General features: G+C 45.1%; 5 protein-coding genes across 10 annotated transcripts; 3 read left to right on the forward strand and 2 right to left on the reverse strand.

The window, feature by feature from the left end:
* Window positions 1–10,734: 10,734 nt before the first annotated feature.
* LOC121574256 (coiled-coil domain-containing protein 62-like) lies at window positions 10,735–25,672 on the reverse strand. Its single transcript, XM_041886880.1, has 8 exons — window positions 25,338–25,672; window positions 24,899–25,055; window positions 20,365–20,554; window positions 18,318–18,484; window positions 17,919–18,020; window positions 12,723–12,726; window positions 10,951–11,072; window positions 10,735–10,836 (listed from the first exon to the last, which is right to left on the reverse strand). Exons 1-8 carry the CDS (start codon window positions 25,424–25,426, stop codon window positions 10,735–10,737), a joined length of 933 nt encoding a protein of 310 aa, XP_041742814.1. The 5' UTR covers window positions 25,427–25,672.
* A 552-nt stretch (window positions 25,673–26,224) lies between these two features.
* On the forward strand, window positions 26,225–38,535 carry LOC121574135 (density-regulated protein). Of its 3 annotated transcripts, none has more exons than XM_041886750.2 (7): window positions 26,225–26,278; window positions 28,403–28,521; window positions 28,686–28,790; window positions 28,897–28,986; window positions 37,520–37,636; window positions 37,748–37,887; window positions 38,200–38,535. In XM_041886750.2, the coding sequence occupies exons 2-7, from the start codon at window positions 28,413–28,415 to the stop codon at window positions 38,242–38,244; spliced, it is 606 nt and encodes a 201-aa protein (XP_041742684.1). In that variant the 5' UTR covers window positions 26,225–26,278; window positions 28,403–28,412; the 3' UTR covers window positions 38,245–38,535. The 3 variants fall into 3 exon arrangements, with proteins under 3 accessions (XP_041742684.1, XP_041742683.1, XP_041742685.1); XM_041886749.2 differs by having other exon boundaries at window positions 26,258–26,415; XM_041886751.2 differs by having other exon boundaries at window positions 26,258–26,415; window positions 28,906–28,986.
* Window positions 38,536–38,637: 102 nt separating this feature from the next.
* On the forward strand, window positions 38,638–40,845 carry LOC121574134 (hydroxycarboxylic acid receptor 2-like). Its single transcript, XM_041886748.2, has one exon. It carries the CDS (start codon window positions 39,211–39,213, stop codon window positions 40,219–40,221), a length of 1,011 nt encoding a protein of 336 aa, XP_041742682.1. The 5' UTR covers window positions 38,638–39,210; the 3' UTR covers window positions 40,222–40,845.
* Window positions 40,846–42,810: 1,965 nt separating this feature from the next.
* LOC121574132 (CAP-Gly domain-containing linker protein 1-like) lies at window positions 42,811–93,285 on the forward strand. Of its 3 annotated transcripts, XM_041886744.2 has the most exons (20): window positions 42,811–42,956; window positions 54,213–54,437; window positions 54,515–55,002; window positions 55,145–55,269; window positions 58,206–58,407; window positions 59,509–59,706; window positions 60,054–60,157; window positions 60,243–60,303; window positions 62,184–62,288; window positions 63,133–63,294; window positions 64,689–64,784; window positions 68,476–68,533; window positions 68,641–68,738; window positions 69,425–69,499; window positions 81,791–81,897; window positions 87,151–87,162; window positions 89,887–89,974; window positions 90,127–90,345; window positions 90,523–90,635; window positions 90,801–93,285. In XM_041886744.2, the coding sequence occupies exons 2-20, from the start codon at window positions 54,350–54,352 to the stop codon at window positions 91,033–91,035; spliced, it is 2,634 nt and encodes an 877-aa protein (XP_041742678.1). In that variant the 5' UTR covers window positions 42,811–42,956; window positions 54,213–54,349; the 3' UTR covers window positions 91,036–93,285. The 3 variants fall into 3 exon arrangements, with proteins under 3 accessions (XP_041742678.1, XP_041742680.1, XP_041742681.1); XM_041886746.2 differs by lacking the exon at window positions 87,151–87,162; XM_041886747.2 differs by lacking the exon at window positions 62,184–62,288.
* Window positions 93,286–95,389: 2,104 nt separating this feature from the next.
* Window positions 95,390–106,519, reverse strand: LOC121574478 (B-cell CLL/lymphoma 7 protein family member A-like). 2 transcript variants are annotated; one of them, XM_041887093.1, is made up of 6 exons: window positions 106,372–106,519; window positions 103,992–104,076; window positions 103,759–103,855; window positions 103,333–103,482; window positions 96,538–96,650; window positions 95,390–96,250 (listed from the first exon to the last, which is right to left on the reverse strand). In XM_041887093.1, exons 1-6 carry the CDS (start codon window positions 106,404–106,406, stop codon window positions 96,176–96,178), a joined length of 555 nt encoding a protein of 184 aa, XP_041743027.1. In that variant the 5' UTR covers window positions 106,407–106,519; the 3' UTR covers window positions 95,390–96,175. The 2 variants fall into 2 exon arrangements, with proteins under 2 accessions (XP_041743027.1, XP_041743026.1); XM_041887092.1 differs by having other exon boundaries at window positions 106,361–106,519.
* Window positions 106,520–144,046: the final 37,527 nt, after the last annotated feature.

Genomic DNA, 144,046 nt, shown 5'->3' on the forward strand with positions numbered 1-144,046 from the left:
CCATGCAGTCGTGGGTGAACAGGGAGTACAGGAGGGGACTAAGCATGCACCCCTGAGGGGCCCCAGTGTTGAGGATCTGCGTGGCAGACGTGTTGTTGCCTACCCTTACCACCTGGGGGCGGCCCATCAGGAATTCCAGGATCCAGTTGCAGAGGGAGGTGTTTAGTCCCAGGGTCCTTAGCTTAGTGCTGAGCTTTGTGGGCAGTATGGTGTTGAACGCTGAGCTGTAGTCAATGAACAGCATTCTCACATAGGTGTTCCTCTTGTCCAGGTGGGAAAGGGCAGTGTGGAGTGCGATTAAGATTGCGTCATCTGTGGATCTGTTGAGGCGGTATGCGAATTGGAGTGGGTCCAGGGTATCCGGGATGATGCTGTAGATGTGAGCCATGACCAGCCTTTCAAAGCACTTCATGGCTACCGACGTGAGTGCTACGGGGCGGTAATCATTTAGGCAGGTTACCTTCGCTTCCTTGGGCACAGGGACTATGTTGGTCTGCTTGAAACATATAGGTATTACAGACTCGGTCAGGGAGAGGTTGAAAATGTCAGTGAAGGCACTTGCCAGTTGGTCAGCGCATGCTTTGAGTACACGTCCTGATAATCCATCTGGCCCCGCGGCTTTGTGAATGTTGACCTGTCACATCGGCTACCGAGAGCGTTATCACACAGTCATCCGGAACAGCTGATGCTCTCATGCATGCTTCAGTGTTGCTTGCCTCGAAGCAAGCATAAAAGGCATTTAGCTCGTCTTATAGGCTCGCGTCACTGGGCAGCTCGCAGCTGGGTTTCCCTTTGTAGTCCATAATAGTTTTCAAGCCCTGCCACATCCGACGAGCGTCAGAGCCGGTGTAGTAGGATTTTTAATCCTGTATTGACGCTTTGCCTGTTTGATGGTTCGTCTGAGGGCATACCGGAATTTCTTATAAGCGTCCGGATTAGTGTCCCGCTCCTTGAAAGCGGCAGCTCTAGCCTTTAGCTCGATGCGGATGTTGCCTGTAATCCATGGCTTCTGGTTGGGATATGTACGTACGGTCACTGTGGGGACGACGTCGTCGATGCACTTATTGATGAAGCCGGTGACTGAGGTGGTATACTCCTCAATGCCATTGGATGAATCCCGGAACATATTCCAGTCTGTGCTAGCAAAACAGTCCTGTAGCATAGCATCCGCGTCATCTGACCACTTCCGTATTGAGCGAGTGTCACGAGAATTTATCAAATTAATCAAACTTAATGCTCTGAATAATTCCCAGAGGGTGTAAATTCTCTGGTTTAATCATGAATTAAACAAAGGTCCGCAACCAGCAAGAATGATCTGTATTTTTAATAATGGAGAGCTCTGGTGCCAAAAAACATACATACAGCTTTTATATCCCTTGAAACACAAAGGCACTTTGCTCCGCCCACCTTTAAACCGTTTCTTAGTCCCCTTCACCCTGGAATGCTTTCTCAACAGTTTCTAACTTCCCCCCTCTGTTAGTGGGTTGACACTACATTATAACTCTAACACCTCACACATTTATACTGTATTTGGGGTGAAATCCTTTTGTCATTATTCTTAAAATACAAATTAATCTATCAATCCACCCCTTTGACTAAATGTTTTCACACTCAGGATAAATGTATTTACAAGTATGATTAATATCAGAGATTAGTTATATTTATCTACTTCCAATCATAGGTCTTCTTCTTAAGATTTTCCCTATGACCTTCATACGTCAGAACCAATAAACGTTTAATCCAATTGCGGTCTTTCAGGGTCAAAGTCCTCGTTATCCCCCAAGCCTGGAGGATCGCATTTCCCACTCTCCTCGTCAGAGTCCAGAGTCAGTCCATCTCTCATCATTTGGTGAGATACTACATTCATCAACGCCTTACTCACCAATCCTCGGACACAGGGAACAAAACAACAACCACATAATACAAGAATACTCATACAAACGCTGACTGCCCCTAAGATGGTGGCTGCTATGGTTTTCCATTTACCAAACATGGTATCAAACCACCCTGTCCAAGATGTACTAACTCCTGAGTTTTCAGCCCATTCTTCACTTAGAGCAGTTAATCCTGCAAGAGCTCTGGTTACCGTCCCCTCCGGTGCTGTCACGCCCTGGCTCTGGGGACTCTTAAATGTTGAGCCAGGGTGTGGACTTGTTATGTTTAGTTTTCATTGGGTCTGTTCTAGATCGTTCATATCTATGTTGGCCAGGGTGGTTCCCAATCAGATACAGCTGTAGCTCGTTGTCTCTGATTGGGGACCATACTTAGGCAGCCTTTTGGCACTTTAGTATTGTGGGATCTTGTTCTGTATAGGTTTGTGTTGGTGAACCTTTAGACTTCACGTATCGTTTTGTTGTTTTGTTATTGTGTAAAGTACTCATTAAAAGAGGTACGCCTATCACGCTGCGCCTTGGTCCGGTTCCTATAACGATCGTGACAGAAGATCCCACCAAAACAGGACCAAGCAGCGTGTTCAGGAACAAACGCCGGGTAAGGAACAGGAGGTTACTCTAGTGGATGTCCTCCTCGGTTGGGGGAAGATCACGGAGGAGGAGGCCGTCCGCTACCGGAGGGCGATGAGGGAGGATGCCCAGGCAGGAGAGGAGAAGCGGCGGCAACCGGGCCGTCGTCGGACAGGCGAGAGGCAACCCCAAGACATTTTTGGGGTGGGCACACGGCATGGACGACGGGGCTGCTGGAGGCAGCTACAGGGCGAGTTTGCGGACTAGGAGAGGAGGCCACCAGGTTACGGGGGCCATTGGACATGAGGGGGAAGGAGAGTGTAGAGGCACGGCGAGAGGTACTGGGGTGTGTTACCAGTCCGGTCCGGCCCGTTCCTGATCCCCGCACAAGGCCAGTGGTGTGTGTTCCCAGTACGGTCCGGCCTGTTCCTGTCCCTCGCACCAAGCCTGTGGTGCGCGTCGCCAGCCCGGTCCGGCCTGTTCCTGCTCCCCGCACCAAGCCTGTGGTGCGCGTCGCCAGCCCGGTCCGGCCTGTTCCTGCTCCCCGCACCAAGCCTGTGGTGCGCGTCGTCAGCCCGGTCCGGCCCGTTCCTGCTCCCCGCACCAAGCCAGTGGTGCGCGTCGCCAGCCCGGTTCGGCCCGTTCCTGCTCCCCGCACCAAGCCAGTGGTGCGCGTCGTCAGCCCGGTTCGGCCTGTTCCTGCTCCCCGCACCAAGCCAGTGGTGCGCGTCGTCAGCCCGGTCCGGCCCGTTCCTGCTCCCCGCACCAAGCCAGTGGTGCGCGTCGTCAGCCCGGTCCGGCCCGTTCCTGCTCCCCGCACCAAGCCAGTGGTGCGCGTTGTCAGTCCGGCACGGCCCGTGCCTGTCAGCTGCTCCACTCCGGAGCAAGAGCAATCCGCTCCACCGGTGTCCAGTCCAGCTCCGGCCAGCGGGACCAGACCAGGGGCGCTACGGGGGGGTAGCGAGAGAGTGGTGGTCACGCCCGGAGCCGGATCCGCCTCCGAAGCGGAATGCCCACCCGGCCCCTCCCCTGTTGTGTTTGGTTGGCGTGGTCGCAGTCCGCGCCTTTGGGGGGGTACTGTCACGCCCTGGCTCTGGGGACTCTTAAATGTTGAGCCATACGGAAGTGGTCTGTGTGATAACGCTCTCGGTAGCAGGTGTACTTCATCCACTTTAACCAGAGATTTTCATCCGGGACTCCCTCTACTTCCCCTTGGTTCCATTCTTGGAGGAGAAAATCTTTCATCGTGGACGGGTTAGTTGAATTGACTCCGTCATCCTTTGACTGATTTACTCGGTCAATCGCTATTAATGGATTAATGACAGGACCTGGGCCCTCCATCTTTTTCGACTCCACCAAATGTAATCGTAGACAGGTATCGCGTCCGTATTCGTCCGCGCAAGCCCAGTAAGTTATTTTCATGTCCTCTTTAGTGACCTTTACTATTGTTACTACCATCTCCGTGAGGATGTCGTTATACCTTCTTATCCTCCATCTGGACATCCAGCCCCCCCCCCCGTCTCATATCTCCATCCCCCAGTATGTCTAAACACCTGAGCCCAGGAACAATCCGCCGAGGGAGCTGAACATAAATACAATGGGATTCTATAATCCCACGTTGCTTGCTTACCCGCCCTGATAAGATCCCTAATCCTAATTTTGAATCTTACTCCCCACCCTTTTATTTCTTAATAATGGTAAGGGCATAGTGTAATTAGTGCGGGGTGGTGGTGGATCTTGACATATCAAGACTATTGCCGAGACTATGATGCAGCTCAGGGTCACCCATATTCCCCAAAACCGCCAACCCTCTCCTGCCCTTAGTCCTTCTGCTTGGTACCACCCCATACTCACACCCTAAGAACACACTACAGTGATGATAGGTCGGGGTAGGAGATCTTCGTTAACAGAGGTGATCCCCGGACCCTATTGTTCCAGTTCTTCTCTCTAACTCTGCGTGTGTTCAGTGGTGCTTGTATGTGTTCTTACCTTTTTGCAGTGGGTAACGTGGACCCAGGTTGCTCTTTCTGCTATTCTAATGGCAAAGGCGGTGACCAATAAAACCTGATAGGGGCCTTCCCAACGGGGCTGCTTCCAGTCTTTCTTCTATAGGGATTGTATCCACACCCAGTCACCTGGTTGGATAGAGTGGGTTACCCTCTCCTTTAGTTCTCCTGTGGGGCACAAAATCTTTGACATACGTGTTTGGTTAATGAACAGTCTTCTCATATGTCCTGCCGACGTCCCTTCTACTTCTATATCTGCCTGCTCTAGTCTGCCTAACTCTGGAATTCTATATGGTCTCCCAAACACTTTTTCAAAGGGGGATAACCCATCTTTATCCGGTGTTACCCTAATCGTCATTAATACTATTGGTAGACATTGTACCCAATTTCTTCCTGTACTCATGTGCGTTTTTCTCAGACGTGATTTAATCGTCGAATTAGTGCGTTCAATCAAACCCGCTGATTCCGGATGATATGAACAATGTTTCTTCATATTAATATGTAACTTCTGTCCAATATTATCTATCACCTGGTTGGCGAAGTGAGACCCATTGTCGGAATAGATAGTTTCTGGCAATCCAAATCTAGGGATTATTTCCTGACATAAAGCTTTAGCTACTGTTAATGCATCAGCGGAGGAGGTTGGAAAGACTTCTACCCATTTGGTATACTTGTCTATTACAGTCAAACACAATTTTTTCCCTTCACTTCTTGTAAGTTCTATAAAATCAATTTCCAACTGTTGGAATGGATATCTGGCCTGGGGAAATTCCCCTTTTGGTGCTCTCTGCTTTCCTTGATGATTACTTTGTGCACATTTAACACACCTAGAACAACCTTTTTTAAAGTAATTTGTTATTCCGTACGCTACAAAGTGCTTTCTAATTATTTCCACCATCCCCCCGGTTGATACGTGGTTTTGCCCATGTATCAAAATTGCTGCATATCTAAACAGATATTTTGGTAATATAGGTAAATTACCCTGATGCCAAATTTCCCCCTTCTTGACTGCTCCCATTTTCTCCCATCTTGTCACTTCCTTCATTGGTGCTCTCAACTGGCTCTCCATCAGTACTGTTTTATCAATGTTTACCTCTTCTTTCAGATGTAAGTATGTGGGTGCTTGTGGTTTGAGACCTGCCTTCTTCGCTTCCTCATCTACCTTTCTGTTGCTGTTGCTTATGCTATCTACACCTTTAGTATGAGCATCACATTTACAGATAGCTAACTTCTCTGGTAGGAGTACAGCATCTAAAATATTCAAAATTAACTGGGCATGTGTAATGGTTTTGCTGTTTCTCCATTGTGCAGCAAATACGTGTACTGTATTAAATGCATAGGCACTATCGGTGTAAATAGTAATATTTTTCCCTTTACCCAAATGACATGCCCGAGTGAGAGCCACTATCTCGGCCTGTTGTGCAGAATAATTTCTAGGTAATGATTCAGCTTCCAAGACGTCGGTCTCTGTTACAACTGCATATCCTGTAGCATTCGTACCATCAGGGTTTTGTCTAGATGAACCATCAACAAACATAGTCACTTCCCCATCTACTAAGGCTAGGTCTTTCAAGTCAGGTCTTGGCAACACAAGTTTCTCAGTTTCAGTTATACAATCATGTGGGCTGCCATCTATTGCAATAGGAACCAGAGTAGAGGGGTTCAGAGTTGTACACCGTTCAATGGTCAAATTAGGCATATTTAACAGGATTATCATACAAGATAAATGTCTAGCGGGTGACATATAGGCCATCTTATGCTCCAACAACAGTATGGATACTGCATGCGGAACCCTTAGGGTTAAATCGTGGTACAAAACTATTGATGCCGAATCTTGCACCACCTGAGCTGCAGCTACCACAGACTGTAAACATAGAGGCATTGCTCGTGCTACCTGGTCTAATTTAGATGAATAATATGCAATGGGTTTGTTCTTATCCCCATGTTTTTGAGTCAAGACCGATGTCATATATCCTTCCCTACAGTCCACCGTTTGGGTAAAAGGCCTGTCATATCTAGGAAAAGCTAAGGCTGTTTGGGAAGTGAAAAACTTCCTCCGCCTCGGAGTTCCAAATGATTTTATCATGGGCTGCCATTGCCTTCCCATAGATAAGATCACTTAACTTCCCAGTATGCAGTGCATAATGCGGTACCCAAGCTCTACAGTAGTTTATCATCCCCAAAAAGCTCATCATTTGTTTTTTGTTTAACGGTTTTGGCGCTCCAAGTATAGCAGTTTTTCTGGATGAGTTTAACTTTCGCCCCTCCTGAGTTATGGTGTGTCCTAGGTAAATCACCTCGCTCTGCCAAAGTTGAAGTTTCTTTTTGCTCACTTTGTGTCCCTGTTCTGCCAGGAAGGTTAACAATTGGATTGTATTCCTCTTACATTACATTTTAGTCATTTAGCAGACGCTCTTATCCAGAGCGACTTACAGTTAGTGAGTGCATACATTATTTTATTTTTTTATACCCCCCCGTGGGAAACGAACCCACAACCCTGGCGTTGCAAACGCCATGCTCTACCAACTGAGCTACATCCCTGCCGGCCATTCCCTCCCCTACCCTGGACGACGCTAGGCGGTCATAAGAGACGTTAGCAGCAACATTATGTACACAATAAGTTACAAAATAAGTTACAAACAACGCGAAAAAACTAACAAAATAGCACAGTTGGTTAGGAGCCTGTAAAACGGCAGCCATCCCCTCCGGCTCCATCCCTGCCCCTGTCCCATTATACAGTGGGGAAAAAAAGTATTTAGTCAGCCACCAATTGTGCAAGTTCTCCCACTTAAAAAGATGAGAGAGGCCTGTAATTTTCATCATAGCTATACGTCAACTATGACAGACAAATTGAGAAAAAAAATCCAGAAAATCACATTGTAGGATTTTTTATGAATTTATTTGCAAATTATGGTGGAAAATAAGTATTTGGTCACCTACAAACAAGCAAGATTTCTGGCTCTCACAGACCTGTAACTTCTTCTTTAAGAGGCTCCTCTGTCCTCCACTCGTTACCTGTATTAATGGCACCTGTTTGAACTTGTTATCAGTATAAAAGACACCTGTCCACAACCTCAAACAGTCACGCTCCAAACTCCACTATGGCCAAGACCAAAGAGCTGTCAAAGGACACCAGAAACAAAATTGTAGACCTGCACCAGGCTGGGAAGACTGAATCTGCAATAGGTAAGCAGCTTGGTTTGAAGAAATCAACTGTGGGAGCAATTATTAAGAAATGGAAGACATACAAGACCACTGATAATCTCCCTCGATCTGGGGCTCCACGCAAGATCTCACACCGTGGGGTCAAAATGATCACAAGAACGGTGAGCAAAAATCCCAGAACCACACGGGGGGACCTAGTGAATGACCTGCAGAGAGCTGGGACCAAAGTAACAAAGCCTACCATCAGTAACACACTACGCCGCCAGGGACTCAAATCCTGCAGTGACAGACGTGTCCCCCTGCTTAAGCCAGTACATGTCCAGGCCCGTCTGAAGATTGCTAGAGTGCATTTGGATGATCCAGAAGAGGATTGGGAGAATGTCATATGGTCAGATGAAACCAAAATAGAACTTTTGGGTAAAAACTAAACTCGTCGTGTTTGGAGGACAAAGAATGCTGAGTTGCATCCAAAGAACACCATACCTACTGTGAAGCATGGGGGTGGAAACATCATTCTTTGGGGCTGTTTTTCTGCAAAGGGACCAGGACGACTGATCCATGTAAAGGATAGAATGAATGGGGCCATGTATCGTGAGATTTTGAGTGAAAACCTCCTTCCATCAGCAAGGGCATTGAAGATGAAACGTGGCTGGGTCTTCAGCATGATAATGATCCCAAACACACCGCCCGGGCAACGAAGGAGTGGCTTCGTAAGAAGCATTTCAAGGTCCTGGAGTGGCCTAGCCAGTCTCCAGATCTCAACCCCATAGAAAATCTTTGGAGGGAGTTGAAAGTCTGTGTTGCCCAGCGACAGCCCCAAAACATCACTGCTCTAGAGGAGATATGCATGGAGGAATGGGCCAAAATATCAGCAACAGTGTGTGAAAACCTTGTGAAGACTTACAGAAAACGTTTGACCTGTGTCATTGCCAACAAAGGGTATATAACAAAGTATTGAGAAACTTTTGTTATTGACCAAATACTTATTTTCCACCATAATTTGCAAATAAATTCATTAAAAATCCTACAATGTGATTTTCTGGATTTTCTTTTCTCATTTTGTCTGTCATAGTTGACGTGTACCTATGATGAAAATTACAGGCCTCTCTCATCTTTTTAAGTGGGAGAACTTGCACAATTGGTGGCTGACTAAATACTTTTTCCCCCCACTGTATCTAACAATTATCAGTAGTATTTTGGTCTGAATAATTATCGTATCTATAAAACACAAAAAAGCACATCCCCGGCTTTTTTTATAGGCTCCTATGGTGTGGGTGGAGCTCTGGTTGAGGTAGTGATCGGGATTGCTGTGATTATGTCTGTCACAGTTACAACTGAGGTTTCCATGGTTATTGTTGCCACTATCGTGGCTGATGCTGAGGCTAATGACAGCGTCAAAGCTAGAGGCTGGGCTGTGGGAGGGGCTTAGAGGTTGTAGGGTTGTGCGTTCCGAGCCAGCCACCATCTGATGAGACTCAGCTAGCAGCCTCTGTAGACGATTGGTGCAAGAACACTGGTCCTCCTAAGATGATAGACAAAAGATAACGAAGTTTAAGACCGAATTCTTTATGTCCACGATGTGAAGTTATTATGAAGGCCAGGAGTTTTTCCTGTCAGGTTACGTGGTCCACTCACATCGTCTACAGCTGTAAAAAGGCCTCCCAGGTTGCCGTTGACAACACCTTGTTGACAGGCGGTTGGTGGAGAGGCGGGGTCATTGGCAGGACTGAGGCTCCTCCTACTCCGAGAGGAAGCTGAGGGGCTATCCATGTACACACAGGTGAGATCACCTTGGCTGGGAAAGCAGTCAGTCAATCATACAATCAATCAACCAATTACTATCCCTGAGAGAAATGTGAGGTCAATATAAAAGAGTGTACCATTCAGTGTACTAATTTCTCTGTATAGTCTGTCCCTACCAGGTGTTCTGAGAGTCTTTCAGAGCTCTGGGGTTGATGTCCACCAGCAGTATGGAGGAGTCCTCTGCCTCGTGTCCTCCATTAAACACAACTAGGAGCTCCATCCCTGCCCCTGTCCCTGTTTGAGAGCTGCCTGCTTCAGACGGGGTAGGTTCACTCTCTTCCTGGCCTTCAGATGTACAACTACACCTACAGCTCTGCCCTGCCTGTCCGTCAGTCATACTACCACAGCCACAACTAGCTGTCTTATAGGAGCCAGGTCCTGTCTGTCCCTCAACCATACTGATACACCCATATTCAGGGGACTCTGTCCTCTCCAACAGGGAACAGGCATTCGTACTGATTCCCCCCTCACACAACGACTACCTGCATTCTTTTCCTGACGATCCCTGATGGCTGTAGTTCGATACTCTGTCGCTAATGCTAACTTTACCAGATGTGTAACTTGATTTGGAGTGCGGTTTAGCAAACCCTCATTCCCAATATTATTACCACTAACTCCACTCTGACTCTGTATCCCTCTGTCTTCTCCCCCTGCTGATCTCTGTTGGCTGCGGTAGCTAGCGATGCGGTCGCTCAGCGACAGTGTGATGGCTCCAGCGGCTAGGCTACTACGGGTTGCCATTGTTTCCTTGCTAGCTCTCCCTGGTGTTTCCTGGCGGCTGTAGTTAGATTCATGTTCACTGGTAAGTTTTTGTTGATCTTGTTGCCTAAGAGGCGTGCCTTGATTTCCTGAAACGGTGGACAGGTAGTCGCTAAGGGTGACACTAGCTTGACCTGGCGATCGAGAACGACTCAGTGATCCTGTGGCGACGGCTATGTTAGGTGTTACCATGGTCTCTCTAGTCTCTCTCCCTGTAGTTGTTTCCGGGTGACTGTAGCTCGACTCTCGATCGGTGTAGTGACTGGAAATACGAGTACTGGAGTTTGCTACATTTTGGGTCCCTCTCATCGTTGATGACAAACGGTTGCTAGCGCTGCTAGCTTGGACCGTTGAGTGACTCAGTAACTCTCTGGGGACAGTAGTGATGAGGTCCCGGGTTGCCATAGTTATGTCAGCGAGGTCAGAGGTCAAACCGGAAACAATACTTTCCTCCTCCTGCTGGGGTGCCCGTCTCTCTCCTGCGACGAGGAGGGGGAAGGGGAGGTCTGGCCGGTTTGGGTGGGGTTCTATACTCCTGCTCAGAGCCTGTCTGTAGACTGACCCTGCTCCTCGTCTCTGTCCCTCCTCCTCCTCCTCTCTCTGTTCCCTGATTGGTCATAGACTCCATCTGAGCCCCTCCTCTACAGCCACAGAAACAACAGCAAAATATCTGAGACCAACAGCAACACTTAAACTGCACTGCACAACGTCAATGTTCAACTGAGTAGAATAAATATACACATGCACGCACAAACAGCTCCCCTCCCATGTGGTCCCTGTCTCTCAGCCTGTTTCAGGGCCTCCCGGGTGCTCTCCAGGTTCAACTGAAATAGCTGATGGTCATTCTGTTGGTTCTCACACACCTGGAGCACACATGCTTAGGATTGTGGACAATTCAATGTACATTTCAGGTCAGGATAAACTATCCTTTAAAGGCCCAGTGCAGTCAAAACTGCATTTTCCTGTGTTTTATATATACACTGAGTGTACAAAACATTAAGGACACCTTCCTAATATTGAGTTACACCCCCTTTTGCCCTCAGAACTGCCTCAATTCATCAGGGCATGGACTCTACAAGGTGTTGAAAGCGTTCCACAGGGATGCTGGCCCATGTTGACTCCAATGCTTCCCACAGTTGTGTCAAGTTGGCTGGATGTTCTTTGGGTGGTTGCCCATTCTTGATACACACTGTTGAGCGTGAAAAACCCAGCAGCGTTGCAGTTCTTGACACAAACCAGTGTGCCTGGCACCTACTACCATAGCCCGTTCAAAGGCACTTAAATATTTTGTCTTGTCCATTCACCCTCTGAATGGCACATATACACAATCCATGTCTCAATTGTCTCAAGGCTTAAAAATAATATTTACAACAAATTATCAGATGGCGCCGTTTTGCTCTGACCCGACTTTGCTATTTTGTGATTATTTTGTCGTTTATTTTTACTTTATTTTCACGAAATGTATCCGCTATTATTACTTACAACCGACAATACGTTTTGAACATCAGATCGGCAGTTACTTATCCCAATTCCGGCTTCAACTTCGACTCATCTTCCCTGGGCTCTCTCTGTAATTCCGAGCCAATTTTCAGGCTACCCAAGAGGAAACGCCAGCGTTACAGAGGCAAGGTGGGGGGGTCCTGGTGAGATTAAGGCAAAGGGAAAACCGGCCACCTCTTCCCTCCATTCTACTGGTAAAGTCACCCGATAATAAGATGGATGACCTCCGATCGCGGATTTGCTACCAACGGGACTCTCGAAACTGCAATATTGTTTTATTTTCTGAAACATGGCTCTCCAACTCGATGGATTCTCCATTCACCGGGCAGACAGGACAGTGGAGTCGGGGAAATAACAAGCTGGCACTTAATGAACTGTACAAGGCTATAAACAAGCAAGAAAACCTACATCCAGATGCTGCCTTTCTGGTTGCCGGCGATTTAAATTCTGCTTCACTAAGACACGTGATGCCCATCTTCCATCAACACGTCTCCAATGCCACTAACGGCGATAAAGTCCTAGACCACTCTTATTCTACCCACTAGCAAGCATACAAGGCCCTCCCTCGTCCGCCAAATCAGATCATGACTCTGTACTACTGCTTCCTGTTTACAAGCAGAAACTCAAAGGATTAGGTGATCTCGCTCTCCGAGGCCAATGTGAGAAAGGTCTTTAATCAGGTCAACACCCGCAAGGCCGCGGGTCCCGACTGTATTCCAGGGCTTGTTCTCAGAGCATGCGCAGAACAGCTGGCAGGCATGTTCACTGTAATTTTCAACCTGTCCTTGTCCCAGTCTGTAATCCCCACATGTTTTAAGATGACCACCATCATTCCTGTCCCCAAGAACTCTAAGGCTTCATGCCACAATGACTACCGCCCTGTAGCGTTCACTTCTGTAATCATGAAGTGCTTTAAGAGGCTGGTTATGGCACACATTAACTCCACCATAGACCCACTCCAATTTGCATACTGCCCCAACAGATCCATAGATGACTCAATCTCAATTTCTCTCCACACTGCCCTCACCCACCTAGATAAGAGGAATACCTATGTGAGAATGCTGTTGACTACAGCTCAGCGTTCAACACCATTGTCCCCTCCAAGCTCGTCACCAAATTTAGGACACTGGGTCTGAACACCTCCCTCTGCAACTGGATCCTGGACTTCCTGACAGGCCGACCCCAGGTGGTGAGGGTAGGCAACATCCACTCCACCATGCTGACCCTCAACACAGGAGCCCCACAGGAGTGTGTGCTTACTCCCCTCCTGTGCTCCCTGTTCACCCACGACTGCGTGGCCATGCACGACTCCAACACCATCATCAAGTTTGCTGATGACACTACGGTGGTAGGCCTGATCACGGGCGACGATGAGTCAACCTACAGGGAGGAGGTCAGTGACCTGGCAGTGTGGTGCCAGAACAACAACCTCTCCCTCAACGTCGGTAAGACCAAGGACCAAGGAGCTGATCGTGGGGGGGCGAACACGCTCCCATCCACATCGATGGGGTGCAGTGGAGCAGGTCGAGAACTTTAAGTTCTTCGGTGTCCAAATCACTAAATACTTAAAATGGTCATAACACACGCACACAGTCGTGAAGAAGGCACGAAAGCGCCTCTTCCACCTCAGGAGGTAGAAAAAAGTCAGCATGGGCCCTCGAATCTTCAAAAAGTTCTACAGCTGTACCATTGAGAGCATTTTGACTGGCTGCATCACTGCCTGGTATGGAAATAGCACCGCCCTCGATCGCATAGCACTACAGAGGGTGGTGTGGACAGCCCAGTAGATCACTGGGGCCCGAGCTCCCTGCCATCCAGGACATCTATATCATTGGTAGGAAGGCCCGGAAAATCATTAAAGACTCCAACCACCCAAGCCATAGACTATTCTCTCTGCTTCCGCATGACAAGCGGTACCGGTGCATTAAGTCTGGCACCAACAGGCTCTTGAACAGCTTCTATCACCAATCAATAAGACTGATAAATAGCTAACAAAATAGCTACACGGACTATCTGAGTTAACTTTGCATCTTTATTGACCTTTTATTTTTATTTTTGCACTGTTTTGGCAGAGAAGAGTTATTCAGAGTTTACTTTTAGTCAGACTCAGGAGGCGTGGACACCATCCACCGTTTCCGAGTATATTACTCACTAATGTTCTGTCCCCGGACAATAAAGTAGACAAGCTCAGGGCGAGGATCTCCTTCCAGAGAGACATCAGGGACTGTAACATACTCTGTTTCACGGAATCATGGCTCTCTCTGGATACACTGTCCCCGTCCATACAGCCAGCTGGGTTCTCAGTACATTGCGTAGATAGGAATAAAGAACTCTCCGTGAAGAAGAAAAGCGGTGCATGTTTCATGATTAACTACTCATGGTGTGATTGTAGTAACGTACAAGTCCTTTTGTTCACCTGACCTAGAATACCTCACAATCAAATGCCGACCGCATTACCTCGCGAGAGAATTCTCTTCACTCATCGTCACAGCTGTGCATATTCCCCCTCAAGCCAATACTACAACGGCTCTCAAGGAACTATACTGGACTTTGCGCAAACTGGAAACCGCATATCCTGAGGCCACATTTATTGTAGCTGGGGACTTTAATAAAGCAAATCTGAGAAAAACGCTACCAAAGTTTTATCAACACATTGTCTGTAGCGCTTCAGAAACTCTTGACCATTGTTACTCTCCCTTCCGGGATGGCTACAAGGCCCTCCCCCGCCCTCCCTTCGGCAAATCAGATCACAACTCCATTCTGCTCCTCCCTTCATATAGGCAGAAACTCAAAACAGGAAGTACCCGTGCTAAAGTCTATTCAACGCTGGTCTGACCAATTGGAATCCATGCTTCAAGATTGTTTTGATCACGCGGACTGGGATATGTTCCGGGTTGCCTCTGAGAATAACATTGACGTATACACTGACACGGTGACTGAGTTCATCAGGAAGTGTATAGAGGATGTTGTTCCCACTGTGACGAATGACGTTTAAAACCTATCCAAACCAAAAACCGTGGATAGATGGCAGCATTCGTGCAAAACTGAAAGCCTGAACCACCGCATTTAATCATGGCAAGGTGACTGGGAATGTGGTCGAATACAAACAGTCCAGTTATGCCCTTCGTAAGGCAATCAAACAGGCAAAACATCAGTACAGAGACAAAGTGGAGTCACAATTCAACGGCTCAGACACGAGACATATGTGGCAGGGACTCCAGACAATCACGGATTACAAAGGGGAAAACCAGCCACGTCGCGGACACCGACGTCTTGCTCCTGGACAAGCTAAACACCTTCTTCGCCCGCTTTGAGGATAACACAGTGCAGCCGACTCGGGCCGCTCCCGAGGACTGTGAGCTCTCGTTCTCTGTGGCCGACGTGAGTAAGACATTTATGCGTGTTAACCCTCGCAGGGCTGCCGGCCCAGGCGGCATCCCTAGTCGCGTCCTCAGAGCATGCGCAGACCAGCTAGTTGGAGTGTTTACGGACATATTCAATCTCTCCCTATCCCAGTCTGCTGTCCCCACTTGCTTCAAGATGTCCACCATTGTTCCTGTACCCAAGAAAGTGAAGGTAAATGAACTAAATTACTATCGCCCCGTAGCACTCACTTCTGTCATCATGAAGTGCTTTGAGAGGCTAATTAAGGATCATATCACCTCTACCTTATCTGACACCCTAGACCCAAACAATTTGCATAATTTGTACACCGCCCCAATAGATCCACGGATGATGCAATCGCCATCGCACTGCACACTATCCCATCTGGACAAGTGGAATACCTATGTAAGAATGCTGTTCCTTGACTACATTTACATTTACATTTACGTCATTTAGCAGACGCTCTTATCCAGAGCGACTTACAAATTGGTGCATTCACCCTATAGCCAGTGGGATAACCACTGTACCAATTTTTTTTTTTTAAGGGGGGGGTAGAAAGATTACTTTATCCTATCCCAGGTATTCCTTAAAGAGGTGGGGTTTCAAATGTCTCCGGAAGGTGGTGAGTGACTCCGCTGTCCTGGCGTCGTGAGGGAGCTTGTTCCACCATTGGGGTGCCTTACTTTATCCTATCCCAGGTATTCCTTAAAGAGGTGGGGTTTCAAATGTCTCCGGAAGGTGGTGAGTGACTCCGCTGTCCTGGCGTCGTGAGGGAGCTTGTTCCACCATTGGGGTGCCAGAGCAGCGAACAGTTTTGACTGGGCTGAGCGGGAACTATGCTTCCGCAGAGGAAGGGGTGCCAGCAGGCCAGAGGTGGATGAACGCAATGCCCTCGTTTGGGTGTAGGGACTGATCAGAGCCTGAAGGTACAGAGGTGCCGTTCCCCTCACAGCTCCATAGGCAAGCACCATGGTCTTGTAACAGATGCGAGCTTCAACTGGAAGCCAGTGGAGTGTGCGGAGGAGCGGGGTGACGTGAGAGAACTTGGGAAGGTTGAACACCAGACGGGCTGCGGCATTCTGGATGAGTTGTAGGGGTTTAATGGCACAGGCAGGGAGCCCAGCCAACAGCGAGTTGCAGTAATCCAGACGGGAGATGACAAGTGCCTGGATTAGGACCTGTGCCGCTTCCTGTGTAAGGCAGGGTCGTACTCTCCGAATGTTGTAGAGCATGAACCTGCAGGATCGGGTCACCGCCTTGATGTTAGCGGAGAACGACAGGGTGTTGTCCAGGGTCACGCCAAGGCTCTTCGCACTCTGGGAGGAGGACACAACGGAGTTGTCAACCGTGATGGCGAGATCATGGAACGGGCAGTCCTTCCCCGGGAGGAAGAGCAGCTCCGTCTTGCCAAGGTTCAGCTTGAGGTGGTGATCCGTCATCCATACTGATATGTCTGCCAGACATGCAGAGATGCGATTCGCCACCTGGTTATCAGAAGGGGGAAAGACCAAGCCTTCAACACCATAGTACCCTCCAAGCTCATCAATAAGCTCAGGGCCCTGGGTCTGAACCCCGCCCTGTGTAACTGGGTCCTGGACTTCCTGACGGGCCACCCCCAGGTAGTGAAGGTAGGCAACAACACCTCCACTACGCTGATCCTCAACACAGGGGCCCCACAATGGTGCATGCTCAGCCCCCTCCTGTACTCCCTGTTCACCCATGACTGCGTGGCCACGCACGCCTCCAACTCAATCATCAAGTTTGCAGACAACAAAACAGTGGTAGGTCTGATTACCAACAACGACAAGACAGCCTACAGGGAGGAGGTGAGGGCCCTGGCGGAGTGGTGCCAGGAAAATAACCTCTCCCTCAACGTCAACAAAACGAAGGAGCTGATGAAAAAGCAGAGGGAGCATGCCCCCATCCACATCGACAGGGCCACAGTGGAGAAGGTGAAAATCTTCAAATTACTTGGCGTACACATCACTGACAATCTGAAATGGTCCACCCACACAGACAGTATGGTGAAGAAGGTGCAAAAGCGTCTCTTCAACCTCAGGAGGCTAAAGAAATTCAGCTTGGCCCCTAAGACCCTCATAAACTTTTACAGATGCACCATTGAGAGCATCCTGTCGGGCTGTATCACCGCCTGGTACGGCAACTGCACTGTCCGCAACTGCAGGGCTCTTCAGAGGCTGGTGCGGTCTGCCCAATGCATCACCGGGTGAACACTGCCTGCCCTCCAGGACATCTACAGCACCCAGTGTCACAGGAAGGCCAAGAAGATGCCAAGAAGGCCAAGAAGATGGCGCTGGAGTGGATGGCTGACGTTTTATGGGCTCCTAACCAATTGTGCTATTTTGTGTGTTTTTTCGCATTGTTTGTAACTCATTGTGTACATAATGTTGATGCTGCCGTCTCTTATGACCGAAAAGAGCTTCTGGATATCAGAACAGCGATTACTCACCTCGAACTGGACAAAGATTTTTCTTTAATGAGTCTGACGCGAAGGATATAATGTTGCTCCCAGACAAGGCCCAAAGGGTCTTTCGGCTGTCCCCATAGGAGAAACCATTTTGGTTCCAGGTAGAACCCTTTTTGGTTCCAGATAGAACCATTTTGGGTTCCATGTAGAACCCTCTGTGGAAAAGGTTCTACATTGAACCCAAAAAGGTTCTACCTGGAACCAAAAGGGTTCTTCAAAGGGTTTTCCTAAGAGGAAAGCCGAAGAAACCTTTTAGGATATAGATAGCACCGTTTTTTCTAAGTGTGTACCCTATTACAGGGTAATCAGAGTTTGGATCAGAGATGAAGGTTAAAGAATGCAAGCAAAGAGTACCTTGAGTCTGAGCATGGCACTGAGCTCCTCCTCTCTGACCTGCAGAGAGCCCAGCTGGGCTGACAGAGACATCACCATGGAGTTCAGGTTCTGGTTCTTCTCCTGGTGGGGGAGACAACAATAAAATAATATAATATGCCATTTAGCAGACGCTTTTATCCAAAGCGACTTACAGTCGTGCGTGCATACATTTTTGTGTATGGGTGGTCCCGGGGATCGAACCCACTACCTTGGCGTTACAAGCGCCGTGCTCTACCAGCTGAGCTACAGAGGACCACGAAAATGCCACAGGAACACTTTATTTCACAGTCCTGTTTAACAAGACGACACTGGGAACACTTTATTTCTTAGACGGCAAATAACAACATCAGCTGAACACTAACTTGGCTGTGTTTGTACCTCCAGGTCGTGGCAGTGTTGGCTGGTGTGCTGCTGTTTCTGCCCCAGCTCAAGCAGCTGTTGCTGGATAGAGTTGAGCTCCCTGTGGCCTTTCTTCTCCCGGGCCTCCACGACATGAACCCTCCTAGTCACAGCTCTGATCACCTCATTACGCTTCTGAAGCTCATCTAAGACAAGTACACAGACATTATGACACACAGGTTGATACACAACACATACAAGCAAACACACACACAGCATGCATGCACATGTGCGCCAGAACACATGCACAAGCACGAGCACATGCACAAACACCAGAGATCTTATCAGTGCTATTCTCAGACCCCTTATATACAAAGCAAACATCATAAAATAATACATATATTGTTGAACATAATATCCAATTTTTTTGTACTTTTTTTTTTTTTAACAATACAAAACATACACATACAAATGACAACATCACACAAACATCAACTACATCACACCTACTCAGACCCACATGCTCACACCCCCATCTCCAGCGCCCGCATCACTCTCCTTCACATGGCCTCAAACTGCACCATTTTGTTTCTCTACGTCGCCCACGCACTTTCAACATTTAGATAATAAAGCATTTGACTTTCCATTGTGTTAATGACGGAGGATTGGTTGATTTCCAGTTTTTAAGTATACGTTTTTTCAAGATGATTGAAGAGAAAAGTATAGTCCAACCCATCGGGTATCTCACTGCACCCTCTTATGTCTTGAAACATAATATACTCTATGGGCATATCAAAGTTCCAGAGTGGGATCTTTGCTACTTTTAGAGTTCTGATCTAATATGTAAGCACACAGCCTCAAAGTCAAAATTGTCTATATCATAAAAGTCTATGAAAAAAAGAAGTGCTTTTTGGTATTTTATGGTTAGGGTTAGGCATAAGGTTAGCAGTGTGGTTAGGGTTAGGCATAAGGTTAGCAGTGTGGTTAGGGTTAAGCATAAGGTTAGCAGTGTGGTTAGGATTAAGGTTAGAGTTAGGTTTAAACTCACATTTTAAGAAGATAATTGGTAGAAAAAGGCAGGCTTTGTGGCTGTGGTAACTAGTGATGACCATTACCAACAGAATGAATGTAAAAATGGATTCAAAATGGTTGCCCTCCGCTAGTGATTTGCAGGATGTGCAATGATACAAGTAAAAGGAGGGCTGTGATTGGTAACATTGCCTACTATGCCAATTTCTCTGTATAAAATGGGCCATAACTTTAAAACCAGTAGAGATCCCGCTCTGGAATTTTGATATGCCCATAGAGTATATTATGTTCAACATTACTAAAACAGAGTCTGGTACTCTCTAATGTGTGGATAGGCCACTGGAAGTAAACGGATACCGGACTGCACTCTGGTCAAATAGTGATGACAGACACAGAAGCCCAGTCTAGGAGTTTAATGATGAAACAGAGTGTACATGTGGTCTGTGTACAGCAGTGGAGGCTGGTGGGAGGAGCTATAGGAGGACGGGCTCATTGTAATGTCTGGAATGGAATTAATGGATGTGTTTGATGTGTTTGATACCGTTCCATTAATTCCTTTCCTGCCATTACAATGAGCCCGTCCTCCTATAGCTCCTCCCACCAGCCTCCTCTGGTGTACAGAGGTAAACAGGGTAAAATTATCATTTGTAGGACACATGAAAGGAAACATCAAAGAGTTTACCAGAACCTCTAAATGAAAATACTGGCAGATCAATAACATTTCATTTTTAGGATTCTAAATTAAAATCTAAGTGGCTTTTATACAATTACATTATATTGAAACATGTTTAAATTGTTCTATATTCAAAAAATAACTGTTTAAAAAAATTCTAAATACTACTCATATTACAGAGCAAGCGGTAAAGCTTCATATGACACACATTTTTGCTTTTTAGCATCTACAAATGATTTAGTTAAAATCCCAAAAATCATGGTCTTTTTTTGTCTGGGTTTCATGAGGAATCACTCGTTAAGGTTATTTTGGGAAGGTACACACAGATGTTGGATGGAAACTTTCCTATTCATTTGGGATTGAGGCCTATGTCCCCTCTCTCACCCTCCAGATGGGCACACCTCTGCTCCAGGGTGAGGACTCTCTGGCGGTCCTGTTCCCAGCCAGTGAGCTGCTTGTGGTGGGCAGCAGCCATGGTGTTGAGCTCCTGGTCTCGGTCTTTCAGCTCAGCAATCAGAAGCTGCAGCTCCCACCGATGCCTCTGGATGGTGGCACACTCCATCTCAACCAGAGACTATTACAACACAGACAGACAGACAGACAGACAGACAGACAGACAGACAGACAGACAGACAGACAGACAGACAGACAGACAGACAGACAGACAGACAGACAGACACACAAACACACAAATGTAAATACAGGAGTGAGTATGCATGCACACATGCAGACACGCAAACACACAACCCCACAAACATGTAGAGAGTACTGACCTGCTACCTATAATGGTAGCTTTGCTAGCCCATAGCAATAGTTTTGAATTTAATCAACCAGTCATTGATACGGTTGCCGTTAGCTACCATGGGCAAGTCCACCTTAATGTGGAACTGACAGCGTTTTATCTACTCTGCAGATACGAAACATACAGACAATCATAATATCAGTAAAAAATATCAAATTCCCAGTTTATGCTACAAAACCAACTTTACCATTAATGTTATATTTTGCATTCTGTAATTCTATCCAGGATACAATGATGTAACAAAGGGGAACAGAAGCAGTGTGTTCCACAATGTTTGAACATTTGGCCAAAGAGATCCTATTAAATTACTAGAGGGGCTATGTCATAAACCTTCAAAGTTCCAGAATGGTATGAAAATGGCAGCCATAGATGCGGAAAAGAGATCAATCGAACTCCACCAAAACAATGGAAATGCCATGGGTCATTTCCATTTAAAAGGACCCATGAGCACCAACGTGAAGTTTATAGGAGCATATCAAATTTGGTGTCAAATGAAAGCTAAGAGTCTACTGTATATTTTGGGGAAATTAAGCACAGATCCTTTAAATTAGGAATAAGCAAAGGCTTTGATTTCTAGTGACACAGATGGAAGAAGGGTCTTAAAACATACACTAGAAAAAGTCTTAAAAGCTATTAGAAATACATCAAAACACAATAACATTGAAGTAAAGACTCCTGCCAAATAATATAAACATTTATATTTACTTTTGCTGAAATTATTTGTGTTCTGTAAGTTTAAGAAATATTGCCTAGTGTCCTGTCATTCTGTTACCAAAAACCCACATACAGTATCTTAAAGATAATTTATCTCCCTCATGAGGAGGGGGGATTATGAAAGTTCACAGAAGTAACAAGTGGTTTTTTTTACAACAATTTTGTATATTAATTATTAAGTGATTAAAACGCATCCGTCTGTTACCAAATCGGTAACAGAGTGAGCGAAGAATCATTAACAGAATGACTACAATTCAATTGGCCACAATAGGAAATCATAGTAGTCACAAACCACAGTTACAGTAGAGCACAGTACAGCACAGTACAGTACAGTATAGTACAGTACAGTAGAGCACAGTTGAGGACAGTAAAGTAAATAAAAGTAGAGTATAGTTCAGTACAGTAGTGTAGAGTTCAGTACAGTACAGTCGAGCACACATGAGTAAAGTGGAGTATAATGCAATTTACTCTACTCTACTGTACTGAACTCTACTCTACTTTTCTTTACTTTACTGTGCTCTACTGTACTGTGCTGTACTCTGCTGTACTCTACTGTTCTCTACTGTGCTGTACTGTGATGTCCAAACTTGTGAAACCTAAATGTCTATGATTGGTACAGATTTGGTCCAATTTGGGGGTGGAGCTCATTAGAATTATAGCCAGTATGTAGAATAATACCCAAACATGCAAAGGAGGATATTACATTTTTCGACCTTTGTGTGCCTATTCTATTCAGGAATACATCACCATAATGCTTGTATGGATTTCTACCCCAATACATGTTCATGTCATCATCACCAATTATCTGCATTACACATAAAAACGGCTTCAAGTACCACCACCGATTTCTATACGGCTAGCTATGCTACCAGCTAATACGAACAGGAGTTAGCATTTAGCAGGATTTTTTCTAACCCGAAACGGACTATTTCTAAATATTATGCAGCGAAAATTGCCACATTTTAGTAACCACATTGTGGGCCTGTTAAAACACAAAAATAATGACGGATTTGACCAATATCCACTTTGTAAGATGACGTGTCCTTGTTCTTTCCGCCCACAGTCTGCGTTCCATTGATCTCTTTACTGCATATATTGTGGTCAGGGAGATATCCAAAACAGTCTAATTGGAATGAATGGCAGTGGAGGCATAGGTGATGCATTTCCTGCTTTTACTTTTGCAGAGAAATGTAAGTAAGGCATGTTATATGTCAGAAATTGTATAATATAATTATTGTTAACCTAAAATATTGTCATACAGTATAATTATAAATACAGTTTATACAGATTTTGTACACATGTTCTGTATAAATAGCCTCTAAAATATACAGCTCTGGAAAAAATGAAGAGACCACTGCAAATTTTTCTCAAATCAGCATCTCTACATGTATGACAGCCATTCCATTCCAGTGTCTGTTGAATTCCAACACAGGCACACCTCATTCTACTGAATTAGGTACTGATTAGGTGATCATCTGAACCAAATCTTATTTAACGAGGAAAAGTATAAAAACCACTGCTGTGGTCATCACTATCCTCTTGCAATAGGACCAGCTGGATGACAAAAACTGTGCTAATAGTACCTCAAAAGTAATATTAATCAAAAAATAACTATTGACCATGCCAAAACAGTTGAAAAGGAAAGTTTTGAGTGAGGAAAAGAAGGGTTCAATTCTGGCTTTACTGGCAGAGGGATACAGTGAGCGTCAGGTTGCTTCCATCCTTAAAATTTCAAAGACGGCGGTTCATAAGAACAAGGTCAAGCAGCAGACATTGGGGACAACAAAGCTACAGACCGGCAGAGGGCGAAAACGACTCTCTATTGACCGGGATGACCGCCAACTCATTCGAATGTCACTCAACAACCGTAGGATGACATCAAGTGACCTACAAAAAGAATGGCAAACAGCAGCTGGGGTGAAGTGCACGGCGAGGACGGTTCGAAACAGGCTCCTAGGGGGAGGGCTGAAGTCGTGCAAAGCAAAAAAAAAAAAAAGCCCTTCATCAATGAGAAGCAAAGAAAAGCCAGGCTGAGGTTTGCAAAATACCATAAGGATTGGACCGTAGAGGACTGGAGTAAGGTCATCTTCTCTGATGAGTCCAATTTTCAGCTTTGCCCAACACCTGGTTGTCTAATGGTTAGACGGAGACCTGGAGAGGCCTACAAGCCACAGTGTCTCGCACCCACTGTGAAATTTGGTGGAGGATCGGTGATGATCTGGGGGTGCTTCAGCAAGGTTGGAATCTGGCAGATTTGTCTTTGTGAAGGACGCATGAATCAAGCCACGTACAAGGTTGTCCTGGTAGAAAACTTGCTTCCTTTTGCTCTGACATTGTTCGACAACTCTGAGGATTGGTTTTTCCAACAGGACAATGCACCATGCCACACAGCCAGGTCAATCAAGGTGTGGATGGAGGACCACCAGATCAAGACCCTGTCATGGCCAGCCCAATCTCTAGACCTGAACCCCATTGAAAACTTCTGGAATGTGATCAAGAGGAAGATGGATGGTCACAAGCCATCAAACTAAGCCGAGCTGCTTGATTTTTTTGCGCCAGGAGTGGCATAAAGTCACCCAACATCAATGTGAAAGACTGGTGGAGAGCATGCCAAGACGCATGAAAGCTGTGATTGAAAATCAGGGTTATTCCACCAAATATTGATTTCTGAACTCTTCCTAAGTTAAAACATTAGTATTGTGTTGTTTAAAAATGGACATGAACTTATTTTCTTTGCATTATTCGAGGTCTGACAACACTGCATATTTTTTGTTATTTTGACCAGTTGTCATTTTCTGCAAATAAATGCTCTAAATGACAATATTTTTATTTGGAATTTGGGAGAAATGTTGTCAGTAGTTTACAGAATAAAACAAAAAATGTAATTTCACCCAAACACATACCTATAAATAGTAAAACCAGAGAAACTTTTTGCAGTGGTCTCTTAATTTTTTCCAGATCTGTATGTAAACAGACCCTAAATGTCTCAATGTTTGTTTTCTTGGAAAGCTGTTAGTGTTATAATATGGATACAATATCAGTACCTGTTGCATTTACAACTTGTCTAAATCCTATCATCAACTGCTTTTAGCCAGTGTATGGCTGTGGATTGACTGCATTTTTTGTATGGAATGTTGGCATATTGATAGTTAATTTGAAAAAGTATTGGAATCATTCCACTTAAATGATTATCTGCACAGTATCTTTATTAGCTGGCTAGCTAATAAAGATACTGTGCAGATAATCTTCAAATTCATTGTTTCACAGCACACTGGCTGACCAACTCCCTGACCAAAAATGGCTGACCTTTTATACTGACATAAGACCTTTCATGTCCATTCTAGTATTCTAATTCCTAATTATATGCATTTGCCTCTGTGAGTAAACAGCAGCACCTCCCACCTGTCTGTCCTGTAGGAGGGGTAGAGACATGGAGGGGGTTGTGGCATAGATGCTGCCTGTGGGACTGAGGCCATGGGGACTTCTGGCTGACCATCTTCTGCACTCACGCTGAGCTGGACACTGGGGAGGGCACTTCAAAAGAAGCTCCCACGTTCTTCTGCAAAAATGGAGCCATTCATGTTAGAATGTCTCCTTTCATTAGACCAGTAGTCTAATCAAGGCAATAAGACAAATTAGTTAAAAAAATGTATGGTCAAATAATATCATCATATTTTGATGAAATATAACATGTCCAATATCGATTGATTGGCTCAATATGACATTTCTCACAGGTGTGCTGTGCCAGAGATGATATGGAGTAACTGGAACACAAATACATGTTTTTGTTTATAATACAGTGACTGGCAGCTTTCTCAGACACAGACACACGCATACACACCCCAGAATAGCTGTGTGATGATGAGTGTCAAGATCCTCCATTTGGATTGAATGGTCTTCTACCTCCGTGGTCCATCTCAACTCACTCATTACATTTCTTGTAACTTATGTTACAGTTTTGGTTAAATATAACGCTAGCTAGCTACATCACGACTTGCCTAACCAGCTAGCTGACAGCTGGCTAGCTAAACTAATCAGATTTAAATGGGCATCTCATGATCATTGTCTCCCATTCAAATCATGGACCATTTATAAAAATATACAGCGCATCATCAAATCAAATTGATTACGCCACAATTATCTAACACTAAGTTGATTTGTAACTTGAAATAGACATTTAGCCTAGCATTAAATCCCTGTTGAAAGTTTGCACATTTTCAAATCACTTGTTGTTATCACTTGTTGTTTTTACCCATGAAAAAATTAACGTTTCAATATTTTTCTAATTGATTTACAATATTATATAACATCCCTATAATATAAAAATACCAAATTATCAAATAAGTATCTACAGTATTTGTCAAAATGTAACTTGTCTATAGGGTAATGTACTTTTTTTGTGTCTCCCTGGATTTATATTATTATATTTTTTATACTTTAGTTATGTGTGATATTTGTTTATTGTTTTATACAATGTTCGTGTAATGTAATAATAATAATAAAAACGTGTGATGGGCGCGGAGGAGTGTCAAGGCATATATGTGAATGCCTATCGTATAACATCAATAAAAAACCATAAGAGGAGTTACATATGACAGATATTTTCAACTTTATTTTCCAGTACATCGTAATTTTTATATTAAATGCAATTTATAGCTATTTCTTTGACAAATTGTTAAATTTTTATAGATGTGATAAATCAGGCAACTAAGAAAACACCTACTATAGCTTAGACGTGCGTGCGTTCCAAGACATTGACAGGACCCCTGGCCAAATCAGGCTGTAGGTGTGCGCCTCAAGCTGTTAAAACCAGTGGTTACAAATGAGCATTATTCTAATTAAATTATTTGCTTTAACTTTACTTAATAATGCTTACGGTTTTGTTAAACAGTCAACAATATTAAGGTCGTATTCGAGGGGTATGTTGGATCATGTTGTCTTTCCATTGATTGACTTGGCGGTAATGCTAGCTAGCTACTGCTGTGTAACGTTAACTGCGCCGTCAGTTAGCATAGCTAGGTAGCTAGCCAGCTATGAATGAAGTCTCAGCCAAGAAACCAGGCAGTTGTCAAAAATATTAGCTAACTAGCTGGCTGACCAGCTGTTGAAGCTAGCTCGCCGACCAGCTGTTGAAGCTAGCTCGCCAATCTAACTTGTAGCTAGTCTATGTATGATTGGTCACCGTTTACAATAAAATGTTATCTGCCAATTTTGTCTTGCAAAGGCACCAGAATGGGCAGCATGCAAGTTAGCAATCTAACGCAATTGCTGGCTCATGATGTCATGAGTTTCAACAGCAGCTGTAAGGAAAGTTGTCATACAATTCTACATATCTTTGTTATTCATTCACGAAGTCAATCTTCTTTGTTGCTAGATATTGCTCCTCAGCCTGTTAGCTAGCTAAGGCCAAGGTACACTACATGACCAAAAGTATGTGGACACCTGCTCGTCGAACATCTCATTCCAAAATCATGGGCATTAATATGGAGTTGGTCCCCCCCCCTTTGCTGCTATAACAGCCTCCACTCTTCTGGGAAGGCTTTCCACTAGATGTTGGAACATTGCTGCGGGGACTTGCTTCCATTCAGCCACAAGAGCATAAGTGAGGTTGGGCACTGATGTTGAGTGATTAGGCCTGGCTCGAAGTCTGCGTTCCAATTCATCCCAAAGGTGTTCGATGGGGTTGAGGTCATGGCTTTGTGCAGGACAGTCAAGTTCTTCCACACCGATCTCGACAAACCATTTCTGTATGGACTTCGCTTTGTGCACACGGGCATTGTCATGCTGAAACATGAAATGGCCTTACCCAAACTGTTTTTGTTAGCGTTAAGATTTCCCAACACTGGAACTAAGGGCCTAGCCCGAACCATGAAAAACAGCCTCAGACCATTATAACTCCTCCACCAAACTTTACAGTTGGCACTATGAATTCGGGCAGGTAGTGTTCTCCTGGCATCCGCCAAACCCAGATTCGTACATCGGACTGCCAGATCGTGAAGCGTGATTCATCACTACAGATAACGTGTTTCCACTGCTCCAGAGCCCAATGGCGGCAAGCTTTACACCGCTCCAGCCGACACTTGGCATTGCGCATGGTGATGCTAGGCTTGTGTGCGACTGCTCGGCCATGGAAACCCATTTCATGATGAATAGTTCTTGAGCTGACGTTGCTTTCAGAGGCAGTTTGGAACTCTGTAGTGAGTGTTGCAACCGAGGACAGACGATTTTTACTGAGCGTTGTTGCTCCTAGACGTTTCCACTTCACAATAACAGCACTTACGGTTGACCGGGGCAGCTCTAGCAGGGCAGATATTTGACTAACTGACTTGTTGGAAAGGTGGCATCCTATGACGGTTCCATGTTAAAAGTTCTTCAGTAAGGCCATTCTACTGCCAATGTTTGTCTATGGAGATTGCATGGCGGTGTGCTCAATTTTATACACCTGTCAGCAACGGGTGTGGCTGAGCTAGCCGAATCCACTAATTTGAAGGGGTGTCCACATACTTTTGTGTATATATAGTGTGTGACATGCCGGACCTCACGTAGCTGCTTAGCTGAAGATGGGGTGTTGGCTAATTTATTGAGCTGCAATGTTACTGCAATAGCAGCAGCACTATTATCTGATAAATATATTGCAGCAGTTTCCATGGTGAGGTTTGGTGTTATGCATTGATTAAATTGACATACAGTGGCTATCCATGTTGACTGACATGGCAGGCCATGACAGGCATCTGTTTTCAGTGCTTTGACAATGTATGTTTGCTGTCATCAGACTAATCCATTGTTGAGGGTCCAGGATCATGACTAAGCCAAGTTGTCGGTGGTAAAAGACTGTCTGATTCTCACTGTTCGTTCGATTTGAAAGCATACTTTACTACCTAATTCACCTTTTTCCCCTCTGTTCAGATAATCTATCATGGCTACTACTGAGAATGCAGAGACAGGCTTACCAGAAAACAAAGGAGACCATCATCGGAGTGCTTACCCGGACACAAAGTATCCAATGAAAGTCCAGTACTGTGGAGGTAAGTACTAGGTAGTCGTAGTAGGAGGTAGTAGCCGGGCTGCGTCCGGAATGGCACCCCATTCTAGTGCTCTATAGATGATCATGGCCAATTCCTAAAACATTGTTTTGTAATGTCACATTATTGTCAAGGTTTAACACTTCTCCATGTAATTGTTTTTGTAGTGTGTTCCTTGCCAACAGAGTATTGTGAGTACATGCCTGAGCCGGCAAAATGCAGGCAGTGGCTGGAGAAGAACTTCCCAGATGTGTTTGCCAGAATGAGTGTAGGTGAGTTCCATCAGACAGTCTCTCACTCCCTCCCTTATTTTTCCTATCAGGAAGATGGGTGCTGTCGTATTTAAATATATATATTTTTTTTTATTCTGCCTTATTGGTCCCGTAGGAAATGCACCCAAGCAGGACACCGGCTGTGAAGAGGCGCCCCCTGTTGGAGAGGAGGAGGAGAGGAAGAAGCAGAAGCGAGGTCTGATTTCAACTCTAAAGTTTTAGTTTTGAATTCTTAAATGCATCCTTCCTCCTCATATCCTAACCCAGTGTTTCCCGGCACAATCTTCAGGGACCCTCTAACCGGTCTCCATACTTGTTCTATTCCAGACTATTGTTCTATTCATCAAGCTCTTTATTGGCAGTAGCGGTGCGTGGGTAAAATCACTGGGGTAGCCAAGCCAGGAAAAATACATATTACAACCTAGGTGTAGTGATTATTGCGTTGTTTGCTCTATAACCCGTTAGGCAAAGACAAGTCACACAGTGGCTGAACAAATTCAACCGTACTTTTGTTTCATAACAAAACCGGAGAGTAGCAACTGTCCGGTGAAGTCCACAACGCAAATATTGCATGTAACAAATAGTTACATGACCTACAGCAGGGATGGGCAGTTGGCAACCCACAGCCTCCCTTTTGTAGGAACTCCGTCGGGGTCTCAGCTTACTGTTTAGAGTTAGAATAGTAGAATAGACAAGGTGCAATTTTGAAATGTGGTTCTGCAGCAGCAGTTTTTCTCTTATGTCAGTCACTGACAGTCACTCAAATCAAATTTTATTAGTCACATATACGTGTTTAGCAGATGTTATTGCGGGTGTTGCGAAATGCTTGTATTTCAAGCTCCAACAGTGCAGTAATAGCTAACAAGTAATATCTAAAAATTTCACAACATATACACACAAATCTAAGTAAAGTAATGGAATTAAGAATATATAAATAAATACATGGACGAGCAATGTCAGTGGCATTTTTTATTTGTTTTCTTTATATATTTTTTGAGAATTTTATTTTATATATTTTTAACCTTTATTTAACTAGGCAAGTCAGTTAAGAACAAATTCTTATTGACAATGACGGCCTACACCGGCCAAACCCGGACGACGCTGGGCCAATTGTGCGCCGCCCTATGGGACTCCCAATCACGGCCGGTTGTGATACAGCCTGGAATCGAACCAGGGGGTCTGTAGTGACGCCTCAAGCACTGAGATGCAGTGCCTTAGACCGCTGCTCCACTCGGGAGCCCATAGACTAAGATACTGTAGAATAGTATAGAATACAGTATATACATATGAGATGAGTAATGTAAGATATGTAAACATTATTCAAGTGACTAGTGTTCCATTTATTAAAGTGGCCAGTGATTTCTAATCTATGTATATAGGCAGCAGCCTCTAATGTGCTAGTGAAGGCTATTTAACAGTCTGATGGCCTTGAGATAGAAGCTGTTTTTCAGTCTCCCTGCGGTTGCGGGCGGTGCAGTTGCCGTACCAGGTGGTGATACAGCCCGACAGGATGCTCTCAATTGTGCATCTGTAAAGGTTTGAGGGTTTTAGGTGCCAAACCAAATTTCTTCAGCCCCCTGAGGTTGAAGAGGCGCTATTGCACCTTCTTCCCCATACTGTCAGTGTGGGTGGACCATTTTCAGTTTGTCAGTGATGTTTACGCCGAGGAACTTGAAGCTTTCCACCTTCACTGTGGTCTCGTCGATGTGGATAGGGGGGTGTTCCCTCTGCTGTTTCCTGAAGTCAATGATCATCTCCTTTTGTTTTGTTGATGTTGGATAAGAGGTTATTTTCCTGGCACCACACTCCCAGAGCCCTCACCTCCCTGTAGGCTGTCTCGTCGTTGTTGGTAATCAAGCCTACTACTGTTTTGTTTGCAAACTTGATGATTGAGTTGGAGGCGTGCTTGGCCACGCAGTCATGGGTGAACAGGGAGTACAGGAGGGGGCTAAGGACACACCCTTGTGGGGCCCCAGTGTTGAGGATCAGCGTAGTGGAGATGTTGTTTCCTACCTTCACCACCTGGGGGCGGCCCGTCAGGAAGTCCAGGATCCAGTTGCACAGGGCTGGGTTCAGACCCAGGGCCTCAAGCTTAATGATGAGCTTGGAGGGTACTATGGTGTTGAATGCTGAGCTATAGTCAATGAACAGCATTCTTACATAGGTATTCCACTTGTCCAGATGGGATAGGGCAGTGTGATGGCGATTGCATCGTCTGTGGATCTATTGGGGCGGTAAGCAAATTGAAGTTGGTCTAGGGTGGCAGGTAAGGTAGAGGTGATATGATCCTTGACTAGTCTCTCAAAGCACTTCATGATGACTGAAGTGAGTGCTACGGGGTGATAGTCATTTAGTTCAGTTACCTTTGCTTTCTTGGGTACAGGGACAATGGTGGCCATCTTGAAGCATGTGGAGACAGCAAACTGGGATAGGGAGAGATTGAATATGTCCGTAAACACACCAGCCAGCTGGTCTGCGCATGCTCTGAGGACGCGGCTAGGGATGCCATCTTGATCGGCAGCCTTGCGAGGGTTAACACGCTTAAATATCTTTCTCACGTTGGCCACGGAGAAGGAAAGCCCACAGTCCTTGGTAGCGAAGCGGGCGAAGAAGGTGTTTAGCTTGTCCGGAAGGAAGACGTCGGTGTCCACGACGTGGCTGGTTTTCCTTTTGTAGTCTGTGATTGTCTGTAGACCCTGACACATACGTCTCATGTCTGAGCCGTTGAATTGCGACTCCACTTTGTCCCTATACTGACGTTTTCACTGTTTGATTGCCTTGCGGAGGGAATAACTACACTGTTTGTATTCTGCCATATTCCCAGTCTCCTTGCCATGGTTAAATGCGGTGGTTCGCGCTTTCAGTTTTGCACGAATGCTGCCATCTATCCATGGTTTCTGGTTAGGTTTTAATAGTCATAGTGGGTACAACATCTCCTATACACTTCCTGATAAACTCAGTCACCGTATCAGTATATACGTCAATATTATTCTCTGAAGCTACCTGGAACATATCCCAGTCCGCGTGATCAAAACAATCTTGAAGCGTGGATTCCCATTGGTCAGACCAGCGTTGAATAGTCCTTAGCACGGGTACTTCCTGTTTGAGTTTCTGCCTATAGGAAGGGAGGAGCAAAATGGAGTCGTGGTCAGATTTGCTGAAAGGAGGGCGGGGGAGGGCCTTGTATGCATCCTGGAAGTTGGCGTAGCAGTGGTCGAGTGTTTTAGCAGCGCGAGTACTACAGTCGATGTGTTGATAGAACTTCGGCAACATTTTCCTCAAATTTGCTTTGTTAAAATCCCCAGCTACAATAAATGTGGTTTCCAGTTTGCATAAAGTCCAGTGAAGTTCTTTGAGGGCCGTCGTGGTATCAGCTTGAGGGGGGATATACACGGCCTTGACTATAACCGAAGAAAATTATATTGGGAGATAATACTGTCTGCATTTGATTGTGAAGTATTCTAGGTCGGCTGAACAAAAGGACTTGAGTTCCTGTATGTTTTCACAATTACACCATGAGTCGTTAATCATAAAACATACACCATATTTATTCCTGTCTGCGCGATGAACTGAGAACCCAACTGGCTGGACCGACTCGGACAGTATATGCCGAGAGAGCCATGTGTCCGTGAAAGAGTATGTTTCAATCCCTGATGTCTCTCTGGAAAGAAACCCTCGCCCTGAGCTCGTCAACTTTATTATTATTATTAATAACGTAAGAAATAATACATAAAAAAACAAAATACTGCAAAGTTTCCTAAGAGCTAGAAGCAAGGCAGCCCTCTCTGTCGGTGCCATTTTTGTAGGCTCAATTAGCCACTCAATGTCAGCTAACATTTTTATTTATTGGTAAGTTAGTCTAGCGGCCAGCTATCTAAACTTGTAGTAGTCATGGTCGAATTACCGACCGGGGGGGCCCCATTGATTTAGTTAGTCATTCTCACTCAGATATCATATTAAAAACTGCAAACATTTCCCCTTTGCCCCATGGCAAAATGAGTCGAATCTCATAAAATGAGTTATAAAATTGCTAAATCTTCTCTCGCCCCATGGCAAAATGTGTAGAATTGCAGTAAACTTGCTTTTAAAACTGCAACATTTTCTCTCTGCCCCATGGCAAAATGTCTAGAATTGCAGGAAATTAACTCTAAAACTTAGGGCCCCCAAAAGGCTAGGGCTGACCAGCGAGCCACTGCGGTCCCTCATGATGAGTTCTGATTTTTTGGGCCCCCACCTCCATCAAAGCTGCCCATCCCTGACATACAGAATGGTCAATCAAGTTAATGTTTCCTACATTTTTGAACTACTAAACAATTATTGGTTTAGAAAAATTGAGAGTTACCGGAAGTCGCAAAGGAAATAGGAGCTGCCTCTGCTATTCCAGCACCATTTCAACCTCAACATCATCAAATCAGCTATAGCTTATGCTTAGTCTAATGACTTTAAAGAAAACAAAAACAATTTAGTCCAATCAATGTAAGCTAAATATCATGTGGCTATCCATGGTACTGATTTGTGTGTGCGTGCACGTCAAAAACTTATTGACTCGCTAATGCCATCCTACCCTCTTTCATGTTTCCAAAAGGGTCTGACTCTATCATACAGTACACACTTTTAGTTTTTGTTGTCCTAGACTAGGCTACCTGGGTGAAATGTTTGCCAGCCAACTTCCTCGCATGTTCAACGATGAGCCAGCTAGTTAACGTTAGCCTACTACATCTAGCTACATATTGAACTTCCATCCACTCAGGCCTGGGGCACAATGTATCTTAAATGGTTTGATCAGAATCGCTGTTATAATAAAATAAAATAAAACCAGAAGTCCAAATCCCCATCTCCATCCACGGCTAATTTAGGAAAGGGCCGATATTCTAGCTAGCTAGCCACTGGAGGATAACGACACAACACATTTTTTCTGTCAATGACATTTTGCTTTTATATGAATTGATTGGTGTGAAGCTTGGCCTCCCTTAACTTTTTTTGGGTGTGCCAGGACCTGGTTTAGCTAAACCCTGATTGGCTATTATTTTTTGTAGGGTCCCCTTGCTATACGGTATGAAAGTCCCGCCTACTTCCTGGATCATGTCCTACAGTGTTTTAGATTGGCCTTCAAGATTATATAATCAAATTCATGAAAACACGGTCATATGTAATATGTACATTTCTATTTGTATTTGTGGATTAATTTAATTCTACCCTATGAAGGTTTTCGAAAAAATTTAATGCTATGGAAAACCTTCATGAAAGGCATCAATTAGAAGTAAATTAATCCATGAATATAATTTTACATATGACATATGGCCGTGTTTTCATGAATTTCATTATATAATCTTGAAGGCCATTCAAAAACAGCCTTGGACATGATTCAGAAAGTAGGCAGGACTTTCATACCAGTGTATTGAATTCAATAGACGGGTTGGTTGTTTAGCAACAAAACCAACACTATGGGGCAAAACAGACTGGGTTTGCTTAGATTGTTGACAACATGTAAACTATATGTAGTCTCCAATATTTATTGAATACATAACATTGCACAATGAGCGCTTGTTGTCTGTCAAATACGTTGTTACGGTTGTTGGTTAGCTAGCTAGCGAATTTTAGCCATATTAACATTGACGTGACATCAGTCAACACCTCAAGATTTGGTATCAAGAACAAGAGAGAACTAGCTGAAATGAGCCACTTACGATTCCCCATATGGCAGTTTCCTGTCATTGTTGCTAGCTTTCTGGCCATCCAGAATCACAACAACACATGTACTTCTGCCCCATTGAAGCTTGCACATCGTTTTCGTGATGTTCTTCGCTAACTTTGCTAAGAGTTGAGGAAAGACTGACTGCATCACTTCTTATTTTTATGAGAAACAATGTGTTGTAAATTCAAAATTGTTTGCATAGTCAACTTACACACAGCACTTAAACACACACACTTACCCCACCAGATATGCCACCAGGGGTCTTTTCACAATCCCCTGTTCCAGAACAAATTCAAGGTAACGTACAGTATTATACAGAGCCATGAATGCATGCAACTCCCTTCCATCTCATATAGCGCAAGTGAACAGCAAACCTGGTTTCAAAAAACGAATAAAGCAACACCTCACGGCACAACGCCTCTCCCCCATTTGAACTACTTTTTCTGTGTATGTACTGACATGTATGTGTAACTGATAGATGCACGCACACTACGTTGATGTTTTAAATGTGTGTAAATTGTAGTCTTTTGTCTGTCTTTTTCGTTATGTGTCGGACCCGATGATGTGTATAAACCCTGGATGACTGTCGGGGGGCGCTGTATTGAAGCCACCGCACAGCCATCTTGGCACTCCTCCATTATAAAAAATATTTTGGAAGCTATAGAAATGCGTTTATTAATGTCTACATTCGTTTTTGACATGTTTATTCTATTACAGACCCCTTAATGCATACCTTTTTTAAATTATATTATGTGAGCTAAACATAAATTACAAATATATAAAATGTTCCTTAAAGTATGTCTTTTTAGAGAGTACTAATGTTTCTGTCCCCAGTACAACAAAAAAATACTTAAATATACAGTGAGGGAAAAAAGTATTTGATCCCCTGCTGATTTTGTACGTTTGCCCACTGACAAAGACATGATCAGTCTATAATTTTAATGGTAGGTTTATTTGAACAGTGAGAGACAGAATAACAACAAAAAAATCCAGAAAAACGCATGTCAAAAATGTTATAAATTGATTTGCATTTTAATGAGGGAAATAAGTATTTGACCCCTCTGCAAAACATGACTTAGTACTTGGTGGCAAAACCCTTGTTGACAATCACAGAGGTCAGACGTTTCTTGTAGTTGGCCACCAGGTTTGCACACATCTCAGGAGGGATTTTGTCCCACTCCTCTTTGCAGATCTTCTCCAAGTCATTAAGGTTTCGAGGCTGACGTTTGGCAACTCGAACCTTCAGCTCCCTCCACAGATTTTCTAAGGGATTAAGGTCTGGAGACTGGCTAGGCCACTCCAGGACCTTAATGGGCTTCTTCTTGAGCCACTCCTTTGTTGCCTTGGCCCGTGAGTTTTGGGTCATTGTCATGCTGGAATACCCATCCACGACCCATTTTCAATGTCCTGGCTGAGGGAAGGAGGTTCTCACTCAAGATTTGACGGTACATGGCCCCGTCCATCGTCCCTTTGATGCGGTGAAGTTGTCCTGTCCCCTTAGCAGAAAAACACCCCCAAAGCATAATGTTTCCACCTCCATGTTTGACGGTGGGGATGGTGTTCTTGGGGTCATAGGCAGTATTCCTCCTCCTCCAAACACGGCGAGTTGAGTTGATGCCAAAGAGCTCGATTTTGGTCTCATCTGACCACAACACTTTCACTCAGTTCTCCTCTGAATCATTCAGATGTTCATTGGCAAACTTCAGACGGGCATGTATATGTGCTTTCTTGAGCAGGGGGACCTTGCGGGCACTGCAGGATTTCAGTCCTTCACGGCGTAGTGTGTTACCAATTGTTTTCTTGGTGACTATGGTCCCAGCTGCCTTGAGATCATTGACTAGATCCTCCCGTGTAGTTCTGGGCTGATTCCTCACTGTTCTCATAATCATTGCAACTCCACGAGGTGATCTCTTGCATGGAGCCCCAGGCCGAGGGAGATTGACAGTTCTTTTGTGTTTCTTCCATTTGCGAATAATCGCACCAACTGTTGTCACCTTTTCACCAAGCTGCTTGGCGATGGTCTTGTAGCCCATTCCAGCCTTGTGTAGGTCTACAATCTTGTCCCTGACATCCTTGGAGAGCTCTTTGGTCTTGGCCATGGTGGAGAGTTTGGAATCTGATTGATTGATTGCTTCTGTGGACAGGTGTCTTTTTATACAGGTAACAAACTGAGATTAGGAGAACTCCCTTTAAGAGTGTGCTCCTAATCTCAGCTCATTACCTGTATAAAAGACACCTGGAAGCCAGAAATCTTTCTGATTGAGAGGGGGTCAAATACTTATTTCCCTCATTAAAATGCAAATCAATTTATAACATTTTTGAGATATTTTTTTGTTGTTATTCTGTCTCTCACTGTTCAAATAAACCTACCATTAAAATTATAGACTGATCATTTCTTTGTCAGTGGGCAAATGTACAAAATCAGCAGGGGATCAAATACTTTTTTCCCTCACTGTACATTTTGTCCTTGACACATTTTAATTGAAATACTGTGGAATTACATTCATTCCTATGGAGGACTGCTCCTACTAGGGAGTGCCAATATGGCCGACTGGGGGTTCAAAGCCTCTCAATGGCCAGTACATAGCATCAGCAATCCAGGGTTTATATACATCATTGGTTGGACCCCAGCAAGACTAGCTGTCGCCATTGGTGTCAGCTAATGGGCATCCTAATAAAATATACATCTAAACCGGTCTATGCTACGGGCGGAAACATGTCATACTCTTTTTGGCCAGACAGCATCAGATACATGGGCTACACCTACTGAGACAGAGGAGCGCTGTTTCCCTCGCTCTGATGATTTCTCCGGTAAGATCGATTCAGCCACTTGCGAATTGAAGGAAAATTATGAAACAGTGAGAGAGGAAAGAGACAATTTGTATTTTTAATAAAATTATTTGTCAAATTTGGGGGAATCCTGTCCTCCTTTGGCATCCATGACTACACACCTGAGGATTGGTTTTGGAGACCCCTGTGTCTGAGGATTGGTTTTGGAGAACCCTGTACTAATCTGTATGTTCTGACTGTCCAGGTGGCAGAGGACAGATCAAACAGAAAAAGAAGACTGTGCCTCAGAAAATAACGATAGCTAAAATCCCCCGCGCCAAGAAGAAATACGTCACACGTGTCTGTGGAATGAACACCTTTGGTAAGACTGCTGACTGTCACACACACCGTTACTGTAACCTCCTCATTAAAGACATGGACAGACCAGTAACCTTGTTTTTCTTGCTTGTGACTGTGGACGTCCTCTCTGCAGACATTGACCTTAAAGAGGCTCAGAGATTCTTTGCCCAGAAGTTCTCCTGCGGCGCCTCGGTGACGGCGGAGGATGAAATCATAATTCAGGGAGATTTTACAGATGACATCATCGATGTCATTCAGGAGAAGTGGCCTGAGGTAAGAAAGCTGCGTTTACTCTCCCACATCACATAGATGATGGAAAATAGTTAGTTACAGGAAATAGACGCAGTAGCCTGTGTGTACCTCAATGAGGGTTGTCACTAGTTACCACAGTCATAAACCCTGCCCATTTCTACAATTTATTTTCATAAAATGTGATTTTAAACTTAACCACACTGCTAATCTTATGCCTAACCTTAAAACTAAAAAGCTAATTGTTTTCATTTTGTGGGTGTGATAACTAGTGGAAACCCTCAATGAGACATCACAGCCCTACACACTAACCATCTGTCTTTCTCTCCATTGTAGGTGGATGACGACAGCATTGATGATCTTGGAGAAGTCAAAAAGTGAAGACCCGACGTGCACTTTTACTGAGAATGGATGTGACCTGTAACAACAACAACAACAACAACAACCTGGCCAAATGTACACATTAACATTAAAAAAGGAGTCGTTTTATATCTATTTTATTTACTGTATAGAAACTGTGGACTCGGCCACCCCCCCTTGGCATTTTTCAGTTCTTGATAGCTGCTCTCTCTTGTTTGCCAAAGGTCTGGTCTGATGATCTGAATCCTTGTAAAACGCTTTTCACTTGGCAAGCTTGTAGGGTAATAAATGTCGGTCTCAATCACTTGTTCACGCTTTAGTCCATCTCACTTTGTGTATGTACATGTCTCACTATAATGTCTGCAGTGTGTATTCATGCTGCCTTTGTGTCATTTAATTTCATAAAACACATCTGTGGGCAAGGGGCAGGGTCATCCACTCGTGCATTTTACCAGTAAGCCTATGGTCTCAGGATTCTTCTCAAATACCCCCTGTGGATAGGCCATGTACCCCCAGGGGTCCTAGTACTCCTGGTTGGGAACCACTGTCCTAAAACAATGATAAAGAATAGATTGGTACCTCACTTTGAAACCTCTTCGTTCGGAGTGTTTCCATTTCGTGCCTACTAAACATGACCCTGTTTTGTGACCTTTATCTATGGTTGTTTTCAGGGAACCCTTGGTGCCCCTTATATACCCATGAGTATAATATTTCCACCAGCATAATAGTTTTATAATGAAGCCATAATCCCTGGGCTGTTAGTGAACACACGCAGAGCCATATCCCTATGGACAAATATAACCCCACAAGAGAGAACACACTGTACGTACACACACACACTCTCCACATTGTTGGCGCTGGAAGATCGTTTGCACAAACAATAAAATCCCCGATCCCAGGAGGTGCGTATTGCACCCTATCTCTCGTCTCTCTTCAGAGGGGAGCAAAGTCACACACAGACGCTCTCCAGTCCGTATCGTTTGACCCATGGCGAACTTCACTACTACGGCCGACAACTGCTGCGCCTTCGACTCTCCCATTCTAGACCGGGTACTGCCTCCTATCCTGGTGCTGGAGTTCATGTTCGGGCTGATGGGGAACGTTGTGGCTCTGTGGATGTTTATCTTCCACATGGACACCTGGAAGCACAACTCTGTCTACCTCGCACACCTTGCCGTGGCCGATTCCATCGTCCTGTTCTGTCTTCCCTTCAGAGCTGACTACTACAGACGCGGCAAGCACTGGATCCATGGTGATGTCCTGTGCCGGCTTATGCTGTTCCTGTTGGCGGCCAACCGTGCTGCTGGCATCTTCTTCCTTACTGCGGTGACCGTCGACCGTTACTTGAAGATCGTTCACCCTTTGAACAAGATCAACCGGATGGGCCTGAACTACGCTCTGTGGGTGTCTCTGGGCCTGTGGGGCCTGATCATCGCTGCAACCGGGTACCTGCTGGCCGACGAACACTTCTTCTACCGCAACAACCGGACGCAGTGCGAGAGCTTCAACATCTGCATGAGCTTCAGCCCGCTGTCTACATGGCACAACACCTTCTACGTAATCCAGTTCTTCCTGCCAACCGCCATTGTCACCTTCTGCACCGTCTGCATAGCCTGGCAGCTGAAGAGCAAGACGCTTGACACCAAAGGGAAGATCAAGCGGGCTGTGCAGTTCGTCATGGCCGTGGCACTCATCTTCATCATTTGCTTCTTCCCCAGTACGGTGTCTCGGATCGCTGTGTGGATCCTCAAGGCCTGGTACAGTGAGTGCCGGTATTTCCAAGATGCCAATTTGGCGTTCTACACCTCTGTGTGTTTGACCTACTTCAACAGCGTGCTGAACCCCATCGTATACTACTTTTCTAGCCCGGCCTTCAGCGGGACCTTCCAGAAGCTGTTCAACAGACTGCTGGGGAGGAAAGAGGAGGAGGAACAGCCAGCCTTGCCTGTGAACGGGACCGGGATCGGCAGTCCGAACACAGTATCAGGGAAGATCTGAAGTGGTAGTTAGTCACTTCTAACCACTGATCCAGGATCTGGGTCTGTACTTGCAAAGTGTCTCAGAGTAAGTCTTATTCATTGTGATCTAAACTACAAAACTGATCCTAGATCAGCACTCCTACTCTGAGACGCTTTGTGAATATGGACCCAGAAGTATGACTCAGTGTGGTTATTTCTACTCCTAGTGCAGGGTTCCCCAACTGGTGGCCGCTGGTGATTTTATTTGGAGTTATTGTTGGACATTAAAGATTGTAAAAACACCAGCAAAAATAATCTCCAAGTGATTTTAATTTGGGAAATCTGTTCCAAAGTATTCCCATGCATAAAATAGAAATACAGTGTATATGTGATCATATGCAAATGTAAGCAAGGTTTGAAATTATTATGTTTTAGTCAAATATCTGTTTGGGCTTCTTCTTGCTGTCAATTTGCAGTCTACAAATTATTTATAATTATGTTTTGGCCCCCTGACCGTCACTCAATAAATAAATCGGCCTGCGGCTCAATCTAATTGATCCCTGTCCTAGTGGAATATTGTTGTGTCTGTCAGTGACTGCGTTTACATGCACACAGTATTTTCTATTTTTTATTTTATTTTATTTAACCTTTATTTAACTAGGCAAGTCAGTTAAGAACAAATTATTATTGACAATTACTGCCGACCCCGGCCAAACCCGGACGACGCTGGGCCAATTGTGCGCCGCCCTATGGCATATTCCAGACAGTAGCTCATATCCGATTACGGTCTTATTCGGGGTAAACTGTTTACATGCACCTTTGATATCCCACCCATGAGTATCCCTTTAACCATGAATAAACAGAATATTCCTAATTTAAGTATATGGGTTAAATGGAATAGTAACTGAAATATGGACACTGACTGTAGGCCTATAACCTCTCACATGTAGTCTAATATAATATTAACTCCTGCAGAATTATGCATTTATTGCAGTGAAATTATATAACAAATGTAAATGTTGTCTTGGGAACAGGAGTGGAGAAATATGATTTATTTCAGCATATCTTGAGAAAGTGTGAATGTGCCTATAATGTGTTATCTTTGACAGTGTTTTATGCAAGCAGACAGTATTTCAACCAAATAAAATATGCAGCCAAGACGAACTGAAGTCTTATCAGAAGAATGTTTTGTAGTTTTACTCAGCTTATCATTTACTTAAAAACGGTCAAACTGATGACATTTTGACATTTTGCACAGGACCAATCTTTCCACTGTTTTTTGGAGTTATTCTCCGCAGTCCCTAAACGAAACAGACAGACAACTTCACCGGTGTTAACTAAATTACTAATGCATGCATTCTATCGATGTAAGACATTATTCTGGTGAGCACTACTTTATTTAGTCTTCTGGGGCAACAAGTTATGACAGAAGAGAAGCTGCATTTATCAAACTGTTGACAAACAAATGTCCTACCAAATGTGGGAAATTATAATATGGCTTACCAAATGTCGAACATTATAAGCAGAAACTTGTCTAAATTAGGGGTGAAAGTAGCCAGTAGTAAATTATAGTAAATTAATTATAGGCTAAATTATTATGGAATTATGGTGGATCGAACTGCGCAGGTAGCCTACTTTTTGAAGTGATTTGTTTGACAATCAGATGAGAACATCATCACACAACACATTACATGCGAAACTGAGCCTGCGTAGACCGCAAAAACAACAGTAAACGGGATAAAATGGGATAAAATGTTTGCATGCCACAGTATCACATCTTAGATCAGCATATCCCAGGTATCTTATCCGGTTTCTCATAATCGGGATACAAGCTTTTTCGGGTTATTGTAAACGGGATATGATGTTTATATGCACTAACTCAAAAACAGAAAACGTGAGTATCCCGAATAATAAAGGGATATTGGTGTGCATGTAAACGTGGTCAGTGAAGAATCTCAAACCAGACATGTGAAGGAAGGTAAGGAGGGTGGAGATAGGTGTCTGCAGAGAAGAATGCCTATTTTAACATGAAAGATAATCATTTTTATTGCCGTATATTGGTTGCTGTATATAGCCAACACCCAAATGTTATGTTGATGTTCTATAGCTAAAAGTACAAATAGATAGGTTTGAACAATTAACAATTTGCATGCTGTATAACACGGCAATCATTAATGTAGTATTTCATATTTACAATAGTCTGTCTTTGATTAGGTTTTTTATTTGTTTATGATTCAAGTAAATTAATTGTGAATTAATTGTAATTTCCAAAAATATTTCCAGAGAGATTATTTACAATGAAAGTCCTAGTTGTCGAATACAATTACTTTCCAAGTGATACAAATGTGTTTTGTGAGATTGTCTAGGGTTTTATAGGTACGCTAGCAATATATGAATAAGTGTTGCAAAAAAGATCACAGATAATGTGCCATATTTCAGTGTTTGCATAAAAGCACATTTTATTGCATGTTGTTTTATAACATTTACAATATGATTTTAGCGATCACTCTACATTTAAAACACCTTTTGATTATATTTGGGCTATGTTTATTATGCCTATGGAAATAACTCAGTGGGTGGATGGAGCAGGGAGAATGTTCAGACAGTCAAACGAAGGAGGATGCTTCGCAGGTGACGTCAGTCGGGGGAAGGGCTGGCGGCTAGAGAAAACTAGCGGCGCAGGGTTTGGAAATTATCGGATTTACTGCAGCGTCTAGCTGGTTATCTTTAATCGTTTCGATCAAAACAAACAGTGATTTATCGACAACGCTTCAGGTAAGCAATAAATGTTTTTACATAACACGCATATCCCTATTGTTTTTCTTTTTATGCAATGGAAAGCTGCCTAGCTAGCCACTGACATTCCGACAGGGAGGGAGAGAAGTGAAGGCATCGGGAATTAAACCCACTGGTCCAAAGCAGAAGTGCGTAGCGGGTTAGCTAGCTAGTTATATCCCCAAGTGATTTTTCTATCATACAATACATAAGTGGATGAGAGCATATATCGTGCTTTCAATAAAGCAAAATTGCTCAATAAGGTTGCAGCGAGTCTACTTGATTTTCCCAGAGCTCGCGCTAGGTGTGTCAGCTAGCCAAGCAGGCGTCAGTCATATTCAGACTAGGATATGCCATCATTCCTCCTCTGTTCTAACCAACTGGTGGCTGGCAGTAAATAACCAGCTAATAGAAACTATTAGAAGTAACCTATCTAATATCTATCAATATCATTACTCAAGAGCCATATAGCTAGATAACTTATAGTGTGGGTGTAGACTGGTTTGCTAATCGAATTATGCTAGCCATGGATGAAGAGATGCACCTGCTTGGAGAGACTGACTCGTGGTAAATTGAGGTCAGCAAAGGCAAATTGTATTTATCCTCAGGAAGCTGTCCTGTAACTGATGCTTTGGTCAGCTAGCTAGATATTTGACTACCAATAGAAACCATTCCTCAATCATTACTTGGACCACTGGCTATCTATTTGACTTAGACACACCTATGCTATGGTAGTCCCCTGTAGCTCAGTTGGTAGAGCATGGCACTTGCAACGCCAGGGTTGTGGGTTCGTTTCCCACGGGGGGCCAGTATGAAAATGTATGCACTCACTAACTGTAAGTCGCTCTGGATAAGAGCTTCTGCTAAATGACATAAACGTAAGATCAGCAAACCAGTGGTCCTCTGTAGCTCAGCTGGTAGAGCACGGCGCTTGTAACGCCAAGGTAGTGGGTTCGATCCCCGGGACCACCCATACACAAAAAAAAAAATAATGTATGCACGCATGACTGTAAGTCGCTTTGGATAAAAGCGTCTGCTAAATGGCATATTATATATTATTATATCATTTGACATTTGACATTTTAGTCATTTAGCAGACTACTTACAGTAGTGAGTGCCTACATTTTCTTATCATCAGACAGATAAGCTTAAAAGTAACAGTTAACTTGGCTTCGTTTTGTTAGAAATTGCGTAATTCAAATCTGGTATTGGAATAAGAATCAAGAGATCTTCAATCCAAGCTTAATTTATTATATGCAAAATGTATGTATGATAAGTATGAAGGTTCGTATATAGGGGTCCACTGAAATACCACGCAGGGCACTCAGTTAACTAGAATTATTGTTTACAGATTCTTTCTCAAATACTCTGACAGAAAGCCTCCACCTCTTCTGTTGGCCAACCAGAGCAAAGGACTGAGTGTGGTTCAGCCAATCCGTTGGCGCAGGGGTTGGTCCCAACTCCTCGGCGTTTCATTTGTTGCCAGGCATAGTTGCTATGATAATAACCTGCGGAGTCAGCACCCAAAAGACACCATTCCACTGTACTCCATGTTCAAGGACAGTTTCACAGACTACAAAGAGAGAGTGTTCGTATCTGTAAGAAATACAAGTCTTATCTGTCCTACCCCTAACGTTCCTTACATGAATAACAACAGCCTGTTATGTGAAACAATCCATATCAGTACAGTGCTCCTCATTAATGCATTCCTTCCAAGCTATTCATCACATACAGATCCAATTATGAGAAAAATAAAACCCAACAATTCCCCATTTTGACGCCCTCTAGGGTGTCACTCATTAAAATACAATACAAACAAAAATAAACACTTTTATTAATAGACAATTTGATAATAAAAGTCCTTCAGTCCTTCCATCTACACCCAACTTGCAAACGGTTGGCTACAAGTCATCCAGGCACTTCAAACCTTCACATAAGGAAAGACAAACATTCACAATGGTTAACTTGATTAATAAAGCATAAAACACAGGATTAATAGAACACAAAACATAAGATTATTAAAACATAAAACACCAACAGGGAAGTAAATTTTTGGCCCCCTTTAGACACCCTCTAGAGTGTCACTCCACCAAGCCTGGTAGGTCATATCCTTCATTCCTTAGGTCGGAGTCCGGGATTGGGCCGTATCTCACCATCTGTTTGTAAACCACCTTCTCCATCTCCTTTTCTCACCAACCCTCAGACACAGGAAATAAGACAACATCCACAAAGAACAAGTATACCCATAGAAGCTATAACTTCACCCAGAATAGTCACAACAATAGTTTTCCATTTACCAAATATGTTATCAAACCAACCGTTTATGGAGCTATCAATACCAGAGTTCTCAGCCAGTTCGTTCGCCAGCGTGGTGATGGTCACTCAAGCGCTTTGGTCACGGGCCCGTCCGGTGCTATATTGTTGGAGATGAAAGTGCAGCACATATATCCAAACAGAACACAAACCCCGTCCCGCTCAGCCAAAAGCATATCTAAAGCTATTCTATTCTGCCATGTCATTAAGCTAGTTACCGCTGTCTGCTCAGCTAATGTCACACCCTGGTTCTGTGACTCATTATGTTGAGCCAGGGTGTGTTCATTCATTGGGTGTATTTCTATGTTGGTATTTCTGTTGTGTTCATTTCTATGTGTGACTGAGTGACTCCCAATCAGAGGCAACGAGTGTCAGCTGTTTGCTGGTTGTCTCTGATTGGGAGCCATATTTAACTGTCTGTGTTTCACTTTGGGTTTGTGGGTTTTTGTTCCGTGTTCGGTCAGTGTTATCGTTGGACGTCACGAGTCGTTTCTTGTTTTGTATATTTAACTTTAACTAATTAAAGTCATGTTTGTTTCACACGCTGCGCCTTTGTCTACTCCTTCCCACGATCGTGACAGAAAAACCCACCATGCAACGACCAAGCAGCGTGTCCAGGGGCAGCCCTTGGGGTGGACATGGGAGGAAGCGCCGGGAAAGGCCCTGGCGAAAGAGGAGCAGCGTGTCCAGGAGCAGGCAGCCTGGACATGGGATGAGATATTGGACGGTAAAGGGTCCTGGACTTGGGGGGAAATCCTGGCCGGGATGGATCGCCGGCCATGGAGTGAGACAGTGGAGAGGCGCCGTAGAGAGGAGCTACGGCGTGATCAGGGTCGTCGTCGGACGGTCGTGAGGCAACCCCAGAAAATTTTTAGGGGGGGGCACACGGCATGGGCGACTGGGCAGCAGGAGGCTGCCACAGGGCGAAATAGGAGAAGAGGAGAGAAGGCCACCGGGTTACGGGAGCCATTGGCGAGAGGAGGGAAGGAAGTCGTAGAGGCACGGCGAGAGGGACTGAGGTGTATTGCCAGTCCGGTCCGGCCCGTTCCTGATCCCCGTTTAAAGCCAGTGGTGTGTGTTCCCAGTACGGTCCGGCCTGTCCCTGCTCCACGCACCAAACCTACGGTGTGCGTCGCCAGCCCAGCCCGGCCTGTCCCTGCTCCACGCATCAAACCTACGGTGTGCGTCGCCAGCCCAGCCCGGCCTGTCCCTGCTCCACGCACCAAGCCTACGGTGTGCGTCGACAGCCCTGCCCGGCCTGTTCCTGCTCCACGCACCAAACCTACGGTGTGCGTCGCCAGCCCAGCCCGGCCTGTCCCTGCTCCACGCACCAAACCTACGGTGTGCGTCGCCAGCCCGACCCGGCCTGTTCCTGCCACTCGCACCAAACCTACGGTGCGCGTCGCCAGCCCGGTCCGGCCTGTTCCTGCCACCCGCACCAAGTCTACGGTGCGCGTCGCCAGCCCGACCCGGCCTGTTCCTGCCACTCGCACCAAACCTACGGTGCGCGTTGCCAGCCCGGTCCGGCCTGTTCCTGCCACCCGCACCAAGTCTACGGTGCGCGTCGCCAGCCCGACCCGGCCTGTTCCTGCCACTCGCACCAAACCTACGGTGCGCGTCGCCAGCCCGGTCCGGCCTGTTCCTGCCACTCGCACTAAGCCAGGGGTGCGAGAAGTCAGCCTGGTAAGGCCCGTCCCTCTTCCACGCACCAAGCCAGGGGTGCGAGTCGTCAGCCTGGTAAGGCCCATTCCTCCTCCACGCACCAAGCCAGGGGTGCGCATCGTCAGCCTGGTAAGGCCCGTTCCTCCTCCACGCACCAAGCCAGGGGTGCGAGTCGACAGCCTGGTAAGGACCGCTCCTGTTAAGTCCAGTCCTGCTCCAGCCGGCGGGGCCAGACTGGACCAGGGGCGCATTGGGGGGTGTATTGAAGGGTGGTGGTCAAGGCCGGAGCCAGAACCACCGCCGAGGAGGTATGCCCGCCCAGCCCTCCCCTGTTTTGTTTAGTTGAGGCGCGGTCGCAGTCCGCGCCTTTAGGGGGGGGTACTGTCACACCCTGGTTCTGGGACTCATTATGTTGAGCCAGGGTGTGTTCATTCATTGGGTGTATTTCTATGTTGGTATTTCTGTTGTGTTCATTTCTATGTGTGACTGAGTGACTCCCAATCAGAGGCAACGAGTGTCAGCTGTTTGCTGGTTGTCTCTGATTGGGAGCCATATTTAACTGTCTGTGTTTCACTTTGGGTTTGTGGGTTTTTGTTCCGTGTTCGGTCAGTGTTATCGTTGGACGTCACGAGTCGTTTCTTGTTTTGTATATTTAACTTTAACTAATTAAAGTCATGTTTGTTTCACACGCTGCGCCTTGGTCTACTCCTTCCCACGATCGTGACAGCTAATCCCTTTATTGCATCACGAGTGTGGTTTAAATCTTTTGCTGGTTATATTAAATATAATTTATCCAATCTACATTTTTATTAATTGTTGACCACCAGAAAATACTTGATTCAAACCCAGCTGCGATCTGATTGTGGATCCCATCAATATATATCCTTTCATCAAAGGATCCCGGGAAGAGGTCCTACTTTCTACGTGACAACTCACCAGTCTCTGACACGTTTGATTGTTTACATATGTAGGTGAGTTCACAATCAGTTATCACCACACATCCATCAGATGTCAGCACGGGTCTGGTTTTGGTTCCTAAAATCCTCTGGCTGCAACAAAGAGGAGAGATTAGTCATGGTCTCTTTTAGTTGTGACATTCTCTGTGTGGGAGCAGGAGCTAAGATGCCTTACCCTGTCTCCTATCTTATTAGTCCTAGAAAAACAATAAGAATCCCCTGTGACTTCAAACTGAGGCAACCCAGGTTGGGATGACTTTGTTATCGGAGGAAACAGATAGTGCAAGTTACCATAAGACTCTTTCACCACATCCCCAGGTGGCTTGCATGGAGGATAAACCTGACAGAGAGTCAAAGCCTGTCAAGGGGAACGGAGTAGTTGTTAACCTTGGTTTGGCTGTCCTACAGGCATAACAGTCCTCTTTAGACCGTATACTGAACCCATTCCAACCACAGGTTAAAATCTATTTACTCCGTCTCCATCTGTACTACTTCCTTCAGGTCTATAGTTTGCACTGTATCACTACCTCCCTCAGAGAGGTTTACTCTATAGGGTGCCCCAGTTGAAGAAGATATCTCACTTGTCAGGTCTGTAATCTGTTTTAGCATAATTCAGACTTTCAGACAGTACCTACCCTCATATGGGTCGCACTGCCATTTCTGATAATTCCCTACTTTCACAATACTCCACCTGTCCCTAAACTGTGTATGGAGATTGGTGATGTCCTTCCCTAAAGTCCCTAGTATTTCCCTTTTCCCTACGTCTAGCTGTCTCCTATGCCTTTTCAACTTGTGTTAGGTTAACTACCACTTCTGGCTGAAACAGGAGGGTCCGTGTGTGTTAGGAATATGGCCCCCACAATCAGACAGCTACCTACCGTCGGGAGACCTGTGAATCCCCACCCTCGCCCTGAGAACATGTCAGATGCCAGAGGCCAACCCATTGCTTCACCTTCTATCGAACTCACACAGGGATGATCAGACAGGGTAAGGGAATCTTCGTTAAGGAGCCAACCCCCGAGCCCTAATGGTGATCGGATCTTTCTCCTAACTCTGTGTTTGTTCGTCAGGTGTAGCTGGGTTTACCTTTTTGCAGTGAGTGACATGCACCCAGATGGATCTCTCAGCTATTCTGCTGGCAAAGGCAGTACTTGGTAGGGCCCTTCCCGCCAGGCCTGCTTCAGTCTCCTGGTTAGATAGAGTGGGTCACCTTCTCCTTTAGTTCACCTGTGGGGCACAAAACCTCTGACATACAGGTGTGTTTAATAAAATATCATACATGTTTTTTTTTTTTTTTTTTAAGTATTTTGTCCTCTCCTTCGTATATATTTAATATTTAATCCTACCCTCTCCTACCATACCATCCATCCCCCATTTGACACATGATTTGGCCATGTGTCAATATTACCACCTACCTAAACAATCACTTTAGTTAATATTGGTAATTCATTATCCAATTGCCATTCCTCCACTCTCTCTTCTGTTATTTTATGGTTCAAATCATATATATTATTACCAAATTATAGTCTTCTTCACACTTTGCACAGTATTACAAATTACCCTCAACTTAGTAAAATAAACTATCTTAAAGTCCTCCTCTCATGCCTTTAGAATTTACTAGTGTGGATGATTAAAATAACACCAGAATGTTAAAACAGAGTTCAGAGGCAATTGAAATCATTTAACGAACTGTTCAATCCCATAGTATACTAAACATTACCATTATTCTAAATATTTCATAAATGTTAGTTATCCCAAGTGTTCATTAAGTCCTCATGACATTCATTCTCATAAGAAATCATATATACCCCAAACTCAGCCAAAAGCTAAAAAACTCCATAAAATTCACTTTGTGCTCCTCTAAGACCTATCACCCTGACCTGCTCAAACCCCCCCAAAATTGAAACAAGGCTTTATAAACATCATACTAGGTGTGTTGTTTTTTGTTTGAAAAACCCAATTTGAAAAACAACCACACCACTTTTGTTTTAAGAACTTTATTATTTATTCTTAATTGTAATTTAAAACCTTACTGACTCCAATATTTTGTATAAAAAGTGCTTTCAATGTTAATGGTCTAATATTTTTAGTTTAAAACGCAAATGGGTAATAGTAATACCATTAGACCACTTTATTTAACTAAATAACCAAAAATGCAAATATAAATGATACAGATATCCCCAGTCCTAACCCATCAATAATTGTTTGTATCAATCTAAATCACCCCCCTTCTCTCTCTCTCCTGACTCTTCAAAAGCCACACTCTCGCTGTCTCCAGCCCCTCCCCTCGCAACTCTCTCTCCCTCTCCTCTGGTGGGCGCAGGCTCCTTCGAGGAGCTGTGTTAGTGTTTCCAATATTCTGTGGTTATTTAAAGTACTTTCATCTAGTTATTTAAATAAAATTATTCCCACCTAATTAGTTAAAGTTGGTGCATGTTTATATTTAAATGATAAACCGAATTATTTCAGTCTAATTGTTTAACCAGTATTTTGCAGGGTCAAACATTACATCAAATAATCAACAAAAAAGAAGCCTCAACCCAAGCACCTAAAACCAGTATTATGCTATGTCAAACATCAAACACTGAATCAAATAATAAACCAAATTGTTTCAACACAACTATTCAAAACCAGTTCAGTCACACAATTAATCACTTTAGCTTTATGTTCCCAATTGTTATTAACGGGTTATATGGTTTAAGCAACCACAAACCCAACAGTTATCCCCAAATTTATACAGTTTGGACAGGCACAGACGTCTTTGATTCCCAATTAGTTTTCTATCAAGGTATACAGGTTTATCATTCACACTCTCATGCATACGTCACCCCTGTCTTAAAGAATTTTAAGTGTCTCCTTTGAACCTAGTCATATCTAGTCTGAACTGATATGTGCCATAGCGTCGCACTGCCTATTTATTTAAAGTACCTCCTATGGGTGTCTTTTGTTAACGTTTGCACAATTTAAACTTTATTTCCTAATTGTAATTCTCATTATTTACTGTTTTAAAATATTGTTTGTATTCTCAGCCAAAATGGTACACAGTTATTACACAGTTAAACGTAGTATACAGTTATCACACTCACTCACAATACACAGTCATAATCCTATCACAGTCATAAATGACACACTTACACTCGACACACAATCGTAATTCTTTGTCACACAACTAAAGTTTCTTAGGACACACAGATAACAAAGGTATACAATGGGGCACACAGCCACCTCTACTATGGGGCACACAGCCACCTCTACAATGGGGCACACAGCCACCTCTACTATGGGGCACACAGCCACCTCTACTATGGGGCACACAGCCACCTCTACTATGGGGCACACAGCCACCTCTACTATGGGGCACACAGCCACCTCTACTATGGGGCACACAGCCACCTCTACTATGGGGCACACAGCCACCTCTACTATGGGGCACACAGCCACCTCTACTATGGGGCACACAGCCACCTCTACTATGGGGCACACAGCCACCTCTACAATGGGGCACACAGCCACCTCTACTATGGGGCACACAGCCACCTCTACTATGGGGCACACAGCCACCTCTACTATGGGGCACACAGCCACCTCTACTATGGGGTACACAGCCACCTCTACTATGGGGCACACAGCCACCTCTACTATGGGGCACACAGCCACCTCTACTATGGGGCACACAGCCACCTCTACTATGGGGTACACAGCCACCTCTACTATGGGGCACACAGCCACCTCTACTATGGGGCACACAGCCACCTCTACTATGGGGCACACAGCCACCTCTACTATGGGGCACACAGCCACCTCTACTATGGGGCACACAGCCACCTCTACTATGGGGCACACAGCCACCTCTACTATGGGGCACACAGCCACCTCTACTATTCCATGGGTTTAACCATCACAATTATCAAACATTTGCATAGTACATTATGAAATCGAAGTAGTATACTGTAATCGTTATTTATAGTATAATAGGGTTCACTTACATCAAACAGGTGCTTCACAAAATTAATTTGGATAAAGCCAATGTGCAAAACTTCAGTTATATTACAATAGGTGTTTTGCTTACCTTTATAGAAGCCCGGGCAATTTGTGAAACACAGTTCGATGACAGTGATGTCCAATAGGCTGGGTGAATTCCAGTGATGTCCAATAGGCTGGGTGAATTCCAGCGAAGTTCCGCCACCAGATCACAGTCGGAGGTCACCAATTGTTAGAAATTGCGTAATTCAAATCTGGTATTGGAATGAGAATCAAGAGATCTTCAATCCAAGCTTAATTTATTATATGCAAAATGTATGTATGATAAGTATGAAGGTTCGTATATACGGGTCCACTGAAATACCACGCAGGGCACTCAGTTAACTAGAATTATTGTTTACAGATTCTTTCTCAAATACTCTGACAGAAAGCCTCCACCTCTTCTGTTGGCCAACCAGAGCAAAGGACTGAGTGTGGTTCAGCCAATCCGTTGGCGCAGTGGTTGGTCCCAACTCCTCGGCGTTTCATTTGTTGCCAGGCATAGTTGCAATGATAATAACCTGCGGAGTCAGCACCCAAAAGACACCATTCCACTGTACTCCATGTTCAAGGACAGTTTCACAGACTACAAAGAGAGAGTGTTCGTATCTGTAAGAAATACAAGTCTTATCTGTCCTACCCCTAACGTTCCTTACATGAATAACAACAGCCTGTTATGTGAAACAATCCATATCAGTACAGTGCTCCTCATTAATGCATTCCTTCCAAGCTATTCATCACATACAGATCCAATTATGAGAAAAATAAAACCCAACAGTTTCAATATTCATGTCTTATAATACGTGTATTACGATCTAGAGAGTGGTTATACAGAGTTAATAGCAGCCAGAGACAACAACAGCTCTATTTGACAGCATCATACTGGCATTGTTTTGGTCTGACACACCGAGGGGGAGGAGCGTCCCTGTCTACATCACCATGCAGCGAGAAGGGTGCAATTGCGGCCTGCAATTCGGGGCGTTCCTACATGTGGGCATTCCAGCATCTACACGAACCCCTCTTTATACTTCTATTGGTCAATTTCTTAACTAGGACAAGGCGGGAGCGCTCCAATACATTAGGTGGCGTTAATGCACAATAACGTTGGATGCCAGCTGACGATAAACTCCACACAGGGCGGGAGCGACAACAGTAGCTAGCTAGCCGTACACCGGTAGACAGTGTCCTTTGCCACCGACAGACGGTTTACACAGCAGGCGGGAGGCGGGGGCGACACGATTCCAATCGTTTTGATTGTGTTGTCATGTTGTAACATTTCTCACAGCATGAAAATATTCCCACTTCAATAATTGCATGTGCGTCTCTGTGTGGATGGATGAGCTCGTGCGCATGTGTCTCGGTGTGTAAGCATTCGTTTGAGCAGTTCTGTTAAAGACTGAGGGCAGGTGTTCAGCAGGCGGGGAGCGAAGGATACTGTCTACCGGTGAATGTAAACAAAAACTATATAGCCTCAAAACATGGTTAAAACTATAGTTTTTATATCATGTATGGGCAGGCCTTGCATCCATAGCTGTCTGAATTTGAGATCGATTACATTTCTCCAACCCCCTCAGCCTTTTACCGAAACAGGGGTGGTGACAAGCTGTGTTATTGTTTATACTGCTGATTGCTGCTTTAATGGGCACTAGCCTATATAAATGCAAGCCATATGCCTAATTGAAGCAATGATAGACGAGACTGTGGTCAAACTAGTGTTGAGCTGCGTCCAAGATTCAGACAGTTCCTATAGTGTCTTTCCCCCCATAGGGAAGACAGAGAACAAGTGGCCAATGTTTCCCAGCTAAACCCTGACTGGATGAGGGATGGGACTGGAGCATCTCTCTGAGCCTCCATAGATATAGGATGGCTGCTCTGCTTTGTTTAAGGCCATTTAGTCATGTCATTCTGGACAGATATCTTAGTCACTAGTCAGGCCTGTCCAGTAACAAGCACCATTCCAGAAGTATAATGTAGTTATAATGATGCTGTTTCCTGAGTGTGTGTGTGTGTGTGTGTACCTTGTAAGTGTGAAGTGCTGCTGGTTGGGTTTAAAATGTCTTGACTTCCTGTCCATTGTGTGTTTGGCCTTAAACTGTGTCTTTCTTTCTGTCTGTCTTTATCTCTCTGTTCTCTCTCTAGTCCACTACTACTTCCTGATGTATAAACATTGTCATTACATAATCGTACTACCACAGACACTGACATTCAATAATGAGCTTCATAATGAATTGCATGTTATTTTTGTGAACTTAATGAAATCCAAATGAAATCTATGTAGACCTATTCTGTGTCTTGTGTCTCCCAGGTCTGGGCCTCAAGGTGGGGCAGAGTGAGGTGGGTGGTGGGGAAGGAAGGCCTAGTCCCCCATCCTTACAAGAGGCCAGCCCCAGCTTCTGCTCCAGTAGCCCCTAGCCTTAGCCCCTTCAGGACCGAGCTGGAACCATGAGCACAGGCAAGCCCAGCGGAATCAAGCCCCCCAGTAAGATAACCAGGCCAACTGGGTTACCAACACGTACCTCCCCTTCCTCTGGTAAGAATCATCCGCAGGGCTCATCGTGTGTGTGTGTGTGTGTGTGCTGCAGATGATGAGGATGATTGTTTTTCCAGCTGCTTCCAAGCCTGTGCCCCCTGAGAAGTCTCCCACCCAGGATGGAGCAGTGGACTACCAGGTGGGGGAGAAGGTGTGGGTCAACGGTAACAAGCCAGGATATGTCCACTTCCTGGGGGGTACACAGTTTGCCCCGGGCCAGTGGGCCGGCATCATCCTGGATGAGGCTATCGGGAAGAACGACGGGTCGGTAGCGGGGGTCCAGTACTTCCAGTGTGAGGACGGAAGAGGGATATTCACACGGCCCTCCAAGTTGACCAAGACAGCATTGCCGGAGAGGGAGGCCAATGGTGGGCAGCCTAACCCTGGCGTGACAGGGGCCAACTCCCCTAGCTCTGCTGCTGCTGGGGCTGCTACTACCACTGGTAACAGCACCAAGACACCGCTGAGTAGAACCGTGACGGGCAGTGGGTCAGTGTCCAACCTCTCTGAGACTGACTCAGCCAAGAAGACCAGAAGAGAACTGAGACTGGGAGACCGCGTGCTGGTGAGTGTGTGTCTGTGTGTGTGTGTGTTTGTGTATGTGTGCACATGTTTGTGTTTCTGGCTCACAGATGTGTTAACTCACAGCGCTTTCTCCTTCTCTACCCACCTCTCTTTCTCTCTCCCACCTCTCTATCTCTCTCAAGGTGGGGGGTACTAAGGCAGGGGTGGTGAGGTTCATGGGGGAGACAGACTTTGCCAAGGCGGAGTGGTGTGGAGTGGAGCTGGACGAACCTCTTGGGAAGAATGATGGAGCTGTGGCTGGAACCAGGTTAGATATAATATGACACGAGCCTTAAAATAATGATACTGAATAAAAACCCGTCCTCTTATGATTATGATGCAAGTCAAAAATAAATACATAAAATCACATTTTATTTGTCACATGCGCCGAATACAACAAGTGTACACTTCACCGTGAAATGCTTACTTACGAGCCCTTTCCCAACAATGCAGAGTTAAAAAGTAAGAAGATTAGCAAATAAAAACTAAAAAAGGAAAGAGTAACACAATAAAATAACAATAACGAGGCTATATACAAGGTGTACCGGTACCTAAGTCAATGTTCTGGGGGTACGAGGTAGTTAAGGTGATTGAGGTAATATGTACATATAGGTAGGGGTAAAAGTGACTAAGCAATCAGGATAGATAATAAACAGAGTAGGAGCAGCGAGTGTGAAAGTGTGTCTATGTGTGAGTGTGTGTTTGTCGTCAATATGTATGTGTGTGTGGTTTTTTTGTGTGTGAGCTTATGTAGTGTGTGTGTGTGTTTGTCGTGGTCAAAGGTTTTGAGAATGACACAAGTATTGGTCTTCACAAAGTTCGCTGCTTCAGTGTTATGAGATATTTTTGTCAGATGTTACTATGGTATGCTGAAGTATAATTACAAGCATTCCATAAGTGTCAAAGGCTTTTATTGACAATTACATTAAGTTTATGCAAAGAGTCAATATTTGCAGTGTTGACCCTTCTTTATCAAGACCTCTGCAATCCGCCCTGGCATGCTGTCAATTAACTTCTGGGCCACATCCTGACTGATGGCAGCCCATTCTTGCATAATCAATGCTTGGAGTTTGTCAGAATTTGTGGGTTTTTGTTTGTCCACCCGCCTCTTGAGGATCGACCACAAGTTCTCAATGGGATTAAGGTCTGGGGAGTTTCCTGGCCATGTTTTGTTCCCCGAACAACTTAGTTATCACTTTTGCCTTATGGCGAGGTGCTCCATTATGCTGGAAAAGGCATTGGTCGTCACCAAACTGTTCTTGGATGGTTGGGAGAAGTTGCTCTCTGAGGATGTGTTGGTACCATTCTTTATTCATGGCTGTGTTCTTAGGCAAAATTGTGAGTGAGCCCACTCCCTTGGCTGAGAAGCAACCCCACACATGAATGGTCTCTGGATGCTTTACTGTTGGCATGACACATGACTGATGGTAGCACTCACCTTGTCTTCTCCGGACAAGGTGTTTTCTGGATGCCCCAAACAATCGGAAAGGGGATTCATCAGAGAAAATGACTTTACCCCAGTCGTCAGCAGTCCAATCCCTGTACCTTTTGCAGAATATCAGTCTGTCCCTGATGTTTTTCCTGGAGAGAAGTGGCTTCTTTGCTGCCCTTCTTGACACCAGGCCATCCTCCAAAAGTCTTCGCCTCATTGTGCATGCAGATGCACTCACACCTGCCTGCTGACATTCCTGAGCAAGCTCTGCACTGGTGGTGCCCCGATCCCGCAGCTGAATCAACTTTAGGAGACGGTCCTGGCGCTTGCTGGACTTTCTTGGGCGCCCTGGCGCCTTCTTCACAACAATTGAACCTCTCTCCTTGAAGTTCTTGATGATCTGATAAATGGTTGATTTAGGTGCAATCTTACTAGCAGCAATATTACATTTTTTACATTTACGTCATTTAGCAGACGCTCTTATCCAGAGCGATTTACAGGAGCAATTAGGGTTAAGTGCCTTGCTTAAGGGCACATCGACAGATTTTTCACCTAGTCGGCTCGGGGATTAGAACCAGCGACCTTTCGGTTACTGGCACAACGCTCTTACCCACTAAGCTACCTGCAGTCTTATGGCTTGGGGGTGGAAGCTGTTCAGGAGCCTTTTGGTCCCAGACTTGGTGCTCCGGTACCGCTTGCCGTGCGCAAGCAGAGAGAACAGTCTATAACTTGGGTGGCTGGAGTCTTTGACAATTTTTAGGGCCTTCCTCAGACACCGCCTGGTATAGAGGTCCTGGACGGCAGGGAGCTCGGCCCCATTGATGTACTGCGCCGTACGCACTACCCTCTGTAGCGCCTTGTGGTCGGATGCCAAGCAGTTGCCATACCAAGCGGTGATGCAGTCAGTCAAGATGCTCTCAATGGTGCAGCTGTAGAACTTTTAGAGGATCTGAGGGCCCATTCCAAATCTTTTCAACCTCCTGAGGGGGAAGAGACGTTTTCGTGCCCTCTTCACGACTGTGTTGGTGTGTGTGGTCCATGAGGAACTTGAAGCTCTTGACCCGCTCCACTTCAGCCCGGCTCTCCGTTTCCTGTAGTCCACTATCAGCTCCTTTGTCTTGCTGACGTTGAGGGAGAGGTTGTTGTCCTGGCACCACACTGCCAGGTCTATGACCTCCTCCCTGTAGGCTGTGTTACTGTCGTCGTAATCAGGCCTACCACCGTCGTTTCGTTGGCAAACTTAATGATGGTGTTGGAGTCGTGTGCGGCCACGTGGTCGTGAGTGAACAAGGAGTACAGGAGGGGACTAAGCACACACCCCTGAGGGGCCCCCGTGTTGAGGGTCAGCGTGGTGGATGTGTTGTTGCCTACACTAACCACCTGGGGGGGCCCGTCAGGAAGTCCAGGATCCAGTTGCAGAGGGAGAGGTTTAATCCCAGGGTCCTTAGCTTATTGGTGAGCTTGCAGAGCCCTATGGTGTTTAACACTGAGCTGTAGTCAATGAATAGCATTCTTAAGTAGGTGTTCCTTTTGTCCAGGTGGGAAAGGGAAGTGTGGAGTGCAATACAGATCGTGTCATCTGTGGATCTGTTGGGGCGGTATACAAATTGCAGTCAGTGTTCATTGTTGTTGACATGCAACGTTTGTTTGGCTCTTGTTGCCTCTGAAATAAATAAATAGCATAAAATAACTTTGAAACCTTTTGAGTGGGGACCCTCTACACTGAATCAGTGTTGTTGACATCCTCTGTTTTCTCTTTCTTTTGTCTCCAGGTATTTCCAGTGCCTGCCGCGATACGGACTGTTTGCTCCAGTCCATAAAGTGACTCGTATCGGCTTCCCCAGCACCCTGGCTAAAGCCAAGGCCTCCTCTCGGAGACACTCCACCATGAAGAGGAGTCCCAGCGCCTCCTCCATGAGCTCCCTGAGCTCTGTCACTTCCTCTGTTAGTGGGAAACCCAGCCGCGCTGGCCTGGTGAGACAAACACAAACACATACACACACTAGAGGCTGCTGCTGCCTATTGAAATCACTGGCCACTTTAAGAAATGGAACACTAGTCACTTTAATAATGTTTACATATCTTGCACTACTCATCTCATATGTATATACTGCATTCTATTCTATAATACTCTACTGTGTCTTAGTCCATGCCGCTCTGTCATTGCTTGTCCATTCCTTACTAGTTTTGTGTGTATTGGGTATATGTTGTGAAATTGTTAGATATTACTTGTTAGATATTACTGCACTGTCGGAGCTAGAAGCACAAGCATTTCGCTACATCCGCCATAACATCTGCTAAACACGTGTACGTGACAAATAACATTTGATTTGATTTGATTTGACAAGCACGCACGCACACACGAGCAAGTCAATCAATCAATTTTATTTTATATAGCCCTTCGTACATCAGCTAATATCTCGAAGTGCTGTACAGAAACCCAGCCTAAAACCCCAAACAGCTAGTAATGCAGGTGTAGAAGCACGGTGGCTAGGAAAAACTCCCTAGAAAGGCCAAAACCTAGGAAGAAACCTAGAGAGGAACCAGGCTATGAGGGGTGGCCAGTCCTCTTCTGGCTGTGCCGGGTGGAGATTATAACAGAACCATACCAAGATGTTCAAAAATGTTCATAAGTGACAAGCATGGTCAAATAATAATCAGGAATAAATCTCAGTTGGCTTTTCATAGCCGATCATTAAGAGTTGAAAACAGCAGGTCTGGGACAGGTAGGGGTTCCATAACCGCAGGCAGAACAGTTGAAACTGGAATAGCAGCAAGGCCAGGCGGACTGGGGACAGCAAGGAGTCACCACGGCCGGTAGTCCCGACGTATGGTCCTAGGGCTCAGGTCTCTCAGTTGGCTTTTCATAGCCGATCATTAAGAGTTGAAAACAGCAGGTCTGGGACAGGTAGGGGTTTCGTAACCGCAGGCAGAACAGTTGAAACTGGAATAGCAGCAAGGCCAGGCGGACTGGGGACAGCAAGGAGTCACCACGGCCGGTAGTCCCGACGTATGGTCCAAGTCCGTTTTTTTCTTTCCTCTGCTCTCTGAATGTGTCCGTCTCACTACCCCCAGTTGACAGAGACCTCGTCGCGGTATGCTCGTAAGATCTCTGGCACCACAGCGCTACAGGAAGCCCTGAAGGAGAAGCAGCAGCACATCGAACAGCTATTGGCCGAGAGGGACATGGAACGCGGGGAGGTGGCCAAGGCAACCAGCCATGCTGGAGAGGTGCAGCAGGAACTGTCTCTGCTCACGAAGGTTCAGGAGCAGGTGAGGGACGGGTAGAAAACACATACACACAGAAAGAGAAAAATACAATACACACCTGGACTATCCGTCTCCCACACAGGCTTTATGTTGTTGACCATAGAAAAGTATGACCTATGACCTATAGCAAACCTTACTTACAGTACAATGTCCACTTTTCAATGTCATGACACTGTACTGTACTATCGAAATGCATTCATATAGCGCTTGTGTGTGTGTGTGTGTGTGTGTGTGTGTGTGTGTGTGTGTGGGTGTGTGTGGGTGTGTGTGTGTGGGTGTGGGTGTGGGTGTGTGTGTGTGGGTGCGTGTGTGTGGGTGTGTGTGTGTGGGTGGGTGTGTGTGTGTGCTAGTATGCTAGGGAGATGGAAGATAAGCTGGACCAGTTGCATAAACTGGTGGAGACGGCAGACAGAGACAAGGTGGAGCTGCTCAGCCAACTGGAGGAGGAGAAGAGGTGTGTGCGTCTTGCATGGTAGGGGATGGAGCCTGGGATGTTGGAGGAGAGGAGGGTAGGATGACTCTTTCTATCTGTCTGACAGGAAAGTGGAAGACCTGCAGTTCACTGTGGAAGAGGCTTGCATCACTAAAGGTGACCTAGAGGTAAACAAATGATTCAGTACTCTCTACTCTGACACACACACACACACACACACAGTCTGATTCCATTTTTTACCTAAGCTAACAGAACCCAGACAATGTTATTTCACATAGTGAAAACCACATAGAGCTGATGTTGTTACACAGTTGTTGCACCTTTCTCATTTCAACTACTCATGAAACACCGATACATAATTATGTCATTTCATTTGGTCTATCTAAAACGCCATACCCTCATTTGTACTGTGTCATGACTCCATGTTTTGTTCTATGACACACCCTTTATATACTCAGAGAACAATGCTGGGTGAGTGTTTAATACAGTATAGTTCACCAGTTGACCACGGTTCTCATCATCTTGGTTGGTTAGCTGAAGCTCTCTCGCTCATCTGATTGGTTACTTGAAGCTCTCTGACTCTCATCCGATTGGTTAGCAGAAGCTCTCTCACTCTCATCCGATTGGTTACCTGAAGCTCTCTCACTCTCATCCGATTGGTTACCTGAAGCTCTCTCACTCTCATCCGATTGGTTAGCTGAAGCTTTCTCACTCATCTGATTGGTTACCTGAAGCTCTCTCACTCTCATCCGATTGGTTACCTGAAACTCTCACTCTCATCCGATTGGTTAGCTGAAGCTTTCTCACTCATCTGATTGGTAGCTGAAGCTCTCTCACTCATCCAATTGGTTAGCTGAAATGATTTTTCATAGTCTCTCCTCACTATCCCACTTCATACATCTCCTCTGGAAGGTCTGGTTCAGTAGCTCCAGCAGTTTGGGGATGTGCATCTTTTAACCCTTATTCACTACTACCCACTAAAGTGCACATGTTGGCATGGTGGTGAGTTCATGGTTTTCACAATATCTGCTCTTGATTTTGGCTTTTGTTGCTGGACTAATAAAGAAACCAAAACTATTTTCAATAATTCTATCAAGGCTTTTGGTTATCCACACGTTCATTAAATTAAATTAAATTAAAATTTTCCTCATCAATTCCCTCATTCATGACTTGCTTTCGTTCTTTTATTTGCTCCCCTCTTATTCTTTCTTTGTTTTTCTATCTATCGCCTCCTTCTTGAGAGCTCTCTTTTCTCTCCTTGCCACGCCTCTTCTCTTTTCACATTCTTTCAACTCTCTCTCTCGCCTTCACTCCCTCTCTCTTCCTCGCTCATGGAGAGGGTGATGTCACAAAGCCTTCATCTGTCTCTCTCTCTCTCTCTCCCTTTGGCGCTTACAGAAGAGCAAGAAGGATAGAGCGATGATGTCACTGATTGTAAGACCTTGTCAAGAAAGTGTTAGAGCACTGGGAGCCAAAGTGAACAGGACCGAATCCACAAGATAGAGCTGTCCTGAAAATAGATCCAAGCAGATCTATAGATACACTAGACACAGTTTGGCAAACTCAATTAATGAAAAGTTGCAAGACAAATGCTTAGATTGATAAGAATGTTATCTTTATGTAGCTGTTGGTGCCAACATGGAGGATAGTTAGCGGAACTCTGTACATCTGGGACTCAGCCAACCAAAGACCCAAATAGAGGTGGTTAGTGTGCGGCTCAGTCCCATAGAGGTTCACTTTAGAGGGTTAGAGTCCTTTTTATAAGATTTAGGCTGTGTCTCAAATGGCACCATATTCCCTATATGCCTCTATATATGGGTCTGCTCATTGAGGATTTGTTCTAATAGAATCTTTTGAATATAACATTTGAAATAAAATAGAACCCACTGAAATATAACCTTTGGCTCTCATATGCTCTTCCTACTTCCTGGTCTCTACTATGACATCATTGTTTGCTGTCCTATCCTTGTATGTGGCATGATGCTGGCATGTGACGCTGGTGTTGGTGTGTTCTCCTCTTCCTCCTCTTCCTCTCTCTGACTAACAGACGCAGACCAAGCTGGAGCATGCCCACAGTAAGGAGCTTGAGCAGAGCCTTCTGTTTGAAAAGACCAAAGCTGACAAACTGCAGAGGGACTTAGAGGACACTAGGGTAATGCCATCATAGACATAATATATACGACATCATCGGGTACTACCTCTGGATATTCCTGGATCTTACGTTCTAGACACAGTAGGGTTGGGGTGTATGTTGTGGATTGTAGTTATCGCAATATAAATGTCCACAATAAAAGGAATGTCTGCAACTCTGGTATGCTTCCGTGGTGATTTAATCAGACGCACAATAAAGACAACGTTTCGAACCGAGTTGGATTTTCGTCAGGTCATACACCACTGAAATAACCTCTAGAGGTATGTACTTACGGTCAGTTAAATACATATAGTACATTAACATCACAATAAATATTACACAGTAGACATATATGGAAAAACATGAATACATTTAATTTTATTTTATCCATGTCAAGTAATATAGGTGTGAAATAGATTTTTGTGTAAAATGTAAAAAAGCAGCCCCTTGTGAGCAGAGCACATTTTACAGAAATGGTTTTATATCTAGTTCTTCGTTTAGACCTCTTGGAGACAGAATGTTGAAGAAATGTATCCAAAAGGACTCTCTTCTCAGGAGGAAATTGTCAAATTGCCACAGCATTCCATAATGTTTCCTCTGCATGCCCCAAACTCTCTGGAACAAAAAGCTGTTCTCATGCTGCTGCGACTAATACCCGAGTCTTACCTGCACACTCTTACCTTGCCTTGATACTGTTCTTCATATAGTGAATAAATTATATTGGATTTATTTTTTAAATAGATTTTTGTCTGTATCGCCCAGCCCTATCTCAAAAAAGATGGATGGGCTAGGGCTGGCTCTCTCTCTACTCTCTCCCCTCTCATTCCCCCCTCTTATTCTCCCTCCCCCTTCTCTCTCTCCCCAGGTGGCCACAGTGTCTGAGCGGTCCAGGATCATGGAGCTGGAGAGAGAGGTAGCGGAGCTGCAGTTGAGACTATGCTCCTCCCAGCAGACAGTGGGCGCTGTATCACTGTCACCAGAGGAGCTCAGCAACCTCAAGGCCCGGGCCCAGTCCCAGGAGAAGAAGGTGGGGGGTCTCATAGCCCTGGTCAAAAAACATCCCCTTAATAACCCCTTAGCTCCTACCCCTCTCCCAAGGATGGGCAACTCAAGTCCCAAACTGGCCTCAGGGCAATTTGTAGGATTTGGGACGTACATTTGTGTCCCTCTATTTAGTATGATATGTTGCGTTACGTTATGAACGGAATATTGGTCGGACATTATCATACGAATTGGAGGACATATAGTATCATACGTCATACCTGGTCGTACAATATCATACGAATTAGATGATGTAACGTATCATACATCTTTGCGGACGTATAGTATTATACGTCTTGCTCTGAGACCACTCATCCTCCCACCCATCCTCCACGACCAACCTTGTTTCTGTCATAAGTAACCAGACCATTATTCCATTTGTAACTTAACGTAACATATCATACTAAATGGAGGTACACAAATGTATACTGAACAAAAATAAAAACGCAACATGTAAAGTGTTTCATGAGCTGAAATAAAAGATCCCTGAAATTTTCCATACGTACAAAAAGCTTATTTCTCTCAAATTTTGTGCACAAAGTTGTTTACACCCGTTAGTGAGCATTTCTCCTTTGCCAAGATAATCCATTCACCTGACCGGTGTGGCATATCAAGAAGCTGATTAAACAGCATGATCATTACACAGGTGCACCTTGTGCTGGGGACAATAAAAGACCACTCTAAAATGTGCAGTTTTGTCACACAACAATGCCACATATGTCTCAAGTTTTGAGGGAGCGTGCAATTGGCATGCTGACTGCAGGAATGTCCAATTTCTGTACCATAAGCCGCCTCCAAAGTCGTTTTAGAGAATTTGGCAGTACGTCCAACCGACCTCACAACCGCAGACCACGTGTAACCACGCCAGCCCAGGACCTCCACATCTGGCTTCTTCACCTGCTTCACCTGCAGGATCGTCTGAGACCAGCCACACAGACAGCTGATGAAACTATTTCTGTAGAATAAGTATTTCTGTCTGTAATAAAGCCCTTTTGTGGGGAAAAACGAATTCTGATTGGCTGCGCCTGGCTCCCCAGTGGGTAGGCCTATGGCTGCGCCCCTGTCCAGTCATGTGAAATCCATAGATTAGGGCCTCATTTATTTATTTCTATTGACTGATTTCCGTATATGAACTGTAACTCATTGAAATTGTTGCATGATGCATTTATATTTTTGTTCAGTATATGTTCCAAAGCAGATGTCTGTTGAATGTGGTCAGGCTGCCAGTCCTGGCCTGCTGTGTGTGCACAGCTTTTGTTCCACCCTGTGTGTGTAGGCTTTTGTTCCAGCCCGGTCATACCCATGGTCTTTGCATTTACAATCCTCTGGTTTTGCCTCCCTTTTGACATTACTATGTCTCCCGCCTGTCTTCCCCTCCAGATCAGTGAACTGAGTGTGGATCTGGACAGCAGGCAGAAACAGCTACACTCGGTAGAGGAGGACAAGAGCTCCCTGGAACAGCAGCTAACCAGCCTGGTGAGACACACACACACGGTCATGATGATGAAAGTCATTATCCTTCCCTGTATAGCTCATGGAGGAAGAATGTTATTGCTGTCTAGTCAATCAATCAATCAATCAAATGTATTTATAGAGCCCTTTTTACAGTGGGGAAAAAAAGTATTTAGTCAGCCACCAATTGTGCAAGTTCTCCCACTTAAAAAGATGAGAGAGGCCTGTAATTTTCATCATAGGTACACGTCAACTATGACAGACAAATTGAGAATTTTTTTTCCAGAAAATCACATTGTAGGATTTTTTATGAATTTATTTGCAAATTATGGTGGAAAATAAGTATTTGGTCACCTACAAACAAGCAAGATTTCTGGCTCTCACAGACCTGTAACTTCTTCTTTAAGAGGCTCCTCTGTCCTCCACTCGTTACCTGTATTAATGGCACCTGTTTGAACTTGTTATCAGTATAAAAGACACCTGTCCACAACCTCAAACAGTCACACTCCAAACTCCACTATGGCCAAGACCAAAGAGCTGTCAAAGGACACCAGAAACAAAATTGTAGACCTGCACCAGGCTGGGAAGACTGAATCTGCAATAGGTAAGCAGCTTGGTTTAAAGAAATCAACTGTGGGAGCAATTATTAGGAAATGGAAGACATACAAGACCACTGATAATCTCCCTCGATCTGGGGCTCCACGCAAGATCTCACCCCGTGGGGTCAAAATGATCACAAGAACGGTGAGCAAAAATCCCAGAACCACACGGGGGGACCTAGTGAATGACCTGCAGAGAGCTGGGACCAAAGTAACAAAGCCTACCATCAGTAACACACTACGCCGCCAGGGACTCAAATCCTGCAGTGCCAGACGTGTCCCCCTGCTTAAGCCAGTACATGTCCAGGCCCGTCTGAAGTTTGCTAGAGTGCATTTGGATGATCCAGAAGAGGATTGGGAGAATGTCATATGGTCAGATGAAACCTAAATAGAACTTTTTGGTAAAAACTCAACTCGTCGTGTTTGGAGGACAAAGAATGCTGAGTTGCATCCAAAGAACACCATACCTACTGTGAAGCATGGGGGTGGAGACATCATGCTTTGGGGCTGTTTTTCTGCAAAGGGACCAGGACGACTGATCCGTGTAAAGGAAAGAATGAATGGGGCCATGTATCGTGAGATTTTGAGTGAAAACCTCCTTCCATCAGCAAGAGCATTGAAGATGAAACATGGCTGGGTCTTTCAGCATGACAATGATCCCAAACACACCGCCCGGGCAACGAAGGAGTGGCTTCGTAAGAAGCATTTCAAGGTCCTGGAGTGGCCTAGCCAGTCTAAAGATCTCAACCCCATAGAAAATCTTTGGAGGGAGTTGAAAGTCCGTGTTGCCCAGCGACAGCCCCAAAACATCACTGCTCTAGAGGAGATCTGCATGGCGGAATGGGCCAAAATACCAGCAACAGTGTGTGAAAACCTTGTGAAGACTTACAGAAAACGTTTGACCTGTGTCATTGCCAACAAAGGGTATATAACAAAGTATTGAGAAACTTTTGTTATTGACCAAATACTTATTTTCCACCATAATTTGCAAATAAATTCATTAGAAATCCTACAATGTGATTTTCTGGATTATTTTTTCTCATTTTGTTGACGTGTACCTATGATGAAAATTACAGGCCTCTCTCATCTTTTTAAGTGGGAGAACTTGCACAATTGGTGGCTGACTAAATACTTTTTTTCCCCATTGTACAAAGCACAGCCCCTACACCACCAAAGAGATATCAACAGACCACTAACTTACTACCCTGATGAGGGAAAAAAGTATTTGATCCCCCTTCTGACAAAGAAATGATCAGTCTATAATTTCAATGGTAGGTTTATTTGAACAGTGAGAGACAGAATAACAACAAAGAAATCCAGAAAAACGCATGTAAAAAATGTTATAAATTGATTTGCATTTGAATGAGGGAAATAAGTATTTGACCCCCTCTCAATCAGAAAGATTTCTGGCTCCAGGTGTCTTTTATACAGGTAATGAGCTGAGATTAGGAGCATACTCTTAAAGGGAGACACCTGTCCACAGAAGCAATCAATCAATCAGATTCCAAACTCTCCACCATGGCCAAGACCAAAGAGCTCTCCAATGATGTCAGGGACAAGATTGTAGACCTACACAAGGCTGGAATGGGCTACAAGACCATCGCCAAGCAGCTTGGTGAGAAGGTGACAGCAGTTGGTGCGATTATTCGCAAATGGAAGAAACACAAAAGACCTGTCAATCTCCCTTGGCTTGTGGCTCCATGCAAGATCTCACCTCGTGGAGTTGCAATGATCATGAGAGCGGTGAGGAATCAGCCCAGAACTACACGGGAGGATCTTGTCAATGATCTCAAGGCAGCTGGGACCATAGTCACCAAGAAAACAATTGGTAACACACTACGCCGTGAACGACTGAAATCCTGCAGCGCCCGCAAGGTCCCCCTGCTCAAGAAAGCACATATACAGGCCCGTCTGAAGTTTGCCAATGAACATCTGAATGATTCAGAGGAGAACTGGGTGAAAGTGTTGTGATCAGATGAGACCAAAATCGAGCTCTTTGGCATCAACTCAACTCGCCGTGTTTGGAGGAGGAGGAATGCTGCCTATGACCCCAAGAACACCATCCCCACCGTCAAACATGGAGGTGGAAACATTATGCTTTGGGGGTGTTTTTCTGATAAGGGGACAGGACAACTTCTCCGCATCAAAGGGACGATGGACGGGGCCATGTACCGTCAAATCTTGGGTGAGAACCCCCTTCCCTCAGCCAGGGCATTGAAAATGGGTCGTGACAATGACCCAAAACACACGGCCAAGGCAACAAAGGAGTGGCTCAAGAAGAAGCACATTAAGGTCCTGGAGTGGCCTAGCCAGTCTCCAGAACTTAATCCCATAGAAAATCTGTGGGGGGAGCTGAAGGTTAGAGTTGCCAAACGTCAGCCTCGAAACCTTAATGACTTGGAGAAGATCTACAAAGAGGAGTGGGACAAAATCCCTCCTGAGATGTATGCAAACCTGGTGGCCAACTACAAGAAACGTCTGACCTCTGTGATTGCCAACAAGGGTTTTGTCACCAAGTACTAAGTCATGTTTTGCAGAGGGGTCAAGTACTTATTTCCCTCAATAAAATGCAAAATCAATTTATAACATTTTTGACATGCGTTTTTCTGGATTTTTTTGTTGTTATTCTGTCTCTCACTGTTCAAATAAACCTACCATTCAAATGATAGACTGATCATGTCTTTGTCAGTGGGCAAACGTACAAAATCAGCAAGGGTTCAAATACTTTTTTCCCTCACTGTACAATGCAGAGTATAGCCCACGTTGATCTCCCCAACTACACAAGCCTGAGGAACCGGACAGGAAGATCACTTCAGGGACTCAACCCACTCAAGTCGAGTATAGCGAATAAAGCCTGGCATGACCTGATGCACCCTTCCTAGGGACGACATGGGAGAGTGCGAGCAGCCAGTGACTCAGACCCCGTAATAGGGTCAGAGGCAGAGAATCCCAGTGGAGAGAGGGGTGCCAGCCAAGCAGAAACAGCAAGGGTAGTTCGTCACTCCAGTGCCTTGCCGTTCACCTTTGCACCCCTGGGCCAGACTACACTCAATCATAGGACCTAATTAAGAGTGACGTTTGTTGTTGTGTTGTTGTTTGTTTGTTTGCCATTTCAGAGACAGAAACTGGACGCAGCAGACAAAGACAACAAGAGAAAGGCACAAACCTTGCAAGGTAAGAAACTTTCGGCTTATTCTGGATTCAGGAAACCAGCCCTATGAGAGGCGCTGGTAAAGATGAATCATGAAGAGTGAAACTTATCTCTCCGACTTTTGTTGCAGAGCTGGAGAAGAGAGGAGAGCAGATGGGAAAAGAGAGGGAAGCACAGAGAGAAGAGAACCAACGCAAAGAGAAAGAGCTTCAGGATAGACTGACGCAGGTGTGTGTGTGTCTGCGTCCGTGCCTGTGTGTGTGTGTGTGTGTGTTAGCGAGTGGGTGTTGTATGGTAACAATTGTCTTTCTGTCTGTTGTGTGTGTCCCTGTATGTGTGCAGGTGGAAATGTGTGTATGTAATGTTTGTAGCATGATGTATGCATGAAAACAGCAGCTGTGACGCACAAGGTCACATGACGTTCTTTCATCCAGACACACTGAAGCTGAGCTAGATCTGTAAAGCTGAAGCTATGGCTGCAGGCTAGCTTAACAATGTAAAAATGAATACATGACTAACACAAACACACATACACACACACACACACACACACGTGACTAACCTTTTCCGTGTCACTTTAATATGCAGGCAGGCGTCTACTTTATGTAATGTTTATATAACTAAATAACTAGTTAATGTTTCACCATAGTTAATTATTGAAGATGTATTATTTCAAATTAAGTTTAAACTTAATTAACTTTTAAGAGGCTGTTCTTGTGGATTTAGACATCTTTTAGAAGTAGAATGATTAATTAGTTTTATAGCTTTAGAGAAAGCATTATGTATTATTGATGGGATTTGTGGAGACTTGCACCAATGGTCTGTTTGTAGTAAAGATCAATCATTTTAAACAAAAGTTAGATATAGATCAAAATATATTATATAATGTTTACTAAACATGGCCCCTCCCCCAGGCTGCTGAGTCATCAGAGAGGACCGCCCACTCACTGGAGCAGTTGACCAATGAGAAGACAGTGCTAGAGGCTCAGGTGAGGATCAGGGTAGCTCAGATGAAAAGTCAGTTTGTCATATCTCTGATGTAAAGCAGGCTTTAATGCTTATGTAAGCTTCATATGTGTCTGTGTGTGTGTGTGCACGCGAGCATGTGTGTGTGTGTGTGTGTGTGTGTGTGTGTGTGTGTGTGTGTGTGTGTGTGTGCATGTGTGTGTGTGTGTGTGTAGGGTCCTGAGGGCCTTTTACTTTATTCACTTGAGTATTACAGCTTATTACATACATGGCTATATTAACACATAGACCCAGTCATGCATCAAATACTCCTAGCCATCTCTTGCTCTCTGTCTCTCTGTCTCTCTCGCTGTCTCTCTCGCTCTCCCTTAACTTCTCCTCTGTGCATGTGTTGTGAGTGTGTGTGGTAAATTTTTTTCGCAGTCCTTGCTCACTGTGTTGGACTATTTCCTCTCTCCATCTATCTCTCTCTCTGTTGCTCTCACTCTTTCTCTGTTTACACTTTATTTCTGTTTTACTCTCTTTCTTCTAATCTATCCATTGCTCTTTATTGCCCCCTTTCTAAACATCTTATAACCCCTCTCCTCATCTCTCCCTTCATCCATCCGCTCTTTCTTTCTCTCTATCAATGCATCTTTTTTGTCATCCATTTGTCATCTCCTCACCCCCTCTCTCTCTGGACATAGTGACCCAGCCATGCTAGCTGTGTCTGTGGGCTCCAGATGGTCAGTCTGATGACTGCAGGGAAACAGATTAGAGGGGAATACACACTCTTAATCTGGGGAGTGAATTGCTTTGTGAGTGACTGTGGGTGTAGTTTCCAGTTAGATCTGAGCTGAGCCATTCCTTCTGTTCTACTGTCCTAATCTAGTAAGGAACCCTTTGTACCCCTCCCTAATGTATCTCACTCAGTCTTAGTGTTTCCCCTACCAATAACTAGGAAGAGGGCGCACCGCCTTGCAAGGTGGGCTATGTACATATGTAGGATCTTAATTTGATCCAGTTTGTTACAGCAGGAAAATAATCCTGCAGCAACAGGAAATGTTAATTATTATGTTGATTATAATTATACATTTTTGTAGGGATTGATGCATTTTTCATCAGGGCAAATCAAGTCTGAAATTTCAAAGTGGAAATTACAAACTTTTGAAGCCTTGTTAAAACTCAAATACACTACAAGTTTGCATTTCTTGCTGTGCAGGAAAATTGTCAGCAGCAAAAGAGTAATCAAATTAAGATCCTACATCTGTACACAGGATACCATTAGCGAGTCGATGTGATGGGGTAATTGAGGTAGATATGTACATACAGTGCCTTCAGAAAGTATTCATACCCCTTGATTTATTCCACAATTTGTTGTGTTACAGCCTGAATTCAAAATGTATTAAATAGATTTTGGTTTTCACCCATCTGCACACAATACCCCATAATGACAGAGTGAAAACAGGTTTTTGGACATTTTTGCTAATTTATTGAAAATTAAATACAGGAATCTCTCGTCACACCCATGAGTCAATACTTTGTAGCAGCACCGTTGGCAGCGATTACAGCTGTGAGTCTTTCTGGGTAAGTCTAAGAGCTTTCCATACCTGGATTGTGGAACATTTGCCCATTATTCTTTTCAAAATTCTTCAAGCTCTGTCAAATTGATTGTTGATCATTGCTAGACAACCATTTTCAGGTCTTGCCATAGATTTTCAAGTAGATTTAAGTCAAAACTAACTCGGCCACTCAGGAACATTCACTGTCTTCTTGGTAACTCCAGTGTAGATTTTGACTTGTGTTTTAGGTTATTGTCCTGCTGAAAGGCGAATTAATCTCCCAGTGTCTGTTGGAAAGCAGACTGAACCAGGTTTTCCTCTAGGATTTTGCCTGTGCTTAGCTCCATTCCGTTAATTTTTTTATCCTGAAAAACTCCCCAGTCCTTAATGATTACAAGCATACCCATAACATGATGCAGCCACCAATATACTTTAAAATATGGAGAGTGGTACTCAGTAATGTGTTGTATTGGATTTGCCCCGAACATAACACTGTATTCAGGACAAAAAGTTAATTGCTTTGCCACATTTTTCTATTCTGTACAGGCTTCCTTCTTTTCACTCTGTCAATTAGGTTAATATTGTGGAGTAACTATAATGTTGTTGATCAATCCTCAGTTTTCTCCTATCACAGCCATTCAACTCTGTAACTGTTTTAAAGTCACCATTTGCCTCAGGGTGAAATCCCTGAGCGGTTTCCTTCCTCTCCGGCAACTGAGTTAGGAAGGACGTCTGTGTCTTTGTAGTGTCTGGGTATATTGATACACCATCCAAAGTGTAATTAATAACTTCACCATGCTCAAAGGGATATTCAATGTCTTATTTATTTATTTAATTTTCTTACCCATCTAGAAGGTGCCCTTCTTTACGAGGCATTGGAAAACCTCCCTGGTCTTTGTGTTTTTTTCTTTGTTTGAAATTCACTGCTCGACTAAGGGACCTTACAGATAATTGTGTGTGGGGTACAGAGATGCATGAGGTAGTAATTCAGACATCATGTTAAACACTATTATTGCACACATTGAGTCCATGCAACTTATTATGTGACTTTTTCAGCACATTTTTGCTCCTGTACTTATTTTGGCTTGCCATAACAAAGGTGTTGAATACTTATTGACTCAAGACATTTAAGCTTTTCATTTGTAATGAATTTGTAAACATTTTGAAAAACATAATTCCACTTTGACAAAACATCTACATTTTATCAATTTTAAATTCAGGCTGAAACACAACAAAATGTGGGAAAAGTCAAAGGGTGTGAATACTTTCTGAAGGCACTGTATAGGTAGGGATAAAGTGACTAGGCAACAGGATAGATAATACAGTAGCAGCAGCGTATGTGATGAGTTAAAAGAGTTAGTGCAAAAAGGGTCAATGCAGATAGTCCGGGTAGCTATTGGTTAACTATTTAACTAACTATTTAGCAGTATTATGGCTTGGGGGTAGAAGCTGTTCAGGGTCCTGTTGGTTCCAGACTTGGTGCATCGGTACCACTTGCCGTGCGGTAGCAGAGAGAACAGTCTATGACTTGGGTGGCTGGAGTTAGTGAACATTTTTAAGGCCTTCCTCTGACACTGCCTTGTATAGAGGTCCTGGATGGCAGGGAGCTTGGTCCCAATGATGTACTGGCTGTACCCACGACCATGTGTAGCGTCTTGCGGTCGGATGCCAAGCAGTTGCCATACCAAGTGGCGATGCAGCCAGTCAAGATGCTCTCAATGGTGCAGCTATTCAGCTTAGCCGCAAAATATAACATAGACCTTTTGAATATGCCTGAGTCTTTTGAATATAAAGAATAGGAATACTGAAAGGAGGCTGAAAGAGGTCCATCTTGAAGAGGGATCAGATGTGGTGCTGATGAGATTATAAAAAGATTATAAAAATCCCTTTAAATAGAGAGGCTGTTGGAAAGCAGTGGAGTGCAGTGGTTTTATTTCTGTGAAGGGTGCTTAGCCTCGCACGCACACAAGCACGCACGCACAAACACACACACACACGCACAAACACACACGCACACTCTTTCTTTCTCGTTCTCTTTCACTCTCTCAAACTCGCACTCACTTTTATTCTAACACGTTATTTTAAGTGCTGCGGTGCTCATACTGCCCTCTCTCTCCTCCCTCTCCTCTCCTCTCCTCTCCTCTCCTCTCCTCTCTCTCCTTCCTCTCATCTCTCTCCTCCATCTCCTCCCTCTCCTCCCTCTCCTCCATCTCCTCCATCTCCCCCCTCTCCTCCCTCTCCTCTCATCTCCTCCCTCTCATCTCCTCTCCTCCATCTCCTCCTTCTCCTCCCTCTCCTCTCCTCTCCTCCATCTCCTCCATCTCCTCCCTCTCCTCTCCTCTCCTCCATCTCCTCCCTCTCCTCTGCACCCGCAGGCTGTGATGTAATCATGCACATGTCAGTGCGAGCCACAGCAGCTGTGTGTGTGCCCCATGCATGGATGGGCAAAACATTACATTACTTGTACACACACTCATATGTAGACTACTGCATATCGTCACTGTCTGATGAAAACCTCGTAACTCAATTTTTGCCAATTATTCTTTTTCTTTTACATTTATTGAAATGTACTCCCCTCAATGTACTCTGAACATTTCATGACTCTATGACCAAGAAAATGTGTTCAAAATAGCTTCTAAAGTTTCATAATTGTATGTTTGTTAATGGGAATATATGTGAATTTTTTCAATTTACTGAAAAGTTTCTGTTTTGGAGATGAGAGGTTTTCATCAGACAGCAACTATGTGCTTGTCAGTTATATGGAGCAACAGTGTTGGACAGACCCAGCGATGGCTATTTTGCCTCTTTGAGAACGAACATATGTGATTTGCTTATCTTTGAAAAGGATTGGTTGATCTTTGAGAGGAATACTTTCTGATTGGGTGATTGTCACGATCGTTGAGAGACGGGTCAGACCAAGGTGCAGCGTGGTATGCGTACATATTTATTAATGACGATAAACACTTGACAAAATAACAAAAGCAACGTAACGTGAAGTCCTATGGGCTATACTCACAACAAGCCTAACACAAACACGAGTCAAGATCCCACAACTAAGGTAGGCAACATGGCTACCTAAGTATGATCCCCAATCAAAGACAATGAGTGACAGCTGCCTCTGATTGGGAATTACACCCAGCCAAACATAGAAATACACATACTAGATCCTAAACATAGAATCTAATAACATAGATCTCAACCTGAACTCACACCCTGACCCAACCAACAAGAGTTCTCTCGATCAGGGCGTGACAGTACCCCCCCATTTTTTTTATTGGGGCTGCTTCTCGGGCTTTCTTCGTGACCGAGTCCTTTTGAGTCGCCGTTTCTCCTCTCCTGCCTGGGCTTCCTCCTTCGCCCAGGGTCCTCTACCAGCCAATATCTCCTCCCAAGTCCAAAATGTCTTTCCCACCTGTGTCCAGGGTATCTGCTGCTCCTGGGCACGCTGCTTGGTCCGTTGGTGGTGGGATCTTCTGTCACGATCGTTGAGAGACGGGTCAGACCAAGGTGCAGCGTGGTATGCGTACATATTTATTAATGACGATAAACACTTGACAAAACCACAAAAGCAACGTAACGTGAAGTCCTATGGGCTATACTCACAACATTCCTAACAGGAACACAAACACGAGTCAAGATCCCACAACTAAGGTAGGCAACATGGCTACCTAAGTATGATCCCCAATCAGAGACAACGAGCGACAGCTGCCTCTGATTGGGAATTACACCCAGCCAAACATAGAAATACACATTCTAGATCCTAAACATAGAATCTAATAACATAGATCTCAACCTGAACTCACACCCTGACCCAACCAACAAGAGTTCGGTGCCCAGTCCAGCTCCGGTCAGCGGCTCCATTCCAGTGCCAGGGCAATCCGCTCTACTGGAGGGAGGCAACCCTCTCTTTACCTTTATGCAGGGCCATGTACAGTGCATTCGGAAAGTATTCAGACCTCTTGACTTTTTCCAAAATGTGTCACGTTACAGCCTTATTCTAAAATTGATTAAATAGTTTATCCCTCTCATCAATCTGCACACAATACCCCATAATGACAAAGCAAAAACAGTTTTTTCGAAATCTTTGCTAATTTATATATAATTAAAACAAAAAAAGATATCACATTTACATAAGTATTCAGACCCTTTACTCAGTACTTTGTTGAAGCACCTTTGGCAGTGATTACAGCCTCGAGTCTTCTAGGGTATGACGCTACAAGCTTGCCACCTGTATTTGGGGAGTTTCTCCCATTCTTCTCTGCAGATCCTCTGTCAGGTTGGATGGGGAGCGTCGCTGCACAGCTATTTTCAGGTCTTTCCAGAGATGTTCGATCGGGTTCAAGTCCGGGCTCTGGCTGGGCCACTCAAGGACATTCAGAGACTTGTCCCGAAGCCACTCCTGCATTGTGTTGCCTGTGTGCTTAGGGTCGTTGTCCTTTTGCAACGTGAACCTTCACCCCAGTCTGAGGTCCTGAGCGCTCTGGAGCAGGTTTTCATCACTGATCACTGCACCTGTACACAGCCCATCTGTAATTAGCCCACCCAACTACCTCATCCCCATATTGTTATTTACATTGTTATTTATTTTGCTCAGTTGCACCCCAGTATCTCTATTTGCACATCATCTTCTGCACATCTATCATTCCAGTGTTAATACTAAATTTTAATTATTTTGCACTATGGCCTATTTATTGCCTTACCTCCATAACTTACTACATTTGCACACACTGTATATAGATTTTCTATTGTGTTATTGACTGTACATTTATTCCATATGTAACTCTGTGTTGTTGTTGTTTTTATCGCACTGCTTTGCTTTATCTTGGCCAGGTCACAGATGTAAATGAGAACTTGTTCTCAACTGGCTTACCTGGTTAAATAAAGGTGAAATAAAAAAAATAAAAGGATCTCTCTGTACTTTGCTCCGTTCGTCTTTCCCTCTATCCTGACTAGTCTACCAGTCCCTGCCGCTGAAAAAAACATCCCCACAGCATGATGCTGCCACCACCATGCGTCACCGTAGGGATGGTGCCAGGTTTCCTCCAGACGTGACGTTTGGCATTCAGGCCAAAGAGTTCAATCTTGGTTTCATCAGACCAGAGAATCTTGATTCTCATGGTCTGAGAGTCCTTTACGTGCCTTTTGGCAAACTCCAAGCGGGACGTCATGTGCCTTTTACTGAGGAGTGGCTTCCTGAGAGTGGCCACTCTACCATAAAGTCCTGATTGGTGGAGTGCTGCAGAGATGGTTGTCTTTCTGGAAGGTTCTCCCATCTCCACAGAGGAACTCTGGAGCTCTGTCAGAGTGACTATCAGGACCACCTCCCTGACCAAGGCCCTTCTCCCGCAATTGCTCAGTTTGGCCGGGAAGTCTGCTGTTGGAAGAGTCTTGGTGGTTCCAAATGTCTTCCATTTAAGAATGATGGAGGCTACTGTGTTCTTGGGGACCTTCAATGCTGCAGAAATTAGAGATCTATAGATCTACCTACAGTGGCTTGCGAAAGTATTCACCCCCCTTGGCATTTTTCCTATTTTGTTGCCTTACAACCTGGAATTAATATGGATTTTTGGGGGGTTTGTATCATTTCATTTACACAACATGCCTACCACTTTGAAGATGCAAAAAATATTCGGCGTTCGTCGTCACCGGCCTTCTAGCCACTTCCGCTCCTCATCTCATCATTCCATTTGTTTTGTCTTGTTTATTACACACACCTGGTTCATATCCCCTCATCAGTACCTATATACAGTTGAAGTCGGACGTTTACATACAGCTTAGCCAAATACATTTAAACTCAGTTTTTCACAATTCCTGACATTAAATCCTAGTAAAAATTCCCTGTCTTAGGTCAGTTAGGATCACCACTTTATTTTAAGAATGTGAAATGTCAGAATAATAGTAGAGAGTGATTTATTTCAGCTTTAATTTCTTTCATCACATTCCCAGTGGGTCAGAAGTAAAACATACACTCAATTAGTATTTGGTAGCATTGCCTTTAAATTGTTTAACTTGGGTCAAACGTTTCAGGTAGCCTTCCACAAGCTTCCCACAATAAGTTGGGTGAATTTTGGCCCATTCCTCCTGACAGAGCTGGTGTAACTGAGTCAGGTTTGTAGGCCTCCTTGCTCGCACACGCCTTTTCTGTTCTGCCCACAAATGTTCTATAGGATTGAGGTCAGGGCTTTGTGATGGCCACTCCAATACCTTGACTTTGTTGTCCTTAAGCCATTTTGCCACAACTTTGGAAGTATGCTTGGGGTCATTGTCCATTTGGAAGACCCATTTGCGACCGAGCTTTAACTTCCTGACTGATGTCTTGAGATGTTGCTTCAATATATCCACAATTTTCCTTCCTCATGATGCCATCTATTTTGTGAAGTGCACCAGTCCCTCTTGCAGCAAAGCACCCCCACAGCATGATGCTGCCACCCCCGTGCTTCACGGTTGGGATGGTGTTCTTCGGATTGCAAGCAAACCCTTTTTCCTCCAAACATAACGATGGTCATTATGGCCAAACAGTTCTATTTTTGTTTCATCAGACCAGAGGACATTTCTCAAAAAAGTACGATCTTTGTCCCCATGTGCAGTTGCAAACCGTAGTCTGGCTTTTTTATGGCGGTTTTGGAGCAGTGGCTTCTTCCTCGCTGAGCGGCCTTTCAGTTTATGTCGATATAGGACTCGTTTTACTGTGGATATAGATACTTTTGTACCGGTTTCCTCCAGCATCTTCACAAGGTCCTTTGCTGTTGTTCTGGGATTTATTTGCACATTTCGCACCTAAGTACGTTAATCTCTAGGAGACAGAACGCGTCTCCTTCCTGAGCGGTATGACGGCTGCATGGTCCCATGGTGTTTATACTTGCGTACTATTGTTTGAACAGATGAACGTGGTACCTTCAGGCGTTTGGAAATTGCTCCCAAGGATGAACCAGACTTGTGGAGGTCTACAATTTTTTTTCTGAGGTCTTGGCTGATTTATTTTGATTTCCACATGATGTCAAGCAAAGAGGCACTGCGTTTGAAGGTAGACCTTGAAATTCATCCACAGGTACACCTCCAATTGACTCAAATGATGTCAATTAGCCTATCAGAATTTTCTAAAGCCATGACATCATTTTCTGGAATTTTCCAAGCTGTTTAAAGGCACAGTCAACTTAGTGTATGTAAACTTCTGACCCACTGGAATTGTGATACAGTGAATTATAAGTGAAATAATCTGTCTGTAAACAATTGTTGGAAAAAGTACTTGTGTCATGCACAAAGTAGATGTCCTAACCGACTTGCCAAAACTATAGTTTGTTAACAAGAAATGTGTGGAGTCGTTGAAAAACGAGTTTTAATGACTCCAACCTAAGTGTATGTAAACTTCCGACTTCAACTGTAAGTGTTCCCTCTGCCCCCTTGTCTTTGTGTGTGATTGTTTATTGTGGAAGTATTATAGCTCGGTGGAGCTACATTGTATTTGTATCGCCGGGATATTCACCCGTGTGCCTTGTTTTCTCCAGTGCGCCGTATTTACCGCACTGGAGTGTATTACGCATTTATGCGTACCACTGTGTTCCTGATTAAATTATATATTCTGTGATTTACCCTCCTGCGTCTGACTCTGTCCGAAATCACCCCCCCACATAGGCCATTCCAAGACATTTAAATGTTTCCCCTTAAACCACTCGAGTGTTGCTTTAGTAGTATGCTTAGGGTCATAACCCTCCGTCCCAGTCTCAAATCTCTGGAAGACTGAAACAGGTTTCCCTCAAGAATTTCCCTGTATTTAGCGCCATCCATCATTCCGCCAGACATAGTGTTTTCCTTGATGGCCAAAAAGCTCAATTTTAGTCTCATCTGACCAGAGTACCTTCTTCCATATGTTTGGGGAGTCTCCCACATGGCCTTTGGCGAACACCAAATGTGTTTGCTTTTTTGTTCTTTAAGCAATGGCTTTATTCTGGCCACTCTTCCGTAAAGCCCAGCTCTGTGGAGTGTACGGCTTAAAGTGGTCCTATGGACAGATACTCCAATCTCCGCTGTGGAGCTTTGCTGCTCCTTCAGGGTTATCTTTGGTCTTTTTGTTGCCTCTCTGATTAATGCCCTCCTTACCTGGTCCGTGAGTTTTGGTGGGCGGCCCTGGCTTGGCAAGTTTGTTGTGGTGCCATATTCTTTCAATTTTTTTATAATGGATTTAATGGTGCTCCGTGGGATGTTCAAAGTTTCGGATATTTTTTTATAACCCAACCGTGATCTGTACTTCTCCACAACTTTGTCCCTGACCTGTTTGGAGAGCTCCTTTGTCTTCATGGTGCCGCTTGCTTGGTGGTGCCCCTTGCTTAGTGGTGTTGCAGACTCTGGGGCCTTTCAGAACAGGTGTATGTATACTGAGATCATGTGACAGATCATGTGACACTTAGATTGCACACAGGTGGACTTTATTTAACTAATTATGTGACTTCTGAAGGTAATTGGTTGCACCAGAACTTATTTAGGGGCTTCATAGCAAAGGGGGTGAATACATATGCACGCACCACTTTTCCGTTATTTATTTCTTAGAATGTTTTGAAACAAGTTATTTTTTTCATTTCACTTCACCAATTTGGACTATTTTGTGTATGTCCATTACATGAAATCCAAATAAAAATCCATTTAAATTACAGGTTGTAATGCAACAAAATAGGAAAAACGCCAAGGGGGATGAATACTTTTGCAAGGCACTGTATTTATCTTGGATCACTACTGTTGGTCTTTCAGTCAGTCAACTGGTTGGGACGTGGGAGGCTGATTGATTGAAGGGTTTTCTGACAGACTGTGAACGAAGTGTGAAGATGGGACCGATAGAGTCCAGCAGTGTCTGTGACTGTGTGTGTCTGTGTGCATTGCATGACTAAGTGAGGGAGTCAGAGATTATGAATTTCTGTGAGTGAGTGATATTGGGTGTGCCAGAAAGAGAGAAAGTGAGTGTGTGTGTGTGTGGGTGAGGGAGGGAGGAGGAGCCTGTTGGGACTTACATAATGAAGACGCTGCGCCTCTCTGTTGCGTGTGTGAGCCAGCCAGCTAGCGAGCGTGTGCTGAAGCGACACACACACACACACACACATTCTTTCTCTTACCTCTCTCTCTCTGGCGGGCGCAGTAGGGGGTGGGAGCTGATGGTTTATTGATGGGGAGGCTGCATTATTGTGTGTGTCACTGGGAGAGAACACTGGGATAGGATAGGGTTATTGACATTTAGAGGGACAGTCCTGCCACTGGGATAGACCGACAGACCAGTACTGGGAGAGAGAGAGAGAGAGAGAGAGCTCTGACAGAGGACCACACTGTAGGGTAGAACTGTGCAGGCATGGATGTGGCTGCTCTGCAGCAGGGCTATCCAGGCAGCGTCTACTCCTCTCACTACCAGGTAAACACAGCTGTTCTGTTCCTCGCATCAGATTTCTTACATCTGTGTGTCGTCATTCAAATGGAATGTTGATGTTTTAGCTGATTGTTTTTTAGTTCAACCCTGTGTTTCAATCTGCTGCAGTTGTCTTCTATTTGGGGGCGATTTGTTCTTGAACGGTAATTGAGGGAGGATGACTGAGGATGATTTGAATATGAAAGTACATGAGGTTACTGATTTAGATTATTGTATTTTTAGGAAGAGAGATTGTCGTTTTTGCCTTTGGGACTGAGGATCAGTTTGTTGTCTGGTTGTTTGTATCTTGTTGGATGTGTGTGTGTGGGCGGCCCGTGGGTGATTTTCTTTGGCCCCCCAAGTTTTCAATAAAAAAAAAAAATGTGTTTAGTTGTTGGACATTACATTTATTTTAAATAAGAAATCTGTTCCCAAGTATCCCCACACATAAATAGAGAGTCATATGTGATCATATCCCAATGTAATCAAGGTTTGAAATGATTCTGTTTTCGTCAAATACTATGTCGGTTTGGGCTTCTTGCGGTCAATTTGCAGTGTACAAATTATTTATAATTATGTTCCAGCAACCCGACCATCCGCTCAACAAAGAATCGGCCCGTGGCTGAATGTAATTGGGGACCCCTGTCTTGGTAGTAGTGAAAGCTTAAAAGGACTTTAAGTTTGACTCATGATCTGAACGCTCATGGTTTGATACCCCCTGTGCTGCTGTCCCTTTAGGAACCAACATTATCTTTTAGTCATTATCATTATCTCTGCATGGTCTCTGCTGGCTTTGCCTCAGAGCAACCGTCTCCTCCCTAATGGTGGTTTAACTGACGATGGAGGAACCATCTCCTCCCTAATGGTGGTTTAACTGACGATGGAGGAACCATCTCCTCCCTAATGGTGGTTTAACTGACGATGGAGGAGCCGTCTCCTCCCTAATGGTGGTTTAACTGACGATGGAGGAACCATCTCCTCCCTAAGGGTGGTTTAACTGAAGATGCCAAGTCTCACAAATCTATACATATTTTTCTGATGAGCTGGGAATAAAGAATAAAGAAACAAAATAATGCTTGGACATTGATGCTAGATGTGACTCCATCCCTCACACACTCACAGTATGTCTCTGTACCTATGTTTGGCAGACAGCTCATATAATGAGTAATGTTTATCTTTGTGTACTGAGGAAGCGGCTGTTCCAGTGGAGCAGCGTAACGCAGCACTGTGGCTTCATGTTAATGTCCGTGACTAAGACTGTTAGAGAGGCGTGAAGAAGAGACAGCTTTTTCTGTTGACTGTTTACTGTGTGTCTAAATCTCTCTCTCTCTATTGTCTGTCTCTGTCCTTCCTTTCATCTTTCCATCCATCCGTGGATCATCTTCCAGCTCGAGGCGCTGAAACAGCAGAATTCCAAATTCCAGGAAGAACTCAGTCTCTCGCAGGAGCGGAGCAGCTCAGAAAGCCAGCACATCAGAACTCTGTGCAAGGAAATGTGAGTATGGCTGAAGGTTCTTACACTTGCTTGTTGCTTGCACATCATGGTTGATGGAATGTTTGTGTGAATGGCTGAAACTAGAGTATTGGAATATTGTGCTAGTAAAAATGAGTAGAACTAGAACTAGGAGTACCAGCATATTGGAATTCTGTGCATGGAAATGATTGGTTCTTCAGCAGATACGGTGGCATTCAGCGTTCAATTTATACATTGACTACAGACTGCCCTGGAAACAGCGACTAAACCCAACATGCCAGCTTTTTTGGGCCCAAAACACACAGGAGGAGAGGAGTATATGTTATGTGGCTTTGAGGTGTTTCAGAGTGTGGGTTAGACCAGTGCATCAGAAGCCGTGCAGGGAAACGTGAGAGAGGCTCATATCAAAGTCTTACTCAAATAGTCATAGACTCATATATAAATCTTACTCATGCTGCTTACTCATACTGATGATATGGCCGTGACACACAGAGAGAGTGAGAGATTGAGCGGTAGATTGAGAGAAAAATCGAACGATCGAGAGATGGAGTGGGAGATTTAAGAGGGAGATCATTAGAAAGATTGAGAGAGCTTTAAGTACAATTCACTTGTATAGTCAGTCTGTAATACCAGTGTGTAAGCATGCTGTGTAGAACGTAGTCTTCTGGTATTAGAACCTAAAAACCAGTAACCAGTTATGATGACATAGTTTCCTCTGTGCCTTACTAGACAGCAGTATGCTACTGTATGTACAGGTATGTAGGGAAGCTGCTACAGAGAGAGAAAGACAGTCCATATGAATCTAGGCTCCTCTCTTTGTTATGGTGAGCGTCATGCATGACGTAGGGTTCTATTTATAGGTCTGTGTGTGCATGAGTGCACACGTCTGTGTGTGTACATGTTGGTGTGCATGTATGCATGTTTAACGTTGTGTGTGTGTGTGTGTGTGTGTGTGTGTGTGTGTGTGTGTGTGTGTGTGTGTGTGTGTGTGTGTGTGTGTGTGTGTGTGTGTTTGTGTGTGTGTGTCATCAGGTCCTTTATTATTCACTTTGTCCTGATTCATCTATTAGTGGCCATACATCTTTCTTCTCCTTCACTCATCCCTCTCTCCCTCCATCCTATAGAGACAGACTCATCCCTCTCTCCCTCCATCCTATAGAGACAGACTCATCCCTCTCTCCCTCCATCCTATAGAGACAGACTCATCCCTCTCCCTCCATCCGATAGAGACAGACTCATCCCTCTCCCTCCATCCTATAGAGACAGACTCATCCCTCTCTCCCTCCATCCTATAGAGACAGACTCATCCCTCTCTCCCTCCATCCTATAGAGACAGACTCATCCCTCTCCCTCCATCCTATAGAGACAGACTCATCCCTCTCTCCCTCCATCCTATAGAGACAGACTCATCCCTCTCTCCCTCCATCCTATAGAGACAGACTCATCCCTCTCCCTCCATCCGATAGAGACAGACTCATCCCTCTCTCCCTCCATCCTATAGAGACAGACTCATCCCTCTCTCCCTCCATCCGATAGAGACAGACTCATCCCTCTCCCTCCATCCGATAGAGACAGACTCATCCCTCTCCCTCCATCCTATAGAGACAGACTCATCCCTCTCTCCCTCCATCCTATAGAGACAGACTCATCCCTCTCTCCCTCCATCCTATAGAGACAGACTCATCCCTCTCCCTTCATCCTATAGAGACAGACTCATCCCTCTCTCCCTCCATCCTATAGAGACAGACTCATCCCTCTCTCCCTCCATCCTATAGAGACAGACTCATCCCTCTCCCTCCATCCTATAGAGACAGACTCATCCCTCTCTCCCTCCATCCTATAGAGACAGACTCATCCCTCTCTCCCTCCATCCGATAGAGACAGACTCATCCCTCTCCCTCCATCCTATAGAGACAGACTCATCCCTCTCCCTCCATCCTATAGAGACAGACTCATCCCTCTCCCTCCATCCTATAGAGACAGACTCATCCCTCTCTCCCTCCATCCTATAGAGACAGACTCATCCCTCTCTCCCTCCATCCTATAGAGACAGACTCATCCCTCTCCCTCCATCCGATAGAGACAGACTCATCCCTCTCCCTCCATCCGATAGAGACAGACTCATCCCTCTCCCTCCATCCTATAGAGACAGACTCATCCCTCTCCCTCCATCCTATAGAGACAGACTCATCCCTCTCTCCCTCCATCCTATAAAGAGACAGACTCATCCCTCTCTCCCTCCATCCTATAAAGAGACAGACTCATCCCTCTCTCCCTCCGTCCTATAGAGACAGACTCATCCCTCTCTCCCTCCATCCTATAAAGAGACAGACTCATCCCTCTCTCCCTCCATCCTATAGAGACATACTCATCCCTCTCCCTCCATCCTATAGAGACAGACTCATCCCTCTCTCCCTCATCCTATAAAGAGACAGACTCATCCCTCTCTCCCGCCATCCTATAGAGACAGACTCATCCCTCTTCCTCCATCCTATAAAGAGACAGACTCATCCCTCTCTCCCTCCATCCTATAGAGACAGACTCATCCCTCTCTCCCTCCATCCTATAAAGAGACAGACTCATCCCTCTCTCCCTCCATCCTATAAAGAGACAGACTCATCCCATCCCTCTCTCCCTCCATCCTATAAAGAGACAGACTCATCCCTCTCTCCCTCCATCATATAGAGACAGACTCATCCCTCTCTCCCTCCATCCTATAAAGAGACAGACTCATCCCTCTCTCCCTCCATCCTATAAAGAGACAGACTCATCCCTCTCTCCCTTCATCCTATAAAGAGACAGACTCATCCCTCTCTCCCTCCATCCTATAAAGAGACAGACTCATCCCTCTTTCCCTTAATCCTATAAAGAGACAGACTCATCCCTCTCTCCCTTCATCCTATAAAGAGACAGACTCATCCCTCTCTCCCTCCATCCTATAAAGAGACAGACTCATCCCTCTCTCCCTCCATCCTATAAAGAGACAGACTCATCCCTCTCTCCCTTCATCCTAAAAAGAGACAGACTCATCCCGCTCTCCGTTCATCCTATGAAGAGACACTCATATCTCTCTCCCTTCATCCTATAAAGAGACAGACTCATCCCTCTCTCCCTACATCCTATAAAGAGACAGACTCATCCCTCTCCCTTCATCCTATAAAGAGACAGACTCATCCCTCTCTCCCTTCATCCTATAAAGAGAGACTCATCCCTCTCTCCCTTCATCCTCTAAAGAGACAGACTCATCCCTCTCCCTTCATCCTATAAAGAGACAGACTCATCCCTCTCTCCCTCCATCCTATAAAGAGACAGACTCATCCCTCTCTCCCTCCATCCTATAAAGAGACAGACTCATCCCTCTCTCCCTTCATCCTATAAAGAGACAGACTCATCCCTCTCCCTTTATCCTATAAAGAGACAGACTCATCCCTCTCTCCCTCCATCCTATAAAGAGACAGACTCATCCCTCTCTCCCTCCATCCTATAAAGAGACAGACTCATCCCTCTCTCCCTTCATCCTATAAAGAGACAGACTCATCCCTCTCCCTTTATCCTATAAAGAGACAGACTCATCCCTCTCCCTCCATCCTATAAAGAGACAGACTCATCCCTCTCTCCCTTCATCCTATAAAGAGACAGACTCATCCCTCTCTCCCTTCATCCTATAAAGAGACAGACTCATCTCTCTCTCCCTTCATCCTATAAAGAGACAGACTCATCCCTCTCTCCCTCCATCCTATAAAGAGACAGACTCATCCCTCTCTCCCTCCATCCTATAAAGAGACAGACTCATCCCTCTCTCCCTTCATCTTATAAAGAGACAGACTCATCCCTCTCTCCCTTCATTCTATAAAGAGACAGACTCATCCCTCTCTCCCTTCATCCTATAAAGAGACAGACTCATCCCTCTCTCCCTTCATCCTATAAAGAGACAGACTCATCCCTCTCCCTTCATCCTATAAAGAGACAGACTCATCCCTCTCTCCCTCCATCCTATAAAGAGACAGACTCATCTCTCTCTCCCTTCATCCTATAAAGAGACAGACTCATCCCTCTCTCCCTTCATCCTATAAAGAGACAGACTCATCCCTCTCTCCCTCCATCCTATAAAGAGACAGACTCATCCCTCTCTCCCTCCATCCTATAAAGAGACAGACTCATCCCTCTCTCCCTTCATCCTATAAAGAGACAGACTCATCCCTCTCCCTTCATCCTATAAAGAGACAGACTCATCCCTCTCTCCCTCCATCCTATAAAGAGACAGACTCATCCCTCTCTCCCTCCATCCTATAAAGAGACAGACTCATCCCTCTCTCCCTCCATCCTATAAAGAGACAGACTCATCCCTCTCTCCCTCCATCCTATAAAGAGACAGACTCATCCCTCTCTCCCTCCATCCTATAAAGAGACAGACTCATCCCTCTCTCCCTCCATCCTATAAAGAGACAGACTCATCCCTCTCTCCCTTCATTCTATAAAGAGACAGACTCATCCCTCTCTCCCTTCATCCTATAAAGAGACAGACTCATCCCTCTCTCCCTCCATCCTATAAAGAGACAGACTCATCCCTCTCTCCCTCCATCCTATAAAGAGACAGACTCATCTCTCTCTCCCTTCATCCTATAAAGAGACAGACTCATCCCTCTCTCCCTTCATCCTATAAAGAAACAGACTCATCCCTCTCTCCCTCCATCCTATAAAGAGACAGACTCATCCTTCTCTCCCTCCACCCATAAGATAAATACTATGAGTTGTTATATAATCACATCTTCTCCTAGAACCGCCTGCCTCCAACATGGCTGCGCCGTGCATCGCATGACCTCCATGATGTGTGCATTTGCACAGGCCTGCAAGCACATGTCTGTGCACATGTTTGTGGGTGTGTGTGAGAGCGAGCAAGCGCAGCTTTGTGCTGCCAGAGACATCTCGTCTGGGAGAATAGCAGAGATACTGTGTGCTGTAAATAGATTGTTATTTCTGTATAAATGTGTTGTTATTGATGTTGATTGCCCTTTATTAGAAAGTACCTCTAGATATAATGCATGTTTAATGTTATTGAGTGTCACAAATGTTGACTGTCACTGGAAGGCAACTCACCCCTTTCTCCCTTATTCTCTCTCTCTCTCTCTCTCTCTCTCTCTCTCTCTCTCTCTCTCTCTCTCTCTCTCTCTCTCTCTCTCTCTCTCTCTCTCTCTCTCTCTCTCTCTCTCTCTCTCTCTCTCTCTCTCTCTCTCTCTCTCTCTCTCTCTCTCTCTCTCTCCCTCCCTCTCCCAGTGCTGCAGACAGGTAAGACATTTATGGCACAATCTTTTCTCTGCTGTCTTAGGTAGACCGGGTTGAGTGTAAACATTTTCAGTGTTTCTGTTTCTCTGTCTGCATGATGACAGGATTTACAGATGTCTTTGTATATCCCTTCACTAACACTTGTAATGACAGGAGATGAGAAGGGAAGAAAGGATGGAGGTAGGGGAGGGGAGAGGAGAGGAGAGGAGGGGAGGGGAGGAAAAAAAGTTGGGGTGGAGATGAGAGGGAATGGGAGGAGAAAGGAGGGGAAGGGAGAAGAGAGGAGGATGGTGTCAGAAAGGTTATTTAAGCCATAGGGAAATGATGAGAGGAAGGTTATGTAGAGCAGAACTAATCAGTCAGGAGACATCAGGGGAATGTTTCACACCCAGAGTCAGTTATGATCTGTGATTCACTCTGCTTCTGCAATAGGAGTGCCCTGGGTGGTCCCATGGTTTCCATAGTGAAATTGACTACAAAGATGGCGCTCGATTCCTTGTGAAACTACAGTACAAATTGATATAAGCATTTCCTATCCCTTTGTCCAACACTACAAAGTATGTTCATTTGAGTGACTGATCATTTCAGAAATGTGTGAAGACTGTGTTGACTTGACAATAGAACATTATGAAATGGAATTTCTTGTGCCAGGGAAGGTTTCACGAAGTCAATGGAATTGCATGTAGGGAATAGTTGAAAACATGATTTACTAGCAAAGCAACTGATTTTTTTTAATTTTTTTTTTAAGTGAACAATGGTTGTTTGAGAAGTTTGAGTGGCCAGGACCAAAGCTTGCATACACACAATACTGTGCAATGAGTGGAAATGCAAAATGCAGGTTTCCTTATAATGTTACTATGGAGGGTTTCACTTTATTCAGAGACAACAGATGTTTTGTCTGATGCAACATGGTGAAATGTGTTAGAATAGAAATCATGTAGATTCCAGTAACGAGGTTGACCCCGATGGCAGGGGGTTCACTCTAATGTGAAGTATGCCACCAATTGTGTTTGCTACAGATAACGTTCAGTAGGCCTACAGTGAATGAGTACATGCATGTGATTGCACATATGGTATACATACAGTACAGAATGGTCAAGCCCTGTTTACCGGAAGTGCCTGAAGAAGGGGGAGATTATTGTGCCCGTTCTTATTATACCTCGGTGAGTGTGCCACGTTGATGGAGCCGAAGACCAATTAGTGTCACCGCAGCTACATTTAGACTTCTGTTTTTTCCGAGTTTGCCTTCAAAATAAAAGTGGCAACGTGTATGATGCGAAATTAATACTTTTTTCAGCTTTGCATAATGTTAAATTATAACTATATCGGGGAAAAATCTAAACTAAAGAGAATTACTATATATAAGATAAATAGTATAAGGTATGAAAAATGAATGTACTCACTAACTGTAAGTCGCTCTGGATAAGAGCGTCTGCTAAATGACTAAAATGTAAATGTAATGATTCAGCAGCACTACCTAACCCAGACAGGAATGGATACAGATAGGATCTAGAATAGTATATATCTAGACATGTATCTATAGTACAGGCTTTGTTTAGGGAGAGACATCAAAGCTACATCAGTTGTGATTGAGGTTGTTGTTCCATGTGGTTGTATTGGATGAGACCCAGCAGGGTAATGGTTGTATTGGATGAGACCCAGCAGGGTAATGGTTGTATTGGATGAGACCCAGCAGGGTAATGGTTGTATTGGATGAGACCCAGCAGGGTAATGGTTGTATTGGATGAGACCCAGCAGGGTAATGGTTGTATTGGATGAGACCCAGCAGGGTAATGGTTGTATTGGATGAGACCCAGCAGGGTAATGGTTGTATTGGATGAGACCCAGCAGGGTAATGGTTGTATTGGATGAGACCCAGCAGGGTAATGGTTGTATTGGATGAGACCCAGCAGGGTAATGGTTGTATTGGATGAGACCCAGCAGGGTAATGGTTGTATTGGATGAGACCCAGCAGGGTAATGCCATCCACAGACAGGTTCATCCACTATAATCTGACTCCTCCCTCTGCTGCTGCTGGTCGTCACGTCTGATGGATTTCAACATGTGGATTAGTGTTGTCAGGGCTTCCCAGTGTAGTGAGTGAAAATGAGCTAACTACTGTCAGTGTGTTTTAGTGAAGCTTGTCTCACTTCCTTGAGTATCACTACAAACTATTGTGTGAAGTTTTTTACACATTAAATTGAGGTGTGAAACTCTATTATAAAAATATATTATTCATGGTAAATCAAAAGTTAAAAACATTGCGTGACGTTCCATTCAGAGACCTTCATCAGACACTGTACCGATAGAGACATGTACACACACACACACACACACACACACACACACACACACACACACACACACACACACACACACACACACACACACACACACACACACACCCCAAGTAACCCCCTGGCAATTTCAGACTATAGGCATACACTCTTCTAACGGCCATAGTCCGTTATGAGCACCAAACAAAAAACTTTATTGGGACTGTCACTGAACGAGAACTGGGGTTGAGTCCCTGTCAGTCTGCCCTCCGAATTTGCTACAACGTTCTGCTTTGTAGCCTAGGCGAACACCTTGCAAAACATCTGTGTATATTGGAAACTATTAACGATCTTATCCACACACACACACAGTACTGCACTGTTCTTGCCAGTCCCAGTGTTGCTGGGTGAGTTCTGTATTAAGCGGTTCTCTGCCTCTGTTCCTCCTCAGGGAAACTCTGTCCAACCAGGAGACAGGGGAGGAGAGAAACTTCCAGAAGACAGATGAGGACAAAGAGCTGGAGACTCTGAGGAATGAGGTATAGTGTATATACACAACTCTGGCAGACTCTGGGTCTTTTGCTGAAGAAATTAAGAACTTGCATTGGGTGCTATGCTTTTTCTCTGGACTGGCATAAAATAGCTGTATCTGTATATTAACTGAAACTTCTCTGTCTCCCTCTCCCTATAGATCGCGGTGCTACGAGGTGAGAACGCCATGGCCAAGACGCTGCAGACTGCCGTGGAGATGCTGGAGAGAGACAAGGCACAGCTACAGGAACGCGTCACCAGCCTGGAGCAGAGGCTCATGGGACGGCAGGTCTCCGAGGGAGGGGACAGTGGAGTGCCTTCCTCAGGTGACACAGCTCTGGACCAGTTGAGAGAAGAGAAGGAGTTTGCAGAAGGACAGGTATGATTGGCAATTAGTAATACAACTTCATCATCTGCTTGTCACTAATGCAGTATATCATTTGCATAGAAAGATATCCGCGCTTCCACCATTGTCTCTCAGTCAACCTTTCTCTTTCTTATATAAACTTGACTGCGGTCTCTCTCTTCTCTCTCTCCATCTATTTCCCTCCTTCAGATTAACTTCCTGAACAGTGTGATCGTGGACCTGCAGAGGAAGAATGAGGAGTTGAAGGTCAAGCTGAAGAAGATGGCTCTGGCGGAGTTCAACGGCAATGACGGCACTGATGGGTCAGTCTTATGACCTATAACCGCTGAACCCTAACTCCAAACTTAGTCCTTAGTTACAGTTGTTGACAGACCCCTGTAAATTCATTATTGATCATCATCTCCCTAATCACTCCTTTCCTCTCTCTCGCTCGCTCTCCCTCCTTCTCCCTTTCTCTCTGTCTCTAGTTTGGAGGAGGGTGGATCTAAGAAGGACAAGAAGGCTCCTCCTCGTCTGTTCTGTGATATCTGTGACTGTTTTGACCTCCATGACACAGAGGACTGTCCGACCCAGGCCCAGAGCCCTGACTCAGTCCCCCACTCTTCCTTCAAGGGCAAACCCGCCGACCAGCGGCCGTACTGCGACATCTGTGAGGCCTTCGGTCACTCCACAGAGTCCTGCCAGGAAGACCAGACCTTCTAGACACACTCTCATCTACTCACCCCACCCATGCCAGGCCCTAGCTTAGGACCAGGCCCTGCACAGACCACCAAACACACACCAGACTCCTTTCTCTGGGTTTTTAATAACATATTGTATTTATGTATGTCACCCACTGTCATAGTCCACTAAGATAACCCTTAATCACCTGCTACAAAATACTCTCCTACTATTTCAAATACTTCTTCTAACTCTCCTCTCCTCCCTCTCTCTAACTCTCCTCTTATCCCTCTCCTCTCTCTCTAACTCCCTCTCCTACATCCAGAGATATGCTGCTGTGGTGAAATATCAATTTTAGGATTGGAACAAAAGGAATCAGTCTTCTGTTATTAGTTCATAAAGGAATCAGTCTTCTGGTATTAGTTAATACAGGAATCAGTCTTCTGTTATTAGTTCCTAAATGAATCAGTCTTCTGTTATTAGTTCCTAAAGGAATCAGTCTTCTGTCATTAGTTCATAAAGGAATCAGTCTTCTGTCATTAGTTCATAAAGGAATCAGTCTTCTGATATTAGTTCCTAAATGAATCAGTCTTCTGTTATTAGTTCCTAAAGGAATCAGTCTTCTGTCATTAGTTCATAAAGGAATCAGTCTTCTGATATTAGTTCATTCTTTTATGTATTTGTTTGTTTTTATATACAGCATGGGTTGGTTTTTGACTTCAGTTCCTACTGAACCGGGCAAGAGGGAGGGCACTTGATGCAGACGTACGTGTGGTGAAGGGCCTGGATGCACCAGACTGGTTCACTGCTAATAGCACTATTAATGATTCATGTTTCTCTAACACATTCTGAGTCAGTGTACTGTGTCCAGGCCCTGACATGGACCCTAGGGATGTCCACTCCACACAGGGAACAGCTAGTACCACAGGACACATCTACTTGTACCACTAGGTTGCGTTCAGTAGGCACGAAATGGTAGAGAATGTTTAAGAACTGAGATATTTTGGGAAATTCTCCACAAAAAAAGCTCATTTTCAGTTTTCTGTTTTCATGCCCACTGAACATTAGCCTGGTGCTAGTTGCAAAGGTTCGCGTTTTTCGTCATGAATCTTGTTCTGGAGGCAGTTCTGCAGAGTGGTCACTAGCTGGCACAGCCACAAAGTCATAAAATCTGATTTTAACCTTAAATTAAGAACAAAAAGCAAATTTTTGTTTTAATACATTTTCACAATATAGCCAATTTTTACTTTGCAGCTGGCCTATCTAAAGGGAAATCGCTAAGTTCTGCATCCAGGACAAGACTCATAACTATTAACGTCAACCTGCGCTAGTTGCAGGCCCAAACCAAACCAAGGCAACAGGATGCCAGCCACTATTAACTTACTGCACTACTCACTTTAAAACTCCCTCTTTTAGAATACAGGACACACTTATATACTGCCATTCTAAAACAAAGATAGTCTTAACTTATTGATTTGATAATAAATGTCAAGACAGAATGGTACCTAGTAGTTACTGTCACGTTTTATGTAGATGTTTTTTATGTATTGTCTTTTAAAAACGACCTGTATAGATATACGTGTACTAGAGCTATGTACTGAAGCACACAGTTAGGATCATATTGAATCTCGCAGTGTATCAAAGATATGTATGCTAGATATATGTGACTAACCAATGACACCTGTCTTTGTAAATACCCATCAGACGTTTTCTGAAAGAACAGAATGTGTACAAGGTGCCATGGAAACAAAAGGATATTTGATGTGTATTTTATTCTTCCGCCCTGTCTTGATAGGAAACTGACCTGTACGTTGTTGTGTGATAACGCTGGATCGACTCCAGGGAACAAACTTAACACACTTGTAAAGATGTTAACTCTATAAGCACATTGTTGACTCTTTCTACTGTACTAAGTGACGTGTCTGATTAGTGCACCGTTTTCTATGTTACACTTAACGTTAAGGCATCATCTATAAAGGCTTTATAAAGGGTTTGTAGTTCATAAACCGTTATAAACCCTTTACAGATGAGGACCCTGAAAGTGGTACTGTTTTTCTATGTTCTGTATACACCTAATGATTCAATACAACAGATACTATAAAAACAAATACTCCATCTGTGGCGTCTTGAGTTTCTCTTATCTGATGATGTAAGCTATAGTCCAACAATCTATCAATAGAAGACTAAGTGGAATAAACTACAACCATATTGCGTACACCTATCCAATCCATCCTTTCAGATCTTCACGGAGTGTCCAGTGGGGAGGAGTAGGGATTGTTTCTGGACAAGACTCCTCTCTGCTCAGCCCCCCCAAGGCCGCCAGCCAGCCACCCCCTTTACTAACTAACTACCAGGCTGTTTCCATCTCTAAGACCAATAAGTACAGGAGCTGCTCATGATTCATTCATCCCCAGATCCATTACCCCTGACAGGACAAGGGGAACTGAAATAACCCTCTCCATTTTTCATGAGTTCCCCTCCCAGCCAATGTAGTCAAACATAACAGGAGGAAAATAATCATTAAATAACCACAGGCCCCTAAAAGAGAAGGGGAAGGGATTAGGGAAGTATTTTAGTACTGCACACTGAAAGCCAGATGCTACCACTGATTCCCTTCCCTCTGAGTCTAATGTGATCCTCATTCACACTAGAATATCAACACAAAATATGCATTAGAAGAAATCTGCAGGCCTAAATCCTAACTATGTGGGAAAGATTGGTTATTTTGACCTATAATTCAAACAGAAAGGAAAATACAGAAATACTGAGGCTTACCCGACTATGTTGAAGAGTTGGCTAGTACTGGAGTTAGTACGTCTGAAATTGTGTGAACGGGTAACAGAATGTTATGTAGATTCTTATTAATAAAACAAAACCATTGGACATAATCAAATCCGAGCAATAGCGATGGAATAAATAAATCCAAACTAACCATCAATCTGTACAAGATCATTCTAAAAGTTGATAGATGTGTGAATATGCGTTCCTCCCCTTATTCTGAAGCTAGGTTGCAACCCACAGAGAGCACCTTGAATGAGAATCTGAGCCACAGTTTGAACTACGAGACTGACTGGATCCTCTGCTGTGAGCTGAGTGGAGTATAAAGGTAATACACAGTAGTAGTAGACATTACATTTAAACTACAGAGATGAGAATGAAGACTGTAACTGAATGTTATTAATAAGAATCTGGTTGCATCACCGCCTGGTATGGCAACTGCTTGTCCTCCGACCGCAAGGCACTACAGAGGGTAGTGCGTACGGCCCAGTACATCACTGGGGCCAAGCTTCCTGCCATCCAGGACCTCTATACCAGGCGGTGTCAGAGGAAGGCCCTCAAAATTGTCAAAGACTCCAGCCACCCTAGTCATAGACTGTTCTCTCTGCTACCGCACAGCAAGCGGTACCGGAGTGCCAAGTCTAGGTCCAAAAGACTTCTCAACAGCTTCTACCCCCAAGCCATAAGACTCCTGAACAGCTAATCATGGCTACCCAGACTATTTGCACTGCCCCCCCCACCCCCATCTTTTTACGCTGCTGCTACTCTGTTAATTATTTATGCATAGTCACTTTAACTCTACCCACATGTACATATTACTTTAACTACCTCAACTAGCCGGTGCCCCCGCACATTGACTCTGCACCGGTACCCCCCTGTATATATAGCCTCCCTACTGTTATTTTATTTAACTTCTGCTCTTTTTTTCTCAAGACTTTTTTTGTTTTATTCTACTTTTTTATTAAAAATAAATGCACTGTTGGTTAAGGGCTGTAAGTAAGCATTTCACTGTAATGTCTGCACCTGTTGTATTCGGCGCATGTTTGATTTGATTTGAATGTCATCATATAAAAACTGTCATTGCTGTTGACCAAGTGAGAATTTAGCCTGGATTCCATCCTGTTTCTGCTGAACTCCTCAACTCTTTTGTGGTTATCATGTCTTTTGGTAGGAAAGGAGCTGGTTAAAGACACAGACTGGCACCCAGGCTAGTGGGAAGCTGCTGACTCTCTCAAAGTAAATTCTGCTTTCAGAAGGTTTGCAGAAATGGTTCAGTAGTTTTCATCTACTGTATGCAGCTTGGTACATACAGTAGATGTTGACATCTTTCTAACTGTAACCAATGTGAAACTTAACCTGTTGTTCATAGTTAAATGTCAATATTTAATACAATTATTTAGTGTCAACTCAATGACATGTTTAAAACATAAGGCAAATAAAAACATGGCACTAAAAAAGTAGTTAAAAAACAGTCTTACCTACTAAGTACGTTTTACTATAGCAACCAAGGCACACCCTCAGATAATAATAATAATATGCCATTTAGCAGACGCTTTTATCCAAAGCGACTTACAGTCATGCGTGCATACATTTTTTTTGTGTATAGGTGGTCCCGGGGATCGAACCCACTACCTTGGCGTTACAAGCGCCGTGCTCTACCAGCTGAGCTACAGAGGACCACTACCTACGCTACAAGCTTATCCTTACGATTACGGGAAAACATAAATGTGACCAGTACCACTGTGTTGTTCTACCTCTAGAAAACAAAGCGAGTAAAAAAATATATATAAAAAGGACACAAATCTACACCCAGTACAGCAGCAGTAACACCATGGTGTGTTGTTTTTGTGACATTATACCTTAACAGTGCATTGACCCTTTTGAGCTAAACAACAACCCCAAAACTAAACGTAACAACCGGAAACTGTCCTAAACAAACACCATAACAACCAGAGGTGAGTTAGGGGGAGGTTTGACGTGGCTCCTGGGTTAGAAGACGCCCTTAAGGCGTCAGCATGCTTAACTTTGGCTGGCGCTTAGCCGAACTCGGCTAGCCGAAACGAACAAGTGTGCTTGCATAATCCCTTAAAAGACCTTCGTTTAATTTCTTTTTTGAAAAAGCGTCAATAGTACTGATTGTTCATTTTGAGACGCCGTAGCGTCAAAATGTCAGAATTGTGTTTCTCTTCTGTGCGCAGCTGAGCTCACAGCGCCACCCCTGGCCATGGAAGGGATAACAGGCTGGATCATAGAGCTACTCGTGGCATTAGTGAGGGAGTGAGTGTGCAAGAAGAGAAGAGGGGCTCAGTGAAGGGAGGTAAAGTCCTTTCTCCCTCTGCTCAGAGGACTGTTAGGGGCTACGCAGGGGAGGAAGAGGATAGAGAGAAGAAAGGATGCAGCGTGACTATTTCTCCTCGTAGTCCTGAGATGGAGACTCCTGCTTGTTCTTCTTACTGCGAGGAGCCTCTTCCTCCGGATCCTGCCAGCCCAGACACAACCACAGAAACACACAGTCACATTATGGAGTTTTAGCAGAAACATGGCTGTAACAGCTTGCCTAGCTATTTCAACCGACAAACATACAAACACAACCATATCTGAGGAAGTTATTTGTCCATTTATTCATTTAGAAATGTGGTTGGGATAAAAAGAGGCATTGATTTTTCCCTCAGACCACTCATATTATTCGTGGAGGAAGAGTAGAATATAGTAGAATATACAGTACCAGATTGGCCAGGGTATATGGTGGAATATAGAGTAGACTACCTGAGTGGCTTTGCGGCTGTCTGAGGTGTCCTTTTCTCCCGAGGAAGTCTGGCTGCTGTCTCTCTTGTCCCTCTGTCCTCTCTCTGAGCCCTCAGTGGATGGGTTGCTCTTCGCTGCACCAAACACACAATAACACACCACATTAAATACCTATTAAACCAGTCACTGTCAGATGTTCTACTGTTGAATGACTGTCTGTATATCTGCATTGCTTGCTGTTTGGGGTTTTAGGCTGGGTTTCTGTATAGCATTTTGTGACATCTTCTGGTGTAAAAAGGGCTTTATAAATACATTTGATTTGTATATTTGAACATCAATTGGTATTGGTATTTTATTAGGAACCCCATTAGCTGTTGCAAAAGCAGCAGCTACTCTTTCTGGGGTCCACACAAAACATGACATAATACAGAACATTAATAGACAACAGCTCAAGAACAGAACTACACTTTTCTATTTTTTTTTTTTTTACGAAAGGCACACGTAGCCAACATATCAATACATACACACAAACTATCTAGGTCAAATAGGGGAGAAGCGTTGTGCCGTGAAGTGTTGCTTTATCTGTTTTTTTAAAGCAGGTTTGCTGTTCACTTGAGCAATATGAGATGGAACTGAGTTCCATGCAATAATGGCTCTATATAATACTGTACGCTTTCTTGAATTTGTTCTGGATTTGGGGACTGTGAAAAGACCCCTGGTGACATGTCTGGTGGGGTAAGTGTGTGTGTCAGAGCTGTGTGTAAGTTGACTATGCAAACAATTTGGGATTTTCAACACATTCATGTTACTTATAAAAAGAAGAAGTGATGCAGTCAGTCTCTCCTCAACTCTTAACCAAGAGAGACTGGCATGCATAGTATTTATATCAGCCCTCTGATTACAATGAAGAGCAAGACGTGCCGCTCTGTTCTGGGCCAGCTGCAGCTTAACTAGGTCTTTCCTTGCAGCACTCAACCACAAGACTGGACAATAATCAAGATAAGACAAAACTAGAGCCTGCAGGACTTGCTTTTTGGAGTGTGGTGTCAAAAAAGCAGAGCATCTCTTTATTACGGACAGACCTCTCCCCATCTTTACAACCATTGAATCTACATGTTTTGACCATGACAGTTTACAGTCTAAGGTAACGCCAAGTAATTTAGTCTCCTCAACTTGTTCAACAACCACATTACCAGATTCAGCTGAGGTCTAGAACTTAGGGAATAATTTGTACCAAATACAATGCTCTTAGTTTTAGAGATGTTCAGGACCAGTTTATTACTGGCCACCCATTCCAAAACAGACTGCAACTCTTTGTTAAGGGTTTCAGTGACTTCATTAGCTGTGGTTGCTGATGCGTATATGGTTGAATCATCAGCATACATGGACACACTGTCACGATCGTTTACAAAACAACAAACAAACGATACGTGAAGTCCAAGGTAGACTAATAACATACCTATACGGAACAAGATCCCACACAGACTGGTGCCAAACGGCTGCCTAAGTATGGTCCCCAATCAGAGACAACGAGCTACAGCTGCCTCTGATTGGGAACCACCCTGGCCAACATAGATCTACACGATCTAGAAACTCAACATAGAAAACTAAACATAGAAACTACACACCCTGGCTCAACATTTAAGAGTCCCCAGAGCCAGGGCGTGACACACACATGCTTTGTTTAATGCCAGTGGCAGGTCATTGGTTAAAAAAAAAAGGGTAGAGGGCCTAGAGAGCTGCTGTTTGACATTAGAGAAGCTTCCATTAAAGAAAACCCCTTGAGTTATATTAGATAGATAGCTCTGAATCCACGATATGGCAGAGGTTGAAAAGCCATAACACATATGTTTTTTCAAGAACAGGTTATGGTCAATAATATCAAAGGCTGCACTGAAATCTAACAGTACAGCTCCCACAATCTTTTTATCAATTTCCTTCAACAAATCATCAGTCATTTGTGTCAGTGCAGTACATGTTGAGTGCCCTTACAAATAGCATTGTATTTGTAAGGGGTAGTTTGCTAAGAGCTGGCAGCAAGCTTATAGGTCTGCTGTTAGAACCAGTAAAGGCCAGATAAATCATACATTATTTCTGTAACAAGACCTACTGTTGAGTATTCATGTGTTCACTTTTATTTGCTACTTGTAATCAACTCAAGTCAAGGGTAACTGGAAAGGATTAATGCTTCTGTGTGGTGATATGGAGTAATTCCTTGTGCTCAGATAAAAATGCATGACTGGGAGAGAGTAATAAATATATAGAGAGAAAGAGGGGTAGAGAGAGAGAAGAGAGAGAGAGAGAGAGAGAGAGAGAGAGAGAGAGGGGGCGTAGAGAAAGAGAGCTGTAGAGAGAAAGACAGTGGGGTAGAGAGAGAGAGAGAGAGAGAGAGAGAGAGAGAGAGAGAGAGAGAGAGAGAGAGAGAGAGAGAGAGAGAGAGAGAGAGAGAGAGAGAGAGAGAGAGAGAGAGAGGCAGAGGGGTAGAGAAAGAGAGCAGTAGAGAGATTGTTAGAGAGAGAGGCCAAACCACACGACCAGCAACATTAGACACTTTATGGAACACAAAGCCTTCACTATTTAATCCTGGAATATCCAAGGCCTGAGGTCATCTGCCTTTGGCCTAAAGAGCAGGAACCTGGACTTCACCAAATAAATCGGAAATACAGACATTGTCATCCTACAAGTAACATGGTACTCCTGAGTGGCGCAGTGGTCTAAGGCACTGCATCGCAGTGCTAACTGTGCCACTAGAGATCCTGGTTCGAATCCAGGCTCTGTCGCAGCTGGCCGCGACCGGGAGACTCATGGGCGGCGCACAATTGACCCAGCGTTTTCCAGGGTAGGGGAGGGAATGGCCGGCAGGGATGTAGCTCAGTTGATAGAGCATGGCGTTTGCAACGCCAGGGTTGTGGGTTCGTTTCCCACGGGGGGCCAGTATAAAAAGATATGTATTCACTAACTGTAAGTCGCTCTTCTGGATAAGAGCGTCTGCTAAATGACTAAAATGTAAATGTATAGAGGAGATGGACCCACTGGTTGCCCTCTAGGTTACAGAGAGCTGGTAGTCCCATCCACCGAACTACCAGGTGTGAAACAGAAAAGGGACTCAGGGGGTATGCTAATTTGGTATAGAGCATACCTAACTCACTCTATTAAATTAATCAAAACAGGAACATTTTACATTTGGCTAGAAATTCAAAAGGAAATTATCTCAACAGAGAAAAATGTCCTCCTGTGTGCTACCTATATCCCCCCACTAGAAGCCCCATACTTTAATGAAGACTGCTTCTCCATCCTGGAGGGGGAAATCAATCATTTCCAGACCCAGGGACATGTACTAGTCTGTGGCGACCTAAATGCCAGAAGTGGACAAGAACCTGACACCCTCAGCACACAGGGGGACAAACACCTACCTGGAGGTGACAGCATTCCCTCCCCCATATGCCCCCCTAGGCACAACTACGACAACATAACCAACAGAAACTGGTCACAACTCCTGCAGCTCTGTCGCACGCTGGGTATGTACATAGTCAATGGTAGGCTTCAAGGGGACTCCTATGGTAGGTACACCTATAGCTCATCTCTTGGCAGTAATACTGTAGACTACTTTATCACTGACCTCAACCCAGAGTCTCTCAGAGCGTTCACAGTCAGCCCACTGACACCCCTATCAGACCACAGCAAAATCACAGTCTACTTGAACAGAGCAATACTCAATCATGAGGCATCAAAGCCAAAGGAACTGAATAATATTAAGAAATGCTATAGATGGAAGGAAAGTAGTGTCGAAACCTACCAAAAAACAATTAGGCAACAACAAATTAAATCCCTTTTAGACAACTTCCTGAACAAAACGTTCCACTGTAATAGTGTAGGTGTAAACTTGGCAGTAGAAAACCTAAACAGTATATTTGACCTCTCAGCTTCCCTATCAAATCTAAAAATCTCTAACAGAAAACCGAAGAAAAGTAACAACAGTGACAAATGGTTTGATGAAGAATGCAAAAACCTAAGAAAGAAATTGAGAAACCTTTCCAACCAAAAACATAGAGACCCAGAAAACCTGAGCCTACGTCTTCACTATGGTGAATCACTAAAACAATACAGAAATACACTACGGAAAAAGAAGGAACAGCATGTCAGAAATCAGCTCAATGTCATTGAAGAATCCATAGACTCTAACCACTTCTGGGAAAATTGGAAAAAACTAAACAAACAACAACACGAAGAGCTATCTATCCAAAACGGAGATGTATGGGTAAACCACTTCAATCTTTTTGGCGCTATAACAAAGAACAAACAGCAAAAAAATATACATGATCAAATGCAAATCTTAGAATCAACTATTAAAGACTACCAGAACCCACTGGATTCTCCAATTACATTGAATAAACTACAGGACAAAATACAAACCCTCCAACCCAAAAAGGCCTGTGGTGTTGATGGTATCCTCAATGAAATGATAAAATATACAGACCACAAATTCCAATTGGCTATACTTAAACTCTGTAACATCATCCTTAGCTCTGGCATATTCCCCAATATTTGGAACCAAGGACTGATCACCCCAATCCACAAAAGTGGAGACAAATTTGACCCCAATAACTACCGTGGGATATGCGTCAACAGCAACCTTGGGAAAATCCTCTACATTATCATTAACAGCAGACTAGTTCATTTCCTCAATGAAAACAATGTACTGAGCAAATGTCAAATTGGCTTTTTACCAAATTACCGTACGACAGACCACGTATTCACCCTACACACCCTAATTGACAAACAAACAAACCAAAACAAAAAAGCTTTTGACTCAATTTGGCATGAGGGTCTGCTATACAATTTGATGGAAAGTGGGGTTGGGGGAAAAACATACGACATTATAAAATCCATGTACACAAACAACAAGTGTGCGGTTAAAATTGGCCAAAAAAAACACATTTTTCTTTCCACAGGGCCGTGGGGTGAGACAGGGATGCAGTTTAAGCCCCACCCTCTTCAACATATATATCAACGAATTGGCGAGGGCACTAGAACAGTCTGCAGCACCCGGCCTCACCCTACTAGAATCTGAAGTCAAATGTCTACTGTTTGCTGATGATCTGGTGCTTCTGTCACCAACCAAGGAGGGCCTACAGCAGCACCTAGATCTTCTGCACAGATTCTGTCAGACCTGGGCCCTGACAGTAAATTGAGACTCTGCATGCAGAATTCTGCAAAAATATCCTCAGTGTACAACGAAAAACACCAAATAATGCATGCAGAGCAGAATTAGGCCGATACCCACTAATGATCAAAATCCAGAAAAGAGCCGTTAAATTCTATAACCACTTAAAAGGAAGCGATTCCCAAACCTTCCATAACAAAGCCATCACCTACAGAGAGATGAACTTGGAGAAGAGTCCCCTAAGTAAGCTGGTCCTGAGGCTCTGTTCACAAACACAAACAGACCCCACAGAGCCCCAGGACAACAACAACAACAACACAATTAGACCCAACCAAATCATGAGAAAACAAAAAGAGAATTACTTGACACATTGGAAGAAATTAACAAAAAAACAGAGCAAACTAGAATGCTATTTGGTCCTAAACCGAGAGTACACAGTGGCAGAATACCTGACCACTGTGACTGACCCAAACTTAAGGAAAGCTTTGACTATGTACAGACTCAGTGAGCATAGCCTTGCTATTGAGAAAGGCCGCCGTAGGCAGACCTGGCTCTCAAGAGAAGACAGGCTATGTGCACACTGCCCACAAAATGAGGTGGAAACTGAGCTGCACTTCCTAACCTCCTGCCAAATGTATGACCATATTAGAGACACATATTTCCCTCAGATTACAGAGAACCACAAAGAATTTGAAAACAAACCCAATTTTGATAAACTCCCTTATCTACAAGAAAAGGGCAACCAGTGAAGAACAAACACCATTGTAAATACAACCCATATTTATGTTTATTTATTTTCCCATTTGTACTTTAACTATTTGCACATTGTTACAACACCGTATATATACATAATATGACATTTGAAATGTCTTTTTTCTTTTGGAACTTCTGAGTGTAATGTTTACTGTTCATATTGATTGTTTATTTCACTTTTGTTTACTATCTACTTCACTTGCTTTGGCAATGTTAACATACGTTTCCCATACCAATAAAGCCCTTAAATAAAAAATAAAAAATGGAATTGAAAGAGGGGGTAGAGAGCGAGAAAGAGAGAGAAAGACAGAGGGGTAGAGAGAGAGAACGAGAGAGAGAGAGAAAGAGAGAGAGAGAGAGAGAGAGAGAGAGAGAGAGAGAGAGAGAGAGAGAGAGAGAGAGAGAGAGAGAAAAAAGAGGGGGGTGGAGAAAGAGTGGTGGAGAAAGAGAAACAGAGAGGGGTAGAGAGACAAAGAGAGAGAGGGGGAGAAAGAGAAAAATAGTGAAAGAGGGGGGATAAAGAGAGAGTTCTATTTTGTACCAGGCTGAGAGAGGACTTGTTAGTAGGGGTGCAGATGGAGGGTTGGCAGTTGAACCCCCGAGGGTCACAGCTGCACTCCCTCTCTCTCTCAGCGGGGTAGAAAAGATAACTCTCTCTCCTTCTCTCTCTCTCCCACAGTCTCCCACTGTGATGAGCCTCTGAGTACAGCCCTGTGACTTCAGGCCTAACGACTGGAGCTCTCCAGCTAACCAAACAGCAATTGAAGATACACTAAACCCTACCACAGGGTTCACCCATCCAGTTCTATTAAAAGTGTTTGGATGGGCCACAACAGGAGGGGATTTCAGGCTGGGCATTTGAGCGTGATTCCCTGTGGTGGTGGTGGTGTGTGTCTTACCCCTCTTGCAGTCAGGGCTCTGGTCGCTCTTGGCCTCACTGCTGTCGCCGTGGGATACAGCGGTGGGTTCGGGGGCGGGGCTAGTGCTGCTGCTGGTTTCCTGTTTGACGGGGGAGGAATCAGCGATAGAACTCTGGTTACTGTTGTCGTCTGAGAGGGAGAAGGAGAGAGGGAATAAGACAGAGAAAGGTTTTACATTTGTTTAACCTTTAACTCCATTCTGGGTCCACAGGCATACACACTGACCCACACTCTGGACGTTAAGCGTCCTACAGAATTTAAAGCTGCGGAGCCGGAGCCGTGTGATTTACTGTGAGATATGGCCGCGACTAGATAACAGCCAATGAAATAAGGTTTGTAAATATGTAATAATGGACCGTTCGTCAGAGTTCCGCGGCTATGGACTCTGAATTGAGCTTTACCCACCATGCATGTCCATCATCCCAGGAGAAGAGCTGTTCTCTGGTGTGGTCAATTCTGACCCATACTTCTCATCCTTCCCCTTCTTCTTCTTCTTCTTCTTCTGCAAGACAACAGACAGGGGCAGAAATACTGTTTACATACAACACAATGACGTGACATGAGTTTGAGATGCTGAGAGTATTCTGTAAAATAACTAGACAATGAACTTGAATGAGGCTGTGGTGTGTCTTATGTACGTCATCTGCTGTTTTGGGCTCAGTCACTGGAACCCACTTGAAGATCCTCAGGGATGTGTCTCCAACTGTCACCCATTTCTTCTCCCTGGTAGACACACACACACACACACACACACACACACACACACACACAGGCTTAGAAATAATTAAAGGGTTCACTTCGATTCCCATTCAATGTTCCTTTAGTGATAGCAACTCTCCCAGGGCATCACACAAAACACAATACAGACTAAGGTCAGTCAGACATAAACAACAACATGGAGACAGTCACATACTTTTTTTTATAGAATAACATAGTTCCTATCACTCCTGGTTGAAACCAATGAGGACTTTTTACATTATAATAATAAAACAGTACATGCATTTTTGCAATAGCAGACAGATTCAATACAAATGTGGGCCTATTACAATTGAACATCTAAATAACTTTGATTCAACGGGTATTTTAACATTAAGTTTTCAATTGTTTTAGCAGAAATATTTCATGGGGACATGGGTGAAGAATCTCAATTTTAATTCATAAAGTAAACGAATCAAACAAATCCAATGGTGAAAATAAAAGGTTGCCTTGATATAAAGTTCATAAAAATAATTTAGAAATAATAAAATAAAAGTCCAGTTGTATTTCTAAGCTTTGAAAAACAATGAGACTGACTGCGTGTTCAGCAATGCACGACCCCTACTCCTTCTCTCTCCCAGCACGACCCCTACTCCTTCTCTCTCCCAGCACGACCCCTACTCCTTCTCTCTCCCAGCACGACCCCTACTCCTTCTCTCTCCCAGCACGACCCCTACTCCTTCTCTCTCCCAGCACGACCCCTACTCCTTCTCTCTCCCAGCACGACCCCTACTCCTTCTCTCTCCCAGCACGACCCCTACTCCTTCTCTCTCCCAGCACGACCCCTACTCCTTCTCTCTCCCAGCACGACCCCTACTCCTTCTCTCTCCCAGCACGACCCCTACTCCTTCTCTCTCCCAGCACTGACCCCTACTCCTTCTCTCTCCCAGCACGACCCCTACTCCTTCTCTCTCCCAGCACGACCCCTACTCCTTCTCTCTCCCAGCACGACCCCTACTCCTTCTCTCTCCCAGCACGACCCCTACTCCTTCTCTCTCCCAGCACGACCCCTACTCCTTCTCTCCCAGCACGACCCCTACTCCTTCTCTCTCCCAGCACGACCCCTACTCCTTCTCTCTCCCAGCACGACCCCTACTCCTTCTCTCTCCCAGCACGACCCCTACTCCTTCTCTCTCCCAGCACGACCCCTACTCCTTCTCTCTCCCAGCACGACCCCTACTCCTTCTCTCTCCCAGCACGACCCCTACTCCTTCTCTCTCCCAGCACGACCCCTACTCCTTCTCTCTCCCAGCACGACCCCTACTCCTTCTCTCTCCCAGCACGACCCCCTACTCCTTCTCTCTCCCAGCACGACCCCTACTCCTTCTCTCTCCCAGCACGACCCCTACTCCTTCTCTCTCCCAGCACGACCCCTACTCCTTCTCTCTCCCCAGCACGACCCCTACTCCTTCTCTCTCCCAGCACGACCCCTACTCCTTCTCTCTCCCAGCACGACCCCTACTCCTTCTCTCTCCCAGCACGACCCCTACTCCTTCTCTCTCCCAGCACGACCCCTACTCCTTCTCTCTCCCAGCACGACCCCTACTCCTTCTCTCTCCCAGCACGACCCCTACTCCTTCTCTCTCCCAGCACGACCCCTACTCCTTCTCTCTCCCAGCACGACCCCTACTCCTTCTCTCTCCCAGCACGACCCCTACTCCTTCTCTCTCCCAGCACGACCCCTACTCCTTCTCTCTCCCAGCACGACCCCTACTCCTTCTCTCTCCCAGCACGACCCCTACTCCTTCTCTCTCCTAGCCGCGCAACATCTATTCAACTTAAAGGGCGACCCAAAGCGCCATCATTTAAAACTCCAGATGGTCTAAAAACTACTGCGACTCCAGAGCTTACTAGTCGTATAGTCCTGAAGTGTATTATTGAATGATTTGCCAGTGTTCTGAAACAGTCGGGTCTCTCCCTCTCCGCCACTACAGCTGCCAGGAGAAAGGAATGGCTTCATGTGAATGCAACGAAATGGCTTCTGGGTTCAACCCACATTAAACCTTGATGGAAAATTCTCTAAAATCATAGGGATCTCGGTTTGTAGGCTACTCGATATACATGGTCGTGCATACCACGAGTGCGCCTGCCGCATCTGAGTGGATAATTTTTCCTAAATTCCCTTTAGATATCATCCGTCTTTCAATTGCATGCTCATTCGTTTTCGCTCATTCTATCTCCCTCTTTTCTTCCCAACAGACAAGGCTTTTCTCATGTTAGGTAACAAACTTGTTTTTTTTCCCTCTTTTACCATTTCCGTACTTTCTCAATAGCAGCCATAACCCGCTTGATGTCATCTTTCGCCCTGCTCCGGGTCTCGGCTCGGACGGACCTGCCCGACATTGCCGCGGTAGGAAGTCTAGAATGTATTTTAGTAAAGCTCGCTGGCAGTTCAGACTTCATACACAACGCAAACACACAGTACGGTGCACAGAGGAGCCAGCGCGCCTGCGCCAAGTGGAGTGGCGCGAATAGAGCTGCATAGAGGCGCTCTGTTTAGCCCTGTGATCCACACAGGATAACAAAGCAACAGAAACTCAACTGGGGAAAATGTTGATGATCACAAGTTTACTGGAGAACGGAGACCAAGTAGAGACTTTCGGACAAGGTGGATAATTGTATAATATAAGGCAGTTTATTCAGAGGTAAAGATATCTGTAAATAGCGTGCACGGACCCGTTCGTCAATCTCGTAGGGAGATATCAGAGAGAGAGCCCCTAAACATTGTGTGCTGACATTTTATACAATAAAATGAAGTAGGTTGATTCTAGTAGTTCTGATCTTCTGATTGGTCCTGATGAGTTGGGCGAGGTCACCTCCAGGCTAGTGTCACTGTTGCATTGGCTCTGAGTCGGGTTCTCTGTCTTCAGATGTTCAGCCTAAGAGAAGGGGGTTTTTGTGTGTGTGTGTGTTTGTGTGTGTTTAACAGTGGTGTGTGTGTGTGTGTTTATCAGTGGTGTGTGTGTGTGTGTGTGTGTGTGTGTGTGTGTGTGTGTGTGTTTATCAGTGATGATGTGTGTGTGTGTGTGTGTGTGTGTGTGTGTGTGTGTCCTCAGAGCAAGAACTCGTGAGTTGGAAGAACTGAGAGACCTATGGCGTGGGTGTTGTCCATAGCCACCTGCTGATAAGGCTGACAAGATAGAAGTCTTTTGTGCATTGTATTAAATACAAAGGCCCAACGCAAAATGGGTCATGCACAAGATTTTAGTCAGACCAAGCTATAACATTATATATTTACTACGAAAAATCCCTCTCTTCACGTCTCCCCAGAGACGTGACCAAGTAACAGTAAAGAAAGAAAACTTAAGACGTGACACAAGCTAACAGTGTAATTGGCAAAATAGGGAAAACTTTATCAGAAGATAAAGTTTTGATTCCCCCTCTTCACGTCTCACAAGAGACGTGACATAAAGCTTAAATGCTGCAATTTGGCAAAATAGGGAAAACTTTATCAGAAGATAAAGTTTTAATTCCCCCTCTTCACGTCTCACAAGAGACGTGACAAAAAGCTTAAATGCTATTCATCATCCAGATATCCTTGGTCAGCATCGTCAATAGCAAGCAAAGGAAACATCTGACCGTTATCTGCAGGATGTGGATCAATAGCGGTGGTTATAATCCTGGTTGTCAGCGTCCGTATGCATGGAATGCAACAGCATCCACAAAGCACTAGAATTGCAGCAAAAACAGAGATGGATACAAGTATAGAAGAAACAAGCGTTTTATATTTACCAAACGCATCCATCCAAGAGTCCCACATTGAAGTATCCACCCCTGAGTGGCTCTTCATTTTGCCATTAAGAGTTCAGTAACCCTTCCAGGGCGACAGTCAAGCTGCCATCTGTGGCTGTATTGTTGGGAATAAAGGTACAACATTGTTCACCAAACATAGCACATACTCCTCCTTTTTCAGCCAGGAGCATGTCGACAGCAATACGATTTTGGAAAGCCATGAGAGAGGTCGCAGCCAACTGGCCATGCACCGCCTCAAAACCTTGTTGTGTCCAATTGCCTAATTTTTGAACATTAAAATGGACATAATTGATTCTGTCAACATTTTTATTAATCGTGCACCACCAGCAAAATGAAGATTCAAAACCTGCGGCTACTTGGTCAATCAATTTATACTCATCTGGTACCCCCTAGGGACCCCAATTGCATCAATGTAGGTTGGGTCCCCATGAGTAGGGCCCACAGCGCGCCTGGTCCTGGTAGGAATTAAGTCAGACACATGGGTCACCAGCTCCTGAACACCTGTTGGATACACAGAAATTGGTAGCAAAAGAGAGACTAGTGCACAGGTGCCTGTGGCATTTCCAGGCAGTCCATCAAACAGACGAACGCCTCCACACCACCACCAGACATCAGCCCTGGAAACAGGTTTAAACTCAGCATTAGGGCGTATAGATAAACCGACACCATCCAACAGGTACCATACCCAACAATGGTAGACCTTTCGTGAGATTAACACAGGTAAAGTTAGCTCTAGCCACCTGATAGGGAAAAATTGGTTTCTTAGTTACTTTAGTAACCAAGGGATGAATTACGTCCCATAGTGTACAATTGGCGGAAGGGTTGTCATGTTTCATGACAGACAGGAAGCATTCTGGCGTAATGGCGGCAGGGATAATGCGAAGCAATGGCCGTGCCCCCATACAAACCACACAACTCTGATGAGTCACCCTTGCCGCTTCCTCAGTCAACAAGAGCCAGTTGTTAGAAAGGCCGGAGACACCTGTAGCAGTCAGGATTGCATCATCCAAAGTAGGTGGAGTGGTAACCATGGTAATTGGTTCCCATCTACCTCTACCTGTGGGTTTCACAATGTTTTTTCTATCGTCCTTAATTGTAGAAGTGGAAGGGTCGGGTGTTAATACAAAACAAACAATCAAGTTCCATTTAAAATAGTAAATATAAAATGGAGCCCTATTTCAACTATATGGACCGGTGTCCATATATGGAGCCAATATGAAATATTGGCAGCCCTCCCTCTGGCCTGGTGGGATAATTAACTTCAGGCCATTTTGTTCTTTGGCCAATGTAAGTCCCTTTCGCCATAATAAGACGTTCCGTCCTGTTGAATAACTTGACCAATCAGGACCTGTCTCGGCGACTAGGTTTTTTCAGGACCATTTATCCAAACCCCCAATGTCATGTACCAATGATATTGGACTTGCCATAACTTCCTGTTTTCATTCTGCCCAGTACTTTCCAACATTCCCCAAGGGACGGTGACAGTGGTGGTAGTATTTATAGGGATACATAGGGTGGTACTTCTAATTTGGTTGGTAGTACAGTTTTGGTCGCTATTTAAAACATGTCGTTTTCGTAAGGTATGGGTGTTTGTTCTGACGGTGGCGTGAGATGTGATATTATTAGGACTAGTGATATTAGTATGTGGATGTGCTGGTTGCTGTATTAGCCATGTGAAAGTTCCCATGGAAACTCCAGTGACTATAATGAAAATAACAAACAAGGGACCAGAGATTCCCAGTCTCTCCCAGGGAGGTCTATGTCTCCTCCCAGGGCGAAGCCCTCCAGTCTCTGTCAATGAGAGTCTCCTCCACATTCTCACAGACTAGGAGCCTCTGTATTTGGTGCCGAATTTAGGGCGCTCAAGTCAGCCCTGACCTCAGTCAAAGTTCTGGAAGGAGTTGGTGCTGGTGTGCAATGTGTAAGGTGGTGCCAAGGTGCGCCCAATTTACCTTTGACCTGGACTGAGTGTGAAGTAACCTCCTTCACTTCGTACGGTCCAGTCCACCTGGGTTCTTGCCACTTTCTCTTGTGGACCTTAACCCTCACCCAGTCACCAACTTTTACCTTCAGCGGCGCCGGATCTCCCGTCAGCTCCCCCTCTTGGACCTTGTGAATCTGTTTGGAGAGAGCTGCAGAGAGTTCCGTTAGTTTTCTCACATATTCAGACATTACAATTTGTTGTACATCAAGGGCGGGCATATGACCTCCCTCCCTTGGTGGACCAGGCATGACTCTACCAGTCATAATCTCATGTGGAGAGAGATGGGTGCCTGCTCCTGGAGAGGCTCTCATGGCCATCAACGCCAGGGGCAGAGCTTCAACCCACGTCAACTTTGAACCTGCACATACCTTGGCTATCTTAGCCTTCAAAGTTTGATTGGCACGTTCCACGAGGCCCTGAGATTGCGGCCGGTACACAGACCCAAACTTGTGCACAATGCCGAACCTCTCCTCCACCTGTCTCAGGTGTTGGTTACTGAAATGGGACCCGTTGTCGGATCGGATTTGTCTTGGAACCCCATACCTTGGTATGAGTTCAGTCTGCAGCCACTTAATGACCGACCTGGCATCCTCACGTGCTGTTGGTATTGCCTCAACCCATTTGGAGAATCGATCTACCATTACCAATAAGTACCTTTTCCCATTAGTTACATTATCAGCCCCCATGTCAGTGTAATCTATGCTAATGTCCTGAAAACATGCATTAGGTACTGGGTATGAACCCATGGGTGTTTGGAAAGGTTTCTTTGGGTTGTGGCTGCCACAAATGCTGCACTCATCACAAAACAAGTCTGTCATGTCCTTAATGTGTGGGTGCCACCAAATATGGGAAACCTTCTGTAAAGTTTTGAGTTTCCCTTCATGGGTGGGCCCATGAGCCTCACGTATCAGCTCGGGACAGAGATTAGCTGGGGCCACCAACCTGCCCGTCATGGCATCTCCAAAGTTCATCAGGTCCTTTGGTGGCTCCATTCTGTCCCCATACCGAGTGCTCATACGGGCCCGCTGTGAATTGTAGTTCCTTTATGTGTTGGTCTGTGAGTTCTGTTCTAGCTGGTTGAGTCTGCAGCACCATCTGTCTTGGAGTGTAGCCCCCAGCTTTCTTGGCTGCTTTGTCAGCTGCGTCATTTCCTCGCTGACTTTGTTCTTGAGTTGCTGATGTCCTTTGCACTTCATGATGGCCACCTGCTTCAGGTAGTGAGACTGCTTTTATCAGTCTCTCCATTTGTGCCTTGTGTTTGATCGGAAGGTTTCCTGTTGTGGTGAAGTTACGTCTGACCCATTGTGGTCCATCTGTATGGACTGCTCCATGAGCATATGCTGAGTCAGTGTAGATGTTCACAGTCTTTCCTTCAGCCTTTTCCAGGGCTTGGAGTCAAACCAATGATCTCGGCTAGTTGGGCTGAGGCAGGTTGTGGGATGATGTCTGATTCCAGGGTCACGTGTGACCCGTCTGGAAGCTGCTGTACCACTGCATATGCTGCTATGTTCCCTTCTTCTCCTCTATAGCAGCATCCATCGGTGTACAACCATAGATCAGGATTGGTAAGGGGTTCGTTTCCCAAGTCTGGTCGCAGTTTCAGTTCCTGTGCCGCCCTCTCTTCGCAGGAGTGTGCCAACCCTTCTTCTGCATTGAGTGCGTCTGCCATGTTTTTGTCGGTGTTGACAAAAGTAATGTGTGATTGGGTGCATTTATTCTGGATTTTGTTCTTTCTTTCAGCGCTGAACGTGAATTCCTTGCTCATCAGATATGCTGCAACCCCATGGTGCGTATGGATTTCCAATTTGTGGCACATTACCAGGTGGGCGGGTTTTTTCAATAGCTTTTGCCACTGCAGCCACGTACCTGGAACATGTTGTCTGACCTGCTTCAATATGGTCCAACTTAGAGGAATGATACATCAGTACTCTTCTCTCCCCCTCTTGTTTCTGAAAAAGGATGGAAGAAGTGAACCCCTCCTTTTCAGAAACATCAAGATGAAATTTGTTTTTGTAGTCGGGTGCTGTCAGAGCTGCTGCCACCGAGAGATCGGTTTTTAGGAGAGCAAATGCTGTTGATGCTTCAGGTGTCCAGGTAAGTGAGGAGTGTAAGTTTCTTGGTCCTGCTTCTCTCACTATTTCTCTCAGTGGTTCAGTCCTGGATGTGTAGTCAGGGATGTGGGTACGGCTGTACCCTGTCAACCCCAGGAAGGACAACATGCCTGACACTGTGATGGGGACGTGGATGATGGAGTATGGAATCTCGGTGGGATTTCGAGAGACCAGCACCTTCTCCTGAGATTTCTCTGCCAAGGAAAAGGACAGTTCTGCGACAGGACTGGACTTTGCTCATTTTGACCTTGTAGCCTTTGACAGCCAAGAAGTCAAGTAGGGGTTTTTGTCATTTGTAGACAGAGATCAGATGTGGGAGCCCCCAGCAAAAGGTCATCTACATATTGACTGTTTTCAAGACTGGTAAGATTGGTGTGTTCCATGGAGACACAGTGCGATATATGACACGAGCTCCCAACAACCCATCTATGGTTGGTTTGATCCCCCATGGTCTGTTCAGGTTTCAGACGGTACTGTGTTCGGTAGATAGGAATTTGATCAGGGTTGAGTAAGGTGATGGTGACTGGTGCCACCTGTAGTTGTCCAACATCAAATGGGGTGTGTGTCCATATGCCTTCATCAATGGTGGAAAGCAGTGCTTGTGATGAGGGGTGGTCTGTGTAAGGTTTACCATGGTGTCTTGGGAGAGTCAAACGTTCAGGAAGGCAATGTTCCTCTGTGTCAACTGTCATAAACCTCCACATGTTCTCAGTGGTGGCTTTGGTTATTCCTGGAGTTTGGGTGGGTTCCCACTGGAGTTTGGATGCTCTTCTGATCATAGGCCCAAGGCTCCTTGCCTCAAAACCGTGTCCAACTGCCAGTGTAACATGGGGGAGCAGATTCTTCGCCCAGTAGGTACCAGGATTTCAAATGGGAAGGTAGGATAACCGGAGCAGCCACTCCTTCTTGTCCACACACTATGGTACAACATCTGATTGTTGGTGTCAGGTGCATCATGTTTTCATCCCAGTCATCGGTATATGGGTTGACATCATTGTCAGTCACATTAAGTGTACAGTGGATTTCAGCTTGAGGAGTCTTGTATGGGTGAAATATGTAAATGAGTTGTCTCAGCTGGTTGAACTTGAATTGAACCTCAGGGGTTCCTTGGCCGGATTCGATGCACTTCAACCAGTATATTTCTTGGGTCAGGGAGAGCACTGGGGTTGGGATGATGGGTAGCATCAGCACCCTAACTGGATGAACTGGTGTGGAGGTAATGGGATCAATGGAAACCTCCACACCCTTTTCGGTAAGGTAGATTGAACATTTCAGTTTGCACAATAGGTCCCTTCCTAATAGGTTGATTGGACAGTTGGGACAATATAGGAATTGATGCTTCAAATTGGAAGGGCCCCATTGGAAGAGCAATGGTATGGTCTTAGTGCCATGTTCCCCTCTAGGTGTCCTCCTTGCACCACGAACACAGGCGCTTGTACCACTGCAGGACTTAGGAATGGGTTATAAGGGTTAGTTGGAGGAGTGGGTGTGTATGCGGGTGGTGTGCTCTTCGCTTCCTGATGCAGGGTCGGATACAGTGGTGCTGAGGGCGCTGGTATGTCACTCATGGACTGTGTCCCCACTATTGGTGTTGTCTCAGTTGTGGGTTCAATCACCACACCCATCATGTCTGGTTTCTTGTATGGGTGTGCTCGTCGTGTTTCCTCAATTGCCCACGTACCTATCCTTAGCTCAGCCTCTGCTCTCTCTCTGTGTTTAGTCCCTTCCTTCTTGAATAAGTGAGACTTATTCCTTTCCACTTCACTTTCTGTTCCTTCCTTCACTGCCTCCCCTAGCTCTTTCTCCATAGAGGTGAGTTGCCCTTTAGACGGGGCACCCCCGCTAAAGTAACCTGCCTGTGTCCATTTGAGTTTCACTCCCTCCCACACTTTCTTCACTGTCTTATACTGTTCTTTCCCTCCCGCTCTATCCTGTATTTTTGATCTAGATATTCATTAAATTTGAGTTTTGGGACGGTAGTGGTTGCCATGGTTATACAGTTTTTAGACTATCTTGGTGCACTTAGCCCGTCACTGGCCGAATCCAGCAATGTATTCTTGGCGCTGACTGAGACTTATCTCTGATGTCCCACCCTCGTACACAAAAAATGTTCAATACTTTATTATTAGGAATTATTTTGCAAAAGGTATTATTGTTTTTCAATTATTCGAATTATTATATATTTTCCCAAAAGGTATCAGAATCGCCCTTTTGGAACAATATATTAACAAACTCAAGCGCTCCCAAAATAATTATCAATTTAATTTGAGGAATTATTAGCAAAAGTTATTATTGTTTTTCAGGTATTCGAGTTATTATATATTTTCCCAAAAGGTATCAGAATCGCCCTTTTGGAAGAATATATTAACAAACTCAAGCGCTCCTAAAATAATTATCAATCTAATTCTAGGAATTATTTGCAAAAGTTATTATTGTTTTTCAGGTATTCGAGTTATTATATATTTTCCCAAAAGGTATCAGAATCGCCCTTTTGGAAGAATATATTAGCAAACTCGAGCGCTCCTAAAATAATTATCAATTTAATTTTAGAAATTATTTGCAAAAGTTATTATTGTTTTTCAGGTATTCGAGTTATTATATATTTTCCCAAAAGGTATCAGAATCGCCCTTTTGGAAGAATATATTAGCAAACTCGAGCGCTCCTAAAATAATTATCAATTTAATTTTGGGAATTATTTTGCAAAAGTTATTATTGTTTTTCAGGTATTCGAGTTATTATATATTTTCCCAAAAGGTATCAGAATCGCCCTTTTGGAACAATATATTAACCAACTCGAGCGCTTCCAAAATAATTATCAATTTAATTTTAGGAACTAAGGAAATACCAACACCACAAGAGGGAAAAAGTACAAGTCAGCTTTTAGCGCAGCGGCTGCATAACAGGCAAAATAGGACTCGGTGGTCCTCTTAAAAGTTATCAACTAGTTAGTCTCATGAAATGGCCAATCTTACACAACATTCAGGTTAACACTTTCAACATTTACATTTTGCATTTACATATCAACATCAACACACGAATTCAGTTTGAGTTCCTCACAGTACATCTAGTTGAGTGCCAAGCCAACCATTGCCCGACTATCTGAACTTGTATTTTTATTTTATTTTATTGATTCTCCTCAAGGAGACTCCCAGTCGTTTAAACCATTCAACTGGCGTCTAGTCGGGAGAACCTTTTCTGGACTTGGATTCTCACGGAATTAACTCAACCCGACTATCTGAATCTTTTTATCAAGTCACCAGATCCTTCTCTTGTGGATCAAATAAAAGGGTCCATCTCTTGTGAACCAAACCTCTGTAAATAGGCTCCTCACTAGAAAGCCACAATTCAACAGAAAATAAAAGTCGGTCCTTCTCTTGTGAACCACTGTAACTAGACTTCTTCTCTTAGAGTCACATTTCAACAGTAAAAACCTAAGATTTCAGATATCAACAGTAAAAATAAAAGGGTCCTTCTCTCGTGAACCACAACCTCTGTAACTAGACTCCTCACCTAGAGTCACATTTCAACAGTAAAAACCTAAAGAATTCAGATATCTTTACATATATGCCTTTTGAGTCATAATAGATATGTTATAAATTTAACGGTAATCCATACTCACGCTCAGTACTACTGATCTTAATTTGGTTCATCCTACAATACAATATGCAGATTTTGCTTTAACAGGTTCTGCTTACCTTTGTATTGACGTCCGTTTAGATCAGTTTCCTGAGGCGAGCTGGATTCCCAGCTGCTCCTGCGAACAGGTCACCCGTACTTTCTGATCCGTCTCTTACTTGTCTCCTGTCTCTATCAACTTTTATGGACCGAATTCAGAGTTAGAAAACCATCCTCTGCTACCAATTTTGTTGATGATCACAAGTTTACTGGAGAACGGAGACCAAGTAGAGACTTTCGGACAAGGTGGATAATTGTATAATATAAGGCAGTTTATTCAGAGGTAAAGATATCTGTAAATAGCGTGCACGGACCCGTTCGTCAATCTCGTAGGGAGATATCGAGAGAGAGCCCCTAAACATTGTGTGCTGACATTTTATACAATAAAATGAAGTAGGTTGATTCTAGTAGTTCTGATCTTCTGATTGGTCCTGATGAGTTGGGCGAGGTCACCTCCAGGCTAGTGTCACTGTTGCATTGGCTCTGAGTCGGGTTCTCTGTCTTCAGATGTTCAGCCTAAGAGAAGGGGGGTTTTTTGTGTGTGTGTGTGTTTGTGTGTGTTTAACAGTGGTGTGTGTGTGTGTGTGTGTTTATCAGTGGGTGTGTGTGTGTGTGTGTGTGTGTGTGTGTGTGTGTGTGTGTGTTTATCAGTGATGATGTGTGTGTGTGTGTGTGTGTGTGTGTGTGTGTGTGTGTCCTCAGAGCAAGAACTCGTGAGTTGGAAGAACTGAGAGACCTATGGCGTGGGTGTTGTCCATAGCCACCTGCTGATAAGGCTGACAAGATAGAAGTCTTTTGTGCATTGTATTAAATACAAAGGCCCAACGCAAAATGGGTCATGCACAAGATTTTAGTCAGACCAAGCTATAACATTATATATTTACTACGACAAAAACATTGCCTGAAACTATTCTAGGTATATTAATAAATGTAGGGTCCCCTAAATAGGGGACTTTGATATCCATTTTTAATTCAATGTCGTCTAAAATGAGAACGGTAGCCCCTATCCGTGAATATAGGGTGTCTCCTGAAAGGTGGGGATCTTGGCTTTCCAGACGTACCATACAATCTTCGGTGCGACTTAGTACCACATATGGGCATACTGCCATAAAAGGGCAGGCCAGGTGTGAATTTTTCCTTGGAAGTTACTGGGGATGAACGAAGGGGGAAGAAATTGGGATGATGAAGCAGAAGTGTTGTTTGAAGCTGAAAGTGCATCGAGCACAGTTAGTGAGAAAGATAAGTGGACAATATTGAAGTCCAAGAATGGAACAAAAAGGGCTAAAATTGTTGTGGAAAATGACTCTGGTGGAGTACTTTTTTTGGATAAGGATGTTCATTTGGGAAACTCTTTTGAAATCACGAGAATGGTGAAGAAGGCGTTGGGAAAAGTGGATGCAGTCAAAGTAACCAGGAGTGGTATGGTGTTGATATCGTGTGTATCTAAACATAGCCGTTTGGGGTGAGGGTGCTGAGAAAAAAAAAAAATTTGCCCGAGCTAGAGACGTCTATAGCAGGCCCTAACACAGGACTAGTAAAGGCCCAGTGCACAATATTATTATTTTTTATTTTTATTTTTACTAAATGTATTTGTATTTGAGTGTTTACCAGCATTTGTAACTTGAGTCTGATAATTATCTGTACAAAACAGTTCATCTGATAATATTTGTGTAATATAAAAATACTTGCTTTCCCGTTTCTTGAAATACTTTGGAAATGCAACTTATTTCTATGTGAAAACTGAGATGGTCTATTCATTCTTTTGACATTTTATTAGACACTCTTATCCAGAGCAAATTATAGTAGTGAGCAGTGCTTGACTTGGGCCAGAGCTGTCAGGAGCGCCAAACTGGCACTTCCAATTTTTTGGGAATTGCATACCTGCTCCTCCATAAAACAAAGTAAACTATGGCTGGCCCAGATTCACATATAGGCAAAAAAGGTTGATCAAAGCAGATTGAAGGCGGGATCTGCATTGATTAGCAATGGAGATTGGGCATTAATTTCCTGATTCTGCTTTGTTCAAGTTTATTTGAGCTAGTCTGCGAATCTGTGCGTGACAGTAGGCTGTTCGAGATTGTGCAGACTGAAAATCTTTCAGCCTGAATGTGCATGATGCGTTGTTCCAAATTGTAAAATTAGGGTTTGTAAGTTCATGAAAAGTAATGGAAATTAGTTGCATAATTATTGTTAATGTAATTCATGAAGGCACACTTTTAATACTATCAATCACTTAAAAATCTATATATCTGCCATTATCGGAATGACCTTTAAGTGCGTGTCTGTGTGTTCTCCTGAGTGGCGCAGTGGTCTAAGGCACTGCATCGCAGTGCTAACTGTGCCACTAGAGATCCTGGTTCGAATCCAGGCTCTGTCGCAGCCGGCCGCGACCGGGAGACTCATGGGCGGCGCACAATTGGCCCAGCGTCGTCCAGGGTAGGGGAGGGAATGGCCGGCAGGGATGTAGCTCAGTTGATAGAGCATGGCGTTTGCAACGCCAGGGTTGTGGGTTCGATTCCCACGGGGGGCCAGTATAAAAAAATATGTATTCACTAACTGTAAGTCGCTCTGGATAAGAGCGTCTGCTAAATGACTAAAATGTAATGTAAATGAGTGGGCCGTTGCCCGAGGAGCGAGAGAGCGCGACATTTCAGCAGCAGGTATAAAATAATGACAGACTGTGACACTCTGGCTCCGGGACTTTTGTATTTGAGCCAGGGTGTATTTGTTTTGTTGGGTTTTGTTGTGGGGTTTTGGTGTATAGGGTGTATTCGTTTGGTTGTGTTTTGGGTGAGTAATTGTAGTGTCGTGTGACTCCCAATCGGAGGTAACGAGTGTCAGCTGTCGGCTCGTTATCTCTGATTGGGAGCCATATTTAAACTGTTTGTGTTCTCATGAGGGTTGTGGGTTTTTGTTCCGTATTCAGTCATTGTCACTGTGGACTTCACTATCGCCATTTGTTTTGTTGTTTCGTGGTTGCTTTAATTTAATAAAGTCAACATGTTCGCTAAACACGCTGCGCCTTGGTCCGCTTCCTTAGACGATCGTGACAGAAAAACCCACCATAAAAGGACCAAGCAGCGTGTCAAGCGGCAACAGGACCCAACTCCAAAGGCTTCCTGGACATGGGAGGAGATTTTGGACGGAAAGGGGTCCTGGACTTGGGAGGAGATCCTGGATGGGATGGATCGCCGTCCATGGAGCGAAACGGTGGAGAGGCGACGGCGAGAGGAGCAACGGCGTCAGCAGGGCCATCGTCGGAAGGACGAGAGGCAACCCCAAAAAGTTTTTGGGGGGGGGCACATGGCTTTGGGCGGCTGGGCAGCAGGAGGCTGCCACAGGGCTGACGGAGGCAGAGAAGGGGCGAATTCAAGAGGCAACCAGGTTACGGGGGTCACTGGTCAAAGTAGGGAAAGGAGATGTAGGGGCACGGCGAGTGGTACTGGGGTGTATTACCAGTCCGGTCCGGCCCGTTCCAGTTCCCCGGGGTAGAGCCAGTGGTGTGTGCCTCCAGTACGGTCCGGCCTGTTACGACCCCTCGCACCAAGGATACGGTGCGCTGCGCCAGCCCGGCCCGGCCTGTTCCGGCCACTCGCACCAGGGATACGGTGCGCTTCGCCAGCCCAGCCCGGCCTGTTCCGGCCACTCGCACCAGGGATACGGTGCGCTTCGCCAGCCCAGCCCGGCCTGTTCCGGCCACTCGCACCAAGGATACGGTGCGCTGCGCCAGCCCGGCCCGGCCTGTTCCGGCCACTCGCACCAGGGATACGGTGCGCTTCGCCAGCCCAGCCCGGCCTGTTCCGGCCACTCGCACCAGGGATACGGTGCGCTTCGCCAGCCCAGCCCGGCCTGTTCCGGCCACTCGCACCAGGGATACGGTGCGCTTCGCCGGCCCGGCCTGTTCCGGCCACTCGCACCAGGGATACGGTGCGCGTCGCCAGCCCTTTCCCACCAGTGCCTACACCACGCACCAAGCCTCCTGTGTGTCCCCCGAGTCCTGTGCGTCCTGTTGCTGCTCTCCGCACTAGGCCTTATGTGCGTCCCCAGGGTCCTGCATGCCCTGTTCCTGCTCTCCGCACTAGGCCTTATGTGCGTCCCCAGGGTCCAGCATGCCCTGTTGCTTCTCCCCGCACTAGCCCTGAGATGCGTGTCCTCAGCCCGGTACCTCCAGTTCCGGCACCACGCACCAGGCCTACGGTGCGCCTCAGACGGCCAGAGTCTGCCGTCTGCCCAACGGGGCCTGAACTGCCCGTCTGCCCTAAGGCGCTTGAACTGGCCGTCTGGACTGAGCCTGCAAAGCCGCCCGTCTGCCATGAGCCTTCAGAGCCGTCCGCCAGACCGGAGCCGCTAGAGCCTTCTGCCAGACAGGATCAGCCAGAGCCTTCCGCCAGACAGGATCAGCCAGAGCCTTCCGCCAGCCATGAGCAGCCAGATCCGTCCGCCAGCCATGAGCAGCCAGATCCGTCAGCCAGCCATGAGCAGCCAGATCCGTCGGCCAGCCATGAGCAGCCAGATCCGTCAGCCAGCCATGAGCAGCCAGATCCGTCAGCCAGCCATGAGCAGCCAGATCCTTCAGCCAGCCATGAGCCGTCCAGCCAGGATCCGCCAGAGCCGTCCAGCCAGGATCCGCCAGAGCCAGCCAGCCTGGATCCGCCATTGAGTCCGGTGCTGTCCCTTAGCCCGGTGCTGCCCCTTAGTCCGGTGCTGCCCCTTAGTCCGGTGCTGCCCCTTAGTCCGGTGCCGCCCCTTAATCCAGTGGGGTTTAGTTGGGGGTGGTCATGTGGAGGAGGCTAGGGAAGCGGGTGGTGACTAAGGTGGGGTGGGGACCACGACCAGGGCCAGAACCGCCACCGTGGACAGACGCCCACCCAGACCCTCCCCTAGACTGTATGCTGGTGCGCCCGGAGGTCGCACCTTTAGGGGGGGGTACTGTGACACTCTGGCTCCGGGACTTTTGTATTTGAGCCAGGGTGTATTTGTTTTGTTGGGTTTTGTTGTGGGGTTTTGGTGTATAGGGTGTATTCGTTTGGTTGTGTTTTGGGTGAGTAATTGTAGTGTCGTGTGACTCCCAATCGGAGGTAACGAGTGTCAGCTGTCGGCTCGTTATCTCTGATTGGGAGCCATATTTAAACTGTTTGTGTTCTCATGAGGGTTGTGGGTTTTTGTTCCGTATTCAGTCATTGTCACTGTGGACTTCACTATCGTCATTTGTTTTGTTGTTTCGTGGTTGCTTTAATTTAATAAAGTCAACATGTTCGCTAAACACGCTGCGCCTTGGTCCGCTTCCTTAGACGATCGTGACACAGACAGACTAACTAGATAGCCAATTCAAAACATAACTGGTAGCAGTTATCTCGCTAGTTAACTATAGCTAACTTAGCATTAATGTTGTTGTTGCCTTTCCATCGGCACTGTAGATAGCCCAAATAAATCTGCTCCATTGGAAAGCTGGGAGTCCCCTTTATTAAACAGTAGCCATGTAATTGCGACAACGTAACAAAATGAATATTTGAGCCTTATATATAAGCATGTTTAGTTAGATACCTTGTTTTGAAGTAGCCTACCTCATCCATTTAAAATCAAATCAAATCAAATGTTATTGGTCATATACACATATGTAGCAGATGTTATTGTGGGTGTAGCGAAATTCTTGTGTTCCTAGCCCCAACAGTGCAGTAGTATCTAACAATTCACAACAATACACACAAATCTAAAAGTAAAAGAATGGAATTAAGAAATATATAAATATTAGGATGAGCAATGTCTGGGTGGTATTGATTAAAATACAGTATATACATATGAAATGATAAAACAGTATGTAAAATTATTAAAGTGACTAGTGTTTGATTATTAAAGTGACCAGTGATTCCATGTCTATGTACATAGGGCAGCAGCCTCTAAGGTGCAGGGTTGAGGAACCGGGTGGTAGCCGGCTAGTGATGGCTATTTAACAGTCTGATGGCCTTGAGATAGTCTCTTGGTCCCAGCTTTGATGCACCTGTACTGACCTCGCCTTCTGGATGATAGCAGGGTGAACAGACCGTGGCTTGGGTGGTTGATGTCCTTGATGATCTTTTTGGCCTTCCTTTGACGTCGGTTGCTGTAGGTGTCCTGGAGGGCAGGCAGTGTGCACCCGGTGATGCATTGGGGGCGGTGCAGTTACCGTACAAGGCGGTGATGCTGCCCGACAGGATGCTCTCAATTGTGCATTTGTAAAAGTTTGTGAGGGTCTTAGGGGCCAAGCCAAATTTCTTCCGCCTCCTGAGGTTGAAGAGGTGCTTTTGTGACTTCTTCACCACACTGTCTGTGTGGACTGTGTGGACCATTTCAGATTGTCAGTGATGTGTACGCCGAGGAACTTGAGGCTTTTCACCTTCTCTACTGTGGTCCCGTCGATGTGGATGGGGGCGTGCTCCATCTGCTGTCTCCAGAAGTCCACAATCAGCTCCTTCGTTTTGTTGACGTTGAGGGAGAGGTTATTAGCCTGGCACCACTAAGCCTCGGCCCTCACCTCCTCCCTGTAGGCTGTCTCGTCATTGTTGGAAATCAGGCCTACTACTGTTGTGTCGTCTGCGAACTTGACAATTGTGTTGGAGGCATGCCTGGCCACGAAGTCATGGGTGAATAGGGAGTACAGGAGGGGGCTGAGCATGCACCCTTGTGGGGCTCCTGTGTTGAGGATCAGCGTAGTGGAGGTGTTGTTTCCTACCTTCACCACCTGGGGGGCAGCCTGTCAGGAAGTCCAGGACCTAGTTGCACAGGGCGGGGTTGAGACCCAGGGCCCCGAGCTTAATGATGAGTTTGGAGGGTACTATGTTGTTGATGGCTGACCTATAGTCAATGAACATCATTCTTACATAGGTATTCCTCGTCCAGATGGAATAGGCCAGTGTGCAGTGCGATGGAGATTGCATCGTCTGTGGATCTATTGGGGCGGTATGCAAATTGAAGTGGGTCTAGGGTCAGGTATGGTGGAGGTGATATGATCCTTAACTAGCCTCTCAAAGCACTTCATGATGACAGAAGTGACCGCTACGGGGTGATAGTCATTTAGTTCAGTTACCTTTGCTTTCTTGGGTACAGGAACCAATGTTGGACATCTTGAAGCAAGTGGGGACAGCAGACTGGGATAGGGAGAGATGAATATGTCCGTAAACACTCCAGCCAGCTGGTCTGCGCATGCTCTGAGGACGCGGCTAGGGATGCCGTCTGGGCCGGCAGCCTTGCGAGGGTTAACACGCTTAAACGTCTTACTCACGTTGGCCACGGAGAACTACAGGCCACAGTCCTTGGTAGTGCGCCGCATCGGTGCCACTGTGTTATCCTCAAAGCGGGCAAAGAAGGTGTTTAGCTTGTCCGGGAGCAAGACGTCGGTGGCTGGTTTTCCCTTTGTAATCCGTGATTGTCTGTAGACCCTGCTACATACGTCTCATGTCTGAGCCATTGAATTGCGACTCCACTTTGTCTCTGTACTGACGTTTTGTCTGTTTAATTGCCTTATGGAGGGAATAACTACACTGTTTGTATTCAACCATATTCCCAGTCACCTTGCCGTGTTAAAATGTGGTGGTTCGCGCTTTCTGTTTTACGCAAATGCTGCCATCTATCCACGGCTTTTGTTTTGGGTAGGTTTTAATTGTCACATTTTATCCATGATTCATTGATTGAGGGACTAATTTTACAAAGACACAAGTATTTGGTTGTAATGTTGCATCCTCCAGGATAGCTACTGGGTGTGCAGGCTTTTGTTCAAGCCCTGGTGTAACCACATTGTCGCCTAAACATCAGCTGCTCAACAGGACCTTGATAAGCAAGCAGACTTGGGTGTTTCAGGGCTGTATCAAAAACCAAGCCTGCACATCCAGGAGCTCTCCAGATGGACGGTTAACCACATGTTGACAACATGTGACTAACAGTGCAGTTCTACTTTGTGGGGTGTTAAGTGCCTTGATCAAGGTCACAACGGTAGGAAATGGTAGGTCTACATGAGATCAGACACAGCAGTCTTCCAGTGTCAATAATGTTTACTTTTTCATGAAGGCTCTAATAATAGTCATTAAAATGTGGTTAAGTCATGGAGAAGTCATGGAAAATGTGTATGAACCCTTAACAGTGAATAATCAGAGGTCTCTATAGCATAATGTAATTTGTGAATTTCGGTGAACATAGTCTAATGCAGGGTTTCCCAAACTTGGTGCTGGGGCCCCAATGTAAGGGATCGGGGGTTGGCAGGGTCTAGACAGAGTCTGACACTTCCCCGATCTACAGAGAGGGGGAGTCATCAGACTCGATCTGGTTCACCTGAGTTCTGAGCACACCTGTCAGTAATTAGTGTAGGATTTAAGGTGTGCTCAGAAGCTCAGTCGGGGAACCTGGCAAATGTCAGGGGTTTCTACTCCAGACGTCCCTGTATATGTCGTATAATCGTACTATGTTTTCCGATGACCGTAGCAGGGTGGATTTCATGATTTCTCTGCTAACGGGAAGAGCACTGGATTGGGCTACTGCGCTTTGGGCAGCTGAGGTCCCCGAGTTTAATGCGGAAGTTCAGTTCAAGAGACTGTTTCAAGAGGTGTTCGACCACCCAGTATCTGGGCGTAGTGTGGGAGACCAACTATGCAAACTTCAGCAGGGCCGTCGCACAGTAGCCGACTACGCTTTAGAGTTCCGTACTATAGCAGCCGGTAGCGGATGGAGCGAGACTGCTTTGCTCACAGTTTTCCGAAGAGGGCTGCGCAAAGACGTACAGACTGAGTTGGCTTGTCGAGGAGATATCACTGCGCTACATGAGTTTATCAAAATAGCCATCTCTATTGATAATCTTATAGTGCAACACAAGGCATCCACAGTCCGGGAGTCCTCGATCACTGGTCCTATGCAATCGACAGAGTGGAGGAGAGAATCTGAGGAGGAACCTATGCAACTGGGACGGTCACCTCTACAAGGTTCGGTGAGACAACAACGTCGGCAAGACGGACTATGCCTGTATTGTGGTCAGTCGGGTCATTTCGTTCGTCAATGTCCGGTACGACCTAACCGTACACCAGGATATCGCCTCGGAACTGCCAAACCGGTGAGTGAGAATCAAGTTTTGAACATTACATCGAAACAAATGTATGTGCCAGTTACCTTATCTGTCGGAGAGAAAGTGCGCAGGTTGGAAGGACTTATTGATTCCGGAGCGGCTGCCAGCTTTCTGGATATGGGTCTTGCTGAGGAGTTGGGAGTTCAACTTATCCCAATTCAACCTCCCCTGCGAGTCAACGCGCTAGACGGTGAGCCCATGGGCACTGGGTTCATTACGCACCGTACAGAGGTAATCAAGTTACAAGTGGGCTCCATACACCAGGAGAACATCTTTTTTTTTGTCATCTCCGCTCCACGGGAGCCACTAGTTCTCGGCCACCCCTGGCTCGTCCTCCATGATCCGGTCATCTCCTGGAAATCTGGCGATATCACAGCTTGGAGTGAGGTATGTAGGGCAGAGTGCCTCAATTTACCGTTAAAAATGTCTACTGTGGAGGATGCGCAGGGTGCGGTGTCTACTGTGGTCCCTACAGAATACCAGGATTACGCGCAGGTGTTCTCCAAGGAGAGGGCTACCGTGTTACCACCTCATCGGGCCTGGGACTGCAGGATTGATCTGCTATCCGGAGCTACACCTCCTCGTGGAAGAATCTACCCGTTGTCACAGCCGGAACGAGAAGCGATGAGCCAGTATATTGATGAGGCGCTACAGCAAGGGGCCATTCGCCCATCGACGTCTCCCGCCGCATCCAGTTTTTTCTTTGTGAAGAAAAAGGATGGCGGACTGCGTCCTTGTATAGACTATCGAGGGTTGAACGATATTACCATCAAAAATCGTTACCCTCTTCCTTTGATTCCAGCAGCCCTTGAACAGGTGGGACAGGCCTCCATGTACAGTAAACTGGACCTCAGGAGTGCGTACAATCTGGTGCGTATTAGAGAGGGGGATGAATGGAAGACCGCCTTCATCACACATCGAGGACACTACGAATATTGTGTCATGCCCTATGGACTTACCAACGCGCCCTCAGTATTCCAGGCGTTCATGAATGACATTTTCAGGGACATGATTGATCGATTTGTTATAGTGTACATTGATGACATCCTAATATATTATAACTCTCTGAGTGAACATGTGTCCCATGTACGACAGGTTCTGGATCGGCTCCTACAACATTCTCTGTTCGTGAAGGCAGAAAAGAGTGAATTCCATGTCTCTACGATTTCCTTCCTTGGGGCCATACTCACTCCCGACGGGGTTAAACTGGATGAATCCAAGGTGCAAGCGGTACAAGACTGGCCTCAACCCCGGACGGTGAAGGAGCTCCAGAGGTTCTTAGGGTTTGCCAATTACTATAGACGGTTCGTGCGTAATTTCAGCACAACCGCAGCGCCCCTGTCGGCGATGACCAGCTACAAGGGTCGCGGTCTGAACTGTACGGAGGGGGCAGTGCGTGCGTTTGAGACGGTGAAACAACGCTTTACCACCGCTCCTATTCTATGTCAGCCGGACCCTACCTTACCGTTTATCGTGGAAGTGGACGCTTCGGAGGTTGGAGTTGGAGCCGTGTTATCCCAACGCCAAGGTGAGCTGCCTAAATCACGACCCTGTGCTTTCTTTTCAAGGAAACTGAATTCTGCCGAGCAGAACTATGACGTGGGTAATCGGGAATTACTGGCGGTGAAGTTAGCACTGGAGGAGTGGAGACATTGGTTGGAGGGAGCAGAGCATCCGTTCCAAGTGCTCACGGACCACCGCAACCTGGAGTATCTTCACAGTGCCAAACGACTGAACTCCCGACAGGCAAGGTGGTCTTTATTCTTCAACCGTTTCCGAATCACTGTCTCTTATATCCCCGGGTCCAAGAATGGTAAGGCGGACGCGCTTTCTCGACGGTTCGAGCGCACGGAAAGACCCGTGGAGCCAGAACCTATTCTCCCCATGAGTTACCGTGCTGGTCCGGTGAGGTGGGCTATTGATGACACGATTCAGGAGAGCTTACAAGCGGAACCAGCCCCTCCAGAAACCCCGGGGTCTAAGGTGTTTGTGCCAGCTCCTCTTCGACCTCAACTGATGGAATGGTGCCACACGTCGCTGGGATCTGGTCATCCCGGAATCACTCGAACTACACGACTCATCAGCCGAAAATACTGGTGGGATTCCCTCACAGATGACGTCAGAGACTATGTCTTATCCTGTCCAGTATGTGCTCAGTCCAAGGTACCTCGTGCACTACCGGAGGGTAAGTTGATGCCATTGCCAACTCCTCAACGACCATGGTCGCACATTGCTATGGACTTTGTTACCGACCTACCAGAATCTGAGGGCCATACTGTAATTCTCGTGGTCATCGATCGTTTCTCCAAGATGTGCCGGTTAGTACCCATGACCCGTTTGCCTAACGCCACTCAGATGGCTGAGACTATGTTTACCCAGGTGTTCCGGCAGTTTGGTGTCCCGGAGGATATTGTTTCCGACCGGGGACCCCAGTTTGTATCCCGGGTATGGAAGGCCTTCTGCGAACGCTTGGGCATCTCGGTTAGCCTAACCTCCGGATATCATCCCCAGGCCAATGGGCAGACAGAACGGCTCAACCAGGAAATTGGGAAATATCTACGGCAACAATGTTCGCGGCAGCCGCAAGAGTGGAGTCGATTCCTTCCTTGGGTAGAGTATGCTCAGAACTCACTCATTCACACCTCCCCTACGCTTAACGCCCTTCCAGTGTGTTCTAGGGTATCAACCCCCCTGTTCCCGTGGGATACCGCATCAGGGATGGTACCGGCGGTGGACGAGTGGTTCCGTCGGAGTGCGCAGGTCTGGGAGACGGCCCATCAACATCTCAGTCAAGCCTCACAACAGCAAAAGACCTACGCCGACCGACGCCGGAGACCTACTCCCACTTATCAACCCCGGGCAACGAGTGTGGCTGTCTACCCGAGACCTGCGGTTCCGACGGAGCTGCAAGAAGCTCCAACCCAGGTACATTGGTCCTTTCAAAGTTCAGAGACGTATTAACCCTGTCACCTACCGTCTGTTACTCCCTCGACACTACAGGATAAACCCTACGTTCCACGTCTCCCTGTTGAAACCTGTCCATTATAGCCCGATGTATCCACCAATCGCTCAACAACCTACTACACCACCTTTGGAGGATGAACAGGACACCACCTATACAGTCCACGAGATACTGGAGTCAAGACGGAGACGAGGGGGCATCGAATATCTCGTGGACTGGGAGGGATATGGACCTGAGGAACGGTCCTGGGTTCCGGCTAAGGACATACTGGATCCCGCTCTCAAGGCCACTTTCCACGCTGAGCACCCAGATCATCCAAGATCCCGACCCAGAGGAAGACCAACCGGTAGAGGTAGAAGGCCGTCAGGAGCCGGCCCTGGGGAGGGGGATACTGTAAGGGGATCGGGGGTTGGCAGGGGTCTAGACAGAGTCTGACACTTCCCCGATCTACAGAGAGGGGGAGTCATCAGACTCGATCTGGTTCACCTGAGTTCTGAGCACACCTGTCAGTAATTAGTGTAGGATTTAAGGTGTGCTCAGAAGCTCAGTCGGCGCGAGGTATTGTTCCATTGTGACTTGCTAAGCGTTTTGTTCCGAGAGAGAGAGAGAGTTTGTTGTTTTTGATTACCCGTGTATCCGACCTGTGCCTTGTTGTTTGATTCCCCGAATTGCTTAATCCTCTGCTTGTCTACCCCAGTTATTACCGTCCTCTGATCCTGTGCCTGTGCCCTCGACTACGACTAAGCCCGCTCCATTGGTACCTCTGCCTGTCTATGCCTGGCCCGGTTTTGACCACAGCCCGCCCGACCACGATTAAGCTATTCCCTTGTCTGTACTCTAATAAAGCATCGCTATTCTGCGATTGGATCTTACCACTCTGTCCGAGTATTCATTACACCCAACTGGGTGCACGTTTTGTTGATTCAAATAATCAAAGCTTGATGATAAGTTGGTTATTTGAATCATCTGTGTAGTGCTAGGGCAAAAAAAAAAAGTGCAACCATGGAGGGCCCCAGGACCGAGTTTAGGAAACCATGGTCTAATGGACCGACTTGGAAAAACACAGATCCTGCACTTCTTTCATCCCAAGTCAAGCACTGGTAGTGAGTGCATACGTTTTCATACTGGTCCCCCATGGGAATCGAACCCACAGCCCTAGCATTGCAAGCGCCATGCTCTACCAACTGAGCCACATCATCACATCACATCAGCACAAACCACTTGATGTCTCAATGGACTCAATTCCTGTATTGTGCATTGATTTTCTTCATTATGATGGAAAGTCTATAAAGAAATTATTAATGTTTTTATTTTATTCTGATTTTTCAGGGGGTGCTGCAGCACCCTCAGCACACCTACGTCCCGAGCAAAAGGATGCTCGCAAAATTATGGAAGCATGAAGTGGGCAGCTTTGATTTTTGGAACAGGGCACTGGTAAAAGGTGTTTCTCTGGCATCCCGTTGGACACTGATAATCAATATTTAAGGCAAAAAAATCAAGGAGTAGTTAATGCACGTCGCTTGACACATATGGAGAATGGGAAAAAGGAGAAAAGTTTATCTGTATTATTGATGTTTGATGAAGAGTATCTACCACCCTATGTAAAACTGGGATATATAAGATACGCCGTGAGAGTGTTCATGCAAAACCTGATGCAATGCAAGAAGTGTAAAAAGTTTGGCCACATGTCAAATGTTTGCAGACGGAAGGAATATGTTATTGAAGAGTCTGTGAATGTAAAATGTTGCAACTGTGGTGGGGATCATATTCCCTAATTCCCAGAGTAACCTGTTTAAGGTAAAGGAGGTTGAGGTATCAAGGATCAGGGCTGTACAGAAAATGTTCTATGTGGAAGCGGTGAAGACAGTTGAAGGGGCAAGAGGCCACAGTGCTAAAGAAGATATGGCGGTGGATGCACCGCAACCAGTTGCAAATGTTATACGTCAATCAAGTGATCTGGATACACTTATGTGAAGAAGGTGGATTTTGTAGCATTTATAACCACAGTTATTAATTGTACTGCATAAGTGTCCAAGAAGTCCAAGAAGCTGGACATCATATCTGCAGCAGATATGTTTTTGGGCCTCCAAGACTTCATGGCAGAAGCACTGCAAGGACTACTGTCGCTAGAAATGTCCCGCCCTCACAGGATCCTTCTGAGTGTGTAGGGACCTGATTAGAACAGAAAAGCAGGCTGATTTAGTTAATTTATATTTCGTTATTGATAGTGTGTATGGAATATATATATATATATATATATATATACAGTGCATTTGGAAAGTATTCAGACCCCTTTACTTTTTCCACATTTTGTTACGTTACAGCCTTATTCTAAAATTGATTACATTTTTTTCCACCCTCATCAATCTACACACAATACCCCATAATGACAAAGCAAAAACAGGTTTTTAGAAATGTTTGAAAATGTAGTAAAAAACGGAAATATCACATTTACATAAGTATTCAGACCCTTTACACAGTACTTTGTTGAAGCACCTTTGGCAGCGATTACAGCCTCGAGTCTTCTTGAGTATGACGCTACAAGCTTGTCACACCTGTATTTGGGGAGTTTCTCCCATTCTTCTCTGCAGATCCTCTCAAGATCTGTCAGGTAGGATGGGGAGCGTCGTTGCACAGCTATTTTCAGGTCTCTCCAGGGATGTTCGATCGGGTTCTGGCTGGGCCACTCAAGAACATTCAGAGATTTGTCCCAAAGCCACTCCTGCGTTGTCTTGACTGTGTGCTTAGGGTCGTTGTCCTGTGGGAAGGTGAACCTTCTCCCGAGTCTGAGGTCCTGAGCGCTCTTGAGCAGGTTTTCATCAAGGATCTCTCTGTACTTTGCTCTGTTCATCTTTTCCTCGATCCTGACTAGTCTCCCAGTCCCTGCCGCTGAAAAACATCCCCACAGCATGATGCTGCCACCACCACGCTTCACTGTAGGAATGGTGCCAGGTTTCCTCCAGACGTGACGCTTGGCATTCAGGCCAAAGAGTTCAATCTTGGTTTCATCAGACCAGATGATCTTGTTTCTCATGATCTGAGAGTCCTTTAGGTGCCTTTTGGCAAACTCCAAGCGGGCTGTCATGTGCCTTTTACTGAGGAGTGTCTTCCGTCTGGCCACTCTACCATAAAGGCCTGATTGGTGGAGTGCTGCAGAGATGGTTGTCCTGGAAGGTTCTCCCATCTCCACAGAGGAACTGTGGAGTTCTGTCAGAGTGACCATTGTGTTCTTGGTCACCTCCCTGACCAAGGTCCTTCTCCCCCGATTGCTCAGTTTGGCCGGGCGGCCAGCTGTAGGAAGAGTCCAATTGGTTCCAAACTTCTTCCATTTAATAATGATGGAAGCCACTGTGTTCTTGGGGACCTTCAATGCTGCAGAAATGTTTTGGTCCACTTCCCCAGATCTGTGCTTCAACACAATCCTGTCTTGGAGCTCTACAGACAATTCCTTTGACCTCATGGCTTGGTTTTTGCTCTGACATGCACTGTCAACTGTGGGACCTTATATAGACAGGTGTGTGCCTTTCCAAATCATGTCCAATCAATTAAATTAACCACAGGTGGACTCCAATCAAGTTGTAGAAACATCTCAAGGATGATCAATGGAAACAGGATGCACCTGAGCTCAATTTCGAGTCTCATAGGAAAGGGTCTGAATAGTTATGTAAATACGTTTGTTTTTAATATACATTTTTTAAATAAATTACCAAACATTTCTTAACCTGTTTTTGCTTTGTCACTATGGGGTATTGTGTGTAGATTGATGAGGAAAACATGTAATTTAATCAATTTTAGAATAAGGCTGTAATGTAACAAAATGTGGAAAAAGTGAAGGGGTCTGAATACTTTCAGAATGCACTGTATTAGGCCTACTAGCTCCTGTCCCCGCAGGAGGCATTTTGCCTCTTGGTTGGCCGTCATTGTAAATAAGAATTTGTTCTTAGTTGACTTGCCTAGTTAAATAAAGGCAAAACAAATTTTACAAAATAATAATAAAAGGAGGGCTTGAGTTTTGAACATGCAATTTTTACAGGTTACAGTTAACTTCTAAATACGAGGTTCACCGGTATTCACCGAGGTTACCATCTCTCGTTCCATGATGGGATGGACATGTAGCCTACAACATGGAGGGGGTTTTATGCACGTCCAAAATGGGACCTGCATGGCTAAAATAATGTGGGCCTGCCTACAATGCATAGATAAAAAGGGAATGTCAGCTCACTGTTTTACTCCTTTCAAAATTCATACAAAGCTTTTGTGATTAAGATTTATTTCCAAGTGGTCTCAGGAGCCAAACCCTTTATCGACAGTCTTGACTACTTCGCCATTTCATTGGGCAGTCCTTAACCCTTGTCACGCCCTGGCTCTGGGGACTCTTAAATGTTGAGCCAGGGTGTGTAGTTTCTATGTTACGTTTTCTATGTTGAGTTTCTAGATCGTGTTGATCTATGTTGGCCAGGGTGGTTCCCAATCAGAGGCAGCTGTAGCTCGTTGTCTCTGATTGGGGACCATACTTAGGCAGCCGTTTGGCACCAGTCTGTGTGGGATATTGTTCCGTATAGGTATGTTATTAGTCTACCTTGGACTTCACGTATCATTTGTTTGTTGTTTTGTTCGTGTTCAGCACTTTAATAAATATGTACGCTTATCACGCTGCGCCTTGGTCCGTCTCATCCGTAAACGATCGTGACAGAAGATCCCACCAAAGGAGGACCAAGCAGCGTGTCCAGGAACAGACTGCCTGGACCTGGGAGGAGATCCTGGACGGGAAGGGATCCTGGACTTGGGAGGAGATTCAGGCCGGAATGGATCGGCGTCCTTGGGAGGAGACTGTGGAGGCGCGCTATAGAGAGGAGCAGCGGCAATGCAGAGGGTGCCGGCCGAGGAGGAAGCCCGAGAGACAGCCCCAATAATTTTTTTGGGGGGGGCTAAAAGGGTGGTTGGCGGAGCCTAGTGTTAGAGCAGAGCCAACTCCCCGTACTCATGCTAAGAAGCGTGTGACTGGGCAGGCTCCGTGTTATGCGGAGCCACGTACTGTGCCGCGAGTGTTCCGGCACAGTCCTGTACGTCCTGTGCTAGCACCACACACGTGTCGTGCGAAGATGGGCATTCAGCCAGAATGGGGTGTGCCGGCTCAACGCTCGTGGTATCCAGTATGCCTCCTTGGTCCCGTATATCCTGCGCCGGTGCTACGTGCTGTATCGCCAGTACGCGTGCACAGCCCCGTACGTCCTGTGCTAATGCCTCACACATATTGTGTGGAGGTAGGCATTCAGCCAGGACGGGTTGTGTCAGCTCTCCGCTCCAGACCTCCAGTCCGCCTCCACAGTCCGGTACGGCCCGTTCCTGCTCCCCGTACCAAGCCAGTGGTGCGTGTTCCCAGTCCGGCCCGGCCCGTTCCTGCTCCCCGCACCAAGCCAGTGGTGCGTAGTCCCAGTCCAGCCCGGCCTGTTCCTGTCCCTCGCACCAAGCCAGTGGTGCGCGTCGCCAGCCCGGTCCGGCCTGTTCCTGCTCCCCGCACCAAGCCAGTGATGCGCGTCGCCAGCCCGGTCCGGCCTGTTCCTGTCCCTCGCACCAAGCCAGTGGTGCGCGTTGCCAGCCCGGTCCGGCCTGTTCCTGTCCCTCGCACCAAACCAGTGGTGCACGTCGCCAGCACGGTCCGGCCTGTCCCTCGCACCAAGCCAGTGGTGCGCGACGCCAGCCCAGTCCGGCCTGTTCCTGCCCCTCGCACCAAGCCAGTGGTGCGCGTCACCATTCCGGTACGGCCCGTTCCTGCTCCCCGCACCAAGCCAGTGGTGCGCGTCGTCAGCCCAGTCCGGCCCGTTCCTGCTCCCCGCACCAAGCCAGTGGTGCGCGTCGTCAGCCCGGTCCGGCCCGTTCCTGCTCCCCGCACCAAGCCAGTGGTGCGTGTGTCCAGTCCGGCACGACCCGTGCCTGTTCCACCGGCACCGGTCAGCTGCTCCACTCCGGAGCCAGAGAAATCCGCTCCACCGGGGTCCGGTCCAACTCCAGTCAGCGGATCCACTCCGGAGCCAGAGCAATCCGCTCCACCGGGGTCCAGTCCAGCTCCGGTCAGCCGCTCCACTCCGGAGCCAGAGAAGTCTGCTCCACAGGTGCCCAATCCAGCTCCGGTCAGCGGCTCCAATCCATAGCCTGTGCAGTTCGATCCACCGTCGTCGGGTCCAGCTCCAGTCAGCGGTGCCAGACCAGACCAGGGGCGCAACAGGGAGGTGGAGAGAAAGTGGTGGTCACGCCCGGAGCCGGATCCGCCTCCGAGGTGGAATGCCCACCCGGCCCCCGGCCCGTGGTCCTCTGTAGCTCAGCTGGTAGAGCACGGCGCTTGTAACGCCAGGGTAGTGGGTTTGATCCCCGGGACCACCCATACACAAAAAAATGTATGCACGCATGACTGTAAGTCGCTTTGGATAAAAGCGTCTGCTAAATGGCATATTATTATTATTATTATTATTATTTACCCTGTTATGTTTATGTGGCGCGGTCGGAGTCCGCACCTGTGGGGGGGTACTGTCACGCCCTGGCTCTGGGGACTCTTAAATGTTGAGCCAGGGTGTGTAGTTTCTATGTTAAGTTTTCTATGTTGAGTTTCTAGATCGTGTTGATCTATGTTGGCCAGGGTGGTTCCCAATCAGAGGCAGCTGTAGCTCGTTGTCTCTGTTGGGGACCATACTTAGGCAGCCGTTTGGCACCAGTCTGTGTGGGATCTTGTTCCGTATAGGTATGTTATTAGTCTACCTTGGACTTCACGTATCGTTTGTTAGTTGTTTTGTTAGTGTTCAGCACTTTAATAAATATGTACGCTTATCACGCTGCGCCTTGGTCCGTCTCATCCATAAACGATCGTGACAACCCTCCCGTTGTCCTAGGGTCAAAATGACCCGCCACTGTGTTGAACCAACTTTATTTAATTTTTATTTTTTGGGGATCATTTGTGAGGAGGCAGTGAGACTTTAAAGAAAGTAGCAAAAACATCCTCTGTGTACAACGTAAAACACCAAATAATGCATGCAGAGCAGAATTAGGCCAATACCCGCTAATGATCAAAATCCAGAAAAGAGCCGTTAAATTCTATAACCACTTAAAAGGAAGCGATTCCCAAACCTTCCATAACAAAGCCATCACCTACAGAGAGATGAACTTGGAGAAGAGTCCCCTAAGTAAGCTTGTCCTCTGTTCACAAACACAAACAGACCCCACAGAGCCCCAGGACAACAACAACAACAACACAATTAGACCGAACCAAATCATGAGAAAACAAAAAGAGAATTACTTAACACATTGGAAAGAACAAACAAAAAAACAGAGCAAACTAGAATGCTATTTGGCCCTAAACCGAGAGTACACAGTGGCAGAATACCTGACCACTGTGACTGGCCCAAACTTAAGGAAAGCTTTGACTATGTACAGACTCAGTGAGCATAGCCTTGCTATTGAGAAAGGCCGCCGTAGGCAGACCTGGCTCTCAAGAGAAGACAGGCTATGTGCACACTGCCCACAAAATGAGGTGGAAACTGAGCTGCACTTCCTAACCTCCTGCCAAATGTATGACCATATTAGAGACACATATTTCCCTCAGATTACAGAGAACCACAAAGAATTTGAAAACAAACCCAATTTTGATAAACTCCCTTATCTACAAGAAAAGGGCAACCACTGAAGAACAAACACCATTGTAAATACAACCCATATTTATGTTTATTTATTTTCCCATTTGTACTTTAACTATTTGCACATTGTTACAACACCGTATATATACATAATATGACATTTGAAATGTCTTTATTCTTTTGGAACTTCTGAGTGTAATGTTTACTGTTAATATTTATTGTTTATTTCACTTTTGTTTACTATCTACTTCACTTGCTTTGGCAATGTTAACATACGTTTCCCATGCCAATAAATCCCTTAAATTGAAATTGAATTGAATTGAGTTGTTTGTGAGCAAATTTCGTCCCGCTGCCATTGGCCCTACTTTCGCAAGACTTGGACAACAGTATTTTCTTGGACATCCCATCATGGCGGAATCCCACTGAGAGTCAACATCGGCACACATGTCATTTTACTGTTACATTGTTCTATGAAAGTTACGTTGTGTGTGTAACATGGGCGTAAGTTATTGAGTAGTTGTAAGACGGCAGGACTATTTTTACCAACCCATGATTTTTTTTATTTTTTTCACCTTTATTTAACCAGGTAAGCCAGTTGAGAACAAGTTCTCATTTACAACTGCGACCTGGCCAAGATAAAGCAAAGCAGTGCGATAAAAACAACAACACAGAGTTACATATGGGGTAAAAAAACATAAAGTCAAAAAAAAAAAGGACTATTTTTACCAACACATGATCAATACTGTCTCTGCATTGTCCACATTCGGATGCGAACTGATAGCCTTGCCCCACTGGCGATTCCTGGTTGATGAAACTATAATTTCAAGGTTGTGAGAGCATGTGTTGGTGGAGTCTCATGTTTCCTTCTCAATTGATAAGACCATCTTGTCCTTAAAAATCTTGTGAATGTAACAGTACCAGTCAAAAGTTTGGACACACCTACTCATTCCAGGGTTTTTCTTTATTTTTACTATTTTCTACATTGTAGAATAATAGTGAAGACATCAAAACTATGAAATAGCACACATGGAATCATGTAGTAACCAAAAAAGTGTTAAACAAATCAAAATATATTTTATATTTGAGATTCTTCAAAGTAGCCACCCTTTGCCTTGATGACAGCTTTGCACACTCTTGGCATTCTCTCAACCAGCTTCATGAGGTAGTCACCTGGAATGCATTTCAATTAACAGGTGTACCTTAAAAGTTAACTTGTGGAATTTCTTTCCTTCTTAATGCGTTTGAGCCAATCAGTTGTGTTGTGACAAGGTAGGGGTGGTATACAGAAGATAGCCCCATTTGGTAAAAGAGCAAGTCCATATTATGGCAAGAACAGCTCAAATAAGCAAAGAGAAATTATAGTCCATCATTATTTTAAAATATGATGGTCATTCAATCCAGAACATTTCAAGAACTTTGAAAGTTTCTTCAAGTGCAGTCGCAAAAACCATCAAGCGCTATGATGAAACTGGCTCTCATGAGGACCGCCACAGGAAAGGAAGACCCAGAGTTACCTCTGCTGCAGAGGATAAGTTCATTAGAGTTACCAGCCTCAGAAATTGCAGCCCAAATAATGCTTCACAGAGTTCAAGTAACAGACACATCTCAACATCAACTGTTCAGAGGACACTGCGTGAATCAGGTCCTCATGGTCGAATTGCTTTAAAGAAACCACTACTAAAGGACACCAATAAGAAGAAGAGACTTGCTTGGGCCAAGAAACACGAGCAATGGACACTAGACTGGTGGAAATCTGTCCTTTGGTCTGATGAGTCCAAATGTGAGATTTTTGGTTCCAACCACTGTTACTTGTGAGACGCAGAGTAGGTGAACGGATGATCTCCGCATGTGTGGTTCCCACCGTGACGCATGAAGGAGGAGGTGTGATGGTGTGGGGATGCTTTGCTGGTGACACTGTCTGTGATTTATTTATAGAATTCAAGGCACACTTAACCAGCATGGCTACCACAGCATTATGCAGCGATACGCCATCCCATCTGGTATGCGCTTTGTGGGACTATCATTTGTTTTCAATTATGACAATGACCCAGAACACACCTCCATGCTGTGTAAGGGCTATTTGACCAAGAAGGAGAGTGATGGAGTGCTGCATCAGATGACCTGGCCTCCACAATCACCCGACCTCAATGCAATTGAGATGGTTTGGGATGAGTTGGACCGCAGAGTGAAGGAAAAGCAGCCAACAAGTGCTCAGCATATATGGGAACTCCTTCAAGACTGTTGGAAAAGCATTCCATGTGACTACCTCATGAAGCTGGTTGAGAGAATACCAAGCGTGTGCAAAGCTATCATCAAGGCAAAGGTTGGCTACTTTGAAGAATCTCAAATATAAAATATATTTTGATTTGTTTAACACTTTTTTGGTTACTACATGATTCCATATGTGTTATTTCATAGTTTTGATGTATTCACTATTATTCTCCAATGTAGAAAATAGTAAAAAATAAAGACAAACCCTGGAATGAGTAGGTGTGTCCAAACTTTTGACTGGTACTGTATATACTGTTGTATTTTCTGATTTGAGTATGGAAGTTCACTTATATTGAATATGTGGAGATTCTCACCTCAATAACTGTGCTGCCTCTGTATTGTATCTATTAATTACCTAACTTATTTAGTCTAGTAAATAAAACCTTGAATGAATTGTTTGCGGCACTGAGTTCATTTACAAGCGATTGGGTTCTTTAAGTATCCAAACTCGACAACCATTCAGAATGAGAATTTAGTAACTGACTGTTGATTAAGAGTGTTGTTGATATAGGATTAATGGTATAACGGTTAATGATAACTACGATATAGTTAATTCAAGGGGTCTCTCTATATCAAAACCCTTAATGGTGCCCCTCTTAGATACATTTGGATAGGATAACCAAATGAATTAAATTAATTAGATAAATTAATTATTCCAGTAATGAATCAGTAAATTATCTTGAATACCATAGCCAAAGTCACACCACCACCATAGTTTCACATTCAAAAACATCACCCTGGTTTATTCCACCTCCTAAAAAGGAAATGGGTTTTTCCCCTCCCATATGCAACAAAGTAAGATAACATTGCTGTGGTAGCCATGCTGGTTAAGTGTGCCATTTTTCTGGGCTTGGGGGTATGATGGAAATTGTAATGTTGGTGCTTTTCTATTCTATACATTTCTATGTTATATTAATGTGCTGTTCTAATAACCCATTTCTGTGTTCATGCAAGTGACTGACTGAACAAATCCTCACCATCAAGTAGCTGCAATCTGGCAGTACGCCCAGACCTTTGTTTTGAGATATCTCAGTTTTAAGGTCCTAGCTTAGAGAGAAGAAGCTTCGTGAGGTATTGGTCTGTCACATGTTATGAACCAGTATTGGTTGGTCACATGAATGAAACAAAACGCTAATGATGAATTATGCTAAATCATGCAAATATAACTTGTCTGTGTATAGCCGTATATAAGACAACTGCTGGGACTGCCCTGGCAGAGCTTCTATGGTGCATTGAGTTGGTTGGAACCTCTCCAGCGCACTGACAAAAAAACTATGATTCATTTAAGATTGACTTCGAGTGTTCCTGTGTAAAATAATTTCCACGACATTTGGAATTTCCACAACAGGGGCATGTCAAAAAGACAGGATCCATGGGTTAGCCAGTTACTTGCTTTTATTTTGAAATACCATCTTATTTCAGTTACACTATAGTTATTTAGCATACCATCTTATCCAGAGTGATTTGCAATCCGTGCATTCAACTTAGTGTGACATTCAATCAGTGCTATTAAAAGACAAGTGTGAGTGCAAGAAAGATGAGTAGCAGAAAGGTGTGGGAGTTTCAGAGTTTTTATAGAGTTCTTAAAGATAGAAAATACGCATAATAAAACTGAATGGACACTCCCAACAACCCACATGTCCTTCAGCTCTAAAGACCCAGTGCAGTCAAAATTCAGTTTTCCTGTGTTTTGTGTCAGGCTCAGTGCTGCAATATGGCAGTGTTCCCATTGTTTGTAAAAAAAAAAATGTCTTTGTAAGGTGGAAATAAACATGTCTCCAACTCCATATCACACACTCACAAACTGTAAATATACAATACCAGTCAAAAGTACGAAAACAAAAATAATAATAATAATGTATGCATGTAAGTCGCTCTGGATAAGAACGTCTGCTAAATGACTAAAATGTAAAATGTAAAAGTTTGGACACACCTACTCATTCAAGGGTTTTTCTTTATTTTTTTTACTATTTTCTACATTGTAGAATAATAGTGAAGACATCAAAACTATGAAATAACACATATGGAATCATGTAGTAACCAAAAAGTTTTAAACAAATGTTTGATTCTTCAAAGTAGCCACCCTTTGCCTTGATGACAGCTTTGCACACTCTTGCCATTGATGAGAGGTACCACTACAAGCCAAGCTAGCCTGTGTTTGCTCTATCTAAAATATACTGTAGTCTAACGTTATAGCTATCTAGCTAACTAGCCTAGCTAGCCTCAGTGCCTCTCATTAGGAGCAAAACTGGAGAAATGTTTTGATGATGGCAGAGAGTAAAGGAATGATGTCTCATAGTAGTCTTGGAGTAACTATACCTGTGTGTTGTAGCTAGCTAACATGTCGGAGATGTCTCATATTCTACACCATGCTGCTACAGTAGGAATACAGACAGTGCACAACGATTGCCCATGAATGTGTAATTGCGTTTTCATCTTTCTCACACAGACAGTACAGCTTGGATACAAACAGTTGATGACTCTTAAGAGGAGATGTGAAAGGTCCCATAACAACAATCTCCCTTTGTATCAAAGTGACTTTGAAGACTTCTCTGCACCACATGCAAGTAATCCCTTTGTAGAACTGTAGTACATTTTTACTAGATGCTCTTGTCCAGAAAGACTTACAGTAGTGAGTGCATACATTTTCGTACTGCCCCCCTGTGCGAATCAAACCCACAACCCTGGCGTTGCAAGCTTCATGCTCTACCACCTGAGCCACACAGTATTTAGTATTTATTATAAGCGTTAGTAAATTTTTCTTGTACTGTATATGTAATATATTGCCATAACTGTTCCTGCATACTGCTGTGTAAACTCACTTTTATCACCAGAGCAAATAAACTTTGTCTTGAATACAAGCGATGTCTACTTATTTGCTGTATTGACAGACTAATGTTTTATTAACACATGTTTACTTCACCAACAAATTAAATTTTAAGTGATAAACCAACTCCCTGCATAATTTGTTTTAGCAGCAAGACAAGCTAGTTTATCCAAATAGATTTCATGAATATCACAATTAATTGATCTAGATGAAGTCAACAGTTTCTGATGCAGTTGGGTCAGTGTGCTTATGGATAATTCATATTTCCTTTCATCTCATCAAGACCAAACAAGAGGAAATTAATTGTTTTATCATTTTTCTGTTTGAAAACTTCAACGAAAATTGGATATCAACTTGTTTTCTTGTTTCTCGTTTCCAAATAGAGTTAGAGAAACTCACTTTTTTATTTTTTATTTTTGTTCATACCTGGAAGTACACGCCCCCTAATATAATATTCCCCGTCTTTCAAGAAAAGCCCCTTCTTTACACGTCCTGTTTGACATGATGCTCTCAAGGTGTATCTTTTTCAGTTGTGTGGTATTTCCTATAGATGAATCCTGGACACTTTCACATAGTTTGTCTCTGAATTGGTGTCCACATCAAGCTATTTACTTGTTACCTGTAATTTGAATGATCCCTCCACTGCCACCTGCTCTTTTTTGTTCTGTTTGATATATCAGAAGCTTTGTTTGACAGTACAGTCAATCACCATTATAGGTCATATCAAGATGCCAATCGGTGCACCCCACATGCTAATGTGCTAACATCCAACCTCAAAATATAAATGGAAAAAACCAAAGTCACAGCTCATTGATATCACTTGCAAATGTAACAAATAAATGTAACAACAGCCTGAGCGCACTGGACCTGAAACAACTATACAGATGTAACCATCACGGCACACCGGTTGGGAACAACTGGTGTAGATCGACCAGTGCCCTGTTTTTTTGTATTTTTTTATTGAGTTTAGAAACAAAATGACATACGTCATTAATAGGACATATCAGTTGCGGCTTGTTAGCTCTGACAAAGACTTACTCATGAACGTGTTCATGTATGTGTCTAATAAACCCTTGTTCAATTTCACAGTGGACTCAGTGTATGATTGTACCACAGTTAAACTTCAAATCAAGTTAATAAAGAGCATAAAACCTTTGAAACAATGACAGCACAACATAACCTAGACTAATTTACTGGCTAACTACAGTGAGTTGGATGAAGCTACATCTCCAGTAGTCTTTCACGCTCCCTCTCTCTCTCAGCTTTGTTTGACAGTACAGTCTGTCACCACTATAGGCCATATCAAGATGCATTATCCCAGCATTGATATCCCTTGTAGATATGTGTAGAATGGTGCATTGCCATTATCTGTTATGATTAATACATGCACTTGTTCAAAAAGGCATCACACACACACACACACACACACACACGGTATCCCCAACGCAATACCATTCAAACGGCCATGGTGCATTGTCAGACTGCGAAGAGACATGGAGTTGCGTGCATCAGTCCCTGTCATGGTGCCCTTTGAATTTGCTACAATGTTATTTATCCTCAATACCCTGCATATTCCAACACCTTGCATAGTATATTTTAGAGAGTAACAGCTTGGCCAGCAGCCTATACTGTAAATCCTGAAGGTCACCTCTACAGGCCAGCTCCGCCTGACGTTCCCTGTTGAGCCCTCTTCGGTAGACGGTAAGTAAAGCAACCTCACTCCATCCACTCCCTGCAGCCATGGTGCGGAACTCAAGGGCATACTCGACAGCTGATTTGCGTCCTTGTTGAAGTTCTATGAGGAGGTCTCCTATAGGACGACCGGAAGGAGAGTGATCGAATACCTCTTTGAAGAGGGTGAGCATTTTCTTGTTTGCTTATCGCGTTGAGTGTGGTCTTAGTGCCAGCATCGGTTTGTGGTGGTAAATAGACAGCTATGAATAATTTAGATGTGTCACGATTCAGACAGACGACCAGAGGACCACAATTGCGTCACACCAGAAAGTTTATTAAACTTAAGGGAAAAGGGAAGTAGGGAGTGAATGAAGGCTCCAGGGGTAACAGGGATCCCGTCCAATGCGCTGGGTCTGTGCCCCCCCCAGTGGCAGTGATGCGTCCTATGAAGCCGGTGGTGGGTGGTCCAGAAGTCCTGGGGGGGGGGAGACACAGACACAACAGGGCGGAATGAAACCAGGCAGCAGTACAGTTCAAGGGAAATCCAAAATACGTAGTAGCAAGGCAGAAGGCTGGTCAGAGTTACCGGGATTGAAGAGTAGTCAGGAGTCGTAATGCCAGAAGCAGGTCTGGATCTCCTGAGGCAGAAGAGTATCCAAAAACAGGCAGGTCCGGGGTCACAAAACCAGGGTGAGCCAGAAGCGCGAGCAAACAGGTTCCGGGTGTGAGCTTTGCAGACGATCTGACACCGGAGAGCTGAAAGACAGGGCCTTAAATACTGGGAGAGGTTAGTGGGTAATGCAGCGCAGCTGGCAGAGTAATTAGAGCCGAGCAGAGCAGGGACAGGTGGAGCTAGTTAGGCTGAGTAGAGAGAGGGAGGTGAGCAGAGTGGAAGATAGTGGAAACAAATTAAGGTGGTAACCCGGTGGAGTGAGAGGGCTCATGACAGAACCCCCCCAAGGGACGGCCCCAGAAGTCCCAAGAGCAACACCACGCCGGGCGGGAGGAGGGGAGCCGGAGGAGGGCTAGAACTCCTCCGAACGGTCCGAGTGAACGTCCTCATCCTCGGAGGAAGCCGGAGGGCCGTGGTCGGGAGATGGGACAGGTCCCGAGACAGGATCAGGCACAGGACAGGAAGCCGAGCGGGCCGGACGGTTAGGGACCCCTCTGGGGCGGCCCCCTACGGATTGCAGGTTGATCAGGATGCCGTTGGTGGAAAGCGGTGATGAGAGTCCTATCCACAATCCGACTAGCTGGCACCCAGGTCCTTTCCTCAGGTCCATAGCCCTCCCAGTCAATGAGGTACTGGAGACCCCTACCCCTCCGTCTGGACCGAAGCAGGCGCGGACGGTGTAAACCAGACCACCATCGGCGAGCCGTGGAGGAGGAGGACCAGGCGCAGCAGGGACCAGCGGACTCTCATGGATGGGCTTAATCTTAGACACATGGAAAGTGGGGTGCACCCTCAGGGAATTAGGCAGTTGGAGCCGGACAGCAGTTGGGCTAATCACTCTTATGATAGGGAATGGGCCAATGAACCGAGGTGCCAGCTTCTGCGACTCCACCCTGAGTGGCAGGTTCTTCGATGACAACCACACCCTTTGACCAACATGGTAGGTGGGAGCAGGAATTCTCCGACGGTTGGCCCCGGTAGTGTAGCTGGCAACGGACCTGAGGAGTGTGGCTCGGGCTTGTGACCAGGTGCGGCGACATCGACGGGCAAAAGCAAGTGCAGATGGGCAAGTAACCTCCTCCTCCTGGCTGGCAAATAGAGGAGGCTGGTATCCATAAACACATTGGAAAGGGGACATACCGATGGCAGAGCAGGTCAGAGAATTGTGTGCGTACTCCACCCATGTCAATTGCTGCGACCAGGAGTGGGGGTTGCGTGAAGTCATGCATCGCAGTGCCTTCTCGAGCTCCTGATTAGCCCGCTCTGACTGCCCATTGGATTGGGGATGGAATCCGG

This window comes from Coregonus clupeaformis, chromosome 9, assembly GCF_020615455.1.
Source record: "Coregonus clupeaformis isolate EN_2021a chromosome 9, ASM2061545v1, whole genome shotgun sequence".
NCBI lineage: Eukaryota > Metazoa > Chordata > Actinopteri > Salmoniformes > Salmonidae > Coregonus > Coregonus clupeaformis.

Coding starts and splice junctions, on each gene's coding strand:
- LOC121574256 (XM_041886880.1), bottom strand. CDS start 25,426: ATGAGTGAGTTGAGATGGACCACGGAGGTAGAAGACCATTCAATCCAA. Junction 18,021..18,317: donor AACACTGCCACGACCTGGAG/GTACAAACACAG, acceptor CTCCCCCACCAG/GAGAAGAACCAGAACCTGAA. Junction 10,837..10,950: donor GACCACATGGGAGGGGAGCT/GTTTGTGCGTGC, acceptor CTGTGGCTGTAG/AGGAGGGGCTCAGATGGAGT.
- LOC121574135 (XM_041886750.2), top strand. CDS start 28,413: ATGGCTACTACTGAGAATGCAGAGACAGGCTTACCAGAAAACAAAGGA. Junction 28,522..28,685: donor GAAAGTCCAGTACTGTGGAG/GTAAGTACTAGG, acceptor TTGTTTTTGTAG/TGTGTTCCTTGCCAACAGAG. Junction 28,791..28,896: donor GTTTGCCAGAATGAGTGTAG/GTGAGTTCCATC, acceptor TCTGCCTTATTG/GTCCCGTAGGAAATGCACCC.
- LOC121574478 (XM_041887092.1), bottom strand. CDS start 106,512: ATGAAGTCTGAACTGCCAGCGAGCTTTACTAAAATACATTCTAGACTT. Junction 103,856..103,991: donor AGCCCAAAACAGCAGATGAC/GTACATAAGACA, acceptor GTTGTCTTGCAG/AAGAAGAAGAAGAAGAAGAA. Junction 96,251..96,537: donor ACAGCCGCAAAGCCACTCAG/GTAGTCTACTCT, acceptor CTGGGCTGGCAG/GATCCGGAGGAAGAGGCTCC.
- LOC121574134 (XM_041886748.2), top strand. CDS start 39,211: ATGGCGAACTTCACTACTACGGCCGACAACTGCTGCGCCTTCGACTCT.
- LOC121574132 (XM_041886744.2), top strand. CDS start 54,350: ATGAGCACAGGCAAGCCCAGCGGAATCAAGCCCCCCAGTAAGATAACC. Junction 55,003..55,144: donor GACTGGGAGACCGCGTGCTG/GTGAGTGTGTGT, acceptor ATCTCTCTCAAG/GTGGGGGGTACTAAGGCAGG. Junction 62,289..63,132: donor GGGACTTAGAGGACACTAGG/GTAATGCCATCA, acceptor CTCTCTCCCCAG/GTGGCCACAGTGTCTGAGCG.